The sequence below is a fragment of the Macrotis lagotis genome, chromosome 4, assembly GCF_037893015.1.
Source record: "Macrotis lagotis isolate mMagLag1 chromosome 4, bilby.v1.9.chrom.fasta, whole genome shotgun sequence".
Classification (NCBI taxonomy): Eukaryota; Metazoa; Chordata; class Mammalia; order Peramelemorphia; family Peramelidae; genus Macrotis; species Macrotis lagotis.
In genome coordinates this window covers 36701437-36834833 of record NC_133661.1, presented here as the reverse complement: position 1 = coordinate 36834833, position 133397 = coordinate 36701437, and the positions used below count along the sequence as shown (strand labels likewise).

General features: G+C 43.0%; 1 protein-coding gene across 12 annotated transcripts; it reads left to right on the top strand.

Annotated features, from left to right (window-relative positions):
• The first annotated feature begins 19450 nt into the window (after positions 1-19450).
• LDB3 (LIM domain binding 3) lies at positions 19451-129941 on the top strand. 12 transcript variants are annotated; one of them, XM_074232548.1, is made up of 17 exons: positions 19451-19516; positions 19659-19783; positions 51052-51203; positions 61373-61448; positions 74803-74825; positions 76989-77192; positions 80631-80645; positions 84404-84573; positions 86188-86224; positions 100939-100974; positions 102658-102825; positions 107034-107167; positions 114344-114842; positions 116266-116446; positions 116901-117021; positions 120485-120600; positions 126908-129941. In XM_074232548.1, exons 2-17 carry the CDS (start codon positions 19691-19693, stop codon positions 126995-126997), a joined length of 2115 nt encoding a protein of 704 aa, XP_074088649.1. In that variant the 5' UTR covers positions 19451-19516; positions 19659-19690; the 3' UTR covers positions 126998-129941. The 12 variants fall into 12 exon arrangements, with proteins under 12 accessions (XP_074088649.1, XP_074088650.1, XP_074088647.1 ...); XM_074232549.1 differs by lacking the exon at positions 80631-80645; XM_074232546.1 differs by lacking the exons at positions 74803-74825; positions 76989-77192; positions 80631-80645 and adding an exon at positions 67357-67751.
• Positions 129942-133397: the final 3456 nt, after the last annotated feature.

The following is a 133397-nucleotide window of genomic DNA, read 5'->3' as shown; positions in this document are numbered from 1 at the left end:
TATCAATGTTCTCCCCTGACTACAGCAATGCTGATGTGATCTGTCCGGAGCAGACCACAGTAAGTCCATTGCTTATCTAGGTCTGAACATACTTAGAATGGATCAGGTCAACAAGAGTTCCATGTAGAGATGAATGATGGAAATAGAATTGTACTAGAAATTGGGGGCCAGGAAATTGGGCAACCTCCTGCTCTTGCCTTAGAATCCTTGAAAAGTCACTTTGCCTTATCCAAGTGTCCATTTCCTCAGCTGGAAGGTGAACAACTCTGCAAAAAGAAATATTTTAGACTTAGTGTTTTCTTTGGTCAATGAGGGAAAAGTGGGGATGTCTTTTTAAGGATTTAGTCATGAAAAAAGGAAAGGAATTTGATATAAAGAGCAGAAAAAAGGAGAAAATCAACAAAGGTATAAATCATCTCGGGGAGTTAAGACAGGGGATGTTAATAGAGTTAAAAGATGACTCATTGAGTCATCATAGGATGCTCCAGAATAATAGCATTCCTACCTTCCTTTCATGCCTGAATCAATCAAAAAAGCAAATATTAAGCACCTATAATGTGCCAGGCACTGGTTGAGTAATTGAGGATATGGAGATTAAAAACAAAACACTCCCTGTCCCCAAGGAGTGAACATTTTATTGAAGAAGACAACTGTGCATATATGAAATCAGAGCATGATAGTTGGGGAAGGAAGGAAGGAAGGAAGGAAGGAAGGAAGGAAGGAAGGAAGGAAGGAAGGAAGGAAGGAAGGAAGGAGGGAGGGAGGGAGGGAAGGAGTGAAGGAGGGAAGGAAGGAAGGAAGGAAGGAAGGAAGGAAGGGAAGAAGGAAGTACAGAAGGAGGGAGAAAGGGAACTAGGGAAATAGGCATTTATAAAGCCCTTCTATGTGAGTAGCATTGTGCCAAGTTCTTTATAAAATATTATCTCATTTAGTTTAACAGCAAAGCTGAGAGGTTGGTATCAGAGGAGAACATGATTGGTGGCATCATGAAGGATACAGAAAAGCTGAGGTTCTAAATGGTAGAAGTGGGCAGAGAGAGCATTCCAGGTATGAGACCAGCTAGTTTGACATAAGTTCTCTGACAAAGAGCAGATGACTCAATCTCTTCAAGCCTCAGTTTCCTCAAATGTAAAAGGGAAAAGTAATCCTTGTGCCACTCTGAGTTGTCATGGGAAAAGTGTTATGTAAACCAAAAAGCCCTTTATGGATATAAATAGTTATTGTTAGCAAGTTCACAAAAAAAGAGATTCCAAGATCTTTGATAAATCATGTCTGTGAAGATGAGTCTTATACCTTTTCAGTGACAGAAACTTAGCAGGTATGATGTAGTCCAAAGACCCATGGGAAAGGAACCAGGAGGTCTGGGATCTACTCTCACCTCTGCCATTTACTCCAAATATGACCTTGGGAAAGTCTCTTAACCCCTGTCTCAGTTTCCTCAATTATAAAATGGGGAGAATAACAGGAGATATATCGCAGATTTGTCATGAGAATCAATGAGATAATATTTTTAAAGTGTCTAGCACATAGTAGGGGGTATATAAAAGCCTATTTCCCTTCCTTTCCTCATCCCCAGGTCCCATGTGCATGGTGTATCTCCTACACTTCTTCCAAATGATAGAACATTCACATCTTGAACATGTCAGGAGGTGATAGGAAGACTGCTGAACATGGGATGAGCTGCTCATGGGACACTGGGATGAATGCTTGACTAGGAACCGCTTGAGCTTTGTTGGGTACCCACAGTTGGCTACCTTACCTGGGATCTACCTTCCATATATAGATTGGATGCATTTTACAAAGGAGAGTTCCAGGACCAAGGAGTTTCTACAACTATTCAAGACACACAAGAGATCCCAGGCATTGTTTCATTGTGATATCTCCTCTGGATCCTGTATCTGGCATCCAAGGATCTTAACATCCAGGTACTTCCTAGATCTACATGCCCACCCCCAGATTCTCTCCTGAGCATCTTCCATTTCAAACCGGATGTCCCATAGACATCTCAAACAAATCTAAAATATAACTCTTTAGTTAACCTTCCTAATCTGTTTCTCTGCTGAATTTTCCTATTTCTGTTGAATGGCCCATCATCCTTGCCCCAATCAACTGTCAAACCTTGTTGTTTCTACTCTTTAACATTTCTGAAATCCACCCCCTTCTCATCTGCTACCTCACTTCAGGTTCTTATTATCTCTGGACTATTACAATAGCTTTCTAATTGAACTCTCTGCTTCAAATTTCTCCCTACTCCAATATAATTGTCCACATATTTGTCAATACTTTCCTAAAGTGTAGATCTGACCATGTTATTCCTTTAATCTATATATGCTAATGACTCCCTATTGACTTTGGATTCATATATAATTTTCTCTTTTTGTTATATAAAATCTTTAAAAATATTTCCAAGCTTATTATACATTTACTTATCTCCATGCACTTTATGATCTCTAGACAAATGATCTTGTTTCTCACCCACAACACTTCATCTCTGAGCCTTGAATTGGCAGTTCCTCAGGTCTGGAATGCCCTCCCTCCTTACCTCCACCTCTGAGAGTCCTTAGTTTCCTTCCAATCTCAATTCAGAGACCCTCTTCTAAATGAAACCTATCCTCATGCTCCATCTCCAACTCTTGTCATTTCCTTTATACACATTATACTTAATCCCATCTGCATTTCTTTCCTCCAGTTACTCCCCCAGCTTTCAGTGCTCTCTTAAAAAAAAATAAACTTATTCTGAATATAACAAATATCATTTTCACATACAAAGAATTTTTAAAAGAGGATTATGTATGAAACCATAAATCTCTTCAGTTATTAGTTCCATCCATGCCTCCAATTGCTTTGCATTTCTTTTACAATTGATGATGATGTTTGTCCTTGTCAGGGAGGTGCTACCATGACAAGCATATGAATTGGAGCCTCACTTTCTCCTCTGGAGTCATCTGGTTCCAGTGGCCAGATATGAATCAGGATAACTGGAGATGACCTTGGATGTGGGGCAATCGGATTTGCCCAAGGTCACACAGCTAGGGGACAGCAGGCCTTATTACATTTATTTTATATATATATGTTGTCTCCTTCCTTCAGTGAAATCTAAACTCCTTCAGCTCAAGGTACAACCCTGTTCTTGCATTATCAGTGTCTGACACTGGAATAAACAATATTGATTGTTTGATTTCTCCTTCAACTCTCTCATCCATTAAACTCTGCTGTAAAAGCTCAAAAGTAGTCTGGCAGAAATTAGGATTGGACCAAGACCTCATACCACATATCTTAACAAGTTTCAAATAGCTACATGACTTATTTGTAAATGCTAATATAAGCAAATCAAAGGAGCAAGGAAGGAGATAATATGAATAGGGGAAAGATCAAGAAACTCCCAGATCATAAACAATTTTGATTATATAAAATGGAAAAGATTTTGCCCCTAAAATGTAGCTTAAAATTAGAAGATAAACAGTGGTTAGAGTGCTTTCTTTAATTTTCTGATAAAATTGATATACAAGCTATATAGGGTACTGATTCAAATATATAAGAACAAGAATCATTCCCCAGTAGATAAATGGTCAAGAAGTTCTCCAAGGAAGAAGCTATGAACAACTATATGAAAAATTCTGCAAATCACTAATAATGAAAGAATGGTGAATTAAAACAACTTTGAGCTTCCACCTCACACTCAGCATGTTCATAGAAATGACAAAAATAGAAAATGACAATCTGGGGGGCTATGGTAGGAGGCACGCTAATTCATTACATACATTAGACTTGTGAGTTGGTCTGGTCATTCTGGTTCTTGGTCATACCCCAAAAGTCACTAAAACCATGTGCAACTTTTGATTCAGTAACATCACTCCTATACATGCCCCCCCCCCCCAAAAAAGAAAGATCATATACATACATATATATATATATATATATATATATATATGTGTGTGTGTGTGTGTGTGTGTGTGTGTGTGTGTGTGTGTGTGTGTGTGTATAAAGACATTGGTAGCAGTACTTTTTGTAATAACAGATTATTAGTTCTAAGAAATTCTGGGATTCCCATACATTAGGGAATGGCCAAATGAATCATGGTATATGAATAATAATGGAACTTTATTTCAATATAAGAAATACATGAAAGGAGAGATTCAGAAAAAAAAAATTTGGGCTACTGTAGAAAATGATGCTTACTTCCATAAGCAGGACTACAATTTATTTATTTATTTATCTGTTTATTTATTTGGGTTTTTGTAAGGTGAATGGGGTTCAGTGGCTTGCCCAAGGCCACACAGCTAGGTAATTATTAAGTGTCTGAGACTGGATTTGAGCCCAGGTACTCCTGACTCCAGGGCCAGTGCTTTATCTACTGTGCCACCTAGCCGCCCCTACAACAATTTATACAGTGACTGTAATGTTACAAAGGAAAACAGCTTTAAAAACTTAAGATCTCTAATCAAAAAATAAACCAATGTAACATCAAAAGATTGATAATGAAGTATACTGCCCACTTTGAGATTTAAAATGATAGACTGGGCCAGCTAGATGATACAGTGAGTAGAGCTCTGGCCCTGGAATAAGGAGAACCTGAGTTCAAATCTGCCTCAAATACTAGCTATGTGACCCAGGCAAGTAGGTAAAAAAGAAATGATAGACTTGAGGTGTAGACTTTTTTTTTCCTTGATTTTGCTTATTTGTTACAATGGAAGATTTTTCTATTGGAAAACTGGGAGAGAGGGGCTAGCAATAGTAATGCCAAAAAGAACATAAATTAAAGAATCAGTGAAGCATTTTTTAAAATGCATAGAAGAGAACAGAAGGAGGTTCAGCAGGAAACAGAGAAGCAGGAAAGCTTTGGAATGAATGTGCTGAATTCTTATGTAATTAAAAAAACTAAGCTGTGGATAATGGAGATTTGTGGTTTCTCACATAATCCTCTTTTAAAAATTCTTTGTATGTGGAAATGATAATGTTTGTTATATTAAGAATAAGAGTTTATTTTTTTTTAAGAGAGTATTGAAAGCTAGGGGAGTAGCTGGAGGAAAGAAATACAGATGAGAGTAAGTATAATGTGTGTAAAGGGAATGACAAGAGATGGAGAGAGAGAATGAGGTCTTGAAAGCCACACAGGATTCACTTCATAATATCTGAGTCAAAGTCATTTATGTTTTTTCAATACTGGGCCACATGAACAGAATGCTGTATCTCTGGGGAAAGCATGAAATTTCACAATTATAAAGTGCAGCATGTTAGCTCTTTGAGAACATGAATTTTAATACAGTCTAGCTTTATGGCTTAAAAAACGTATGCATTTTTAGACCTGTAGCCAGTCATGAACCAATGCAGATTAAGATGGTGAGAATCCTGGCTTTCAATGCAAAGAACTGATCCCAAAGCCAGGGAAGTATATTCATCTCTCAGTGATGACTCCAGACTTAGATCGCAGATGGTGGCTCTAGACTTTATTTAACAATTCTTATGATTTTAGACTCAGAACAGGAGGGTCTTTCAAGGGCCTCCTACTCTTAAATGCTTCTTTCCTTGATAGAGAAACTGAGGTCTGAGGAGGTTAAGTGGATTTCTTCAGATTACAGATGTGGTAGAAACATAAAGGCAGAGTCCCTGGTCATCTTACTTCATGGTCGTTTGTCTTCCTACTAAACCATAGAAGAGGAGGAAAGAGAATGGAATGACTGAAAGAATGATTGAATGAAAAAGAAAGGTTCAATGCTGTGCTAGGCTCTGGGGATAGTGGTGGTGGTGGTGGTGGTGGTGGTGGTGGTGGTGGTGGTAGTAGTAGTAGTAGTAGTAGTAGTAGTAGTAGTAGTAGTAGTAGTGATAGTAATAGTAGTAGTAGGAGTGGTGGGAGTGGTAGTAGTAGTAGTAGTAGAAGTAGTAGTAGTAATAATAGTGATTGTAGTAATAGTAATAGTGATGGTAGTAGTAGTAGTAGTAGTAGTAATAGCAGTAGTAGTAGTAGTAGTAGTAGGAATAGCAGTAGCAGTAGTTGTAATAGTAGTAGTAATGGTAGTAGTGGTAGTAGAGGTAGTAGTGATAGTGATAGTGTAATAATGGTGATGGTGATTTTGTGGAAGTAGTAATGGTGGTGGTAGTGGTGATGGTGGTGGTGGTAGTGGTAGTAGTGGTAGTGATAATAGTGGTAGTAGTAGCAGTGGCAGTAGCGGCAGTAGTAGTAGTAGTAGAAGTGGTAGTGGAAATGGTAGTAGTGTTAGTAGTAGTAGCAGTAGCAGTAGTAGTGGCGGTGGTGGTGGTGGTGGATGTGGTAGTGGTCTGGGGGAATCATGCAGTTGGTAAGTTGAGGCTTGGGACAGGAGTCTGATGTATCCATGCTGGTAACACTGTAGTGATGATATAATGACTGTTTCCAGAGGAAAGTGTTGGCAGAGGTAAGTGGAGGAAGAGGCTTGCTCCATGTGGGGTTGGAAGGGCTGGAGTAGATGGGCAGTATGGTCCAGAGCTGGCCAGAGAGGGGAGCTTAGGTCGTGTGCAACTTTAGCATAGATCATTCCCAGGATGGAGTTCCCAAACAGAATGAATGAACTCCCTCAGAAGGGGGGGTGTTCTCTGGGCCTCTCTTTCTAGAGGCAACTTGGCATAGTGGAGAGGGTCTTGGCCTTGGAGTCAGGAAATCTTAGTTTAAGTGGCAGGTTTAAGGCCTGCCACCGCTTACATGCTCTGGGCCCGGAACAAGCCCTTTAATCTCCATGTGCATCATATAACTTGCCAAGTATTTAACCAGGTAGCATTCTGCTTTGGAGAAAAGAGAACTGGGATATTCCTGGGCAGATGAAACCACAGATCCTTAACATCTGAAGAAGGTCCACTTCCACAGCCGGGTGGAACGAAATACTGTCCAGAATTTAACCCCATTAGATTTCAGATGGTTAAACCTTAGTGTCCTCAGTAATTGGATAAAGATGTTTTGGGCTTTTTTGTCTGTTTGTTTTTAATAAAAATCTCAAGAGACTTTTCCCTGACTCCCCTTCAGGTGGACTGAATTTAGCCCATGGGCCACACATTAGACGTCTCTCCTTTAAGTGATAAAGGGAGAGAGAATCTCTTCCCCATGCCACCAAAAGAGAAATAGGCTTAGGTAAGTGACTTAACACAATGAGATTCCCAATCTTGCTAAGATTCTCTTTTAAGAAAGTGCTTTAAATATGTTAAATTATCTGTTTCTTTCTCTCTATCCCTTCCCTCCCTTTTCTCTGTCTCTTTTCTCTGATTTTCAGTCTTGCCTTCCCTTCTTTTTTTCTCTCTTTTGTTTCTTTCTCTTCCTCCTTCTCTCTCTCTCTCTCTCTCTCTCTCTCTCTCTCTCTCTCTCTCTCTCTCTCTCTGTCTTTCTCTTCCCCCCTCCTCTTTTGATATCACTTTTTCTGTCTTTGTTGTACCTTCCTTTCTTTTCTCACTCTCTTTTGCCCCCTCAGTGTGTCTCTCTCCCCATGTGTCTCTTCTTCCCTCCTTATCTTTCCCTTCCTTCTCCTTTCCTCTTTTCTCTTCCTTTTCTCTCATATATATATATTCATTCACACATGTCTCCCATATATATTCATTCACACACGTGTCAGCAATATATGTGTTATTGTAATTATTATTACACTCTTACATTAAAACTGAGCCTGAAAATCCGGATACCATTTGGGTGAATAGATATTAATGGAGTTAGGAAGAAATGAGAGCCATGGGTAATGGGAGTGCCCCGCTCTTTCTCTCTGTGGGCCCAAGCCCCCGGTTCCTGCTGGGAGGTTAGTGCCACACTGACATCATCCTGTTCGACTCCCCTCTGACATTGTCAGTGACCCTCTTCTAGCTTGGTTGTACAGAGGCCCCTTTCTCCTCTTCCCCTAATGGTCACTCCACCCTCTCCTCTCCCCTCCTGGAGCTTCTCAGGCAGCTGCCCCATAAAACCCTAAAGCAGATGGCCATAGATGGCAATGGGGCTGGGGCCTGTCCCTGGTGCTGACAGAGCCAATGAGACACCCCAGAGGATACGGCTGACTTAACCCTTTTACTGCTGGATTCCTCCCACAAAGGAAGTCTCTCTCGCCTCATCCTAGCTCTCTGCCTCTCCCATGTTGAGTTTCTTTATGTTGGATGTCCAAATCTATTTCTGCTCGATAAAACATTCTGGATCCTAGGATAAGGCCCTCCCTGTGATTACAACTATTAGTCTGTCTGCTTAATGTTGATGGTGTTCTTCTCTCTTCTCCAAACCTGTCTGGAGCCTTCCTCATCTTAATGCCTGTTCTGAGCTCTCCTGACTGTTAGGGACTACCAGTGGATTCTGAATGAAAGAGTGAAAAGATCATTTCCCAAGTGAATGTGCCAAATGCTGCTCTACTAAGGGGGGGGGGGGGGGAGAATGTGAGGGTGGGGGGAATGTACCCGGAAAAATAGGATAGCCCTGCCCTCAGGGAGCCCCCATACTAATGGAGAAGACAACTCACAGAAAAAGATTTCAGTTGGAATTTAGATGACTGTGATGGGGGATGGAGTGGAGTGGGTGTAGGAGGGTGTCCAATCTGCTTAGGAAATGGAAAGCCTAGGAGTATTTGCCTGGGTTCTGATTTCAATTCTGTGACCTTGCGGAAGATCTTTAAATCCTATTTCCTCCTTTCTAAGATAGAAAATGGGGATGATTCTCCCACATTGACTCAAAGAGGACTAGTATAATGAACATTTCTCTAGCTCTTACAATGTTCTAGGCTTCATGCTTTATAGCTATTATTTTGTTTGACTCTCACAACAATCCCAAGGTGTTTTTAATATGCCCATTTTACAGATAGTCAACTAAGGCAAAAAGAAGTTAAGGGTCTTGTCCAGGGTCACATAGCTAGTGAATGTTTGAGATTGAATTTGAACTCAGGTCTTCCCGATTTCAGCCCAGTACTCAATCTATTGTACTACCTAGCTGGTCATCTAGAATGAACTTTGAGTATTGACCCCTGTGGAGAATAGAATCTGTCTTAGACTTTCTTCATTTGTTCATTCATTCATTCAATCATTCAAGAAATGTAGTAAGTGTTGATTGAGAGCCCAAGATGCTTAAGAGTCTAATAATAGACTCCAAGGAGATAAAATTTTGAGAGAAATGTAGCTCAAAGGTTGAGCTTCCTGCAGGAAGCTTCTCCCAATTCCCCACCCTATTATTGCTCCATCCTTCTCAGACAAACTTGTATTTCCATTGTCTTCCAGTAGAATGTGAGCTCCCTGAAAGTAGGAACTATATTTCTTTTTTGTCTGTATCACCAGGGTCAGCGCAGGAACATAGTAGGAGCTTTAGAAGCCCTCCCATTGATAGATTCCTCCTGGGATCTCCATTTTGAGAAGGATTCAGGTCACCCCACTGTTCCTTCAGGACCAGGATTCTAACTTTCCAGATCCCATCAAATGCTCTTGTCCCACCCTAATCTTTTCCAGTTCCCTTTTCTGTGTCTTTCTTCACTGGAATGGAAGCTCCTTGAGGGCAGAGACTATCTCTTTTCACTAGTATTAGCATTCCAAAAGCTTAGCACAGTGCCTGGCCCAAGATGAGCACCTAAAGAATGTTTGTTGCCTTGCCTAGGTTGATTTCTGTTTTTAAATATGATAGCATGACCCCTACCCTTCTAAAGGTTGAGGTCAGATAGCAGCAGCACCGGACCAATCCTCCCTTAATGCCTGGAAAGCACTTTATATAATTAACTCATTTGAACCTCCCCACAGCCTTTTTTTAAAAATTACTTATTTGTTTTTCCAACTACAAGCAACAATAGTTTTCAATCAATTATTTTTTTTGCAAGGTTTTGAGTTTTACATTATTCTCTTTCTCTCCCCCATCCTCCTGAGAGAAAGCATTCTAATATAAGCTCTATATTTATTCATTCATTCATTTATTTATATTTTTTCTTATTTATTTATTTATTCATTCATTCATTTAATTATTTGTTTATTTTTTCATTCATTCATTCATTTATTTATCTATCTATCTAGCTATTCATTCATTCATTCATCCATTTATTTGTTTGTTTGTTTGCTCATCTGTTTATTGGGTGAGAGAAAATTGTAGATTTTATTCATGAATCCTGCAGGATAGGGGTACCTCGCCTAGCATGAGGCACTATAAACTCTATATTTATAATCATGCTAAACATAGATCCATATTGATCACGGTGTTAGAGAAGAATCAAATCCAAATGGAAGAAAGAAAACAGTGAGGAAAAAATGGCATAATGCATAAAATGAAGATAATGAGCTCTGGTCTTCATTTAAACTCCACAGTTCCTTCTTTGGATATGGATGGTATTCTCTATCACTAATCTTTTAAAATCATCTTTGAATGAATAAGTCCATCATAGTTGATCATCCCATGTTGTTGTTAGTGTGTATAATGTTCTGGTTCTGCTCATTTCACACTGCATCAATTCATGCAAGGCTTTTTAGGCTTTTCTGAAGTCCCATCCTTCATGGTTTCTCACAGAACATAGTGTTTCATCCCATACATAAAGCATAATTTGCTTTGTCATTGTCCAATGGATGGGCATTCCCTCAATTTTCAATTCTGTGCTGATATATTAAAAAGAACTGCTATGAATATTTTTGTACATGCCCCACAGAATTTTAAGGGTTGGAGGACCATGGGAAGAGAAGAGGAAGGAGAAGAGAAGAGGAGGAAGTTAAAGAGAGGAAAGGAGAGATAAGGAAAGGGAAGAAGAGAAAGAAGAGGAAGGGAAGGGAAGAAGAGGAAAGGAGAAGAGAGGGGAGGGGAGGAGAAGAGAGGAGAGAGGGGGAAAAGGAGAGATAAGGACAAGGAAGAGGAGAGGGAAGGAAAGAAGAGGGAGGGGAGACGAGAAGGGGGAAGAGAGGAGAGGAAAGGGTAAGAAGAGGAAAAAGGAGGGGGAGAGGAGAGAAGGGAAGAAGTGGGGAAGGGAGGGAAAGAGATGAGAGGAGAGGAAGAAAAGAGGAGAGATCTAAAGGATAGGAGGTGAGGAGAGAAAAATAACTACAATTATTGTCATTTTTAAAATGTAGAAACTTAGACTCAGTCCATTGACAAGGATTTACTTGGCACCTGCTGCATATGGAGCAGTGCACTGGTCACTGGGAGTGCAAAGTGGGCAGTGGAGTGTCCCCCTGCCCTCATAGAGCTTACACTTAGTGGAGGTCATTTGTACTTACATAGCTACAAACAAGAGACACAAGGTAAATCTGAGGATACTTTGAGGGGGCTCAGAGAGATTTAGGGGAGGGTGTTCTCAAGAGATCAAAGCATGGCTCCCTTTGCTGAACCATCCTGTTTCAATAAGGAACATGATTCATCCAACTGGCAGGAACAGAGGTTTGAAGATGGGGTGACACTTGGGCTCTAAAGGATGTATGGAAACCCTACAGGTGAAGGGGGGACACCGCACTGCAGGCCAACAGGGTGCCCAGGGAGTGTGGGAGGGGCAGAGAGCGGAGTAGACCAGGCTGAGAGGGCAGCTGCTACTGGAGGGCAGTGGTGCTCCAACATCAGTCCAGGAACTTTGGACTCCTCTAGGAAGGCAATAAATAATCGATGGATATTTTTTGAGTAGGGAAGATTGTTCTGACAGGGAGACACAAAAGAAGACACCTTCTATTTTCAATTCATAAAATGTGCCAGCCAGAAGAGACCTAAGAAACTACCCAATCCTAACTTCTTTTCACAGAGATGAAATATGAGGACCAAGTGGAATCTCCAGCCAGGAGATCAGCAGAGGCAAGACTTGAACCTAGGATATCTGACACCACATTCAGTACTCTTTCTTCCTTTTGTGTGTGTGAGAGAGGCTGTCAGGATTAAATGACTTGACCAGGATCACACAACTAAGTAAGCATAAAGGATCTGAGACTGAGTTTGAACTTGGGTCCTCCTGATTCCAAAGCCATTTCTCTAACTGCTGCCCCACCTAGCTGCCTCTCAATTGTCTTTCAACCCCATCATAGATTTCCCTCAAATCTTAAAGGAAAGACTTTCAGGCAGTTCCAACCACTGAAGAGCCCAGACTCTCCACAGTTCTGCTCTCCTTTATCCTCCTCTGTTCTCCCCTCCTCTCCCTTCTCTTCTTTGCCCCCTACTCTCTTCTCTCCTCTCCTTTGTCCTTCTCCTTTTCCCTTTGCCTCTCCATCTCCTCTCCAAGAAACAAAGATTTTCTGTCCATCTGACCAGATCCCCAAAGTGACTCCCCACACCCCAAAGAGTAGGGAGTTATTACATTAAAACACTCATTGTGATTATAAATTGTTTGATTCTTTTTTCCGTGTATTACCACTGTCTAGCGTAGAGTGGGTAAATAATCCATTTATGCTGATTGATTTATAGATATTGAAGGCATACTCAAATGGAAGTCCTTTCTTCACCCATCCTGACTTTCCACCCCTGGGAGCTGCTGAATGAACTGATCTCCCCTTCAGTCTGTGGCTCTGGGTAGGTGAGCATAGAGAGAGGTTGAGCTGGAGTTCATTGGAAAGATTTTGGACATGACCAATGCTAGGCTTTGCTTTTTCTTGACTGTGCATATATATTAATAGGATTTTTATTTTCCTTCTTTTTCAGCCTCTGGTGGGTAGGAAGAGTGAGGCAGAAAAAAATAAATGTTCATTAACTGAAAAAAGAAAATTTAAAGGAACAGCTCACCCTCCAACTTTACAGGGGCCACCTTAAGAGTGGTCATCCAGTCATGGTCACTCTCGAGGGAGTGGCATCACCAGGACTGGGGATCCCGTAGAGCCAGTGGGGCTCATAGATTCATCTTGGGAGCGCCAGAGAGGATCTCCTGGAGCTTCAGGTACAGACTCTCTGGGCCAGTAGTCCCTATCCACTGCTGGGTCTTTAATGGGCACCATGGGGTTTCCGGCCCCATCCTCCATCTCCTTCTGAAGCTTCTCTTTTGCCTCTGAGTGTATTCAAAGCTTCCCTGTTATCATTTGCTTTTCCTGCCTGGCCTTGGGGGAGGGCACAGTGGGATATGGTCCAGTACCAGCCAGTGATGGCTCAGGCCAGATCAGGTGGTCCTCTGCCCTCCCGAAGACTAGCTGTGTACTCCCAGTGTTGCTTCCAGCTCAGAGGGGTCCCCAGGATTCCAGGGGGTGAGGCTCAGTGTCCAAACTTAGATCTTGTCCAGCTCTCTCCCTCTTCATCCATGGGAGTATTTCTTTGGGACTGCAGCAGATTGATGAAACTGCCTTTTTTCCCCCCTGAGTCTGTGAGAAGAAGGGGCTATTTTCATTGAGGAAACACTGGCAAGAAAAGACCAGTTCAATAGAGGAAAACCAGGAATGTTTGTGTCCTGAAGCAGACATTCTTCCACTTTTGCATCTTGGAAGATCATCGTGGTCTCTTAGAAACATAGGATTTTGAATTGGAAAGGACCTTGAGGAATATTTGCCCATTCCTTTATTTTAAAGTTGTGTAAAGTGAGTCCCAGAGACAGGAAACAACTTACCCAAGGCCACAAAGGTAATATTTGGTAGAGAAGGAATTTGAAGTATTCTTTCCACTACAGGATGCTAACAGATGCCAACACTAATTTGGTTAATTCCCAGGATTAGTCTTGAGGCCTGCAGGACCTGTGTTATCTCCCCACTGGAATGAAAATTCCTTGAGGTCAAGGACTTTTAGCTTTGCATCACCTCCAAGCAGAATGCCTAGAATATAGCAGGTCTTAAATGCTTGTGGAATGATTGGAGATTAGTGATTTGTTTCATCACTGTCCGTGAAATTATGGAAAATGAAGATTATGGACAACAAGAGAGGTGCCTTAGTATTGGAGAAAGGCAAATGTCCATTATTTTGAGGGGAGGAAGAGAGAGACAGACAGACAGAGAGAGAAAGAGAAGAATCTGTAAACCGTAAACCAGTGAGTTTGATTTAAAGTGCTGGGAAAATTGTAGAACAGAGTATTTTAAAAGCTAGTAAGAGAACACTAAGGGAAGACCTCCCTCCTCCTGCCCCTCCTGCCCCCTCCTTCTTCCTCCTAGCCTCTCCTCCCTCTTCCTGCCCCCTCCAGCCCCCTCCCCTGATTCCTTCTCCTACCCCCCTCCGGCCCCATTGCCTCCTCCCTCCCTGCCACCCATTTCCTGCTGGCAGAATTGGGAGTGGGCAGTTTTAAGACTCCAACACCAGCCCCATTCTGACCAGACCTTGCTACTCTTGGGCATCATTCCATGCCCTTGTTTCCCTTTGGGTCTGAGCTGCCTTGTCATCCATACAAGGCTCTTTTGACCACTCCCCCTTTTCTACCTCACTGGAATTGTTTCCCTTTGTGTCACAGCTCATTTTTCATGGAGAAGAGCCTCTGCTATTTGTGTCTCCCCATACATCATTAAGAGAACAACTCAAGGGGATTCAGGGATCAGCTCTTACCCCAACTTTCCTCCAGATACCATTTCTTTCTTTTTTTAAAATTTAAGGCAGTGGGCTTAAGTGACTTGCCCAAGGCCACACAGCTAGGTAATGATTAAGTGTCTGAGGCCAGATTTAAACCAGGTACTCCTGACTCCAGGGCTGGTGCTCTCTTCTCTGCACCACCTAGCTGCCCCCCAGACATCATTTCTATGACTGGAGCCTTCACTTTGGGGGGAGGGGTGCTGGTGGTGGATGCTCTTTCTAATACAGGGTCATGGAAGCTCCTGGTTTGATTTAGGTCTGGGTCAGAACTTTCTCAGTTGACTAGACCTGGCTATAACCTTGTCCAAGGCTTATTCTCCTGTCCTTATGTCCTGGGAAAGGCCAAGGGACCAGGGGATGGAATTCAGCTTCTGAGTATTTCTGATGTGTGACCAGTAAAGAACTTTACCAGGCCAGGAAGGGGGCAGTGAAAGGTGAATGCCCGAGGATTCAAGAGCGAAGTTTTCAGAAGGGGCCTAGAAGAGTTGCTTTTGTGACAGACTATTGGAAAGGAGGTTCAAGGGAGAGAATCAGGCCGAAGTCACCGCTCCCAGGGACTCTCCAAGGATCTCTGGGCCTAGTTCTCGTATTCATTTGTATGTAGGCTCAATTCACGCATCCCCTCTATGTTAGGTCATCCTCAGCCTCCACTCTCCCCAGCTATTATCCCAAGCCCCACCCCCAATACTTTGTGGTTTTATATATATAAATTTTATATTCATTTATCTAGGTATATATTGTTCTCCCCAAAGACTATAAGCTCCCCGAGGACAGTGACAGTTTTGTTTTTGTCTCTGTATCCGCACTTTAGCTCTGTCTGATATGCCTAATCGGGAGGTATTTAATAAATGTTAGTCCAATGAATGAATGAATGAATGAATGATGGAAGTCCTTTCCTCACAAGACCTCAATTCAGAAATGTCTCATCGCACCATGGAGATGACCCTTCCTCCTTGAAGGAGCTGACATTCTGATCAAGCTTTGGCCAAGTCTTCCCAAGCTAGAAAGCCTCCAAGTCTGGGTCAGGTAATCTGGCCCATGTCTGTCCCCCAAGGGGCAACACTGCTCAGGGTGGGCAGACAGATTCATTCACAGAAGACTGGCCACTGACACAGCCTGACTATTGGGGCAAGGAGGGTTCCTGGACAGACAGACATGCTGTTGGAGCTGGAAGGTCCTGAAGACAGCTGGCGTTCATTTGTTCCAAGGGCCCTATGAGAGACTTGACACATATGATCAGCCCTGTTTTACCAATGGTGAGAAGTGAAGGAACTTGGCCAAGGTCACACATCTAGCGAGTCTGGGTCAAAGTGGGGGACACCAACCCAAACTTTTTGACTCTGGCTTTCCATTCCACCCCGTGGCTCTTAAGCACACCGTCATGGGAGAGGCATGCCAGGACGCCCTGCTCGCTGCCAAAGGGCAGCTAATCAGAGCTCCAAGAACGTGGGCTCCTGTCTCCCTGAGGCTCAACTGCATAGCAACTGAGCAAATGGCATCTGTCTGTCTGTTCCCTACTCCCCCCACCCCAAGGCCTCCCATTCCAAAGGGGGCAGGGGGCCTGCCCGATGGCACAGGCCGTCCTCAAGGTTTCTGTGAGACAGTCAGGTTTTCCAGAACAGCCAGGGCCTGGAAACAGGAATAGCCCTGACCAGGCCCAGCAGAGGGGCTGGTAGGTGTGGCCTTGGCCATAGCCAGGGGCCCTGGCAGGGAGCAGAGTTTGGAGTTACCAGTTTGGGAGGGGAGCGGTGGGGGGGAGGTGCCCCAAACCCAGCCCTTCACCCTGGCTCCAGCCTCACGTAACTGAGAAAGTCTGAGAAGACTTTGTAAACCTGCCATGCCAAGGTGTAGATTGGGCTTTTTCCCTGGAATTCCTTCCTTCCTCCTTTGATTGACCCCACAATAGCCTCTTGTTCCCACATCCTAGGGGCTCCAGGTCTGGGTTCAGCACCCCCACCTTCAGAATCTTTTCCTGTCTTGTTCAGTAATAAAGAATAGCAAACAGGGATTCAGAGAGGGACTTGCCTTAAGTCATTCAGCTAGTAAGTGGAAGAAACAGAATGCCAAGCCAAGCCTTTGGACTCCAGGTCCAGTCCTGCCCTGTCTACTCTTGCATCCTTTCTCACTCTCCCACCCCACCTCTCTTCTTGAAGAGCTGGCACAAACGAACACTATGTCTTTGTCAATGAATGTCCACTTTGGCCATTGGCTTAATATGAAAGTCCCAAGTAATGAGGCAATAGCGAACTGAACTGAGAGTTAAGAAGTCCTGGGTTCAAATCCTGCCTCTGATATCAACTATCTGGTGACTTCAAGGACCTGGTAGAGAGGAGCTCTGGGCATTGGCAAAGAAAGTTTCCTCAGTGGGATGTCCTTGACATTGATGAAATTGCATGACCAATTAAACAAATATCATGGTCATTTATGGATTCTGAGTCTTTTTGTCCCAGTTTGAAATTTTATCCTCATGGCAACCTTGGGAAGTAAGAAGAAGGAAGATTATGACCAATTTATAGATGAGGAAACTGGGGCTCAGAGGTAGCATGGTTTGTTTACATACAGCATGAGATTTCTTTGGAGTCAGAAAATTAGGCTTCAGAGACTATCAGATTGAGTGGCTCTGAGGGCAGCTACCATCTTCAAGGTCCATGGACCTTATGTTTGGGTTGCTGGGCCTGGAGTCAGGAAGACCTGAGCACAAATCTGACCTCAAACTCTTATTCGCTGTGTGATATGGCAAGTCATTTAACCAGTCTACCTCAATTTTCTCATCTATAAAATGAAGATAATAATAGTCATAATACCTACGTCCCAGGGTCATTGTAAGGGTCAACTGACTTGTACTTGCAAAGTGCTTTGCAAATCTTTTTTAAAAAAATTTATTTATTTAGGGCAATGGGATTAAGTGACTTGCCCAAAGTCACACAGCTAGGCAATTATTAAGCATCTGAGGCCAAATTTGAAGTCAGGTCCTCTTGACTCCAGGGCCAGTACTCTATTCACTGTGCCACCTCACTGCCTGCAAATCCTAAAGTGGTAAAAATGGTAGCTTTTACTAAATTATTCTATGCAATTGGGTCATTAAGAGAAGCAGGCAATATGATGGAGTGGAGAAGGAAGAGTGCTGGGTTTAGCAATAGAGGACCTGGATATCTACTACCCACCCTACCACTAATTGGGAGACATTAGGTAAGTCCGAGAATTTAAGTCAAAGAGACTTTAGAGAACATCTGGTACCACCCAACTTTTTTTTAACAAATGAGGAAACTGAGTCACTAAATAGTTCACATTTCCATAGCACCTTAAGTTTTGCATCTTGACATTAGAAGGTAAGCAGTAAAAACTATCATCACCCTCATTTTATGGGTGAGGAAAATGACTTGGTCAGATCTTATTTCACCTTGTGTCCCCTAGCACTTAAGACATGACCTCACACCTAGTTAAGTCCTTAATGAATTAAGTTAAATTAAATTGATTGTGACTAGCAGTGTAACTGTGGGAAAATCACTTCATCTAAGGCTTCATTTCTTCAACTATAAAATGAGGGCAGCTAGAAGGAAGACTCATCTTCCTGAGTTCAATTCTGTCCTGTCATGCATTAGCTGTGTGACTCTGGACAAACCACTTAACCTTGTTTGTCTCAGTTTCCCTATCTGTAAAATAAATGGGAGAAGGAAATGGCAAATCATTCCAATATCTTTGACAAGAAAAATCCAAATAGGGTCATGGAGAGTCAGATATAACTGAGCCACAAAATTACGCCAGTGTTCTTTACTTTATGGTATTCTCCTGAGCAATACATTTTATAAATCTAAATGTGTCATGGAAATATGAATTATTTAGTGGATCTAAATCTCAGTTTCCCATTCTGTAAAATGATTTGGTGGGATTAGATGATATCCAAAGTCCCAGTTTTTTAATCTTAGGATAGGCCTAATATCTCACAATGAGAGGCAACGCAGGCAACTAGATATCCAATCCCTGGACTCATTTCTCCAAGCCTCCTCACTGTCTTCCCCTCTGTGTGTTCCCAATAGAGGTCTCTTTGTATAACCTCAACCCATATCTTTCTCAATTAGCATGTAAGCTCCTTGTCTGCAATCTCTAATACTGGGGAGATTGAGGCTGGTGGATTGATTGAGCTCAGGAGTTCTGAGTTGCAGTGGGGCTAAAGACAAATAGATGTTCACTTTAAATTCAGCACTAATATGATGACACCCACACCCCTTCTCCTTGGGGGAGATCAGGCTGCCTCAGGAGTGGCTAACTGACTCAGCTAAGAAATGGAGCAGATCAAAACTTCTGTGCCTATCAATAGTAAGATTGGACCATAAGGAGTTACTGTACTTTTGACCTAAGTAGAATGAGGAGACCCAAGAACAAAGGGAAAAAAGAAAAAAGGAAGGAAGAAAATGAGAGAGAGAGAGAGAGAGAGAGAGAAGAAAGAAAAGAAAAGAAATCTAGAGAAAGGAAAGGAGAGGAAAAGAAAAGAATGTAAGATTCTTGAGGATAGGGGTCATCTTTTTTATATGTACATCGTCAGAGCCTAGCACAAGGCCTGACTCATAATAAGGGTTTAATAAATGGGTTTTCATTCATTTACTTATGCTTTCAGCACTTTTGAGCTGGAAGGAATCTTTAAGGTCACCGCACTGAACCCCCTCATTTTACAGATTAGGAGACCAAGGCCCAAAGAGTTTAAGTGACTTTCCCAAGGTCATATAGGCAGTAAGAGTAAAGAGCATTCAAAGATGGAGCATTTGGAAATGGAGTTTTGCTCTCAGTAAAGGAGTTGTGCATATCCCTGGAGACCCAGGAAGACTAAACTCACTCAGAAGGCAAAGGGAAGGCTTCCCCCTCTCCCCCCAAAAAAGAGATGGGGGTTGGGGGCAGGGATAAGAATGGCCATTTCCTTCTTCTTTATGTCCTTAGGGCTGGGGCTGGGGGAGCTGGGGCTGGGCTCCCTTCCCTAGGGGCTATATTAGCTGGGTGAGTCATGGAAGCACTTGTATGGAGAGTATTGGGTTACAACCCATTTATGGACTCAGCTGAGTGGAGATATCAGTGTCGACGTTAGTGCTGCCGTCTATTCTTAGGTGACTCTCCAGCTGGGCTGTGCAGGCAAGGCAGACCGGGTGGCTTCCCTGCTGGGGTGGGGAGGGCGGTTGGTATTTCTTTTCTTCCTCACATTGCATCCCAGACTGCTTTCTCCAACCTCCTTTTGTCTACCTCTCCTCTACCAACTTCTCTATTTGTCCTGCAGAGGCTAAGGGTGACCGGTGTACCAGTCTTGGGATGGCTTACAGCGTGACCCTCACAGGCCCAGGTCCCTGGGGCTTCCGTCTCCAGGGGGGCAAGGACTTCAACATGCCACTCACCATCTCTCGGGTGAGTGTCTCAGGGGATACACAGTCTGCTTGGCTTGAACTGAACATAGCTCTGGGACCCAGGGAAGGTACAACTAGATCTTTCCAGCCATAAGGGAGTAAGCTGTCCCTTCAGATGGGAGAGCTACCTACTCATGGTCAAGGGTTGAAGAGCTGGGTACCTTTTTCCCTGGGATGGGGAATGTTGGGGTTGACAAGCAATTGTCAAAGCAGCAGTTCATTGGTATGTTTTGGTGGGGAAAGTGGGTGGCTGAGGAAATGACCACCTTCTGGGGAGCTCAGAGGCTGAGGAGATGTCAACCCTTCTCTGACAATCCAATACTCTGGGTTGATTGCATCATTGACTCTCTCTTAGTTAGGGATTGGTGATTGTGACAGGGTTGAAGGGTGTGTGCCCAACTGCCAAATTGGATGGGTGATGGGTGGATGGAAGGATCACTGAAGATCTTGCTTAAGCCATGGTGAAACAAGAAGCCCTGGTTTTCAACTCCTCTTCATTGGTAAAGCACCTTTCCATTGAGTTTTCCTGAAGCCAATCCAGTGCTCTGACAATTGGGGAGAAACACCTAGATATGAGAGAAGGTGGCAGGTCTTACCAGAGGTAGATCTCCTGCAATCTTATCGAAGATTGGAGGCTCTCTGAGTGTTAGTACCCAATGTTTGGGACTTGAGGGCTCAGTTGTCTAGGCAAGCAGACCCAGAGGGGTCCTGGTCCCATGGCTGAAGCTGGGAAAAAGTCAGCTTGTACTATAGTGGGTTTTTTTCTTCCTAAGAGACTTTTTTCACAGCCAAGTCTTTATTTCTCAATCCCTGTGTTTTAGAGTGAAAGTGAAACATGATCAAGGGAATCAGGTGGCTTAATTGAAGTATGAAATATCTTTTCAGTTTTCCAGGTATTAAAGATGAGAGAGAGAGAGAGAGAGAGAGAGAGAGAGAGAGAGAGAATGAATATCATTTCTTTTATAAATATCCATAACCAATTAATGATTTAGAAGAATGGAAGGGAGAAGAGAGAAAAGGCAAGGAGAGAAAGACAGAGGAGAGGTATTGGAAGAGGAAGAGAGGAGAGACTGGGAAGAGAAGAGAAAAGGATGGAAAGGAAGAGAAGAAAAAAGGGAAGAGGAGGAGAAAAGAAAAGAGAGGAGGAAGAAGAAAGGGAGAGGAATACAAAGAGGGAAGGAAAAGAGAGTAAGAAAAAAGAAGATAGAGAGGAAAAGAAGCAAATGTGAATGAAGAGGGAGAAGAGAGGAGAAAAAGGGAGAAGAGAAAGGAAGGAAGAAGAGTGAGGAGGAGGGAAGAGAAAGAAGAAATGTGAAGAGGGGAAGAGGAGCAAAGAAGGAAAAGAAGAGAAGGGAGGGGAGGGGCAGAGAGGAAGAGATAGAAGAGATGTGAGGAAAGGGAAGAGAAGAAAGGAGAAAAGAAGGAAGAGGAAGAGACAGAAGAGAGGAAGAGAAGAAAAAAGAAGGGAAAGGAGAAGGGAGGAGAGAATAAGGGAGAAGAGAAGGAGAGAGGAGGAGGCAAGAGAGGAAGAGAAAGAAGAAATGTGAGGAGGGAGAAAAGAAGGGTAAAGAAGAAAGAGAAGGGAGGAGAGAAGAAGGGAGAGAAGTGAGGGGAGAGGATGGAGAAGAGAAGGGAAAAGAGGAGAGAGGAAAAGAGCAAAGGAAAGATGTTATTTGGAATAGGCTTTATGAGCACATGGCAGCTCTTGCAGATGATTGCCCAGCTTTGCCAGAAGCTCTGGAATCCAGGCTACCTTTGGACCTCCGTGCTGAGAGATGGACTGTGACAATGAGGGAATCAGGGCCTTGGAAGGAAGACAATCCCTTGTGGCTTAACCATAAAACCAAGAGACCAAAGCAGAGCTTCTGTGAGGGGTCAGTCATTCCCAGTGGCCAAGGGACAGCACTTTCTCATCTCATTCCTGCCTGGGTGGGAGGCCAAGGGGGCTTCTTCTGGACTCTCCCTTCCCAGTATCCTTTGCAAATGGTGATAATAGCCATCAACAACTGACATCCTTCCTCTGCCATCCAAACACTTGAGACAGTCCTTGAGAAGAGTGATGGGTTTTTTTTCCTAAAAAGAGCATCCCTTATCTTAATTCCTAGAGTCTCATGTGAGGGTCTGAAGTGGTGCTGCTTATTCCAGCATTTTTCCCTTTAGTCCTTGAGCCTTGGAGATTAACCCATTTCTTTCTGATTCATCATATTTGCCATCACCTTTTCTTTCCTCTTGATTCCTCTCATTTTTCTTTCTCTGCTATGGCCCCACCAGGGTATGGTTCTCTGACTATCACTCACTCACATTTTGTCCAAAAGGAAAGAAGTTCTGAGGAGTGTAGAGGATGTTAATTTTACACTCAGAAGGGACTTGTGAGACCATCTTCTAGTCTAGCTCCCTTATTTGACACCCAAGGAAATAGGCAAGATTAGTGATATGACTTGTTTAAGGTAATTTGTGAGAACTGGAATTCCAGCTGAGGTCCCAGGCTCCAGCTTGAGCCCCTGTTTACCACATTGTGTTATTAAGTCTGTGAGGGATTATCACAGAAGGGAGGGTTACACTTTTTCTGGCTGGCTCCACAAGGTTCAATTAGAAATAATGGATGAAAGATTTGAGGAGATCAATTTCAAATTTTTTTCAGATTTGGGGAGGGGAGAGACATCCTAACACTCAGATCTGTCCACAAGCTGAACAAACTACCCAAGGAGGGAATGAGTTTCTCCAACATTGTAGGACTGACAACTGATCAGGGATGACAACTGGTGAGGGATGTTCCAAAGGGGAGCCCAGAGCAAGTAGAGTTAGATTAGATGCTCTTTGGGCAGCTCAGAAATGAGGTTGGACCTTTCCCTCAATGCATATCTTATGCAACTAGTTATTTCCAGTTGCCATCTTCCTCTGCCCTATCTTCATTAGAAAGGGAAAGTCTTTTGGGTAGAAACTATGTTTTTGCCACCTCCTTTTGTATCTCTAGCAAGTACTTAATATTCACTTGCAATTCTTGATGGCTTTCAAGATCTCTGATGAATCAAAACCCCACAGTCCTATGTGACTGTGATTCTCAGAAGGCAGACAGGTTGATTTATGAAGGAGGACTCAGCTGCTTTAACACATGGTGACAGCCACCATATTCTAATAGATCACACTCCCTACCCCACCTCAGTCCTTGCTTCACCACTCTCACAGGATTGATTCTCTAGGGTGAAACTCAATCTGCTGAGCCACACCTGTTGATGGGGGAGTTGTTCTCTCTCAAAGGGAAGTCCAAACAGGAAGTCCAGAAGCTTTCTTGGCCCTGAAGATGGGGTCCTGGAGGAGAAAGGGAAGGAAGGAAGATGTTTTCGATTGAGAGTAAGAGGCAATACAGTGAGTTCTCAGAGCAGGATTCCTCAGAAGAGGTTTCAATGGGAATAAGACCTACAGACCAATTGGAAGCACATTTTCCCCTTATGTAATTGTTTTAAAGCAAAGACAAATGGAACTGCTTTTTGTCTTTTCGATGTTCTTTTTCTGAAAGGGAGATTATTGGATCACCATTGTAGACCTGATTAGAGTCCACTGTGTATTCCCTTTGCCCCCTTGATGTAGAAAAAGAGGATGGGAGGGTGTGAGTACCTGTCCAAGGTTACACAACCAGCAAGAGTCTGAGGCAGGATTGAAACTTGTATCTTCCCGATTCCAACCCTTTGCACTTTGTCTCCTAGTTGCTTGCTACAGAAAGGCATCTTGTTTGTTTGGGGTTTTTTTTTTAGGTTTTTGCAAGGCAAATGGGATTAAGTGGCTTGCCCAAGGCCACACAGCTAGGTAATTATTAAGTGTTTGAGACCAGATTTGAACCCAGGTACTCCTGACTCTAGGGCGGGTGCTTTATTCACTACACCACCTAGCTGCCCCTCCACTGCACCACCTAGCTGCCCCCCAGAAAGGCATCTTAAGGCAGAGAATAACCTGGTGTGAAGCCAAGGAGGCTGATGGACTTTGTGAAGAGGGGAAAGGAAAAAGATTGGATAGATTGGGCTGGGGCAAGTCAGAGAGATAGCAACAGGTCTGGGGACTTCTGGGAAGGGATGGGAGTAGGGAGAGAGCAGGAGCAGACCAATCTGAGACTAGCACACCAGAACTGGAGAAAGGGTCAGGGAGCAGGGTTTACAAAAAGGTTAAAATGACATATGAATGTACACTATTTATCAAAATAGTTTTTTTTAAACATGTCCCAATTACATTTTAGTTGGATTCAGTCAGCACTGGGTTGTCAGGGCCCAATGACATTTCTCATCTAGACCAACAATTTAAAGATGGGGAAACTGAGGTCAAGAGAAGGTTAATTTTCCCCAAGTCTAGTAGTAAGTGACAGAGCCAGGATTGGACCCAAGTCCTATGAGTCCAAATCCAATACAATGTCCACTGTACCCATCCTGGGTCCCAGAGGTCTTTCAGAACTGAGACAGATGGCTGACCTCTGGAAGGTGGCACACCCAGACCTAGCCAAGAATGAGAAATTCTCATCCAGTCTCTTGTAATATAACAGGCACCTCCGGGATTAGCTTGCTCAATCCCTGCCAATGGACATAAAGGGAGAAGTTAAATGCTCTCTGAGATTGAATTTTTCTTCTGCAATCCCAGGAAGAGATGCCAAAGGGCGTTCATTCTCCCTTACCTGCTTTATTACTGTAATAAAAATGCATCCCACTAAAACTTTAAGACTCTTTCCTAATAATACTGGGCAAAGGTTATTATCCCCATATTTTGTGAATAAGGAGACCAAGATTCAGAGAATGAAAGGAATTTCATTATATCCACATCAATAGAGTAAGGATTTGAACTTGGGATATTTAGAGTCCAGTTCAAATATTCTTTCAACTATGCCCATTGCCTTCCCAGCTTCCTCTGCCACTTCTCCCTAATGCTAACTTCTTCCCTATGTCTCTGCCTGTCAAGTGGGCACTGTAAATGGTGGGAGCTAGCTGCCCTGGGGCATTGACCTGAATTGGCAGAGTCAACAAATTGTATAAACCAAGTTAATAATGGGAAAGTTTGCTCAGGCCTGGGAAGTGCCAGCTCTCACATCCCATTCCTGGACTGGCAGCAGGTCCCCAGGAAATAAGCCCTCCATGGTGGGAAGCTGGAAGAAAAGATCCATGATCCAGGTAGTCCTTTAGGAATTGCTTGGGACAGGAGAAGTAACACCAAGCCAAGCCCTGAGACCCAGTTCAGAATTTCCTCTGGGATCTTCAGTTTTGGGGACCCATGCCAGAAAGGGGGGGAAAACCCTGTACCTTATCAGTCATAACTTTGAGTATTGTTTGAGACAGTACTGGCCTTTTGGACTCTTTTCCCAAGGTCAGGCAAAGCCTCTCCCCTAGAGAAGCCTAGAAGATAGATCACTGGACACTGAGTCAGGAAGACCATCTTATGATTTGTTATCTGTGTAACTTCTTTTTTTAAAATTTTATTTATTTAAAGCAATGGGGTTAAGTGGCTTGCCCAAGGCCACACAGCTAGGTCATTATTAAGTGCCTGAGGCCAGATTTGAACCCAGGTACTCCTGACTCCAGGGCCGGTGCTTTATCCACTGCATCACCTAGCCACCTCTAATAAATATTTGTTGAATTGAATTAATAATAATAGCATTTATATAACTTAAGGTTTTCTTCTCATTTGAGCTTTACAACCACCCTGGGAGACAGGTGCTATTCTTATTCCCTTTTTACAGATGAGTCTATTCTTTGGGGAAATTGTGAAGGACCTTAAGGTGTTAGATCAAGGTGAGTTATTATTGACAGATAGGTGACAGAGGATGGAGCTCTGGCCTGGTGTCGGGAAGATTCACCTTCATAAATTCAAATCTGGCCTCAGACACTTATTAGTTGTGTGACCCTGGGCAAGTCACTTTACCCTCTTTGCTTCCGTTTCTTCAGTTGTAAAATGAACCTGAGAAGAAATAGCAAACCTCTCCAACCCAGTATCTCTGCCCAGAAAAACCCAAATGGGGTTACAAAGTGTTGAACATGACTAAACAATAATAGCAACAAAGATCTGGTTGAGAAGCACTGCCCCTTAGTTTCCCCTAGCTGGTTTAGAACCATCATCCCAGGATCCTCTCTCTCTCTCTCTCTCTCTCTCTCTCTCTCTCTCTCTCTCTCTCTCTCTCTCCCTCCCTCTCGTCCCTAACCAAGTTTCTTAATGGGTGCTTGCCCTGGGAAGCTAGCCTTACCTCTGGCATAACCAGCCCAGACTGGGAAGTCCATGGTGACACCCCAGAGGGTCCTAGCAAAGGACAGGAGGAGCCATGAGATAGAATCCCTAACTCCTCTTACCTGCTCCCTTCCCCTGAGCAATCCTAGGAAAACTCGGTGATTGATTTTTCTATGATGTTGATTTTTCTAGTTTAATTAAATAAACATTTATTAGAACCTACTATGTATAAGCTGCTGAGGGATACAAAAATAGTTTTGATTCCTTTTTAGTTTGGATTTTTTGGAGCAGATCTGTGATTTCATTGACATGGGAGACTCTCAGTGAGGAAACTCCTAGCAGTGAACGAATACCAAGAATGGCAAATCAAATGAGTTGGATAGGTTCTCACAAATCAGTATACTCCAGAAATTGGGTCTAAACCCAGCTCTTTCTGATTCAGATGTGAGATTTCTAATTATTTTGTGATACTTCCTTTCATAAAAGTAAATATGCAACTTAAAAATAAGGCAGTTAGGATAGAGCTCTAGACTTGGAGTCAGGAAGACCTGAGTTTAAATCCAGTCTTAGTTGTAGGATCTGGGCATGTCACATAACCCATTTGCCTCAGTTTTCTCATCTGTAAAAAAGGAATAAGAAGAGTACCTGCCTTCCAGATCCTTTGTTTTAAGGATCAAATGGACAACTTTTGTAAAACATTGTATAAACTTCGAACAGCTAAAGCCACGCTAGCTATAAATATTTGTTCAATTCAACAAACATTTATTGAGCTTGTTTGTGTTCAGTGTACCATGCAAAACTTTGCAAAGCTATTAAGTTCAAGCACTATACAATCCTTGTGTTCATAGTTAAAACAGGGACCATGCTCTCAAGGCTGGTTGGAGGTGGATAAGTAAATAAGATCAGCATTAATTATAATTTGATAAAGTGCAGAGGAAAGAACAAATCAATCTGAAAAAGTAAAAGAAACCATTTCTAGCTAGGGAAAGAAGAGAAGGTTCCTGGTGGGCTAATATGTGAATTGATCTTTGAAGGAAGAGAAAAATTTCAATAGTTGGGAAAGGGAAGGTGTTCCAGGCAGTTAGCAAAGACATGGAGATCCCTAGAAGACCATAGCTCATTTTAGATGGATAATAGAATCCATTAAATGGAACCATGTGAGGTAGAGTTGGAAAGGAAAGTTCTATTCATTTGGATCAAGGAGAGCCTTGAGTGACAAACAAAGGTGGTCATCTCCTATGTGATGCACTTGGAAGCCACAGACCAAGAGAAATAGCCTCAAAGATAAGGATCCTGGCCAGCTCCTCCAATGTTCCTCAATGTAAACTCTACTCCTTCACCAAATTTCTTCATCCCTTGTAATGGAACCTTTATAAAATTTTTGTAAATTTTTAAAAATTATATAAATATTTTATTTGTTTTCCAATTATATATAATAGTAGTTTCTACCTTTAATTTTTTGGTAAGGTTTTGAATTTTACACTTTTTTCCCCTCCACCTCCCTCCCCCCAAGGCAATCTGATAATCTTTACATTGGTTCCATGCTCTGCATTGATCAAAATTGAGTACGTTGAGAGAGGAAAAATATATCCTTGAGGAAAAAGTAAAATATTAGAGAGAGCAAAATTATGTAGTACATAAGACAACTTTAAAAAAAATTGAAGGTAATAGTCTTTAATCTTTGTTTAAACACCACAGTTGAACCCTTCTTTTTAACAAAGAATCAAAGTCAAGCAAAAACAATCATCTGCCAGTGAGAACAATATTCTGCTCCTTAATTCTCCTCTTTCTGCCAGTCACTCAACCTCTCTTGACCTCAGTTAATCCAATCAAATCAGATAATTGGTGTAAAGTACCTAGCAAAACTGAAAGTCCTACTAGTTAAGATGGTGGGAACAATTCCCCATCTCTAGGACCAGGTTGGGTTATTAGTTAATTGGATTTCAATTCAATTCAATAAATGCCTACTATATTAGGCACTGCTCTAAGTAAGGGCTGAGGATATAAACAGAGGTGACTTTCTTTTAATACTCTTTTTGCTTCCATGACTATAGTCAGAGTGAATGTCATCCTCCTGGTTCTGCTCACTTCACCCTGCATCTGTTCCTATGCTCTTCCCATGTTTCTCTGAAATCCTTATTTTTTTTTTATTGTAGAATAATATTCTATCACACCCCTATTCCCCAGTTTCTGGATCCCTATTCTATGCCCAGTTATTGTTACTAAAAAAAAAAAAGTACTATTGGGAACAATCTGATTTTTCATGGGATGTTTCTTTCTAACTTTGTCCTCCTTTGGGGTTTGGGGAGGTGGGTCTGGATCCAATTTTTGGAGTTAGGTCCAAACTGTGAGAGGCCAAGGGGTGTGGATATTTGGGTCTATTTTCTTGCATCATTCCAATTTATTTTCTAGAACAATCTGTCCCTTACTGTCTTGTTCACAGCTGTCATTATTCTTTTTGTTCATAAGTATCCAGGCCTCCCCATTACAAAAGGGCTTTGGAGAGAAGGAACCTCCTCTCCCAGCTGCAACCCCCTCTTTCTCCACCCACTTGCTCCCAGGCTCCCAGAACAACATCCATGCTAGGCCCCCACATGGTAACCTAATCACCAAAGTAGCCCTGCCTGGGGCTCCCTCAGCACATTCCTGGCACGTCTGAGCAGCCAGAGATAGCCAATGACCTCACACAGGGTCTCAGCAGGAACAGATCATGTTAGCCCCATGTTCCCACTGTGGGGTCGAGAAGTAGAGATGGGAGGTTAGGACCTGAGCTAGGCAGAGGGAAGAATGTCTTGGCTTAGTGCCTGAATTAATGATTTGGTACAGGACTGTCTTTCTGGGGTCCTGTACAGAGACTGAGTGATGATTGGGGTGACCTCCCAAGCTTCCAAGCAGAGCTTTGCCAAGGTGTCAGAGATGAAGGTGAGCCTGGACAGCTGGGAGCCTTTGCTTCTTCTCTGGCCTTTTAGAGTCTCATTTTGGTCTCTGGGATGGAAAGGGTGGGCCAGATTTTTTGGGGTGAGGTTCCAGAGGGTTCCCTGAGGGAATCTGGCTTTCCTTCTTTACCCAGGAGACACTTGTAGCCTCAAGAGCTCTATTGAAATTACTCCATTTCTCAGGGCACTTGGGGCTGGAACTAAATTTATTCTTCCAACTAATGTCCAGATCCAGCAACCACCAGGGCAATGGACTCAGGAGAGAGCAGAGTTGAGGCATTACCAAGGCTAAAGCAGGTTCCTTCACTAAAATTCAGTCTGAAGCAGGAGGCGGATTCCAATGAAACAGGGAGAGAAAAGGAGACCAAAGAGCCACAAGTAGTGTGCTGGGTAGGGTCACCAAACCATGGAATGTATAAATCAGAGTAGAACCTTAGGAGTGGCAATGAGATTGAATAAACCCATTGGTTCAACCAAATAGGATGAAATTTAGTGGGAATAAATTTAAAGCATATTCAGGTTAAAAACAATTCTTAAGGAGCAGCTGGCATAGTGAATAGAGCACCAGCCTTGGAGTCAGTAGATCCTGAGTTTAAATCCGGCCTCAGACACTTACTAATTACCTAACTGTGTGGCCTTGGGCAAGTCACTTTACCCCATTTCCTTTCCAAAACAAACAAAAAAAATTCTTTGTTTTTTTATTTTACATTTTGCAAGGCCATGGGGTTAAGTGGCTTGCCCAAGGCTACACAGCTAGGTAATTATTAAGTGTCTGAAGTCAGATTTGAACTCAGAAACTCCTGACTCCAGGGCCGGTGCTCTATCCACTGTGCCACCTAGCTGCCCCCCCCAAGAAAAACCCAATTCTTAAGGTCAAAATGGGAGAGACCTGACTAGTCAGCATACTTTTCTAAAAAGATTTTATGGTTGGGCAGTAGAGGGAACAGCTTGGGGACTAAAACTTCAACAGAAGTCAACAATATGGTATGACAACCAGAGTAGCTTGTCTGATGAAAAGAATTGTACAGCAGGGTTGCTTGGTATTCTGCCCTGGTCAGACCCCATTTGAGTATCTAAAAGGTCCTAATGAGTCACTGCCATTTTGGAAAGGCATCACTCACTTGGAGCACCACCAAAAGAAAGGAAAGAGAAGGGCAATGGGTTTCATGCTCTAGGAAAATTGGATGGAGTAACTAGGGGTGTTTAGCCCAGAGAAGGAAAGACACAATGGGGCTGGGGGAGGTGGGGTGCTGGACTATGATTATAGTCTTCAATGAGGTGGTGTGATGTAAAGGAAAGAGAACAGTCAAAGGGACAAAAAAAGGTTTTATATACATATTACTGTGCTTAACAGAAGCTGAGGGAGAGAGAATAGGAGTTTCTTAGTAGCAGTAGCAGCAGCAGCTACTACCATCAGGGAATAAGTAGTATAAAGAAAGGTATAGGAACATGAGAGTTTATTTGGGGTTCATGTTTCCCCAAAGCAGGTTAGCTTCCCAAAGGGACACAGACCTTTCTACTGTAACTTACTTCTTGTAAGAACATAAACATAAACACTCCAGCTCCCCGGGCCTCAGTTTCCCCATCTGTAAAATGACTGTTGGCCTCTGAGGTCTCTTCTAGCTCCAAAGCTATGATTGAGCCCACTATGAGTTGAGAAGAATTTATTAAGGATTTGTTAGTGAGCATGTCAAGACACGAAGTATTATTCTTGGTGCTATTCTATGAAGGAAGGAGAAGACATTTTCAGCTTGATCCTGAGAGAGAGCAGAACTGGAAGCAATGTGTAGAAGTTACAAAAATAAAAAATAAAACAAAACGACAAATTTAGGCTTGAGATCAGGAAAAGCTTCCTCACACTCAGAGAAACCCAAATGGAGCATGGGGATGGGGCCACCTCCTTGAGAGGAAAGGAGTTCTCCGTCTTCTTCTCAAGCCAAAGTTGGTCTGCTGTGGTGGAGTGGAGATTCTCCTTTAAGATAGGGTAGACTGGATGACCTTGGAGCTTTCTTCCACCTTAGAGATCCCACAATTCTGCCCTACAATTTCAGGTAGCTCTCAATTTGCCAGATTGGCTTCATCCTGGACTCTGACTCAACTGGGGCTTCAATGTAAATGAAATCTCTTATTTCTAACACTTTTTCATTCTTCTCAACAACCTGATGAAGGAGATGAAACATTATTAGCCCTATTTTAGAGATGAGAAAATTGAGGCTCATTAATTTTCCCAGGGTTAGTTGTTTCAATTGTGTCTGATTTTTTGAGATCCCATTTGGGGTCTTGGCACAAATGCCGGAGTGGTTTGCCATTTCCTTCTCCATCTCATTTTATAGATGAGGTAAGCAGGGTGAAGTGACTTACCCAGGGTCACACAACTGGTAGTTGTCCAAGGCTAGGTTTGAACTCAGGAAGATGAGTTTGAAATGTTCCTGATCCCAAAGCCAGTGTCCAATGCAAAGACAGATTCTGGGTCATTCCATACTCAAAGTTAGCCGTTCTTTCCGCTTCTGCAGGTTGCCTCCCTGAGTCCAGATGGCAAATAAGGAACGGATGACAAACCCTTCGTGATTCAGTACAGTAACAACAACAGCAATAATAATAGCCAGCATTTCTAGAGGCCTTTAAGGTTTTCAGAACACTTTGTGTACTCTTTGTTAGTCAGTCAATAAACATTTATGCCATGCTTACCGTGCCCAGGGGCTATGCTACTTACACAGAGGCCTATGGGTGGCATTACAATGCACAGGGCAGTGAGCCTGGAGTCAGGAAGATCTGAGTTCAAATTCAGCCTCAGACACTCCCTAGTTTGATGACCCTGGACAAGTCATTTCACCTCTGCTGCTTTTGTTTCCTTATCTCTAAAATGGGGATAAAAAAAAAAGAATACTTTCCTCCCAGGATTCTGGTGAAGATCAAATGAGATAATAATTGTGAAGTCATTTGCTCAGAGTCTCTTACATAGTAGGTTGGTTGTTGTTTAGTTATTTCAGTCATGTTTGACTCTTCATGACCCCATTTGGGGTTTTCTTGGCAAAGATACTGGAGGGTTTGCCATTTCCCTTCTCTAGCTCATTTTGCAGATAAGGAATTGAGGCACACAGGGTCAAATGACTAGGCCAGAGTCACAAGGCTAGTGAGTGTCTGAGACTGATGAGTCTTACAGATTCCAAACCCAATACTCCATTCAAAGACAGATAAAATATAATCCTTGATCCCAAGGAGCTCCCAGTCTAATAGGGGAGATGTGGATCTCATCATCTTTGAGAATTACTATAACCAAAAATCTATTTCTCTCCAATCACCCAATGACTGGTCACTGATGAGCTTCTAAAACATTGTTAGACTGACCCTGGACAACAGACTTGGGGCCTATCACCAGATTGGTCTTCTAGATCTTCCCAAAAATCTGTGAGAGCCCCAGGAGACATCGCCACACCAGAAAGCTACATGTGGTGGGAGACAAGGGAAAAGATCCAAGATCTGGAGTCAGAAGGCCTAGGTTCTAATCCTGCGACAAATAACCTAACTTCTTTAGATCTTAACTTTTACCTCTAAAGTAGAGAGACTGGACTAGTCAGATGCTAAATTCCCTTCTGATTGCAAATCTGTGACCCCAAGAGAGGCAGATATGTTATGTGATAGGGTGATGGCCTTCGGGAAACTTGAGTTTGAATCCTGTCTCAGAAACTCAGTAGTTGGAGCTGACTAAAACCAAATGTTAAGCTAATTGTTAACTTTTCAGTGTGAGCATTCACATCTTGGAGATTGGCCAGTGGGGCTTGATTGATTCTTTTGTGGATTGTCTAGACTTAAGCAAATGATGGTGAAAATGAGAATAATGCAGCTTGTCGTTATTCATCTCCAGTTTTGATTAAACTTTATAAGTGTAAAGGGGCAGCTAGGTGGCGCAGTGCATAAAGCACCGGCCCTGGAGTCAGGAGGACCTGGGTTCAAATCCGGTCTCAGACACTTACTAATTACCTAGCTGTGTGGCCTTGGGCAAGCCACTTAACCCCATTTGCCTTGCAAAAACCTAAAAAAAAAAAAACTTTATAAGTGTAGGGTGAGAACTTTTTCCTTTTGAAAAGCTGGTTGTAAAATATTAGCACATTCCAGAGTGTTCTGACCTTAGACAAGTTCAATCTTGGTTAACTTCCTTGTCTCCATCTAAATCCATTCTCTCACCTGATTTTTATGGGGATCCTATGAGGAAGGCAGGGCCAAGGGATTTAGTAGGAAGAAGTTGGAGCTAGAAGAGCTTGGGGTTAAGAATTCCTCCTCCTTAAATTAGCTAATGATCATGGACCAACTCACTTGGTTCCCTCATCTATAAAAATGGAGATGTTAATTGATCCCTTGGCTAATCATCCCACAAAGCTGCTGTCAGGATTAAATAATATCATATATTGTGTCTACTCCTTAAAGGGTTAGATAAATATCATGCCCATGTTACAGATGAAGAAATAAAGGTCATAGGGTCCAAGAGTCATAGAGTCTATGGTCATATGTCCAAGAAATAAAGGTTATGGAGTCCAAGAGTCTCACAGAGTAAGAGAGTGATGGAATGAGGACTGAAAGCCTGTTATTCTTGCTCCAAGGCTAGGTGGCTTTCTCAACCAGACCACACTGATGTTCTAATCGTTCAACAAATATTTCCCAGACATCTGCTGCAGGCATAGCACTGGTCTATGCTTTGGGGAAGTTTCAAAGTTTAGATAAGGTATGGCCTCTCCATTTGTGGGCTTCAAGACATCATAAACCCAGAGAACTCTCATCCGCAACAATGTGTGACACGGGTCTCGGGGTGGTGCAAACACAGTCTTCTGTGTCAACATTGGGGGGATATAAGTCTTTACCAACTAGAAGGAAAGGCATCCTGGGGGGGTGGAAGTTAGTGTGAGGTGGCAAAAAATGGGCATCAAGACTGGCAGTGGGAGAGTATTCCAAGCATAGAAATGACAGGAAGTAGAAATGGAGCAGACAGAGGGGGCAACTGTCAGGAAGGAACCTGATTTTGATAGACGGATCAAATAAAGATTGTCAGAAATGATGAGGATGTGAAATGAAGCTGTAGAGAGCCTTGAATGCCAGGCTAAGGAGCTTGGATTATATCTGAACTGCTAATCCTGTTCTAGGCTTGGGTTTGCTCATCTCCATCCTAATACCAACATTGGCCCCATTGATCAAGCTAACCCCTCCACCTTATTAGCTTTTAATAAACATTAACATTCTGAGAAACAATGCTCTGAGGAAGTTTCTGTTAATATTTCCATTTTTGCAATGGGGAGATGAGATGAGACAGAGAGAGAGAGATTAAGTGACTTATCCAGGATCACATAGGTAGGAGGGATCTGAGGCAGATTTTATTTTTAACTTTCTATTTGTTTATTTTTCTGAGGCAGAATGTTAACCCAGGTCTTCCTTGCTCCAAATTCAGATCTATCCATTTCACCAGGCTACCTCTTGGTCTGCACAGATATCTGGTTGCTTACATTGAGCCATAATACCCCCATGGTCAGGTCCAGGTGGCTCAGTCACCATGGGGTATTTGGAGCAAGTACTGGATGGCCCAAAGTGTCAAATTCTTTAAGACCCCATGATGGAGGAGGGAATGGGAAGGGGATCCAGTTTTTCTGGCCAAGCAACTCCATAGATCCAGTGTACCAGCTCCCATCTCTGCTGCTGCCCAGCCTCCTGGGCTGACATCAGCTGTGTTCTTGGCCTGACCTTGTGGGCCCAGGAAAGCTAATGACACCTCTTCTGGGAGCTGTCCAACCTCAGCTCCAGCCCTATGGTGAAAGGTTGGATTCTCAACTGTGGGCCCCCCTACTCAGTAATTTATAATTGCTGATAGGGTGGGATATGGGCACTCAGTAGAGGGGGAAGGGTCGCTCTACAAAGAGGGGTTTGAAGGGAATAGCTTTATTTATCTCTCAACAGGTGCAACTGTAATGGGAGCTGGGCTACTCCCCCCCACCTTCAGCTGCCCCATTTGTCCTCCTCTCCAGTCCCTTCCCTCCTTGGGTCTCAGGGGTTGGGATAAGGAGACCAATTGCTCAGTGGCAGTCCCTGTCCTTTCTCTCGATCAGTGGGGCTGATCAAAAGAGAATAGAAGGCTAGTGTCATTGAATGGGGAAAGGGGGACCTACAAAGACCAGTCATTCAATAGGTACCATGGAGAGAGCTCATCTTTTGTGAGTTAAAAAAAAAACCAGAGGATTTAGTTCAATCATCTCATTAGAGCCATGAGGAAACCAGAGAGGCGGCATGATGGTTCATACAATGGCAAATGTATTCAATTTTCAAGCTAGAGGACATGGGCATGAATCCAGGCTTCCTCACTCCATGGCTGAACCTCTCTGGACTTTGTAAAATCAGGAGGTTGGACCAGGTGACCTCTCTAGCACCTTCCACCTTTCAATTCATGATCCTATGATGACTAGAGGGAGACCAGGCCATCAGGGAATAGGTAGATCAAAGTTATCCCACAGGGGTGGCCTTTAATGAACTTCCAGAGGGTTCAATCCTCTACTCTGCTCAGCACTTTAATCAGTGACTTAGAGGAGAGCCAAAGTGATCAAGTCAAAATGGACCAGTGATGCTAAACTGGAAGGAACAATGAACATGGTCTGAAATGGAATCAAGTTAAAAGGACAGGTTTAAAAAAGCCAACTTCCTGAGAGTGAAATGGGAGTGTGGGCCACATAGCAGTTCTCCTTTCTATCCGATTTGGGAGTTTTAGAGAATTGTCAGCTCATGACAAATCAGAACTGGGACCTGGAATCCAAGAAAACACATGAGGATGGAACGATGCTTGGTGTCTGGGACAAAAGATGGGGTGGTCTTGCTCTACTGTCAGATCCTGTTCCAGTTGGACCTCTCGGGCTAATCCTGGGCAGCATGGTTTAGGAAGGACATTGATAAGATGAACCCTTTCCAGAAAAGGGTGAACAAGATGGTGAGCCGTGTCATTTGATGATAAAGCAAAAGAACCAGGAGTGTTTATCTTAGAGAACATAAGATTGGAGGGGAGGGATATGATACTTGTCCTCAAATAGCTTACAGATGGCCCTATAAAAAGGATTAGACTTTTTTTAGTTTGACCCTGGTTGGGGAGGAGTTCCAACTAAGTATCAATATGTAGAAGTTGTAGAACCCAAGTTTTTGATATGATTAAAAAAAACCAAGCAAATAACAAACTTCTTAACAACAATGTTTGTCTAAGCGTGAAATGGGCAATGTCGTGGGCTGAGTCCCCCGCCATTGGAGGTACTCTGGTAGAGGACTACTTTTCTGGATGTTTTAGCAGCGATCCCCGGGCTCATAGGGGCCTGAGTGGATGCTCTGTGTGGTCTCTTCCAGTTGTTCCGTCCTATGAGCCTTTGACCCTGTCTATTCTGGGGAAGGCTGTGCTAGACATTCCTGGAATTTCCCAACAAGAATCCTGCCTGTGTGTTTTGTTTCTGGTGCTACCTAGAGATGATGACAGACAGTGTCTGTTTATAGCAAGGCCCTGAAGGTCAGAAATATAGACTGGGATGGAGGTGCAGGGCCCAGGTCTGAATGACCCTTCTCCTGCATGGTGAGTGTCGATATGGCTGTCTCTACTTGCTTAGCAAGGCAAAGGTAATCTCACATTTCAGATGTGGGGGGACCACATTCACTGGCCCCGCAGTACAATCTTGCTCTAAGGAAGCATTTTCTGAAATCCCCTTCCTTCCTGGAGGAGGACTCTTCAGGGAGACCCCATTTTACTAGGGGAACAGTAAGGGAATATCTAGTTTCAGATTCTGTGATCTGTGAACTTTTTAAAAAATATTTTGAAAGCTGCATATGAATATAATTGATTTTCTTTATAATCCTATGCATTTTATTGCTACCTTTAAAGACATTATTCTGAGAATGGGTCCATAGGCTTACCAGACGCTGCCCCAGGGATCTGTGACTCACACAAAATAGGCTAAGAACCCTGATCTAATGGACATGAACTACTGGAGATTGAAGACAAATAACAGGAAAGCAAATGAAGCCTCCTAGGAAAGGGATCTGTGGCCCAGAGAGTAAATAGCAAGCAGTTGCCCATCAGACTGGGGTTTTTAGACTAAATAACTCCAATAGGGAGGCAGAAATTAGAAGAAATTCACAGCAAAGATGCCTTTTCCCCGGAGTCCAGTTTTTCTAAACCCAATCTTCAAAAACCACACCATTTGCTGTGCACAAAAATGAAACCATTCTCCTATGAGTAGGAGACATAGATACAAATACATCAATACAGCATATATAAAAAACAAATGCAAAATTAATGGGGAGTACACAGAACAGTTTTCAAAACTGGCTACAGATACTTCTTAGTTGTGAGACCTTGGGCAAGTCACTTTACTCTTTTGCCTTGGTTTCCTCAACTGTAAAATGAGCTGGAGAAGGAGATGGCAAACCACCCCAGAATATGTGCCAAGAAAACTCCACATGGGATCACAAAATCTTGAAATCGACTGAACAACAACAAATAATTCTGAATTTCTGGAGATGTTCTGATTCCAGTTCCCATCCTGGCCATAGGACTGGTAAAATCTCTTTTATCTTAGTTGAACTGAGCCAAGGATGGATTTTTTTTTCCTAAGGCTCTTATAAGAAGGAAAAGCAAAGGGAGAGGTAGAGAAACAAAAACAAGAAAAACAATGAATTCACAGCACCCTGCTTGCACATATTCAATATTTCTAGCTTGGCCTGCCTGGCTTGTTTGACTGGACTTATGGGGTGAGGCTAGGGACAGGCCAGTCCTTCCTTGCCCCAGTCCACTCTGGATTGGATGCTAGACCAAGCAAAGATGACTCCAAAATACTATCTTTGGGTTAAAAAATGAACTGCCCAAGTGCAAAATGGAATCAACATAGTCAAACACCAGTTTCTGATTCCAGAATCTTCCTAATTAGTCCCTGCATACAACCTTTTCTCTCTCTCTCTCTTACCCCTCCTCTGCATATATGCCAAGTTGATATTCCAAAATTTCACATCTGACTATGTCACTGCCCTGCCCAGGAAATTTCAATGACTCCAGATTTCCTATCATGATGTAAGTACCTCAAGTCTTTGAGAGAGAGAGAGAGATGGAGTGATAGTTAGAGAACTCCCTTTCCAGTTGGGAAGATCTGGGTTTAAGTCCCATCTCTGAAACATGCTGATGATGTTACTTAGCCACTCAATACTCTAGGCACATCTCTAAGGCAAGGTTCTTAAACTGAGGCCCACAAACTCCCTGACACCCCCAGGGGTCTGATGAGGGCAAATATAGCTTTATTTTTACTCATTTCTCATTGAAATTTAACATTTCCTTCCATTATGATTTTTTAAGAAAAAAAGTTATTCTGAGAAAGGTCCACAGTTCTCCTTAGACTGTCAAAGGGGCCCATGGTTCACAAAGTTTTGATTATAAGTTGCAGAAAAAGTCATAACTTGTATTAGCGGAGGTTCTTCCCTCACCTGGGAGTCCCTCTATACTAATGAAGCTATAGTTAGATTTCCCATCTCTCTTGGCATTTAAAATCCTTCACAATCTGTCATTGGGCTGCCTTCTTAGTCTTCTTGGCTCACCCCTTCCAGGTCAAGACATGGGCAACCTTTCCATGGATCCACCCTTCCACAGGGCCTACCTCCCATGGTTAAAATATCGTCTCTCTTAACCACTATTTCTGGGAAATCTTAACTCCATTCAAGTCACTGAATTGTTCTTTCCTATCAGGAACTTGGGCTAATTCCCTTCGCCAGTTATTAGTATCCCATCCCCATAATTTTGTATTCATTTTGTGCAAAATTCTCTATTGACTTATTTGTATGCATGTCTTTTACATGCCTTCTATGTGACAGATACTGTGTTAAGTTGTAGGGGTACAAAGAAAAGCAGAAAGCACCCCAGTAACAATCAGATGATTTGAACGCACAGTAAGAGAAGGGTGTTCCTTTGTAAACATCATCCATCGGCATTCTCCTCCATCTTCCCTGCCCTCAGTAGTAATTCCCAATCCTGTCTCCACCCATGAAATTATTCAGCCTCTAGACCAAACCTGGAGCCTTTGAACCAACCCAGGCCCTTGACCTTGACCCAGAACTAGGCAATTGCCTAGACCTTAGCACTCAGTCCTAACCCAGAGTCTCATCTAGACTTGAGTTTCCCCCCCCAAATCCGGCCTTGTCCAAATCTTGACCTGCCCCTGAGCTTGACCTGTACTTTGATCACTTCCACCCTAGATCCAGAATTAGAACTTTGACCCTAAAGGCCGACTACATTCTGACTTGGGCCTAGTGCCTGGTCCAGTCCTTGACCTGGACCTATAGGGGCAGTACCCGGGCACTTCATTGACCTTCTATCTCACTGTCCATTGTTTTTTTAAATCATTTCCCAAGAGGTCCACAGCCAGAAGTTACCGAAGACCCCAGGGAATCTAACCTGTTAGTGCTGTAGAAAGGGAAATGGGGTCAGAGAGGATAAATAACCTGCTCAGTATCAGCAGCAGAGTGAAAACTAGATGACAGTCCCTGGAACACACTTTTAGATTATCTTAAAGCACAAAAGCAACCCATGGGCCCCAATTAAATTAACCACTAACTGAACTCCTCCAAAGAACTCTGCACCTGCATTGGGCTGGGATGACCAGGGAAAGTCATAGGCCTGGGTCCAAATCTTAGAACCAGAAGGCACCTTAAGGACCAGCATATCCTTCAATGCCCCACTTTACAGATGAGGAAACTGAGGACCAGAGAGATGAAGTCGCTTGCCCAACAGAGGTAATAAGAACTATGTGAGACGGTGAATATAAAGAAATTCTTCCCAATTATTAGATCTATCCAAAAGTAGACTGAGCTGCCTTCTCCTTGTTTGAAGTCTTCACACAGATACTGGATGACCTGTCAGGAATGGAGACTTGGTCAGACAGTTGTTAATGGTCAGTCCTATCTGACTCTTCAGGACCCCATTAGGGGTTTTCTTGGCAAAGATACTAGAGTGCTTTTCCATTTCCTTCTCCAGTTTATTTAACAAATGAGGAAACTGAGCCAAAAGGGTGAAATGACTTGTCCAGGGTCACACAGCTAGGCAGTGTCTAAGGCTGGATTTGAATTCAGGTCTTCTTGCCTAGATACATAGATCAGACAGAGATTGGTGAGACAGTCTCTGAGGTCCCTTCCTCCTCTGAGTGTCTCTGATTCTAAGTAAAATCCACTTTACTGTCACTGACTCATTTCTGACAGGACTGTGAGTTTTCTAGAGACAGGATATATTTGAGTGGGGGATGGGAGGGCCATGTGGGAGCGGGTGTAGGTTCTTGGTGTGGGTGTGTGAGAGTCTGGGAAGGGGACTGTCTAGGAGAATGAGTATGGGGGTGTTGGAGTGCTCTGTGAGCGTGTGAACATAGGAAAGTGTGACTGTGTGGGTGTGTGAACATGGTGGGTGCGAGCATCTGGTGGCTGGGACAGTCACAGAATCAAGAACTCGAGAATGTCACAGTTTCTATGTTTCCATCAAGAAACTTAGAGATTGCCCTATCTAACCAGTGACACCGGGAAATGTTTAACAGTTGACTCTCCTTTCGATGGAATCTGCATTATTCATACTCTTCCCATCGCTTTCTTAAGTCTAGACAAACAACAAATCGATAAATCAAGGCATAATGGATAGAATTTCCCAGTTTTCAGAGGGGTAAATATTCATCTGAAAATTTAACAATTCATTTTCCTATGCCAGTAAGAGTTGACTCCGAAGAATCCCTGAATTCATCCCTCTCATCTTCCCGATGATAAATCTGAGACCCTTAAGAGATTCATCTATGACCATGAATCATAAGTGACCAAAGGGAAAATTGTGATTCTGTAAAAAGAACACCTTTTACAGAGGAGAGGGTCTGACTGCCCATCTTCCCTCTGATATTTACTATATGACCTTGTACAAGTCATTCCCCCACCATGGACCTTGAGTTATTAAGCTATAAAGTGAAGGGGTCGGACTCCCAGGTGATATGAAAAGGTAACTAAGGATCTCCTTGCCCAGGACCTGGGACCTGTTCTGTGATGAAGAGGCCTCTTTCCTGGTACTCTTGGAATTCTTCCTGCTTGCCGGGTGATTCCTTGGCTTGTCCACCCCCCCCCCACCGAGATCCCCCATTACCAGAGAAGAGCCACAGTTTTTGCTCTCAGACATAGGGTCTTCAAGAAGAGAAGTCTAATGATTAATGGTCTGGGAACTTGGAGACACGATTCCAACTCAGACCACGGTCAGCTGGAGTCTGTGGTTAAATTTCAGGAATTTATGATTTGTTATTTATTATACTGTTAGCTCTATTTCAATATAATTGGCTTTCTCTGTCATTCCATGTATTTTATTTGATACATCTAAAAATCTGATTCTTAGAAAAGCCTTAGAGGATTCACCAGGCTGCCATGGGAATCCAGGATACAAAAAAGGCAAGATGGGCCTTCCCAGGTCTGAGTTTTTAGAATTCTGTGACACAGATCTTTGTGAAATCTCTTTACAGGACCTGATACTAACAAGAACTAGTATTTATATAGTGTGGTGCAAATATTATCTCATTGATCCTCACACAACCCTGGGAGATAGGTCATATTATTAGCTCCATTTTAAAAAAAAATTGATTTAAGGCAATAGGGTTAAGTGACTTGCCCAAGGCTATACAGCTAGGTAATTATTAAGTGTCTGAGGTTGGATTTGAACTCAGGTCCTCCTGACTCCAGGGCTAGTGCTTTATCCACTGCGCCACCTAGCCGCCCTTATTAGCACCACTGTATGTACAGTTGAGGAAAACTGAAGCAAGTAGAGGCTTAGTGATTTACCCAATCTCACACAGCTGGTAAGGGTCAGAGGCTGGATTTGAATTCAGATCTTTCCTGTTCCAGGTCCAGCTTGCTATCTACCAAGCCATTTCGTTTTCCCCTAGCCCCTTGCCCCAGGATCGTATATCTAAAGTTGAAAGGGAGCTGGGGTTCTCTAATCCTATGTTTTACAAACGAGAAAATCAAGTTGCAGAGCTGAGTGATTTGCCCATGGTTCCACCCTATGGATCATGAGCATTGCCAACCTTTATTCTCCTTGCTCATTTCCCCATCTTCCTCACTGACCCCCTTTACTCATCCCATCTCTGTTCCCCTTGCTTCACTGTACCTCTCCAGCCTATCCTATCACTGAGCCTCTATTCGTCCTGAGGAACCTCCATCCATCCATCTATCCATCCATCCTTCCATCCATCATAAATCAATAATCTATCATTTATTAAGAGTCCTCTATGTGGCAGACATCACAACACAAAGATACAAAGATAAAGGGGACATAGTCCCTGTTCTCAAAGAGCTTACATTCTCAATAAATGTTGATTGACTGGCATTCTAATGTGAGGAACATTTCTGAGAAGGAAGACCGAATGCACAGGTATAGTTCTATACACTTCAAAAGCCCCTGCAAGGTAACCTCTGTGATAACACCTCATTGAACCCCTACCCTAGAGGTGGCCAGTGACACCCCAGTACAAAGAGGTGGACCTGGAGTCAGGAAGACCTAGGTTCAAATCAGACCTCAGACATTTTCTAGCTGTTTGACTCTGGGCAAGTCACTTACCTTTTGTCTGCCTCAGTTTCCTCCTCTGTAAAATGGGAATAATGATGGTGCCTGCCTCCCAGAGTTGTTGCAGGTATCAAATGAGACAATAATTATAAAGAGCCTGGCAAATAATAAGCCCATCTCAATGTTAACTGAGATTTGTTTAAAATCATCTTTAAAATAAGGGTAATAAGAACAGCAGCGTCCCAGGGTTATCATGAGGTCCAAATGAGATAATATTTGGAAAGCACAGTCTCTGGCACCTGGCATGAGATTCATAAATGTTAACTATTATTGTCATGATCTTTCAAATGCAGAGACTATCACTCATTTCCCAAGAGCTTCAAATGATATACTATTAGAAACATTCTCATCACTGTGTTGAGTATCCAGCCAGTAATTAATTACACCTTGTTTCTCTTCTTTCTTTCCTTCCCCATCCTATCTCTGAGTGCTCCTCCCGCTGGAAACCTTCCCTTCTCACCCCACTGAACCCCAAGGCCTCCTCTCCGTCTCAGAGTCATTCCCATTGTGAGCCTCACTATAAGGTTCCTGGCTCCTGGATCTGCTTCAGAGACTGCTAGTGGGACTCACTAGTGGTGCTCACTAGTGGACAAAATAAAAACCCAAACATCATGTGCATGCAATGATCCTTTCAACACCCTTGCAAACCTCACGAAAAACAGTGTGGCTTAATAGAGTTCTGGACCTTATCAGGAGATCTAGATTCAAATCCTTCCTCCTACATTTATCAGCTATAGGACCTGGGTATTATTGTCTCCGAACTGCAGTTTCCCCATCTGTAAAATGAGGGAGTAGAGCTGGGGGGGGGGGGGGGGGGACATCTGGAGTCCAAGCCCTTGAGCTGTCCTGGATTTTGCTATAACCTGATTTTATTGGTCTGAAGAGGAAAAATGTGGATGGAGTGTGAGCTAACACCACCACCACCACTTCCAGGGCTGGATCAGGGGGCCCTCCTAGAGTGGCTGAGCATTTGGGGCCCGACCCCCCGCCTCTCTAGGTCTGTTGGAGGCTTGTACAGTGTTGGGGCTGAGGAGAATGTCTCACTGCCTATAAATACTCAGCTAAGTCAAAAAGTAGGTTATAAATAGGGCTCTGGGGGCTTGTGTCCCTTCCAGGAAAATTCTTTACTCGTTGGTACCAAGGAGAGGTTGGGCTTACCCCCAACCTCCAACCCAGTGGTTAGAACCAAATGGGGGGATGGAAATCACAGACCCTCAGAACTGGAAAGAGAAGAATTAAGTGGTCCTTCAGCCCTATCTAGACCCCCCTTTATATGATCTCTGACAAATGGGGGGTCCAGTCTCCACTCAAAGACCTCCAGAGATGGGCAGCTCACTACCTTCCAAGGCAGCCCACTTCATCTTGGGATGGCCATCATTATTAGGAAGTTTTTCCATAATGTGAGCCAACATCTACTTCTGCACATTCTATCAGTTAAGGCAAGTCTGGGCCCTGTGGTTTAAAAGGGCTGAGTTTTCTGTGGGAAGAGTGGAGTTGGAAGACACTGGTTCAAGTCCCTGTTCTGATATAGGAATTGGGGCAAACTGGGCCACTTCTGTGGGGCTCAGTTTTCTCTTTTGTATAGTGAGTGACTTCAGAAATTCTTCCAGGACCCAATCAATGATTCCATGATTGATTTCTCTTCTCACAACCCACAACAGTGGTCTTCTCTTGGTTCAGGCCCCATGGCCTTCAGTTATGGCCCAGAATGATGGTCTTTAAAAGGGGCCTTCTGGTGGTCACTTGTGGGTATTTCAGAAGAAATAAAGAGACAAGGATAGATGAGTAGCCCAACATCAACAGAGCTCCTCCCTACAGAAAAACAATGAGGAACTATGGTGGTGGGAATGACCATGGCAAGGAGGAGGGTTCAACAGGACTTGGCCACTGAGAAATAGGGGAGAGTCTGCTGAAGGTCGAAGGAAGGACAAGTGGCTAGAACCAGTTGTTAATTTTTTTTGGTGTGTGAACTTTCACCTCTGAGCTGCTATAAAAGCCACAAATCAGGTCATGATTTATTGTTTTGTTGTTTACACATAGAAAATGATGGAGAAAATGTAGATAGCACAGTGTTCCTTCTTTTCTCTTCCCGCCTCCCCACTCCCCTCCTCAAGTTGGTTGTTAAACATTTATCAGCACATAAAAGGGTCAAATTCTAAATTGGGGGTCTAGATGATGAATGGAATTAGAAAAGTCAGGAGGAGATGTGGATTGTGTAAGATGTTAATTTTCCTAGGTCTACTCTGCCCTGATAGAAATGTCAGTGGTTTTCTTCTCCTCCTTTATGAACTCCAAAGGTCCTCACTTTCATTCTCTGAATAGTTAGTGGTGTTTACTGCGGCCTTTGCTGAATGAATTGCAGCTGGATTGTACAGGTCAATGGATGGCAGGGTCTTTGATCTAGATGAATAACATGGCACAATGGACTCAGTTCTGCACTCAAATGGCAGTTTACTATTCGGTCGTGTCTGACTCTCTGTGACCCTGTGTGGAGTTTTTTGGCAAAGATACTGGAGTGACTTGTCTTTAGCTCATTTTGCAGATTAAGAAACTAATTTAAACAGAGTAAGTGCCCTGCTCAGGGTCAACCAACTGGTAAGTATCCAAGGCCAGATTTGAACTCAGGAAGATGAGTTTTTCTGACTCCAGTCTCCACACTCTATCCACTGGGCCACTTAGCATCTGGGTTCAATGGATCCAAACTTCTGCCTCTTATCATCTCAGGCAAATCAGTAAATGTTTCTGGGTTTTTGAGAGGATTGATCTAGATGAGCCTTGAAGTCTTTTCTGGTTCTAGAACTATGCTCCCAATATATCTGCTGAAAAAAGACTAGAAAGTAGATGCCATCTGATAACCAGATTTGGGCAAGAAGCCTATGGGATGCTAAGCTTGATAGGGTTGGTAGTGATGGAGAGTCAGTCTCATCCTGGGTGTGGAGAAGTGAAGTAAGATGTGAGGTTGAGAGATCAGTAGAATGAGAAATAGGGGTCCAACCATGAAAGAAACTAACCATCTAAAAGTCGGGGAAGATGGAACTGGGAGATAGATTAAGACTGGGAGACAAAGATGGGGAATCAAAGACAGCACTGGAAGAGACCTCAAAAGTGATCTGATTCAACCCCTAGCCAAGTGATGAATTCTTTTTATAATATCCCTGGTAAGTATTCATCTATTCTCTCCATGATGACCTCCCAATATGGGGAATTTGCTACCCCATCAACCCAGGATTCCATATTTATGAACACTAGATTCCTTTGCTCTTCTGGGAACTTCCCTAAAAGAAATTCTAATAGAAGAGTGAAAGAACCTAAAAAAAGGGAGATTTAGAGATGGAGACAGAAACAGAGACAACCTGAGAATAAAAATGATGGAATCTCAGTTACAGATACATAGACTGAATTAGAAGATTTCTCCCAAACCATCTGGATTTATCTTATACTTGAGCAGAAATCCCATCCCATCAAGTGAACATTTACAGTCTACTTAAAAATTTCTAATAACAGGGAACTCATTACCTCTCATAAGAGTTCTTTTCATCACTGAATAGCAACAATTCTTAGGAAGTCCTTGAAAACATCCTTGAAATTTCCACCTATCAATCTTATTTTGCTCATTCCTAAAATAGTTATAAGAATAGTACCTAACTCACAAGGCTGATGGGAGGATCAAATGAAATAACTTAGATAAAATTTTACAAATTTGTAAATTTTAAAACGTCATGTAAATGCTCAATAATATTATCGTATTACTAATCTTACCTATTGAGGCAAAACAGAATAAAACAACTTTAAAATGGGAAACCAAAGACCTGAATGTAGTGCACCAGAAGACTCAACTTAAAAACTGACTCTATCACCCTTTAAATGTCAGAAATCTAATGTTGAGAGGATCTCAGGTATAGACCCAAATGGGGGTTCTTTGGAAGGTTACCAGTAATTGAGCTGGCCAGTGGACTAAGAAATGGAAACCAAATGGTCCCAAATATACTTTGGCAGGATGAGAGGGGTATCACCTTCTCTCTATAACCCCACCCATCCCCCGGCTCCCCACAGTGGCTGATGCCTCTCAGGGCAGCCCAATCAGCCAGCTGGTTTAACATTGGCCCCATGATTCTCAAGTTTCCTGCCCAAGCCTGGACTCTTAATAGAATTTGATTCTCCAAGCATTCACCCATCTCATGCTTAGATCCCTTGGTACAGACCCCTTATTCTGGCTAACACAGGACTAGTTAGTTGGCTTCCCCTGCTCAGGGATGGGGCTGAGATGTGTGTGGTAGAGGTACCAGAATGAGATCATTGTATTTTTGACCCTCTTCTCTTTGAGATAAGAAAATCATGAATATATGTCTTATACACAAACCATCTCTGCTAAGTAAAATGGACAGTTTTTAATCCTCACTCATCTCCTTCAGCCTACCAAGGTTGTGCTCTGGGAAAGGCAGACAGACTCCCTTCTATCTGACCCTCATTACAAACATGTCTGTGAAAGGACAAACCATATCTTACCACCTGCCTCCCCTGTCCCTCTATGCCCTCTCTATCCTAATGCATTGGAACCTTGAATTCCCTAAAAAAAAAAAAAACCCAAAAAACACCGTCTCAACACCTCTATTGTTATGAATGGGAGACCAAGGAAAAAGCTGAGTAAGTGGATCTCTCAGTGTGGCATAAGAAATTAGGGACTGAGATAATGCCAAGACAGTATTGTGTAATGGAAGAGTACTTGAATTGGGTCTGGGTTCAGATTTCAGTAGTGTTTATTCGTTCATTATGCATTCAATCATTCATTCATCCATCCATTCACTCATTTCTTCATCCAGACAACTGGTACCACAAAAGAACACTGGATTTGAATCCAGCAGACTTGGAATCAGATCCTGACTCTACCAGTTAATACCAATTGAATTTTGGGCCAATCACTTTACTTCTCTGTCTGACTATTCTTTCAAATGTAAAATGAAAGGGGTGGACTAGATAACTTGCCCAGCTCTAAATCCCTGATCCAAAGTTCAGTGTTGGTTAAGGAGAATGGAGAGGTCATGTGGTTTCATAGGAAGCCCACTTAGGCTCAGGTTCAACTCTTGACTCTGCTTATGTCTTTGGGGAAGTCACTTCCATCTCTCTGGGCCTCAGTTTTCTCATCTGTAAAATGAGGGTGTGAAAAGACTCATTTTCCTCAGTTTAAATATGGCCTCAGACACTTCCTAGTTGTGTGACCCTGAGCAAGTCACTAAACCCTATCTGCCTCAGTTTCCTCATCTTCAAAATGAGATGGAGAAGAAAATGGTATATCACTCCAGTATCCTTGCCAAGAAAACCCCCAATGTGGTCATAAAAGTCAGACACAACTGAATAACAGCAGAGGATTATAACCTTTCCTGCATCATGGACCCCTCTGACGGGGTCTGCTGAAGCCTTTGGTCCTCTTATAGAACTGACTTTTACAAGCATAAATCCAGATCCATAGAATTCTAAAGGAAACCAAAGGTTAGTGAAAAAATGATGTAATTTTTTCCCAAGTTCACAGACCCCTTGAAATCTCTCATAGACCTTTTGATCATGGGTTAAGAACCCATGGCCTAGGTGGTCTACAGGACTCTTTCTAGCTCTATATGGTTTTTGAAACTCAATGGAAAATGTCTCTTCTTGAGTACACACCTCAACCAGCTTCTCCCAAGAAACTCCTCCATTTTCTTATAGTCAGCAATTAAAGTCCGCTTCCCCTCCCATCCTTGCTTTCAACAAGTGGGAAGAGACCAGCAGACTTCACTCTCCCATATCAGCCACCTGGTTCTTCTGTTGGGGGGGGGGAGGTCTGCCAAAGGTCAGGACAAGGGGGATCCCTGATGGGCAGGGACAGGTGCCTGGCCCAGGCCAGGAGGAAGGCGCCAGGTTGCCGGCTGTGAGGGCCACATTGGCACTACTCTGAAGGGCTCAACTTTCCTCAGGCCTTATTGGAGAGGACACCCACACAGGGGGAGAAGGAACCAACAAACCTGGAGAGGAGTGGGAGACGAGGAAGACTTGGAATAAGATATTCAGAAAACTTCCAGGCCTGGGTTCTTTATCTGACATTCAAGGCCCTCCCTAATCTGGTGCCATCCTCCATGGTGTGCTGGTAAATCTGGAACAATTGATTCTCAGCATTTTGACTATTTTTCCTATTACTTTCTTCAACTTAGAGAAACAACAAAATAATAAATCTAGTTCTGAGTTACAGCATTTTTTTGATTTCTGAGGCTTAGAAGCCCACACTGAAAATTTAATCAACTCTCATGAGCCATTCAAACTGGTCCTCACAGATAGATCTATTCCTCTTGGCCAAATTGTGTTCCAGTTAAATTGGGCATCTGTTCCCATACTCCCATTGCCCAGAACATGCCCTTTGCTCTCTGACCCCCATGCCATTACCCATTCCTGCCAGGCGCTCCCTTCCCCTTTTCTACAATGGTATCTCTACCTATCCATTAAAATAGACCTCAGATGCTGCCCCGGCACAATGCCATTTCTGATCCCCCTTGGTAAGAAGAGGCCTTTGACTTCTCACGACTCACTCAGCTCCCCCTTCTATCTCTTTTCCAATGAACTTTCCATAGAAAACAGGGATTATGCCTCCTTTGAATATTATATCTCCCATAGAGCCTGGCACTGTGTTCCATACAGTAGGTGCTTAATAATTAGGGTCATAGATCTAGAACTGGAAGGGGACTTAGGGGTCATCTTGTTCAACCTTTTCATTTCAAAACTGAGGAAAGTGAGGCCCAGGGAGATTAAGTCACTTGACAAAGTCAAACTAGCTTTAAGTGGCAGAGCTAGCCTTTCATCCCAGGTCCTCTGGATTCAAATTTTGGTTGTGAAAGAATGGACAAAATGAATAAACATTTATTGAGCATTAACTATGAACCAGAAACTCTTCCATCATTCATCTCTACACTAGATGAGGTCTCTGGTACAATGACCTGGCAGAGACTGATAGCTTCAAGCTTGAGGTCCAGAGCTTTCTAGTCCCCTATAGCCCAGTAGCAGTCCATCTTTGAAACTTCCCTGGACCTTAACCGATGGTGTGGCCCTGAGGAAGGCTCAGGCAATCCTAGGCAAGAGTCAGACTTTGGCCAAGGTGAGGGTCAGGAAGAGAGTCCCTTCCTTCCTCACCAACTCATCTGAGAAGGGGGCCTGCACATGAAATCCTCAGAGGACTCTAACATTGGGTCTGAGGAGAGGACTGGAATTGAATTCTTTATTAGCATAATCAATGGTGGAGATGCCTGGGTTTTTCAGTGGTGAGAGTTTGGGGTAACATGGGGTGACATAACTATATGGACTTTATTGGCAGGGCCTCTAGGGACTGACCATTTTATGTAGAAAATGGCATTGATGTTCCATGGTTTGTCATAGGGTCTCCAGAAACTGACAATGACCTAATATGGGCTGTCATCAAGGGGTTGGGCTTCCAAGGACAGGCCAGTATTTTTGGAATCATAGACACTTAGAGCTAGAATACTTCTTAAGGATCATAAGAAGACACTAGCTGTGGGACCCTGGACCAGTCATTTCACCTCTGTCTGCCTCAGTTTCCTCATCTGTAAAATGGGGATAGCTGTGATGATCAAATAAGGTAAAAATTTATCAAATGCCTTACAAACATTAAAGCATTTTACAAAGATGATCATTATTATAGTTATTACCATTATTCCCTTAAGGGTTAGTGTGGAGATAAGGCTCCCAGTTCCAGCACTGCCTCTTATATACTGGGCAATTTTGGACAAATTATTTTTGGAATCTTTCTGAGCCCGAGTTTCCTCGTCTATAAAATAGGAAAGTTGGGTTAGAAAACCTTGTAAAGATCTCACAGCTAAAATTTCTAGGATTGCACAATCACTCCATATGAAATCTGTTGTTTGGAACTTTCAAAAGTTGGCAGTCCATGGTTTAAAGCGAGGGGGGGGACCAAGTTCGAGGTGGGGAGGGGACCAGGGTGAGCTGTGACTTCTCTAACTGATGTTATATTTTCAGTGTGAGCATTTACACCTCCAAAATCTCCAAATGCTACAAATCAGGGCTTGGTTTACTGTTATGTCTACTGTTTGGACTTAAGAAAACAATGGAGAAAATGTCAATATTTCTGATTAAGTGTGGTGAAAAAGTCACATGTGTCTGCCCCTCCCACCCACCCCCTTCCAAAGTTGATTATTAAACATCCATTCCTGGAGAACTGGTAGTTAAACATTTACCAGTAATCCCACATTGGAGAGCTGGTTGTTAAACATTTACCAGCACCACTCCCCTGGGGGGAAGGGGAGGGAGAAGGAGGCCTGGACACAGCGCCATCCCAACCTACTGGACTTAAAGCATATAGCCAAGTTCCTAGGGTGAGTGAACACAGACTTGGTTATCTCCCCACCATCCCTAGCCCTGACACTCTCCCCCCCACCCCAACCCAACTTTTCTGAACATCAATTCCATGACCATGGTCACCAAGACCCCTCTAACCTTTGCACTCTTCCTATTCCCCAGATCACTCCTGGGAGCAAGGCAGCCCAGTCTCAGCTCAATCAGGGGGACCTTGTGGTGGCGATTGATGGAGTGAACACAGACACCATGACTCACCTGGAGGCCCAGAACAAAATCAAGTCAGCCAGCTACAACCTGAGTCTCACCCTGCAGAAGTGAGTTGGTGTCTGCCTGGTCTGGGGGCCAGCATGGGCCCTGGGATGGGGAGAAAGACCTGAGGACCTGTCTTGGGCCCAGCTTCAAGTCAAGAGACAGGGACAGATGGTGATCTCATTGGTATAGGGTACTCCTCCTTGAGCCAGCACCTTCTGTTTTACTCAGTCTTAGAGAGTTGACTCGAGCACTTGAAAAGTTGTGTGACATTGGAGGGTATGTCAGAGGTGAGATTTGAACCTAGGCCTTCTTGCCTCCCAGGTCATTCTCTATCCACCAGGACACAACACCTTTAGGGGTTAATAATGGGGAAATGATAGATACACATTCAGAATAAAATAGAGTAAGGTAATTAGAGATGTGCATAAAAGAAAGCTCCCCCATCTGAAGGATGACCTAATTCTTACCCCTAATTCTTATCCCAAGCATTTGCCTGGCTCATCATCCTTTTCTAAGGGAGTGCAGTATATCAGTCTTATCTCCCCCTTGGGACCCCAGATGGGAATGGCTTCTTGTCTTCAGTTCAGTCTTGAGTCAGTTCTAGGATTCTTCCCCTGGGTTCCCAGGATGGAGATCACTGTCCCATCTTCCATTCCCAGGCTTGATCTTGTCCAACAAAGAAACCTTTCAGATATCATGGAGGCTGCCATCCAATGATGACCAACTCACTCCCTTCTTCCTCCTTCCCATCAAGGGAAACCCAAGGAATCATAACCCAGATGCAGTGTTACCTGAGCCACACTAGAGTCAAGGTGCAGCTGGACACACTGATTGACTCCAAAGTTTACACATAGTGATTCTTTTATGCTGGGTAATTGTGGGGGGATGTTCCAGGTCAGGGCCTTCTCATGGACCTCAGTCCAACTATGATTGTTTTTGTAATAATCTAATTCATTGTAACATCCCAGATCTGTCTTCATCTCCTCCCTCAGAGAGCTGATTCTCCTTCATCAGTCATTCAATTAAGAAGCAACTATTAAGTGCCTTTGGTGTGCTAACCATATTATTCAGGCTGTTCTAAGGAAAATGATTTATAGACTTTAAAATGTCATATAAAGGTTGAGTTAATGATGATCTTAAGGTAATACAAGTAAACCTCTTGGCAAACACTAAAGTGTTGATGTTGGTTTGTCCTTCATTCTCAAAGAAAAACATGATGTCAGGGAGGTGATGCCATGATAAGCAAGTGAACTGGATTTGAATGGGGGGGGGTTATGTTAAGTCACCAGTCTCACTTTCTCCTCCAGTCATGTAGGTCCAGTGGCCAGAGATGAATCAGGATGACTGGAGATGGCCATGGATGCAAGATAGTCAGGGTTAAATTTAAGTGAGTTGCCCAAGGTCACATAGCTAGTAATTGCCCACTGTCTGAGACTGGATTCGAACTCTCATCCTCCTGACTCCAATGCTCTATTCACTAGCTGCCCTATATTTATATAAATATTAACAGTTATCTTAATCACAGATAATCAACAATAAATACTTTTTAAGCACCTACTCTACTCACCTGAGCTGCGTGTGTGAGAGAGAGGAAGACCACAAGGGAGCCACAGTCCCTGCCTGCAATCTAGAGTGATCCTAAGTATCAACAAACATTGTCTTCACCCCAGAAAACAGAAGGATCATTCTCACACAGGCTTCTTGACTGTCTGGAGCAGAAAGATGTGACCACAGGGCAGCTAGTACAGGAGAGAGAGCACCAGCCCTGGAGTCAGGAGGATCTGAGTTCAAATTTGACCTAGCTATGTGACCCTGGGCAAGTCACTTAACCCTGATTACCCCCCCCCAAAAAAGGATCTGTGATCCAATAGAAAGTCTTATGCTTTAAAATGAGGATCCTCAGAGTTTAAAACAATCCCCTGCAAGCAGTAGATTTTTAATAAATATTTGTTGGATTAGTTTGATCATCAGTAAGAACACAAGTCTGGGGACCAGGAGAAATCATCCATTTAGAGATGATAGAAGTCATTGAACCCAACCTTCTCATTTTATAGATGAAAAAACTGAGATGACTGAGGTTGGATTTGAATTGTCCAATGTCGCCAAAGCTAGTGTTTTTTTGGTTGTTGTTGTACCATCTTGACTCTAGTTAAGATTGGGTGAAAAGGATCTGTGATTTTAAGGGTGTGGGCTGTGATTTAAGAAAGACATCTTTTGTGGCCTTGGGCAAGTCACTTAACTCCATTGCCTTAAATAAATACAATTTTTTTAAAAAAGGACACCTTTAAACCCTCATGGTCTTAGCTGCCAATCATATCAAGGGGTCAGAGCATGACTTCAAACCAGTGTGGGATGGTAGAGGGAGAGGCAGCCCCCAAAACAGGAAGGTGGCTAATTCTAAGTGACAGTAATTACCACAATGTTCATAAGTTCTTTTATCTGTGCCCATCAACTCCTTGCCATCTCTAACACCAGCTCACACCCACACCGATTGCCTCCCAGGATAGAAGTCCTTGCAGGACCTTAGGTCACAGAAGTGGCAAGAGGCCCAGATCCTGCCACATCACAGACACTGGCACCTCCGGGCAGCCAGCGAGCCTTGAATAAGGGAAGCAGCAATCTCTACAGTGGACAAAGCTGGGCAGGAGCTCTGAGTCTTAGGGAAAGCAGATAGGGTTCTGGGCTGGGCCAAGTCAGATTCCACAGAGAGGTCCCAAGCCAGAGTCTGCAGTGGGGGGGGGGGGGGTCCAGCCTAGTGAAGACCCAGGAAACAAACAGAACAGGCATCAGGGTGAGACTGGCTTGTCAGTGAAAGACACCAGACAAGATAACATTCTTTTCTGGCAGTCCTGAGATGGCTCCTAGTGTCTTTATTCTGTTATTTTCCACTTGTGTGGGCTTGAAAAGTGTGAGGCATACATCCCATCCCATTAGTCCATTCCTGGCCTGACACAAACTATGTCCAGAATCTTCTCAGATTGGTACTTGCCAGAGCTCAGTAAGAAGATTCTATCTCTCAGTCCCAAGCAGCATGGACAACCCTACCTCAAAGATATCCCCAAAGGCCCAGCCAGGAAACATGGTGGAAGGTGTTGGATGACATCCACCTGTCTTCCGATTCTCATTGCTTTGCTAACTATCTAAGCTTGAGCAAATTACTTCTCTGACATCAGTTTCTTCTTTAAAATTAGAGGGTTCGATTAATTGACCTCTAAATTCCGTTCAAGCTGTACTTAGGCAGAAAGAATATAGTATCAATCAATGAAAAAGCATTTATTGTGTCCACCATACAGTCCACAATGCCATATCAATGTTTGTTGATTGATTCTGTCCAAAGATTGCACCTGCCCTCAAGGAGCTTTGTGTGGGGAGAGGTGATAGACAACATGCCCACATCTAAGTATATAAACAGGCAAAAGCCAAACCCAGATGACTTTTCCTTGGATTCTCTCTCTGGTGAGGTAGGGATGGCAATCCCTCTCTTTTCCTTTGCTGCAGTCACTGCCTGGTTTTGAGGATGTGCTCTATTTCTAACTTCACTAGGGTCAATCCCTTCCTCTCCACACACACACTGGACACCTCAAGACAAAGCAAAGGTTGAGAATCTGATTTATTATAAGTTAATTGGTTAATCAGATAAATAGTTAACAAGGAACTAAAGGGAAAATAAAATAAGGCAAAATGAATGAAATAATGGCTAGAACTTATGATACAGGGGACAATGAAGGACAAGGAAAAGAGTCCTGGCATCAGAGGACAGTGGATTCAAATTAACCTCTGACGTTTCACGCCTGTGTGACCTTGGACAAATGGCTGAACCTCGCTCCATAGAGTTCAGTTTCCTTTACCACAGGGATATGTGGATCAGATGGCCCCAGGTTCACACCACCTGGTTCCAGATCCGAGATGCAAGAGCAGTAGATTCAGAGAGATACTCAGCTAGGTGGTGAGATGGTTAGCATACCAGATGTGGAGTTAAGGAGACCTGAGTTCAAATTTGACCTTATGAGCCTGGTGAAGTCACTTAACCTTTGTCTAACTCAACTTCTCTAACTGTAAAATGAGCATGAGAACAACACCTACTTCATAGGGTTGGTGTGAGGATCAAATGAGATACTTGAAAAGTGTTTTAAAATTTAATACGTCAAATAAATGCCAGTTACTACTACCACTCCTTCTCCCACTTACACCACTGCAACCACTACCACCACCACCACTACTACTACCAAAATCACCACCACTGCAAAATACAATCATCTGAAGTAGTATGTCATAAAGAAAGAAGCCTTAATATGTCATATAAATTGAGGTTGAGTACATACTCTTGGAGTAATGTCTTCAAGGTAAGAAGGAGCTGTGTTTGGTGGGGAGTAACATCAGAATTTTTTAGATGGTTTCTGCCCTCCAAGCTTACCCAATAATAAAGGATCATCTAGACCCACCAATATCTTATGTATACATAAATCTGTCTGCCACAGGGTAGAATTTGAAAGGGGGAAAGAAGAGATCTAGATGGATATCTGAAAGAAAATCAAGTCATTTTGTTTTGGATTTGACTCCAGTTTAGATCCCAGCTCTGCCTACTTGAGGAACTTTGAATAGGTGACTTCATATTTCCAGAATTCCATTTCCTTTTCTATTAAAGGGAGAGGGTAGGGTGGAATGAATGCTCTCTCAGGTCCCTTCTACCTCTGATCTTATGATCCCCTGACCTTGCCCCAGCACAAGAGTCCTGGTTGGAGCCTGAAAGGGATTCCTGCCTCCAGCAGTGGGAGAAGGATGGGCTTACTAGCCTTTTCATTCAAAATGTTGATGGGAAGCAGACGGGGAAGGGGGCAGAATGCTCCCTTAGGGAGACAGCCTTGGGCTTCCCCTAGGAAGATCCACCTGGCACTGTCAGGCTTTTCCCTCCATTGGCTTTGCCTCAGAGCTCTTCTCTGGGACTAGAGAAGTGTGTGGGTTGGGCAACATGTGTTCATCTGTCATTTCTTCCCCACAGACTCAGAAAGCTTCCTCAAGGCGAATGTGCCATTCTAGCAATGGCACATCAGAGATGAGTTTTCCTAGTTGAAAACACATTTTCCCCCAGACCTCCCACATCGTCCTGGACTGGTGGAGTCAGGATTGTTGTTATAACAGAGGCTTGGAATTGGCCCCCAGACTCAGCAAAGCTGGCAATGATGGACCCCTTTGGAGATAAAAATACCAGAGGCTACTGGGCCAGGTTGGCCAAAACCCCCATGTCAGTAGCTTTTACAGTCCAACCCCTCCATAGCCCCTCTGGATTCCTCACCACCATGAACTAATCCCTGAGTCTCTGAGAGGTATCTTCCATTTCCTACAGACAGAGCTCTCATTGGGATGCTAGTCTCTGAAATTGTTAAAAACAAGGAAAAACTTGGTTGTTTTCATAGCCTCCTTCTTGATCACAACATAAAGCCCCCCCCCCCCCCTCCATTTCTGACCATCCTGGGAAGAAGGAATGGTGTCTTTAGTTTGTACCCCATGGGATTCTCAGAGAAGCCAGGGAAGCTGTTCAGGGTCACTCAGCAAGTCTGTGGGGGCCCAGGAAAGTACAACCTTCATGAGACAGTACCAATTTGGCCACAGTGCCTGTAGAAGTGGCTATTTAAGCTGCCTTTTGTGTTCTAAGATGACACAGTTGTGTTTGAACTTCTCTCCCCTAAGGAGTAGACACAAAGCCTAAAGAAATTATGCCTAAGACCTCAACATCCATAAAGTCTGTCACCAGAGGTTTCAGTGACCCGCATCCAGGCCAACCTTCACTTTACCACTGGCAAACCTATTTCTCAGCTTGGGTAAAGCTACACGTTGAAACTCTGGGATGGAAACTGTTCTCTCGACTTAGAGCAAAGAGCTTAAATTACCTGGTCCTGCTATCCCATAAGTTATATCCAGAGGGTCCTAAGGGATCCTGGGAAGGTCACAGTCAAACTTAAGAGAAGAATGGATCTTTTGGCCTATTTATTCCTGTCATTTAGTCATTTTAATCAAATCTATCTCTTTGTGACTCCACTTTTTTGGTAAAGATGCTAGAGTAATTCCTTTTATAAATGAGAAAACTGAGGCAAACAGGGATAGTGTGACTTGCCCGAGTTCACACAGCCAATAACTGTCTGAGGCTAAATTTAAAACTTAGGGAGATGAATCTCCCTTACTCTAGATCTGGCACTCTATCCACTGAGCCATCTAACTGCTCATAGTTATTCCTGCTCTGCCTTTACTCTTCACTCCCAGTCTAATGAGTCTTCATGTTGGTAGGTCCTTCAGAGGCCATCTGGTTGAACCACAGCAGACCCACAGTCCTCTCTACATGCTAACAAGTAGTCACCCAGCCCCTGCATAATAACCTCCAATGAGAGGGAACCTTCCATGTTCCATGGATACCACTCCTTTTTTTTTTAATTTTTAAAGATTTTATTTGAGTTTTACAATTTTTCTCCCAATCTTACTTCCCTCCCCCCACCCCCACCCCCACGGAAAGCAATCTGTCAGTCTTTACATTGTTTCCATGATGTACCTTGATCCAAATTGAATGTAATGAGAGAGAAATCATATCCTTAAGGAAGAGACAAGAAGTCTAAGAAATAACAAGATCAGACAATAAGATATCTTTTTTTCCCTTCTAAATTAAAAGGAATAGTCCTTGAACTTTGTTCAAACTCCACGGCTCTTTATCTGGATACAGATGGTATTCTCCATTGCAGACAGCCCAAAATTGTCCCTGGTTGTTACACTAATGGAATGAGCAAGTCCATCAAGGTTGATCATCACCCCCATGTTGCTATTAGGATGTACAGTGTTTTTCTGGTTCTGCTCATCTCACTCAGGATCAGTTCATGAAAATCCCTCCAGGCTTCCCTGAATTCCCATCCCTCCTGGTTTATAATAGAACAATAGTGTTCTGTGACATACATATACCACAGTTTGCTAAGCCATTCCCCACTTGAAGAACATTTACTTGATTTCTGATTCTTTGCCACCACAAATGGGGCTGCTATGAATATTTTTGTACAAGTGATGTTTTTACCCTTTTTCATCATCTCTTCAGGGTATAGACCCAGTAGTGGTATTGCTGGATCAAAGGGTATGCACATTTTTGTTGCCCTTTGGGCATAGTTCCAAATTTCTCTCCAGAAAGGTTGGATGAGTTCACAGCAACAGTGTAATAGTGTCCCAGATTTCCCACAACCCTTCCAACAATGATCATTATCCTTTCTGGTCATATTGGCCAGTCTGAGAGGTGTGAGGTAGTACCTCAGAGAAGCTTTAATTTGCATTTCTCTATTAATTAATGATTTAGAGCAATTTTTCATATGGCTATGGATTGCTTTGATTTCCTCATCTGTAAATTGCCTTTGCATATCCTTTGACCATTTGTCAATTGGGGAATGGCTTTTTCCTTTTAAATATGACTCAGTTCTCTGTGTATTTTAGAAATGAGTCCTTTGTCAGAATCATTAGTTGTAAAGCTTGTTTCCCAATTTACTACATTTCTTTTGATCTTGGTTACAGTGGTTTTATCTGTGGAAAAGCTTTTCAATTTAATGTAATTGAAATCATCTAGTTTGTTTTTGGTGATGTTCTCCATCTCTTCCTTAGTCATAAACTTTCCCTTTCCATAGATCTGACAGGTAAACTAGTCTTTGACCTTCTAATTTGGTTATAGTATTGTTTTTTATATCTAAATCCTGTAACCATTTGGATCTCATCTTGGTATAGGGTATGAGGTGTTGGTCTAATCTAAATTTCTTCCATACTAACTTCCAATTTTCCCAGCAGTTTTTATCAAAGAGAGAGCTTTTATCCCAATAGCTGGACTCTTTGGGTTTATCAAACAGCAGATTACTATAACCGTCTCCTGCTTTTGCACCTAGTCTATTCCACTGGTCCACCACTCTATTTCTTAGCCAATACCAAACAGTTTTGATGACTGATGCTTTATAATACATGGATACCACTCCTAGTTTATATGGGCTTGGTTGGGCTTCTATTTTTCTTTACTCTTGAGAAGACCTCTCTTCATTGGCACTACCAGGAATACCAAATAAGCAGAACGAGGGGCTTCAGGCAATTTTGAAGTACTGCATGGGGAAAAATCAGGTCCCATTAATTGAGAGGACCTATCTGCTCTCCCCTTCTGAACCCTTGACCTTAGAAATAGGGGATTCTGGGTCACCTAAGAATACTGGTAGATAGGAAGATTCTCTAGTAGACTTGAAAGCTTGTCTTCTCTGAGACACATTGGCAGACATACAGATCCATTCCTCCTTGTCCAAGGTCAAACAAGTTACAAAACCAGAATTCACACTCAGGTCCTTTATCAAACTCAAGATTCAATGGAAAGCATCCTAGATCAGGAGTCAGAAAGGTTGGGGTTTTAATCTTGCTTAATACTTCTGTGACTAGAAGCCATTTATCTCACTGAGCTTCAGTTTCATTATCTGTACTATGGTGTTAACACCTAAAGGACACACTGGTCAGAACTCCATTGGGATGTCAGCAAAGTTCCTTACAAACTTTAAAATGCTCCATCAATGTCAATTCTTACTATCAGGATAAAATTTACAGAAGCCCCAGTTTCCAGGGAGGACAGTATTCAGAATAAAGATGCTTGGTCAGTATCCTTAGATGGAGATGACCAAAGGGAGCATGTGGGATAAGCTTCCATGGCCAACAGTCCTTCTTTTGTACAGAAAGGAAAACCTGAAATTATTCAAGGTCAGAGAAAGGAAAAGATCAGCCAGGAGATTCAGAACTTGTACCTCATCTCCTTCAAAAACAAGCATTTTATTTCTTTTAGTGGGGGCATCCCCCGGCTAAGAATATGATCTCTTTTCCAGTTGAAATGAGGCTCTAGCCATCACCCTTGGTACTTATGACTACCCTCTATAAGAGGTCAAGTTGATCCACTCATCTGTCCTCAAACTCCAACCTTACTAGTAGTCTTTGTAACGATTGGTCACATCTGAGAAATTCCCACTTCCCTATCTTCTCCCTAAACTTCATAATAACATCAGGAACAACAATAAGGCTAGGAATTGGACTTGAGATCTCCTGGATGAGAACATTCCCTCCACCAATGCAAACATTGGCATTCTTTCTTTCATTTCTAATTCTAGAGCATTGCCTAAAACAATGGTGTCCTACTCAAAGATCAGGGTCCCTTTCAGGTCATGTATTGACTCAGAAAACCCAATATTAATATTATCTACTCTACTATATTTTTTATTCACATTTTTGTTAACTTTTTCTGATGACATTTTAATCTGTTTGGGGCAGCACTTTCACAGTTCACACCTCTGACCTAGAGCACTGGGAAGCTAAGTGACTTACCTGGAGTCACCTGGATGGTATATGTCAGAGGGGAGACTTTGCTCAGACCTTTCTGACTCCAAGGTTGATTGTACACTACAACTTCTCTTCTATATCATTATTGTTGTTCTTATTAATAAGAGTAATAGTAGATGATGTTAATATGACATTCACATCCTTTGAGTTTCTGGACTCAGAGCTTAGTCATTTGGATTCCATCTTGGGTTCAAGATCTGAAAGTCAACTTCCTTTCTGTCTGTAGATACTCATTGGCACCATAGAGTCCAAGAGACTTCCAAAGGCTACCAGGTTCCTCCTCCTAACTCTAGTCAAGTCTGAACCTTCCTTGATACTGGGGGATCAGAGAAGAGATGCCAGTTTTTTCTAGAGGCCAGAGGAGCTTCAATCTAGTCCCAGTCCCCACTCTCACCTATGAATTTCTGATGAAAACTGGGCTGGAAAGCTTGGTGACAAAAAGGTGGAAGACTGTGGGTGGTGAATGCTGCCTTTACCATCATAATTCTCTTGCTATATGGCATAGTTTTGTTGAAACATTGTTTCCTCTTTTTCCTTCCTTTTTATAAGGAATGGTTCTCCTCTAAGGGGTGGTACAGAAATAAGACACATTTGTTAATAAAGCTGGTATAGAATAGATGAACTTAACAAAAAAATGTAATTAAATTTAAAGAGATCTGGGGAGACATGGACATGGACGATGTGAGAATTTGTTTTGCCTGACTCCTTGTATTTGTTGCATGATATTGAAAAAGAAAAGAAAAGCACTGGGTCAGAGTGTTTTGGGAAGAAGGGGTGAGGTCAGAGAAATAGACCTGGCTGCTTTGGGATCAGCAAGGAAGAATATCCTGATTATAACCTCATTTCCGATTTTCCCTAGGTCAAAGCGCCCTATTCCTATCTCTACCTCAGCTCCTCGGATTGAGTCTCCAATGCCGGTGATTCCCCATCAGAAGGTATGTGATACTGGGGTTCATGGTCCTTCCTTTCTTATTCTAGTCTTCCTCCTTCCCTCCTTCCAAGTCCTTGCTTCTATCTTGTCTGTCTTGTGAGGATAAGGACCAGTGTTAAATGGGGCAAGAAAAAAAAAACAAAAAGATTCTTGAATCCCAAGTGAAGCAGGGAATGACCAACTGCAGTGTTGGACCCTAAAAAAATGTAGGCAGGAACTCTTGACCCCAAGAACAAACAATTCCTCCTTCCCCTGCCCAGATTCCAGATAAACCAGGAAGGGACCCATTGAGGGCCACCTAAGGATGCCCAGTTGACCCAGGCACTAGTATCCTGAGCCAGGAGAAGAATGAAGTTGTGTTCTGGTCCTATATGGGGGTTTGGTATTAATGAGGTTTATAAGACATTAGAACATGAAGAAGAGGAGGTCAGACTGGGAAATGGGACTTCTGACTAGAGACAGGGTGTCTTCTACAGAACAGGGTTCCACAGAGGTTCTCTCTCTACAATGCCATTTCCCAATCTAATCCTTTCTTGGGTGGTATTCATAATAACATGACTGGCCCCTCTCTTCATCTAATACAGGAGGGCTTCCTCCAGAGTTAGGGACCTAAAGAGTGGCTACAAGTGTTTTCTCCCCACAGAAAAGAAGAGCTTCAACAAGGTGTCCACTGGTTCTAAGAGGGTTTTTCTGCTCAGGCCCCTAGTACCATTCCCTGAACTTCCTGGTTATGATGTGTGTGTTGGGGAAATGGGGATGCAGGGGCTTGAGCAGACGAGGAATGGGCAGGATGAGCCTGAGGAGTTGGTGACAAGCCCAACATTACAGTACTTCCTCTCTCTCTTATCTCAAGGAGCAAAGCAACCCTGGTGTTTCAAAGGTTTGGGGTCTGGTTGGTGGGGAAAAGGGCCCAGATGGGGCATGGGGTGGTGCTGGAGCTCCAGGGGCCAAGTCAGCTGTGGCAGGGCCCAAGTTCCACCCTAGTAGATTGCTCACTGGAGACTGCATGGGTGGATCAGGACTGTCTTCTATTGATACCCCTACAGTTAGAAATTGGGAGAAGAGGCTCTTGAGTGGGACGGGTCTGAGGCCGTGCAGTGGAGGATGCTAAGAACACTTTTGAATAACAGTAGTAAGCAAGTAAAGACCAGACCTGTCCAGTACCCCATTTCTTCTTCCCAATTGAACAGGATTTCCAAGCTGGAAAGGGCTTTTTGTGGTCAAAGACTCCAGTTTGTTCATGTGACAGATAAGGAGAATAAAGGCTACATCCAGTCCAGAGTCTTCTCTGTTAAGTTAGTCCATCAACTGGCCAGGCAGAATTTTCCAGCACTCCTTAGTCCCAACCTCACTCCAACCTTAGCTTGACCTTCTGTAAAATAAGGCAGGTTGGGAAAGGCAGTGTGGTTCAATGGACAGGAAACCTGAATTGGAATCCTGATTCAAGCTGAGGACTCTTAAGCAAGCAACTTGGTATAGTGGGCAAAGGGTCAAAACTGAAGCATCAAGAAGACCTGGGTTCAAATTCAGGGCAAATCACTTAGTCTTTCTTTGCCTTAGTTTTCCCATCTGTAAAATGAGGAGATTGGATCTAATGACCTCTAAGGTCCCTTCCACCTCTAAAACTATGATTCTCTCATTTTATTGAACCTCAATTTCTTCATAATTAAAATGAGACTATGAGATTAAATAATAGCTCATATTTGTCATTTAGTTTGCAGAATGTTTCATCAAAACAAACTTTGTAAAATATTATTACCCCCATTATTCAGATGAGGAAATTGAGGCTCTGGCAGTTTAAATGACTTCAACTTTGATCACACTGCTATTAAATATTCACAATGGAATTCAAAGGCAGCTTTCACCACCACCCCATTAGATGACACTGCCTCTGAATGCTCTCATAGGCTCCTTCTGGATTCCAAGGTCTCCCAATTCTAACCAGAACCCCCAACATTACAGGAAATGCTTTGCCCCTGCAAAGAAGCTTTCACCTGTTCAGGTGACCCTCAGGGCATTTTGTTACATTTAGGACAGGGCTTTGAATTTCCCAACTTTGAGTTTGCCTTGTGGAAGGAGGTGAAGGAGGACCAAAGGCACGGTTGGGGCGCCCTCTGCAGACCACACTAAATGTATCAGACTGAAACCTGGGTTTTAAGAAGGGAAGCACAGAAAGTGAGAACTGGAGAACATCTGCTAAAGACCCCAGACTTTATCATGGCAGGAGCAGGATCCTGGAGTGAGCCACTCCAGTAAGGTGAAAGTATTGAGTCCTCCAACTGATGTCACTGGTCCTTGTGGAAACCACAAAAAGGGGAGCCCATTTCGATGCAAAGAATGACCCAATCAATTCAGGGAGGAACCTTTGTGGGGGGCATCCCAGGCAATTTACCCTAATGACTAGAGACCTAGATCTAGACTCAAAAGATCTGAGTTAGAATCCTGGTTTTGTACTTACTATCTATATGTCCCTTGATAAATCTCTTTCCATGACTGTCAGTTTCCTCATTGCAAAATGAGGCCAGTTATCTCTATACTACTTCACTCATAAAGGTGTTGTGAGGAGATTGCTAGGGAAATCTTAAGGCAATATGGAAATGCCAGTAGCTGTTTCTTCCAAAGAAATTTCTGCCAGTCATTATAGAGGGGGCAGCAGTGGGCACTGCCTGGAGAATCTCTCCAAACTTTATTTTCCCTCCAAAATAACCTCTGCTGAGGATGGTGAGTCCTTGCTCCAAAAAAAAATGGGGAATTCCTGAAAACAATATTCACTTTTTCCTAGGCTATTTCTGGGTTTCATTTGCATGTTACTATAGTTACCAGGTAATTTTTCTCCAAATCATTAAATCACAGAAATTCAATACAATCTCTCCCTGAACAGCAATCCTCCCTAAAACACCCACAACAAATAGCGGTCCAGTTTTCACTTGACTACCTCCAGCAACGGGGAGCCCATTGCCTCACGAGATAGTCCATTTCATTATGGTGCAGTTCTAATTATTAGGAACTTTCTTCATTTTATGAATCAATTCTCTTATGAATCAATTTCTCTTAGATCCCTTAGGTAAATGCCCAGGATCGTATAAATAATAATTTTTGGAACTTGGTTCAAATGTCCTGATTCAAGTCTAACACTTAGTGAAAGTCAGGAGGGTGCCTCAGTAGACACCAGATTGAACTCCTACCCCATCAAAAGAAAATCCTCAGGGAAATATAAGACTTACATCTGCCCCTAAGAAGCCAGCAGACCTCCTGGCTGGGGTGGGGGTGGGGGGAATACTTCCTTCCTTGACAAACAGCAAACACCATAAAACAATAGACTACTCCAAGTAGCCTTGGTCAAGTCACTCAGCCTTCATGGTTTTCAAATTCTTCACTGATTCAATGAGGAGATTGGAGGAGATGGTCTCTAAGCTCTAGATCTAAGTTATTTGGACTCTAAGTGCTAATTTGTGGCAAACTCCTTCAGAAATGCAAAGGGAAAAACTCGGGAGGACGTAGTAGTAGTCAAGTAGTTAAGGCAAGTCAACAAATGTTTATTAAATATATTGTGGCAGTAGGTCGAATGCCAGACCTGAAGTCAGAAAGATCTGAATTCAAACCTACCCTCAGACACTGACTATCTGTGTGACCCTGGACAAATCACTTAATCTCATTTACCTTAGTTTCTTCATCTGTAATAATGAGATGGAGAGGGAAATGGAACATTACTCTAGCATCTTTGCCAAGAATATTGCAGATGGGGTCATAAAGAGTCACACAGCACTAGAAAATGATTGAACCACAATAATGTGCCAGAAGCTAAGTGGTAGGAATGACCCTAAATGCAAGCAGAAAGACAGTGCCTTGCCTTCAAGGAGTTTGCATTCTAATGGGGAAAGACAACACATGAAAGGAAACTGAGAAATTAGGGGTGGAGGTGGGAGAGCAGGTTACCAGAAAGTGGGCAAGGTAGAAAAATCCAGAGAGTCAGGAGCATAGTCCAGAAAAAAATAAAGATGTGACAGCACTGGACAATCTCCTTAGAATAGAGGAGCCAGTCAAACCAGCCAAAGAGAGAGAATAGCTAACAGTTTCAGAAGTAAGAAGCAGAGAGCAGATGGGACTTGAGATGGGCCTTCATGGAGAGATAGACATTGACTTATTTCCCCATCTGAAAATTGGGAGGACAGAAATTTTCCCCATAAATCCTCAAGACTAGGGTATAATTAGGGCATCTTTCAAACCTAAGCTTTAGGGTCCTTTTGACCTTTGCCCTCCCAGACCACAGTAAGCTCAAACTCTGTCACTACAGGAGCTGGGGGAGCAAAGGGGCCAACCTGATCTCAACTGTACTGGACTCACTGCTGCAAATTTCCAAACTGATAAACTTTGAGGAAAATTATAATAATAATAGCTAATAATAGTAAGCATTCATATAGTACCAACTAAGTGATTTATAATTATCATTTGATCCCTGAGAGGTAGATGTTATGATGATTTCCATTTCACAGATGAGGAAACTGAGGCAAACAGAGGTTAAGTGACTTGCCCAGGGTCACAAAGCAACTCAGAAGTGTTTGAACTCAGGTCTTGCTCACTCTAGTTCTGGTACTCTATCTGCTAGCTGCCCCAGAGCTGTCTAGCGAGTTTTAGAGTCCTTAAGGGTCAAGGACAAAATTTGGCCATTTGCTCTGCCCTTCATCCAGGGACCCTCCCCTACAATATCTCATCAGCTCTTGATAGCCCTACTATAGCTTTAACTCTACCAAGAATTCATGACCAGGTCTATGAATGGGTGATGAACCAAGTGGCCCACTTGCAAACTGGGTACTTTGGAATAACCTTTAAGAGTTCTTTAGTTGGGGTAAAAACAGTTTGTGAGAGAAGAATGCAGCATCATCAATGATAGTCTGACTGTGGGTATGTAGTTAAGTCAGGAGAGAAGATGACCCATACCCCAAGACAGTCTGACCCTGAGGGCATCAGGGCACCTTTGGTAGGGACATGTAGAGGGGAGATGTTATTGGGAGAGTGGTACCATGGTATTGGAACTCAGGGGGTGGTGACCTTGGGATAGGTGATGAGTGGACTTTACTGAAATGATGCTCTCTAGGGGAACAAGTATGTTCAATTCCACCCCCATGTTAACCCCTTAGATCAAAATTGTATTTGCTAGCTACTTCTCTATTTTATTTTGCCCTTATTCTTAAGCAGAAATTCACTCCCTAGGTACCAGAGTGTAGGGCCATAACTTCCCTAAGTTCCCTGGAAGTGAATATCCCCAGAAACCTGACAGAGGACCATCTAACCTGCTGCTGATCTCTTGGTCTATGAAGCATGACTGAAGAGTGCTTTGCATTTGCATGAGAAATCCCAGCAAGTCCCTGCTTTGATACTTACTCCCTATGTGAGCTTGGGCAAATTTCTTAATCTCCTTGGGCCTCATTTTCCTAATCTGTATAATAATAGCGCTGGACTAATTGGCCTCTAGATTCCCTTCTATAGCCAGGTCTAGCAAGGATCACTAGAATGATCCCATTAGCATCCTACTCTCCCTCCTTGCCCCCCCACCCTTGGATCCCTAATGTTGCATTTAATTTTTTCCAACCATGTTTCCTTACTTCTTAATTTAGGTATAAACTAACTCTCAGAAAATGCCAATTATCAGCCTGTGGGGGCTGGTAGAAAAACAGACAGGTTTTCTGTTTCAAGTTCTTCCTTGCTAGGGGGATAAAGCATGGAAGTCAAAAACCTGAACAAAGGAATCTGAGTGCTGATGGTGGGAGGATAACTGGGCTATATACTAATATCCCTTATTTTACAGATGTCCATGGTCATATTGGAGGAATGCTTGTGTCTCTCTGATGACTCTTTTTTTCTCTGCCCCCTCCCTGCCCTTGCCCCCTTGCATGGTGGCTCCCTCGCTCCAGGACCCTGCTTCGGAGATGAATGGCAACTTGACAGCTTTAAGCACTATCCCCAGACCCAAGATGGGCCCCCCCACCCCAGGGGTGACCAATGGAACAGGCCTAGGGACTCTCAGCACCCAGGAGGTCCATCAGACCTTTAGTTCCTCCTCCCAGGCCACCATCTCCTCCCACATGGTGACCTCGGAGCCTTCACCTCCAAGAGGCAATCAAGGGTCGAAGGCAAATCCAGAGGCGGCCTCTGACTGCCTGAACCCCAAAGTTCAAGTGGGTTCCGGGCAACAAAGACAGTATAACAACCCCATTGGCCTATACTCAGCAGAAACCCTGAGGGAGATGGCTGAGATGTATCAACTCAGCCTCAGAGGGAAGGCTCCGGGTACAGAACCTCCAAGAGGGTAGGTAATCCAGTGTGTATACTCTTTCCTCCACCTGCTTATGACCCCACAAACTGCATTATTGGTGATCCCTAACCACACAGGGGAACTCTGGGTCCTTGGTGCTCTGTCTGACTCCTGCCATGTAGACTTGGAGAGTCAAGTGCTTTTGAATCCATTCAATCTAATGGAATTCAAGTCAATTCAAGTTAAGAGGAGTTTACCAGCACCCACTATCAAAATGACATAAGGAAATCAGGAGGACCTGGATTCAAGTCCTGCTTTGAACATGGTCATGTTCTTTGCTTTTCCATATCTCCACAACTACATTTCAGATGAGCTGCTACAACAGTAGCATAAATGATAAAACCTGAATGTCTTAAATCCAGTCTCTGATACATATTTACTGTGTGACTTGAACAAAACCACCAACCTCAAAGTGCTCTAAGCCAAAGGTGTCAAACTTGTGATCAACCCAAACCAGATTAAAATGAAATTAGGAAATTTTTAACACAGTAAATAAAAACACAATACAATATTTAACTTGTAGTTTTTAAATACAATATACAGCCCCCAAATCTTTTTCTATTTGAGTTTGACATCTCTCTGTTTTAGGAAAGTTTAAGCTTTGTAGATATGACGCTGTTGACCTTCTCTGACAGGGGTAGCTTCCTCATCTGGGGTAATTTCCAGGTCTAGACGCTCTTCCTAAGCCTTTCTATTATTTCTACCAACTGAACAGCTTCCTATAGCTAGTTAAAATCGCTTTTCTTATAAAAAAAAAAAGGAGAGTATCCTTCTGAGGAAAAAAAAGAATAATTTAAAATAGTAAACAAGATACTAGGCCAACTCAAGAAATGGTCCATAAGGAGAGTTGGGAAGGAACTCTCAGCTTAATCATGGTCCAAAGCAAAATCAACCCAGAGTGGATCGAAGGTAAATATTGTGAAGGGAGTTACCACTGGGCATCAGAGAAAGAAGTTATCCAAAGCTCTCCCTTTGTCAGGATAACTTGGCTTAGTGGTGTGTGTAACTACCCCTCCTCCTTGCTACACTCCAGTGGGCAATACCACAGAAGAAGAGGAAGGAGGAAGGAAATCACAACAGGCTGAGGAAACATCACCAAAAAATTCCCCTCATAAGCAGGAATATGTAGGAACCATGAAGAGAGCGACCTGGCTGGAGCAGGGGGACATAGACCCCAAAAGGGAAGTTGGGACTGAATTTTGGAAGGCCTTGGATGATAGACAAAGGAGTTCTGATTTAGCCTGACATATTATCCCTTTTCCAAAAACAGCAGATTTAACCAAAGAGGTGGTAAAATAACTGTGTATTCAAGAGGAAGGCTCCCTAAACCAGAAAGGTGAAGCATGGTGGAAAGGCAGCATGGAATAATGTATAATGAATGGATTTAGAATATGGAAAACCTGAGCCCAAATCCCTGGGCAAGTCACCTAGCCTCTTGCTGCCTCAACTTGCCCATTTGTAAACTGAGAGGCTGGCCTGGACGATCTCTAAGGTTTCTTCTAACTCTGAATCTGTGATCCTATGAGAAATGAATCTTATTGTATTGGGAATAAACTAGAGCCTACCTGGCCAGAAGGAGGAATTGGATGATTAATTGGGACTTTGGTTATTGACTATTGATTCCTGTTTTCTCTTTGCTAAAAGACTCCCAAAGGTCTAACTGCCCTCTAGATAGTTGTTTTTCTCTGACTGGGAGCAGAGCTAGAGTAGTCCGGTCTGGTCAGTATGTCAGTTGACAAGTATCTATTAAATTCTCCCAGCTTATCAAGCGCTATGCTAAGTGATGGGACTACAAAGACATGCAAAATATGGAACTTGGCTTATGCCTTGGGGGTTGGATCATAGTTCTATGAGGCTTTTGACCTTTTAGAGAGGAAATAAAGAAAGAAAAACAGGAAAACAGAAAACTTGCAAGATGAGTCTTGAATTCAGAGTCTGTGCTTTCTCATTTTAAGTAATTTGTGAGTAGAGATTGTTTCATTCTTTGTAGCTATGGCCTAGGCTACAGCTGGGAATTGAAAGAAGTGGAGGCAGCTAGGTGGCTCAGTGAATAGAGCACCAGCCATGGAGTCAGGAGGACCTGAGTTCAAATCCAGCCTCAGACACTTAAGAATTACCTAGCTGTGTGGCCTTGGGCAAGTCACTTAACCCATTGCCTTGCAAAAACCTAACAAAAAAAAAGAGAGAGAAGGGAAGAGAAGTGCCTGCATAGCTGACTATGGTCTGATGGGTTATGGAAAGACCTCTTCCTCTCTAGGGATTGTTTGGTTGGGAGGTATCTAAGAAAACCACATCATTTGTGCCAGATCTTTAATGGCCATGGGTCCAAGGGTGTGAGCAAAGGGATTTTTGTGTGCAAATTTGGAAGTTGATCTTTGAATCATTTTTTTTTAGGTTGTTTTGCAGGTCATTGGGGTTAAGTGGCTTGCCCAAGGCCACACAATTAGGTAATTCTTAAGTGTCTGAGTCCGGATTTGAACTCAGGTACTCCTGACTCCAGGGCTGGTGCTCTATCCATTGTGCCACCTAGCTGCTATTGAATTATTTTGATATTTGAAGATGTTGGAATATTATGGGATTCACCACTTTTGAAATTATTTTTTTGGGGAAAGGAGGAGTTAAATAGGAGAGCAAATAATTCCCAAGGAATGATGGCAATCTCCCTCCCTACAATTTCATTCAAAGACAGATACACACCTTCATCATGGGTATCTATCTGGTGGGGAAACTAGGGATGATAGAATGGTGATCCACAAGGCCAAGTGGGCAAAGTGCCTCATCATGGGGGTAGACTGTAATGTTGGAGTACGATCCTTGTGAGTAGGGACTATTTCATTTATAGTATTTGTCACCCCAGTCCTGACACATAGTAAGAGCTTAATAATCTGTTACTCATTGATTGGTTATTGGAAATGGTGATGACTTGGGGTGGAAAAGAGAGATCATTTCACATGTTTAGAAGGAATCTACTCATCAATCAGGAAGCATTTATTAAGTACCAACTGGACCAGCACTGTACAAGGCAATGAAGATACCAAAGCACCATCTTTGGAGTCAGAGAATAAGGGATTGCAGTGTTATGTTTGACCTGTGTGGCCTGAGTAAGATGTTTAGCCTTCTTGGGCTTCAGAATTAGTCCTTACTTCTCATTTCTACGATTATGGAATCTTGCAGGCAATTTAGAAACTGGTATAAAGGGGTAGCTAGGTGGTACTATACTGGATAGAAGGCCCTGGAGTCAGGAGGAGCTGAGTTCAAATCCAGCCTCAGACACTTGACACTTACAATCTGAGTGACCTTTAACCCCAATTGCCTCAAAAAAAAAAGAAAAAGAAAAATGGCCTAAATGTGTTAGTTCTGTCCTAGCCTTGAGGCTAACTCTGGTGACTTGGGCCAGGGTGAGGAGGGAGAGTCACATTAAGGGGGATAAAATAGCAGGCTCTTTTCTCTGCAGCTCCAGAGGCTTGTTTGACTGTTCAGGGAGATAGGGACAGAGGAGGGGAGCCAGGTGTGCAGGTCAAGGTTCCAGCCATGGGGAAGGGGCTTCACTGTCTCCCTTGGACACCAAAGTGCTGACCAAGTGTTTCCTGGACCAGATGCTCTGGGTCCAGCCCATGCCTAAAATGGAAGAGAGACCATAGCTCCTTCCTAAAATATCTCAGCTCGGGGATATTTTTGGTCTCATCCAAGGTTCAGAGGGCAGATGGAATTTTCTTGACTCAGAATGTCTGGAGACATATTAGGGGATCAGTGACAAGGAAGGGATGGAATTATGGTTCCCTGGTGATCAGATACCAAATAGAGCCAGCAGTGAGATATCAGCACCTGGGCCTAGGAAACTGGGTGGGACCTTGATTAGCAGCCACATTCCTAGCCCATGGATGGGCAGGACGAGCCTTATCAAGAGCCCCTCCCCCATACCCAAGAGTTCAAGGACTCAGCACTGCTTCTCATTACAGCACCCTGGTGATCAAGTTCCATGATCCCTATTCTTCTTAGTTTCTGCTAAATTAATTGATTTGAGATGATAGAGTGACTTAGCTCTCCCAGGAAGGTTTGTGCCATGAAAAAGGGGAGTACAGAAAGGACAGAAATGAAGAAGAAAGGATAAATCAAAGAAGGGGAGTGTTGGTTTAATGGGGAAATCCCATATCCCCTTCTTGGGACCTCAGCTTTCTCATTTGTAAAATAGGAGGTATGGTGCAGAAGAAAGGGCTCTGGTTTTGGAATCAGGTTCTGGACTCAAATTTCACTTCTGATGCTTTGTTCCCTGGGCCTCATTGATCTCCTCAATAAAATGAAAGGCCTCAGTGGCCTTGCAGCCCCACATCTAGATTCTGGTCTCTGATCTATCTTGGGAGGGAGGGAGCTCCCCATTGCTAGTAGAGCTCAAGCAAAAGTTGGATGAGGGCAGGTGGAGAGTGTTGCAGAAGCTTCTGGAAGGGCTTTGGACTAGATGACTTATCCACCCCGCTCCCCTCCCTAACTCTGTGATTCTAATTTAAGTAACAGTAACATGTAGATGAAGGAGGTATTTTAAGACAACCTCTCTGGATTATACCATTAGACTAAGGGCTATTCTACTGATATCCAGTGCCAGCTCTGCTTTGACTGAGGACTGCTGCCCTCTTCAACCAAACCTCTCTCTCTCCCTGTCTCTCTCTCTCTGTCTCTCTCTGTCTCTGTCTCTCTTTCTCTCTCTCTGTCTCTCTCTGTCTCTCTCTGTCTCTCTGTCTCTCTTTCTCTCTTTCTCTCTCTCTGTCTCTCTCTGTCTCTCTCTCTCTCTCTCTGTGTCTCTCTCTGCCTTTCTGGCTCATTCTCTCTGTCTCTCCTTCTCTCCTAGCCCCCCCCCCCCCCCCCCCCCCCCCCCCGCCTGCCCCATATCCTACTCTATTGTCCCCACTGCCCAGATTTCAAGAAATATCCCTGGAGATTGGACAGAAAAAGTCTAATAAGCCCCACCCCCAGACCCCTTCTTCGCCTTTAAGATTGAACCCTGTGTTAGCCCCCTCCCATTCAAAACCATCTAAAGACATTAAGGAGTACAAAGAATACTGAATTTGAAGCCAGAGGATGATGGCTCGTTACCTGTACGGTCCTGAAGTCACAATATCCTTAGGCCTCCACTTTCATATCTGTAGGGTGAAAAGGTAGGACTAAGTGATTTCATGGTCCTTCAGACTTTCTGTCCTGTCCATATGGGAAGATTCTTCCCGGGTCTTGAGAAAAGGAACTCACCCAGAGTAGGGAGAGGGGAGGGGGAGAGAGAGGAGAGGGAGAGAGAGAGAGAGAGAGAGAGAGAGAGAGAGAGAGAGAGAGAGAGAGAGAGAGGAGAGGGGGGAGAGAGAGAGGAGAGAGAGAGGAGAGGGGAGAGGGAGAGAGAGAGAGAGACAGGAGAGAGAGAGAGAGAGGAGGAGGAGAGAGAGGAGGAGAGGGAGAGAGAGAGAGAGAGGAGGAGAGAGAGAGAGGAGAGGGAGAGAGAGAGAGAGAGGGAGAGGGGGGAGAGAGAGAGAGAGAGAGAGAGAGAGAGAGAGAGAGAGAGAGAGAGAGAGAGAGAGAGGAGAGGAGAGGGAGAGAGAGAGAGAGGAGAGGGGGAGAGAGAGAGGAGAGGGAGAGAGAGAGAGAGGAGAGAGGAGGGAGAGAGAGAGAGGAGAGGGAGAGAGAGAGAGAGAGAGAGAGAGAGAGAGAGAGAGAGAGAGAGAGAGAGAGAGAGAAGAGGGAGAGAGAAGAGGGAGAGAGAGAGAAAGAGGAGAGGGAGAGAGACAAAAAGAAGCTTGGGGGGATTTTTTTATTTTGAACTAATGTGGCCTCCAGGTGATTAAAGAGTAGACTCAGGTTGAAGTCTCAAACCATGGGGGGAGAGGAAGTGGGAGGCAGGGAGGCAGCTCTTGGGACATTGGCAGCCTACTTGGCTAGTGGCCAACCCCATTTATTTGCCTAGAAGCCAATAGGTCTGAGGAGTGAGGCTGGTGAGGTTGGGGGTGGGGGGTAGAACTCGCCCTGTCCAACTGTGAGCCCAATCTCTGTTTGGAAAGACAATAGTGACTGGAGGGAGGAGGATGCAGGAGAGGATGTGTGGTAACTTCCCATTTTAGCTCATTATTCTATCTAAGTAGGTGCTAGGTTCAGCAGTTTCTACTTTCTAACTGACTGTGAGTCTTGTCCACACCCTCTAAACACCACCAGCTAGCACCTTAGGGGAAAAGTCTAATTCTTCTGGTCATTGCTATGGTTTTGTATCTGGGTTCAAATCCCAGTTCTTAGCAGCTCTATGGCCAAGGTCTAGTCATTTAAGCTCTCTGAAACTCAGTCTCCTCACCCATAAAATGGGTGCCATATTTATCATACCAGCCTCACAGGTTGTTGTAAAGAAGAATGCATAATGAGATAATATCCATAGAGTTTGATGTAAGCTAAATTCTATAGAACTGTGAGTGGTTATTACTATTATGGTTCTCTGGAGTCTTTAGCTCCTGTGATTTCCTCTGAGATCCTCTCTAGGAGTTCAGGTTGGGGAAACATCCCGGTTGGAACTTCTCTGGTAGGGCCTTCTAAAGATATGACAGGGATGAGGATGGGGGTCACCATGGGGTTGGTCTATCTAGACAGATATTAAAGGGACCGAGCAGTTATTCCTTCCTTTCACCTCATGGGCCTGGGCCACTGGAGACCTATGAGAGCTGGTCTGGGTTGTTTCAGACCTCTGCTATCCACCTGTCCCCTACCTCCAAACCCCATCTCAGAGCCATTGATTCTTCTTTGCCCGTTGAACTGGGTGCTGGGGTCATCTCTAGAATTAAGGAGGGGGCAGGACTGGTTGAAGATGGAGAAGTCATGTGTTACAGTGGGTCTCCAGCCCGAGACCAAATTTCCACTAACATTCAGGAATAAAGCCTGGATCCAGAATCAGACTTTGCTTCTGGGTCTGACTTCAGATTCATCCTGGGCCTCCTGGACTGTCCCTCTCTGTTGTAGTGATCATTCAGGAACTGACTTTGATCCCACTCTGATTTCTCTTATTTCTTCTGTCTGTTCTTTTCTTCAGGTTATAAGCAACTCTCCTGCCAAGTTAGTATTGAAATGAAGCGTGTGTGGAGGGGGGGCTTGTGCATGGGAAAGCGTGTGGACATATCGTGGTGATATTTGCATGTCTCTCCCTGACAGTGTTGTATAGGAATTGTGTATGTGTGAGCACAAAAGTGCGTTAGGGAAGGATGTATTTGCCGCATGTGGACTGCCTACCCAGCACAGGTGTCCTCACCTGGAAACATGTATGACTGTGTGTGAACATGCCAAGGTATACTCATCATACCATGCATGCATATATACATGTTGGGTTGCTCACCCAGACACAAAGTCATGCGTATATGCATGACATGTAAAGCAGTAGTAGACTCTCATGTATACATATTCATATACCATGTACTTTTTATATTTGGCATATATGCATTGATGCATATATTCATATTCATATTATTTATATTTATATACACATACCCATTCACTCCCCTTTATACATAGACACACATCATGTTCTTTTTATATATGGGTATATATGATTTCATATATATCACACATATATAGGCATATATGCATTCATATATATTTAAATATATCATACAATGGGCATGAATGCATTCACATATATATGGACATAAATGCATTTTTATATTCTGATTCACTCCCCATATACACTTACACCTATGTGTGAATTTTTCTATGTTTGATAGGAAAAGTCTGAGTTACTGTGCTTTGGGTGGACTAGGAGGGTGGCTCGCATGGGACTTTTTCCTGCAATGTTTCTGCCCTGCCTGGCTAGCTTTGCAAGGGGGCTGCTGTCCATATCATTGACCATATCTATGGCTCTTTGTTGAATTCCTTTCCCCTTCCCCCAAAAGGACTCCATCTTCCCTTAGCCCCTCACCTAAATTTCTTCTTCTCAGAATCAGGTCTTCTGCCTTCTTCTGGCTTCTAGAAGTCAGACCAGTTCACACATTCCGGAAATCCTGGCCCTTCCATGGAATCTTGGCCACTTTGTACGGCATGTCTCCCCCCACAAAGTCGGCTATCCCCAGGCACATAGCCTTTGAATATCAGGGTCTGGGCTACTGGGCAAAAGCTCCAGGTTCAAGCCGCCCTTGAGGAGCACATAGCTCATCCCTAGGCCACAAACCAGGGGGGTCACACTGGGTCTTCTGTAGAGGACAACCGAGGGAAATCTGACCTTTGGGAAAGTGAGGCTAGACTCAGCTGCTTGCTGCCTGCTACATGGATAGGAGCTTTGTTCTGGTCTGCACAGAGGGTCCCTGGCCAGAGAAACAAGAAGGACCCCCAGAAGGAGACAAGAGAAATACAACAAACTCCCCTGACGTTCATGGCTGAACTATTGTCTCTTCAAGAAACTCTCAGATGGCAAAGAATGTTGAGGGATTGAAGACTGGGGCCTTTGCCACTGAGGAGAGTGGAGTCCCCCCATTTCTCCAATGCAGGACATGGCAGGGATGCTCTTTGCTTCTGGGCCTTGGATGGCATGGATTGGATTGAGTCTGCTCGCTCTTCTGTCTGTCTGTCTCCACAAGAGTGGTCCTTGTTCTCTTCCTTGTCCTACTGCTCCCTTTTGCTTGGTCTGTGCAGAGTGAGATATCTGGCAGAGCCCTATAGGCATAGAAACCCTACAAACATCTGTAGCTTTCCTCAGTTTATTCTATGGGACTGTCCAGTCCATTCTAGGAGGCCTTTGGGAGTTGGTGGTATTCAAAGTTTCCTTCCACTGGAATCTAACTAAGCAGTCAAGACAGCTTTTTCCTAGGCAAGTCCAACCCCAAGGTAGAGCCAATTCAATTCAATTCACATGATTTTCTAAATGCTTCCCATATTCCTGCCACCATGACAGGGCATGGACATATATTCACTTTAGATACCTTCTCTTTGCCCGCAAGAATCATTCTAGCAACATGGGCAGTTTCTCCCTTCTTCCCTTCCCCAGTCTGATCCCCTCTCCATGATCAAGCCTAGTTAGTTGACCCATTACCACTTAGTTTTGTGCCTTTGACTTTGAAAGATATCTCTCATCAGCTGGCTCATTACCGTTTCTTTGATTTTCTATCTAATGCTAGATACTTCGCCCTTCCTCATTTTTATCTCCTCCTCCCTTCCTTCTTTACCTCCTGTTCTCCCACCCCTTCATCACTCCCTACCCCCATGTTCTCTCCTCCCTTCTCCTATCCCCAGTGCTGAGTACCAGGAACGCTTCAATCCTAATGCTCTGAAGGACTCTGCCCTGTCAACCCACAAACCCATCGAGGTGAAGGGGCTTGGGGGCAAGGCCACCATCATCCATGCCCAGTACAACACTCCTATCAGCATGTACTCCCAGGATGCCATCATGGATGCCATCGCTGGCCAGGCCCAAGCTCAGGGCAGCGATTTCACCGGGTAAGATCCTGACCCCCACTGCCTGGGGAAGCACCTTCCCCTTTATGGGTCTAAGGTCCTTCTACTGTACCTTTACCTGGAATGGGTCTCAGAAGATCTTATGCCTGAAGAGCCCTGGAGGATCACAGAACTGGCAGGGCCCTCAGAGGCTTTGTATTATTTTATAGATGAGGAAACTGAGGCCAGGGAGGTTAAGTCATTTGACTAAAGTCGTACTTATTTGTAGTAAAGGCAGGGGGAACTATAGAAGTCACCCCCAGGAGAAATGCCTTGCAAAGGGGACACAAGAAGGAATGGAAATGGGTTATCACAATTTCCTTTAAAGTGTAGGATAACTACAGAGACCAGATTAAAGGGATCTTACCAGATGACCAGTTGCAAGCCCAAATACCACTGAGGCACATATTATCTTGACTTCTTCATCCATGCCACAAATGCCATCCTCATACAGAGCCAGTGATCACCAGTTTGATTTCATGAAAGTATCTTTGGACAGATGGTCCCTTCAGTTACCTCCCTGTCCAGTTACCAAGCATTATTTGGTCAGGGTGAGCTTGTATCTCCTGTGGATGGCCATCAGGACAAGAATAATTAATATGTCTCAGAGTTACCTGGTAATATTCTTGGCCTTGAGTCTCCTCCTCCTTTGTCTTCAATTTAAGTGGTCTATCTGACTTTTTAATGTTGGTTCCCTTTAGTATCTGTGGACTTTGAAGTAGGCTGGGGGGCAGAGAATTTCCAAATTTCCTTAAAGGACTTTCTGGTTCTGCCTTCCTCTCATTGGGTCCCAGGATCATCTAGAACAAATCTGTCCTTTCTCTGAATGTCTTAATAATATGTGTCAGTGGACAGAATGAGAGAAGGAGAGAAAAGCTTAACAGGAAGCCTTCCTGGGAATCCCATAGGGTTACTGGACCGTTGGATCATTCACAACTTTTCATGGTTCTTGGGTTTTCTCTAGCTGGGTTGTTGAAAAACTCCAGGGAAGACTGTCCTAGAAAGCAAAAGAGAAACCATTTGCTAACAGGGCAAGGGGATATGTTTGAAGCATCCCCAAAGTAGCTCACAACTTCATTAGTTTCAACGCCAGTCTCCTAAGAGGCAAGACTGGATGTTGATCCCAAATATTCTCTTGAACCTCAGAATACTTTCTTTAAGCAAATTTTTAATTTGGAGGAGTGGGTGGGAATGGAAAGAAGGACAAGCTCCTAGAGCCAGAGCTAAACTATATCAGAGACTTCATTGAGAGCTCTCCATTCTCTGTGGGATTTTGGCAATGCCTAAGTACAATTTTCTCCCTCTTCTCCTTTTCTCTTATTTACTCGGATTTTTTTTTTTACACATTTGAGATGGAAAGCAACCTACTGCTTCAGTTCTCTGTCTCTTTGGGATAATATCAAGAGCCAGGAGGCAACTCTGAAAATAGAGTAACAGGTCAGGGGTTTTCCACTGAGATTGAAATTGTGAGAGAATTCCTTTTTTGTGCATATACTGGTCACCCCAAGTGGCAATTAAAGAAATTGTTTTGAAGAGCAGGCTCAATACCAGTAGGCTAGTGGGCTAACTATTGGTGGTACAACAAAGAAGAAATTATAGAACAGGATAATATCATTGCCTAGTGCCATTTTCAAGGGACCCTGAGAATGAACTCCCTGCATTCTTGGATTGATTTTCCATTCAACCATCCAAAAGTTGATTAGCATGTAAATTTTCAATATTGGACAATTTTTCACTTGGGGACAGTTTATCCTATACTGGATAGTAGCATACCTTATTATCCCTATAAATCAAGAAAGAAAAAATTTTAATGTTGGTTCCATATCTCTCAACTCAAAAAACATGTGGAGTGCAAAACAGCAGAGGGGGTCAAAACCCAAACCATTTCCTCATTTCTCTTCCCCGCTCTCCACCACCATTATCCAGAATACTTTATGTTTCACCAGCATGTGTGTGTGTGTGTGTGTGTGTGTGTGTGTGTGTGTGTGTGAGAGAGAGAGAGAGAGAGAGAGAGAGAGAGAGAGAGAGAGAGAGAGAGAGAAAGTTGTTCTGCACATGTTTGAGGGAAGTGGAGTAGAAAAAATATTCCATAGCTTTGAAAAGTTTTAACTTCTATAACTGAAAGCTTGAGTCAAAATTGAGGGAATCACAGACTCATTGATTTAGAATTGAAAAGTCATCCAATCCAACCGCCAACTTATTTCACAGCATGGGACACTGAGGCAGAGAGAGAGAGATGAAATAACTGGTCCACGGTTACACAGATGTCAAGGGCCAGACCAGGACTGAAACACTGGTCCCTATCCCTGGGCCTTTCCCCCTTTCCATATCCCTCAGAATACAAGGCTTGACCTTTGAACTTGCTTCATCTCTATGAAAACATGAATGGGAGCTCACAACTCACTTCTTCCATCAAACCTTTTTTTTCCTTTCTCAGCTTCAGGGGACCCCAAAGTCTTAGAGTCATAGAAAAATGGTAGAAGTCTTGGCAAAGACAAGTCAATAAGCAACTATTAAGTGTGTACTGTGTGTCAGATACTATGTTTAGTGGTGATGTTAAAGACTTCTTGTTGGGGGGGAGCTGTTCATATGGGGAAACAAAAACGCCTCATGCCTTCCTTTCAACGTCATCCTTCTAGAACTAATATTCTGCTCCCAATAAGAACAGGCATTCATAGGAGACTTTACAGATTTACAAGATGATTTTCATCCATTGCCTTATTGGACTCTCAATTTTGTGAGGTAGGTACTGTCCCATTTTACAGATAAGGAACCTGAGGCTGAGAGGTAAAGACACATAGTAGCAAGCAACTCACACTTATAGAATACATTAAAGTTTGCAAAGAGTTTCTCTCCCATTCTTGCAAGATGATGGGATCTCATTTTAGAAATGAGGAAATAAAACCCTAACAAGATCAAAGTGATGTAATAAAATGCTGTTTTCTATGACGTTTTAAAGTTTGCAAAGCATTTTTCATGTTCAGCAGCCCTACAAGGTAGATACTTTAGATTTTATCATTATCCTCATTTTATGGATTTGAAACTGAGGTTTTGAGAGGTTGTCATTTTCTTGGGTAACACATCGGAGGGATTGTTTTCTGTAATATGCTACCTTTTGCAAAAAAATATTAAGACATAAAATGTGTGGCTGGTGAGTTTCAGAACCCAGGACTTGAATCTAGATCCCTTGACATCTAAACCATGATGCTGCCTCCAGTGACCTGAGCCTACTACGCTTATTTCGGATAGCTGGTGTTGATTAACTTGGGTTTTTTTCCCCCCATTGATGTTTTTTTCTTTTTTCTCTCCTTTCTTTATTCAATTCTTCCTCTTGTAACTTATTTCTGATACTAACCTTGCCCTGTTGTGTGCTCCACACCCCCTCTGTTTATTGATGGAAACCATTCCCTCAATGCTGGGTTTTCATCTTCCACCTGGCAGAGAATCACCACTTGTGTAAGTAGATGCATCTTTCTCCCTCCCTGTCTGTCTCTTTGTCTGCCTGCCTGCCTGCCTGCCTGTTCCTTTGGGGTGATTGGGTAACCATGTGTGGATTTGGTCTGGTGTGTTCCGTGACAAATACAAGTCAAGGCCTCAGGCATCAAATAAGTCCCCAAGGTAATTGTGTCCCGCCGCCTGCTCCCTGACTCACAGCTCCAGGAAATCGGCATTGTAGCTTTCATAATGGAGTCTAGCTGACTTTGCCTACTGACAGTATTGTGTGAATTTATATCTCCATAGACACAGTACAGTTGAAGGTCACAGTCTGGGTTTCCTCCAAGGGTTATCCCTTAATGGGGTTCAACAGTTGCCAGACTTGTATAAGGGAAGTTTCCCCTAATAGAATGGGAACAGATCCTTATCTTGTGAGGGGACATACTGATGCAATGGAGTATGTTGTTTTCTTTGAGTTTGTTGTAGTCTTTAAATGGAAGGAAGTATCATTAGAGGTTCTTGCCTATTTAGACTAGGCCACTATCTTTCTCTATGAGAAAGGAGTGAGTATGGTGAAGTCAACAGAAGGAAAAACTCAATAGACTGCCATCTATAAGAATTTAGTAAGGCTCACCAACTGGGAGAAACCCTTAGCCATTATCAAATACAGCCTTTTTCATTTTGCAGAGAGAGACTCAGACCCCAAGAGTGATACCTTGCCCAAGATCACACATATTCCACTCAGTTTAACATTTACGAGGCATCTATTCTGTGTGGTAGCTTCCATGCAATAAATACACATAAAACCTAAATTCATCATAATCTGTGGTGAGTGCATCAGAAATATTTGATGGAGGCAAAAAGTCTTTTACCAGTTGGGATCAGAGAGAGGCTTTGGTCAGACTCCATGAAGAAGGTGATGGTTGAATTCCACTTCAGTTGATGGGTAGGAAATCATCCAGGAGGACATGGAGGGAGGGAAGATTCAAAGAGCAATTTCCTGGCCACTGTTTAGCATCAAAAACACTTGTAGTAACAAGACCCTGATGTTCCCAAGCAATCAGAATTGATATTAGCCTGTGGCTTTGGAAACCTTTTGTTGAGATGTGTCTGGAAGTTTAGTGAGAGGTCTCTGAGGACTGAAGATTGAGCAAATGGAATTGAAGTTGAACCCAAGGCAGGCATGGGTGTTGTATAGGGCTCAGTGGTTGATCTGTCCAAATTATTTTCCCAAACTGCAATAATCTGAAATATATCTAAGAAGCTCAGTGTTGGACATTTCCCAATATTCTTCTTTCAACTTGCTCTCTTGCAATACCACAGACCTCCTCTGACTCCCTGGTGTGGTCTGAATCCTTCCAACACAAATGGTGTGGATTAGCATTGATTTAGCTGAAAATTTCAGCTCCCCTACTTTTCTCAACCAAAGATTCAGTTAATGCCTTGAGCCCAGTGTGATCAAGGGCCATCAGGGTTCTTCCAGAGTCTTTGAATGAATAGGGGGGGAAGGGGCTCATTTTTCAGGCCCTGGAATTTTCAGTATCCTATTTATTTAACCTTTAAGCAAAAATTTGACTGTAAAAACCTAACGAGTAAAAACTAAACCTTGAAAGATGAGAAGAAACTAAGACCAGCAGAGTGAGGGCCATGTTGTACCGTTCTAAGTAACCTTGAAAAGGTACAAAAAGACATATCTCTTTGATTATGAGTCTAGAGACAAGGTTTCCTGACCCTGATAGGAACAGCACCACACCTGCCGTACTATGTGGTATTTGAGTCCAGTCAGGACCATCTGCCATCAGTCCCTACTAGGGTGAGTCAAGGCCCCAAGATCTTCCCTCATGTTGGACAGAATCTGCTTTAGTTTCTTCTTTGTTTGGCATCCAACTGGTCCAAGCATAACAAGGATCATTTTATACCAGTCACACTTAGGGTCAACAGGAATGAGACATGTTCAGATGCCAGCAGGAAATTTAGAAAAAAATCCAGAGCAAGGCAGACATATACCAGTTTGGGGTTGAGCTTTCCTTTCCTCATTTGGATATTGTAGCTACTGATCTTCTGAGCATAGGCCCACTTCCAGGAGACCCATCTCAAAAGCCAAATCTCATGGGGAAACTCTGGTAATGAGGAAGGGGCCTTGTAAAACCCAGCTACTCTATCAAAGTGAAGAAACCTACTCTTTGACAATTCAGCCTGAGGAACTTCTAGAGGTGTAATGTCCACACCAGAATCTGGTCCTGGCTCTTTGTTGAGTAGGCATTGACAGTGTTGTGAATTCAAAGGACTCGGCTCTTTTTCCAATATGGTAGACCTTCACTCTCTGATCTGGTTCTCTCAATGGCCATTGGTGCCATACTTCTTTCAAACTCAGTCAAGTAGGACCAACTGCTCAGGGTTAGTCATACACACCCAAGAGATGACAGAGAGTCAAACCTAGAATCTTTGGCTTAAACACAGATTGGCAATCCACAAGTGTCGAGCTACTTCTAAGTTTCTGGCCCTACCCAGATCATGACACATGAGGAATTTTCAAAACACTCTAATCCTGAGAAGTCAGCAGACTGGTCAGATTCCAACCAGGCCCAATTCAGTCCAAAAGATATGTCACCAAGCCTCATTATGATCCCATCCTCCAATGAGCCTTAGAATATCACTGCCCAAGAGAGAGAGAGTAGGGAACACTGACAATCACAAACCCATAGATTGAGAGAAGAATGGAACCTCAAAAACCATTTCATATAACTCCCTCATTTTATAGTTTGGGAAATTGAAGCTCGGGGAGATTAAGCAATTTGCCCACAGTCACTCAGATAGTAAATATCAGAGACAGGACTTGAACCATGTCCCTCAACTCTGGAGTGAGCACTTTCACTGTATTGCTTTCTCAGCTCTGGATAAGAAGCTTCTCTCATTAGGTAGATTTCAGAGTCCCTAGCAATTAGAAAGAGGAGCACCCAGTTTATCAACATGATTCTTGTTCTAACCATATCTTGTATTTTTCTAGCCTTGTTCTTGAAGTACATTAGGCAGAGCCACTTAAGTCACCATCAGACCTTATTAGGCAAGACTTTAAAAACATGTCTTGCCTTTGAAAGGAAAGTGAGGTCACCCTGTCACTGATGGACAATCATTTCCTTTGATCATGTTTAATGCTACTGAGTAAAGGGGGAAGGGAGGAAATAACCAGATTCTAGCTGCTTGGGTGTTCTGGCATGGTTTGTTCTCATAAAGGAAGACACAGCATCAAGGCTTCCAAGGAGATTTCCAAGGAAGAAAGGGAGGTCTAACTGATGTGGAGAATAGCTTTCTTTCGTCTCCCAGTGGTCTTGTTCCCAAGACTGAGCTGAGCGACACCCCAGTTTGCTCATTCTCTCCTCTGTACACAGTTGCTCTTTAGCTTTCTAGGTGGGTCTGATCAGCTGCTATTGACCACAATGGGTCTCACATGGACCGAGAATCCTTTATTTTAGGCGCCCTACGATGGGTGAATGGGAGAAAAAAAACTATAAATGGTGAGCAGGACTGAGCACCAATGACCCAGACAGAACCTTCCAGAATGCTATCTTCTCCCTACACGTCAATCACTTTGTAAATCTTCTTCACAAAATAATCCATTTTTCCCCACTTGCATTTGGGGGGGGGGGTGGATTTCTTTCTTCCTTTTCATAAAAAAAGTGAAGGGGGGGACCAGGGTCACATGTTGGACAAAGGTCCAACTGCTCCCCCCAGTCCCCTAAGTTGGAGCCCTTTTCCAACGCCCTCTTTCTGCATTGCAGTAACATCCCAGTTAAAGATCTTGCAGTAGACAGTGCTTCCCCTGTGTATCAGGCTGTGATTAAAAACCAGAACAAGCCTGAAGATGAAATGGACGAGTGGGCTCGCCGCTCCTCTAACCTGCAGTCCCGCTCCTTCCGAATCCTGGCGCAGATGACTGGCACCGAATTCAGTAAGTATCATGTCTGAAATGGTGAATCAAGAGGGCTTTTAGACATCAGCTAGTTCCTTCATTTTGCATAAAAGGTAACCAAGGTCAGAGAGGTTTACTAACTTGCTGATGATCACACAGGAAATGAGTAATAATGGTGTTATTTGAACCTACAGACTTGGATTCGAGGTCCATCACTCTTTCCACTGCACAAAAATGGGAGTGGGTACCTGGAGTTTGGCACTGAAAGGCATTGTTACCATGCTGAACTGCTGGCCAACAATTCTCCCTGCTCAGAATGCAGTCTTGCAAATACTGACTGGCCCAGGCCCGTTGTTACCAGCTTGTTCTCCTTCTAGAGCGTAATTAGGAAAGTTAGTTGGAGAAGGTAGGCAGCCTTCTAGGCTCTTCACCTGGCCTCACCAGTGTGACAAAGCAAGAAGGGACTTGTTCTCATGCCGAGTTGCTCTAAGGAAAATCCCTGCTCAGTTACAGTTTTAGATTCTCTTCATTTGACACAAACAAATCAAGCTTGTGCTTGTCATTTCTTCTCTTGGCCATGATTATTATGTCCGAGCCATGACCAACTGGACTGACACTAGGTCAGAGTTCTGTTTCTGCCTTCAAGTTAAGTGTTGAAAGCATTCGCCTTCTCTCTAATTCCATCCCTGGATACTCTGGCATACTTTAATTAATTAATCATCTTTTCCCTTGCAACTAACACGATGAGCTTTTTGACACCTTGTAATCAGTTGTTTCCTCAGTGCTCAGTCTTGAGGGACATTAACCCATTTTATACATAAAGAAAATGGGATAATATTTGGTAAACTACACTAGATCAAATGCAATCATATTTGAAGGAATTTAGCATAGAGTCAAATACAGTAGGTACATAATAGATGCTCATTCCCTTCCTTGTCCTCCAGTGATAGAGCTAGATGGAACCTTAGAGAGCACCTAATTCAGTTCCTTCAGTTTATATAGACACAGTGGATAGAGTTCTGGACTCAAAGTCAGGAAGTCCTCAGTCCAGATCCTCCTTCTACCATTTATTAGGTATGTGACCTCAACAAGTGACTTAGCCTCAGTTTCCTCAAATATACAATAAAGATAATAATGGTACCTGCCTTACAGCTTATTGCAAGGATATATAAATACTTTCATGCATGCATACATATATATATATATATACATACGCATACATTCACACACACATACATATATGTGAAATGCTATAAAGCATTGCAAACCATAAAAGGCTAAATATATGCTAGCCATTATTATTAGAGGAAACTGAGTCCTGAATTAGGAGATTTACTGGCAGAGAGTGATACAACTAGATAATAGCAAAGCAGAGATGACTACCTAGGCCTCGTGAGTCTGCTGTACCATGCTGGTTGGGTTTATGCTCACCTGTAGTTGACTGGTTGGAGGTGATTAAATAAGTTACAGGGCCTCTTAACCTCCTTCTCCAGCATCCTGTGAGCCTAACGACATCTGTCCAGGTCAGAAAGAGCCCATGGCAGGCTGGGTAGGATTCATTTTGATTCAGAGATTAGGATTTTCAACTTTCCAAATTCATTCCAATTTTGTTCCCAGTGGTTGCTTTTCTAACAGTGATTTTCCCTCTCATAGTGCAAGATCCTGATGAAGAGGCCCTGAGGAGATCAAGGTAGGCACCTGGAAGCAGGTTCTGTGATCTTCTCATTCCTGATACTCACCTCCTAATGTTCCACCAATCACGGCAGCTCCTTTAAAACCAGCTCACTCAGAAGACACCTTTCTAACTTATTTACTTTCATACTAAAGTCTTGAAATGCTTTCTATCTCTCCCATCTCCCCCTCTCTCTACATATGCACACACACACACACACACACACACACACACACACACACACACTCTCACACAAAATCTCTCAGAACTCAAGGCTATTCCATCCTCTTTCTCTACCATGGTGACCATACCCAGCAGAGCCTTGACAATATTTGAGGTAACAAATATGGGGGTAGACAATTCTAAATCTAGTTGATTTGAGCAAAACAGAGTCTATGTCTAAGATTATATTTTTACTTCTTCAAAGTCTCTGAGAGCCATTCAGCTCCTATTGGTGAATATTAAAGCAGGAAGGTCACTCCTAAGAGGGAGCTTTGTGGTTAGCAAGCTACCTGAGCAAGGTGGCCTTCAAGACTCTAGACAAAGTCCATAGATGGATGTATCTCCTAAGACCAATGTTGGGCTTGTGATAGGGGAGCCACACATTTGCAACTAGCCCCCTCACTAGAATGGCTCAGAAAAGAGGATGTTTCAGTCAATGCTCCAAGTCATCTGGGCAAAACTCTGATGATGAACATCAGCACGGAAGTCAAGAGAGTCTAACACCTTCACAGACCTCCCCTACTTCTAGCAGAAATTGGTTCTTCTTTGAGGATTCAGAAGAGAGATTTGAGGTTCAAAGATTTAGATCTGAGAGGGAGGAACCTTGGAAAGATATCTTGTCTACCTGCTTCATTGACTTGCCCAACCAAAGGTGTGATTATTTGCCTCCCTTTAAGTGTGCCTAGATTTATTTTTATACCACATTGTTTTGGCAAGTCATTTTTTCCTCTTGAGTCCTTAGTTTTGTCTTCTGTAAAATGGGAAGATAGGAGTAAATGTTCAGGATCTAGGACCCTATGTTCTCCTGTGTTAGGCTTTGACTAGCTGGCTTACATTGGTAAATTACTTAGGCAGATTTCTCTTGAACCTGGATTTTCACAATTCTGAGGTCCTCCTTACTTTAGACAAGAATCTTTGGTGTTGGGAGTTATTTTCTTTCTGAATATTGCCGAACCCTTTCAGTACCCACTGTACCAGCCACTCAATGAACCCCAGTAAAGATGGCGCCTGTATCTGAGAGACAGCTCATGTCTGTCTTGAATAGAAAGAGAGCCATGCTTTTCATTAGTACCCAGGATTTGGATGACTGGTCAGCTGGGGGACACTAGGCTCTCCTCTAAGTTAATTGAGGTCCTCAGACCTTAATAAAAAGGACTATTAAACCATGCATAATGATCCTTGCAGGTCAAATACTGACTTAGAAAACCATGCATGTTTATATATTTCTTTTTTTCTATTACTATATCAACACACTAGAATCAACACGTTAATCTGGCTTGGGCCACACTCAGAAATGTTTTGGATCCCATGCAGACAGTCTGTGTTATCTCTTTGATCTGCTCCAACCCCTTTATTCTGTATGTTATTCTAGAATAGAGGAAGGACTTGGCCCCTCCTTGTACCCTGAAAGGTCATTTACATCCCCTAAATATCCCCCTATTGGTTGGTAATGGAAGAATGGGACATTTGGGTCAAGCTATAAGGCCCAAGGCTTCATTCAGTGGATGAGATCATTCCAAGTGATGGAAAGAATGTTCTCTCTAAGTCTGGAGATCTGGTCTGAGTCTTGGCTCTGCTATTTATTCCTTTTTGTTTAAGTGCTCCCTGGACCTCAGTTTTCTCGATTGTAAAATGAGGGGGGTTAGACTAGAAGGTCTCTAGATCTAGACTCCTCTGACCTGGATTTGAATCCTGACTCTGCTTCTTGCCACCAGTGTGACCTTAGATGAGTAACTTAACATCTTTGGGCCTCACTTCCAAAATTAGACTATATTTGAAGGCACCTCAAAGCTCTAAATTATTGTCACTTGGTGAGCTTTAAGGTTCCTTATAGCACTAAATTTTGTGGTACCAAAGAAGAAACATGTCTTTTTTGCTGGGGCAAATAGATCTTTTATATCCAGTGACATGTTTTAAAAAACAACCTAGATTGTTTTCTGACCCCTTTTCCTACACTTGCTGATATTCCTGCTGCCAGTTGGAGAGGGACTAAGGTATAATCCTGTTAATGGTCAGCATATCTAGTCCCTTGGTGCTCCTTAAGGGGGCCATGTAAAACTCGTAAAAGGAAATCTCATTCTCCTTCCCTCCTCTCTTCTGTCTTTTTCTGTTGGAAAGCCAATGAGTTGTAGGGGGAAAGGTGTTGGCTTAGGGAGGATAGGGTTTGAGTCTTGGTCCTGCACTAGCTAACTATGTAGTTCTGAGCAAGTCATTTCTCATTGCTGGATCTTGGTCTTCTCTTTTGGAAAATAAGGAAGCTGGTAGAAATGATCTCCATGGTCCCTACCAGATCTAAAATACCAGATTGGTAATCTGCTGGTAGAAATTATCTATATGGTCCCTACCAGATCTAAAATTTCAAATGGATCATCTGGCTAGTAGAAATAATCTCCATGGTTCCTACCAGATCCAAAGTTCCACATGCGTCCTCTGACTGATAGAAATAATCTCCATGGTTCCTACCAGATCTAAAATTCCAGCTGGGTCATCTGACTGGTAGAAATGATCTCCATGGTTCCTACCAGATCTAAAATTCCAGATGAGTCATCTGGCTGGTAGAAATGATCTCCATGGTCTCTACCAGATCCAAAATTCCAGATGAGTCATCTGATTGGTAGAAATGATCTCCATGGTCTCTACCAGATCCAAAATTCCAGATAGATCATCCTGCTGTTTTTCTCCTCCCTTCCTCCCTATTTCTCTCTTTTTATTCTCACAAATCTTAAACTTCTGACCCTCTGAGTTGAGTCCTACTTAATTCTTTCCTAACCTTCTTTAGCATGTGCCTTCCCTGGTGCTGAGTGAGATCTGAAGGGGGCAGCAAACCTGGCTAGCTGGCCTGGGCAGTTCTGGGAACCCTAGTTATGGGGCCGGGTGGTGGAATGGGAGCTGCCCAGAGGAGAGAGGGTCAGACTAGATATCCTCTAGCAACAGTAGCAGATTTCAGCTTCAGGGACTTTGAGAAGTCTACCTGAGTTAGAACTTTTTGCTAGGGCATTTTCCAGGGTAGGCTATTTAATTGGAGAAGAGAAATATAAATGGTAGCTTTACACCCAGTGCTAGGACCACATTTTTAATGGTCCTGAAAACCTTGAGATCCGTCCAACTTTGTCAGGGCAAGACCCAAACCTCAGAAATATGCCTTACACAAGTTGTGCCCTTGAGGACTTGAGAAACTAGTCTAGGCTAAGATTATGGATGAGTACAAGCTTCCCAGACCCCTCCAAACACAGTGAGCTCATGGACTTGAATAGCATATGTCTTGCTCTCTCTCCCAACTTCTGCTCACTCCCATTCTCCTTCACCCCCATTCCCTAGTCAATCCAATTTTCAATCATGGGACTCAGGTTTACTATGAAATGAGTCTGATAATCATAGGAATACCAGTTTAGTGCAGACCTCAATGGTTTTCCAAGGTCTTCAAGGCAGGGTCATAAGTTCCAGGCATGCTCCTGGGGGAGGGGAGAGAGGGAGGCATATGGCTCTAAGATATACTTGCCCTAATATTCATAACCGAGGTATTAGCCATCTCATAGGCTCCTGGTTACTTAGCAGTCTCTCCTTTCCTAGACACAAGAAACCCAGGGCCTTTGGGGACCTCAGAACTGGAAATCCATGTTTTTTAAAATCAATTTAAAATAAATTGCCCTCACCCTAGTTATGTGGCAGGGTAGTGGTGGACATACATGTTCCCTAACCCCTCTCTCCTCTCTTTCTCTCTCTCTCTCTCTCTCTCTCTCTCTCTCTCTCTCTCTCTCTCTCTCTCTCTCTCTTCATTTCTCTATTTCTTTCTGTCTTTCTCTCTCTCTTTTCTCCTTCCTTCCCTGTCCCTCTTTCTCTCTCTTTCTCTATGCCACAGGGAAAGGTTTGAAACGGAACGTAACAGCCCACGTTTTGCCAAATTACGCAAGTGGCACCATGGCCTCTCAGCCCAATTACTTAATGTGAAAAGCTAAAAAATGAACAAACAAACAAAAATCTACTTGGAATTACCCTTTCCTCCTCTCCCCCCCTCCCTAATTAAAAAAAAAAGATGAGTATAGCATTCAAAGAGACCTGTTGGGATGCTAATGACTTAACTGCTGTAGTCAGCAACCAATGTTGGAGACATTATATTATTACTAAGGAGCAAAATTCTAGTCCTTCTCCCTGAGGATATAGTGCCCATCTTATGTCCTCTTCAGTAAAATCAACTTTATTTCCTGCCCCCTTGCAAATACTTCTGCTTGAACACAGTGTTGGTGTTATTTGATCTTCACTTAAATGTAGCCTTAGCCTTCAGATGGGTGGGAAACGTAGATTTGTTACTTTAATGCACAAGGCAGGGAAAATGAATGAAATACAATTTGTGCTCATTTCTTTTAAAAAACTTGGCTTGTGGGGCAGCTAGGTGGTGCAGTGGATAGGGCACTGGTGCTGGAGTCAGAAGTACTTGAGTTCAAATTTGGCCTCAGACACTTAATAATTACCTAGCTGGCCTTGGGCAAGCCACTTGACCCCACTGCCTTACAAAAACCTTAAAAAAAAGACTTGGCTTGTGAGAAAGGCCAGCTTCCCCATATTCAGCTGAGTCCAGTGGACTTAGCAGCTATGCATGTTGAGTGTTTCCCTCAGTGAGAACCAATGGTTCAGAACTAGTGGTCCAGGTTCTGAGTCCCTTGCCAACCCCCAGTGAGCCCAAGGAGCTTACACTGGATCCCAAATGCTCAGGGAAGCAGAGAAGATAGGGATGAGATGATGCTTTCATTTGTGAAAGTTGAATAATCAAGAGGTTAGTCCAGACAGAGCTCTTTAGTCCTGGGGGTTCCTATGCCATATTGTATATCTCAAACACATGAGTGGTTAAGTCTCAGACATGGGCATTTCAAGTCTCCAACAAATGTGCTCCTTTCTTTGTAACATGCTTGCTTGGCCAGCTCCACAGTTTCTCCCCTTTCTGTATATAGCAGCATGCTTCTTCTGAAATAAAAAGAATTTTAAATAAATCAAACCATGCCCTGGTTATGCTGTACCTGTATTCCATAAGGGATGAAATATTGAGACTTGGAAGAGGGTGAAAAGTCTGGCTGAGTCCATCCATGCATAGGGGTCCAGTTCCACAGACTTTAGCCTGTCCAATTCAATCAACTCATAGGTTTGCCTTGAATTTGATAGCAGTTCAAAGAGAATTAGTACTCAGGAAAAAAGAATCTCTACACTTTGATATTCTTCTCCAGTCCACTTCAACTTTTACTCTAAAGAGATACAGTCATTGTCAAACAACATTTAGAAATGAATCTAGGGGCTAAAACTATCAGACAAAAAAAAACCAAAAGAAAAGACTCTTCCTACCCCCATTACCCCTATCATGTTTCTATTATATATATATATATATATATATATATATACATATGTATATATATATATATATATGTATATATATATGCCTCTGGGAACCCATCAAGGCTTCATCAGGTCTTCAGTGACTTCTGAATAGAAAAGGACCATGAAGGAGAGAGATAGTATAGTTTGAGACTCCCCTCCCTCCCCTGCCTCTCAGCAAGCCCTTTTCAGTATGGTTTGTAGAGCAATGAGGTTATACCAAGTGTCCACGGGCCATGAGAATCAACAGAGGAGATGTGGAGAAAGTGGGGAAAGTTGTCTTTGGTTGTGATGGGGAGAAAATGGAATCTCCAGGAGTGCCAGAGCATCTCCAGTATCCTGAGACCAGGAGATTATGTCACCTAGGGACTAGCCCTGCCTGTTGCTTCCAGAGAGTTCAATGCTTGGGGTGATAGGTAGGCTGACTCTCCTAGGCTGTATATGATGAGTGTTAGAAGAGGTTTGGTGGATGGATATTAGGCCTGATGGAATGACCAGTCAACTCAGTCAACCTGAGGAACACTTAAGACTATAAAGACAGATAGTAGGAGTTAAATTTCATGCCCACTCCTCCCAAATGAGGAAACTTCACCCAGGGATATGATTTCTAATGAATGCAAAGGTCATGGTTATGGTGGTAGTGGCAGTTTCCTTCCCTTCTCTCCAAACCTTGACACCCCTTGTTGGTCTATCCAACCTTGGCCTTGCTGACTGCCAACTCCACAGACATTTCTTTAGCACTGGGTTAACCCAGCTTGTAGCTCAGGCAGAGACAAGACCAGTGAACTGTAGGTTCCATTCCCTGGTTCCTTCTTTCTCCCTCTTCTCTGTCTCTTAAACCCTCCAACCCATCTCCTGTGGTCCAACCCAGGGATGAAGGAATAGAAGTAAGAGGAAAAAGAAATGGGTGTGCCAAGGGAAAGAGCTAAACCAGTGCAAGGATTCCAGGTCCATAGACCAGTCAAATCCAACAGCTTAATTCAATTCCATGAGTATTTATTAAGCTCTCTCCATGTGTAAGGCACTGTGCTAATACATACTTATTGATTGATCGATAATGGCTAAAGCTATAGACAAAAAGAAAAGAGTCTCTGTTCCCCAGCCAGTGGCCCACCCCCAGAGATCCTTCTGACCACTTGCTATGGATTGTATAGAGAGCTCCTTCTTTGGATGCTACATCTTACAATCAAGAGAAGGGAAAGAATGGTTTCTGTGCTCATAGCCTGTAGTCTCTCTAGAAAAACAAAAGAGACACTCATGAATGCTATTAACTAACCAAACAAAGCATATTATCATATAGGGTTAGACTATGCAGTTCAGACTCAATTATACTAGAAATCCAGAGGAGAAGGATTCATCCATTTGAAATGGAAATAGTAATGAAAGACTGTTTAGGAGCAAGACTTTGAAGGATGACTAGAAACAAGGCTACCATTGCCGTTAGGATGGTTCTCCCCTCTCTCCACACAAAATCCCAGTCCTGGATCTCCCCTCACCCCAGTCTTAATTAAGCATTTAATGAAGATGCAACCCAGGCAGCTGCAGTTGGAAAAGCCAAACCCAGCAGCCAGACCTCCCTTCCAGGTAAATCGACTTGTCTGGCTGTGGCATAGGGCAACGCTCCCCTTTTCTTTGCCATGGTGTGAACCCCTAACATCTCTCCCCTCCCTGGCTTGACCCTCTGCTGACAAGCCATCCATTTCTGTTCCCCTTCTGACAAATCATCCCCCCCTTCCCCCAGTACTGACAGCATGTAGCAGTCGCAGCGAGATGTTAATGCTTGTGTGTGGAGCTGTTGGAGCTGGAGGGATTGGGGCGGGTGCTCCCAGGGGCCCCAGCCATCCCTCTTCTCCCTCCCCCTGCTCCTCAAACCTTGACCAGATCTCAGATCCTTGGAGACCCTTTCCTAGGGAAAGAGCTGTTCTTCCTTGATGATGAGAACACTTCAGATAGGGACAGGAAGGAGTCCTACTACACTATAGGGTTACCATGAGCAAGGGAGAGAAAGAGTCTTCCATATTGGTAAAAACTGCCATGGAGCTTTTGGAAGTGGGAAGTATTCCTTACTGCTAGTCCCCAAGATGGATCCCAGATGGGATCTTGGGGGATGTGGAGAGTATTCCTACTGGTGGGTGTGCAAACACCTGAACTTTCTCCAAAGAGAAACTGACCATCTGCTTTCACATCTAAATTATAAAACTTCCAAGGAGTTAATGTGGTTCCATAGTGAATTCTGAGCCTGGTTTTTGTACTGCGGATGCCTGGCAGGGCCCAGAGAGATCCCAGAGCCAGTAGTCTCCTTGCTTTGTCCTGTGTCACTAATGGAAGTTCAATAGCTCAGGGTTCTCTTGGCTGTAGGTAGCTGAAGGGAGATGGATTTGGGTAGGGATAGAGAGATATGTGAGGCCAAGTGGAATCTGGCACTTAAAGAGTATGAGTCAGGAAGCCTCACCCTAAGTTTCATCTTAAATCAGATCTGAGAAAACTTGATAGAAGAACCAATTTTTCTGAACAGTGACAATTTCATCAAGTTTAGAAGTGACTATCAAGCCCCCTTCTTCCTGCATTGATTGTTGACTCAGAGATGGGCTTTTGGAGGATTCTGACAAAGAGAAACTATGTCATCTTTTAGAATCTTAAGCAATATAGCAAGTTCCCCATCATTAGAGGTCTTCAGGCAGCAAATGGATGCTCCCTGGTCAAGGATATGGATAAAGTTTGAGGTTGGACTAGATGGTTTTGTGAATGTTTCATACTGAAGTTCTCTGAGGAGCCGTCTCTGGGACTAAGTAGAGGTCTAGTTGGGACTTGGGAACTCTCCAAATGGGACAGCCATAATTGAGTGATCCCTTGGCAGTTTGCCTATTTCTTGCTCTCTTTCTCCCCCATAGAGTGTGTAGGAGTTGATGAGCACTGGCCAGGTAGATCTTAAATTACCCTCTCAGAGATCTTTGGGGTTACCTGGACTGAATATCAGTGGCAGGTAAGTGACCTGGAGCACACATCTGGTTGAACAACAGGCTTGCCATATTTTTTTCTTTAGGTACTCCCAGGGAGTCAGTTCATACCCGGAGTCTGATGTAGAGGATCCTAAGATTGGAATCAGGAAGGAGGGGAATAGGAAAAAAGTTGAATTGCCATTTCAGAAGAATGTTGCCAGGAGTTAAAGTGGTCGTTGTGTAGGACTTACAAATAGTTCTCAGGCTGTGGAAGGAGCTGAGGATGCATCCTTCATGGAAGAAGGTAGGGTTGGGACTTGGTCCCTGGTGCCAGGCTGCCCAAGCTTGCTTTCTCAACCACTACCCCTCTTAAAATTTTACTTTTATGGACATGGGCAATAAGTTCCTCCCAGTGCTTAGGGCAATTCCTAGTTTCTCCTGCTGTTTCCTGCTGTCCTCTCAGAGCTATGCTGAGTCTTCTCTCCCCACCCTGTAACTCCAGCCTGGCATGGCTGGTTGGCAAGATCCCTGGGGAGGCTGGCACCTAGGAGAAGGAGAGCTGGTTCTTGCTCTTTGCTTGTTGGCAAGCATCCTAGAACTCAGGCTAAGATAGGTGGTGCCCAGCTTGGATGGATGGGCTCAGCTAACCCTGCACAATGGAAGAGCCTAGTAACCCCAGGCAAGGAGTGAGTTTGTGTACTCACCTGCACAAATACATGTCTTATGTGTGTTTGTGAGTGAAAGTGAGAGAGAGAGAGAGAGAGAGAGAGAGAGAGAGAGAGAGAGAGAGAGAGAGAGAGAGAGAGAGAGAGAGAGAGAGACTAGTAGTTAGTAGTGCATGAATCTGGACTTGTATTCAGGAGCAATCTCTTCTAACCAGTTTCTGTGATTCTGTAATAGTATATGGACTAATGTCTATGTGTATGTCCACAAACCCATATGACAGAACATGTTCCCTACAATACCTACCATACTGATCGGGGTAAGTTCTTGGGGGAATCTGTCTTTTCCCCTGCAGTGCTACAGCAGGAATGCAGGGAAGGAGCAGTGGAGGAAGTTTGGTTCCATTAGGCATTGGGTTAGTTAATGTAGCCACTTTTGCCTTGCCTCCCTTAAACCCCCTCCAACCCTATCCCATCTCTCCCCTTTCTAGGACTTATGAAAGCAGATTCCCCAACTGTCGAGAGAGTGATCCAAGGATAGGATTGGTTAGAGTGGTCCTTAAAATATGATGAGGCCCAGGGGTTGCTGCCCTATGGCTGTGTCATGGCTGCTCCAAAGGGCAGCTCCCTCTAGTGCTGGCCAGGTAGTTCAGTAGAAAGATTCCAAAATGGAAGGCAGGAAGCTTGGGCTCTAGTCCCAATTCTATCACTAGCAAGTGCCTTCCCTTTGCTGAACCTCAGATTCTCCATTTTTCTTTTTTCTTTTCTTTTTTCTTCTTTTTTAGATTTTTGCAAGGCAATGGGGTTAAAGTGACTTGCCCAAGGCCACACAGCTAGGTAATTATTTAGTGTCTGAGGTTGGATTTGAACTCAGGTACTCCTGACTCCAGGGGCCAGTGCTCTATCCACTGCACCACCTAGCTACCCTTAGATTCTCCATTTTTAATGGAGAATATAGCTTAGAGTAATGCTTGGTATTTCACTTCGAGTCAGGAAAAATCAAGTTCAAATCCTCCCTCAGAGTTGTTCTTGTTGTGTCTGGAGTCTGATGTAGAGGATCCTAAGACTGGAATCTGGAAGGAGGGGAATAGGAAAAAAGTTGAATTTCCAGTTCAGAAGAATGCTGCCAGGAGTTAAAATGGTCATTGTGTAGGACTTGCAAATAGTTCTCAGGCTGTGGAAGGAGCTGAGGATGCATCCTTCATGGAAGAAGGTATGACCCCCTCCAGCTCTGATACTCCATGATTCACCAGCAGGGTACTATGGGAAAGACTCAGGTTTTGGAGTCAAGGATCTGGGTTCAAATCCTCTATCAGTTACTTCCTGGGGAACCCTGGGCAAGTCACTCAAGTTCACTCCCTGAACATTACTTTCCCCCTTTTTCAAATGATAAATTGAACTCCATGACTTCTAAGATCTTTTCTAATTCTAGAGCTACATTTCCATGATCCTATGCTTCCTTATGGCAAGAAAAGGGAAACTTCTCTACTGTTTAAGCTACTAATGCTTGATAGAAGGCAATGATAGCCAAGCAGAGTGGATATTTAGCCAAAGAGTTTGGGAAAGCCAAGAGACCTAGACACAGTCTCAAGGAGTGGAATGAGGGTCTCCTTACTTCCCTAGCAGGGATCATCCTGGTTTTCATAGCATATTTTTACTTCTCTATGATATTTGTATTTGAGCCCAGGGCTTTGTATCCCCCAGTGCACTATAAAACTATCAGATGTCATCACCACCCTTTCAAAACCTCGAACCTGTCCTTGCCTCATTCAGCCCAGGGAAACCACTGTTTCCTTTGACTCTCTTCTCCACCCTCTATCCAAGGAACTGTCCTGGAATTTGGGATGGCAGGGTGATTATAATAATCAGAGTGAACCTTGAACAGGGTCACACCACAAGAAAAATTCTGAGGGAGGATTTGAACTTGATTTTTCCTGACTCTAAGTGAAATACTAAGCATTATTCTAAGCTATATATTATCATTGGCAGGAAAACTATACCCATCAATGGTTGCGCAAAGATTCTGTGTAGGGGGTGTGTGTGTGTGTGTGTGTGTGTGTGTGTGTGTGTGTGTGTGTGTGTTGATCACACTGCTCTCTAACCTCATTCCATGCAAAAGCTTATTAGCTTTGTGTTGACTTTTTTTGGAGGGGAGGAGCTTTCTCCAAGGACAACCCCTGAGTCCAAGCAAGCATTCCTAAGACCTGAGCAGTTTCCTAAGATATTCTTGAGACATTGGTTGTCCTAGAGTGAATTGAACTTTGGTAGAAAATTCCAGTAAGGATTCAAAAGACTTGTAAAGCCCAGAGGTATTTGAAGGGACAGGAGGCTCGAGGCTGGCTGATCTATGGCTCAATCCATGTCCTGACATTTGACCTGCAGTCTTTACCAGTTTATTGCTCCATTGGGTTGCTATCACAAGGCTCCTTCCTAAGCCGGGCCAAATGAGGGTGGAGGGTAGGTCTGAGAACTCAGATCAGATCTTGTGGTCAGTCAGCGTGAGGGCCGGGGGATGAGCACAGTGTTTGGAGCACCATGGGAAGGAAGGTCAACTTTTAAAAAGGACCCATGGAAGCTCCCCACCTACTGTACTATTCGTTTTCTCTCAGAGACGATAGAAGGAAGGAGAGGGCAAAGGAAATGAGAATGCTTCACTCCACTCCCAAAGTCTGAGATCCAAGAGCTCTCCAAGCCCCTCCTTGTGGCAGGGACCTAGCTGGGTCTCCAGAAAGATAATATTCTGACATTAGTGCAGAAAGTGCATCCTCTGTGGATTCTCAGGGACAGTGGGATTCTGAGAGCAGAACAAGGAGACCTCTCTGGTCCAGGCCTCAAACATTGGCTGGGCTTAGAAACTCCCTAGGGTTCCTCTCTTCCAATCTCCTTGGACTCTCCCAATAGCTCTCCTTATGTGGGAAATTGGAAAGCTCTTATCTGCTTTTCAAACTGTCTCTCTCTCTCTTGTCTTTTGACTGGATAGATCTCCCTCTCTCCCTTTATCCTCCCCCCCTTCCTTTTCATCCTTCCTGGTTCCAGGGTCTCACTTGTCATATCCTAGTCCCAAATAATGGTCTCTCTCTCCCTGTCTCTGTCTGTCTCGCTCTTTCTCTCTCTCTCTGTCTCTGTCTCTCTCTCTCCTCTCTCTCATTCTGTCTCTCTGTTTCTCTCATTCTCTCTTCTGTCTCTGTTTCTTTCTCTCTATCTCTTTCCCTCATTCTCCCTTGCTCTCTTTTCTTCTCTCTCCTCTTTCTCATTCTTTCTGTTTCATTCTCTCTTTCTCTTTCCTGTCTCTTTCGACCCCTTTCTCTCTTTCTCTCTCTTCTCTCTTTCTTTCTCCCCCTTCTCCCTTCTCTTCTCTTTCTCCTCTTTTCTCTGTGTCTCTCTCTCTGCATCTCTCTGTCTTTATCTCTGTCTGTCTCTCTCTCATATCCTCCCCCCAACCTTCCCTGAAGTCAGTGATCTTCATCATTCTCTAGGCACTTGCCACCCAAGCAGGCAGGCACACCTCTTGCACTCTCTTACCGTCTTGCTTCTGCCCACCCAGGCCCCCCGCTTGCCATTCTGCCTTGATTTGAAATTGTGAGCATATATTGACCATTCTGACAATAAACGGTGCTTCTGACTCCTCCAGCTCTGTGTGGTTTTCATGATGTGTGTTTCTATTTTTTCGATGCCTCTCTGGTCATGCATGGAATGGTATAGTGGAATGGGCACTGAATTTGGAGCCAAGTGACCTGGGTTCAAGTGCCAGTCTTATTACTTACTTCCTGTGTGACTATAGGCAAGTCACTTAAAGGCCTCATATCTCTGGGCCTCAGTTTCCTCATCTGTAAAATGAGGGAGTTGGACTCGGCCTTTGAGGTCTCCTCCAACTCTGAATCTATCATCATTATTCGAGGTATGTTATGTTGTTGCTTTCCTCACCTTCCTTCCCCCTTTAACACACACTGTTGAATACTCTCTCCTTGCATCTTTCCTGACTGTCGGTCTCCAGGTGGGGAAAACCTATTCAGCTCTCATTCTCCTTCTGGAAGACCTTATTTAAAAAGCTTCCAGTCTGTACACAGAATTTTAAAAGTCTAATTAAGTGTGTGTGTGGGAAAGACCTCCCTGTCTTCTTCCTAACCACAAGTATATCATGCCCTACACTGACAACAGCATTCATACCTACATTCTACTGTCAAATAGGCCACAATCAAATAAGGTTGTTGAGTATTTAATTGCACCATCACCATTGACACAGGGGTGACTGGACATACTGATCAGAGAGATGGCCCAGGGCCAGTCTTCAACATATCCTGGTTGTGTGACTTTGGGCCTGTCAACCTTTCGGGACTCTCTGAATTGTGAGTTACTTGCATTGGTAGAGGGAGTTTCCTCACCTGGAAGTTCTCTATATCAGTGGAACTACAAGTCCAGTCCCTCCCGATTGTGATCCCTATCCTTACCGTCACTGACCACATCATCACCATCCCCATTACCCAAAGCTACATCATCCCTATCACCATTACTGACTCCAAAAAGCCCCAGCCAACAATGCTGCCACAATAAAACACTGGCCATAGTGGGGGCCAGGATACCCAACAAGGGTATCTTCTTTTCTGTCCTACCTTCAGGTCTATCAAACTGACCATGTTCCTTTTCAGGATTCCCAACTTCTTTGGGGGAAGAACCATGGTTAAACAGAATTCAAAGCTGAACAATGATCCCATCAAAGGATCATCCTTCTGAGTAGATAAGGAGACAGAGACATGCTTGGAATACTAAGCGTAGCTGTCTCTATTATTCAAACTGAATGAGGGATGTAGAAAGGGCCAAGTGACTAAGTGACTGACAGCGACTCTGCTTCTCCATAGTGGGTCTATCCAACATGTTATCATTAATCTTCAATCATGAGACACGTGACCCATCTTAATCCATCATAGCCCCCATCTGGAATCTTGATTAAGGAATGAAGTTGTCTCCACCTGACCAGACAGTAAGAGAAGACCTGGATTACCAGAGAAATCTGGAGCCCTTCACCAACTTGATACTCCTTCCCTACTCACCCTCACAGAAACTCCCATCTTGGGGCCCTGGATATGGCTGCTTCTCTGATCCTTTGCAGCATAGTCAGAAAACTTAGCCAGACTGATGAGGTTGGGGGAGAGGTGAGAGGAGGAGAATTTCTTCAACTCTCTTTGCTACCCATCCCACACAGTTTGTTGTGGCAGTGTTGATGGCCTACTTTGGATTGTGTGTTAAGATCAAAATAGAAAGACCAGTTCCTTCTGGACCCACAAGATTCTTCTAGACAAAGCCTAGTTAAGTAATAAGCGATAAAAACCTTCCCATTGGAAAGTCATGGATTGCCCATCTCCTTAGAATATGGTTTTCCTTACCTTCTGATCACAAAATGAGGCCTCTGGCCCAAAGCAGCAATGCTTTGGACAGCCAGGATCTCATCCTGATTGATACCTTCTCTCCTGGTTTCTTCTTTTCCTTTTTTCCTCCTCACCACACCCTGTGTTTCCCTGGCTTCTTCACCTTTTCTCCCCTCCTTTCACAGCGGCAAGGACACTTCGAAGGAATCAGCGGGAAGAAGGTAAAATTTTTCTGTGTTCTGTGTTCATCATCCCTCAGTCTCGGCCTCCTTCCCCTTCCTTTCCTCCTTTCCTCCCCCAAAGGAATTCACCACTTCCCAAGAATTGATCTGCCCATTTGAAGGTACAGATCCATGTCTCTTGGGAAGTTGTGCCTTTAGGGAGTCTTTCAAATGAACATCTTTGAAGTTGGACTGTCCTCCTTCAAAGAACAACTTTATGGATTTACACTGGCTCTTTCACATGAGTTTTTTTGAGGCAGGCAGTGAGGTTACTATCATCTGCATTTTGAAGAGAAGGAAACTGAGGCACAAAAGTAGTAAATACTTGTCCAGAATTCAGTGCAGTGCTATGCATAGAAAATAAATAATTTTTAAATTGACAATGGTTTTTTTTTGATATCCACACAGTATCTAGGATATTGTAAGAGATTAATAAATGCTTAATGGAGGATATACAGATAGGAGATCTGGATTTGAACTCAGTTCTCCTAACTCTAACCCAAAGTTCCTCTCACTAGATCACAGCTGTCTCCATGGTCAGCCCAGACTTAAGAAAGAAGTAAATGAGCATGTGGGAGGTTGGAAACCCAGAGAGAGACTTAGGACTTTCAGCCTCTCATACCTACTAGCTACATCAGCTTAGGTCACTCTGAGAAAACTCCCTGGGACTTCATTTCATTTCTTGTAAAATGGGAAAAAAATGGGACGGGAAGTATCTGGGTGAGGATGCAGGTGAGTGGAAACTGACTAAAGATTCTGGCAATGCAATATTGCAAGGGGTGTTTTTCTGGATTGACAATAGAACCATTGGGATATTCTGTGGCATCCTATGACCCCTTTTGGGGGGATGGTGAGCCATTGAACTCATCTCATGAATGGCCTTAATTTAAAAAAATCATGTTTCTTTCCCTTCTCTCTGCCTTTCCTCTGGGTTCTCTTCACCATTCCTATTTGCCAGACTTCTCTCTCTCTCTCCCATCTTTTGCCTTCTCCTCACTCCACCATCACCCCCATAGGATGGGCAGAAAGGAAAGAGAGAGCAGGAAAGTCTTCAATAGATTAAGGGAGCTCAAGGATGGGATTTGCCCAAGTCAATGCTCTGAGTTGGCAGCAGGACCAGTCTAGTCTCCCTGGGCCATTGTTCTCTCCACCTCCATGCCCAACTATTCCTTACTAAGTAATTCTCAACAAAAGCCTAGGAAATAATTCATAGGATAGTTAAGAGAGAGACTGAGGATCTTTGATGAGCAAACAAGACTTTTCTTGGTTGGGAATTGTTTTGCTGTTCAAAGATTCTGGGTTAGATAGCTTCTCAAAGGTGTCCTGCTGGGATTCACATTTCTATGGTTCCCAAAGTGGCAAGGTCATCCATAAGTTGACTAGGTCTGTTCCTCAAAGCCAATCCAAGGAAAAGAGGAATAAAGAACATGAATCCTGCCATTCCTACCTCACCAGAAGGACAGCAGGGCAGGGATGCACCCTTGCCCCCAAACTCACCTATCATATCACCCTTGGGGAACCCAACTTCCTCTGTCCCTCTCCAGTAGTTTCTTTCCTACTGAAAAATCAATGTCCTTAGCTTTCCCAGGCACCCAATTCATTGGTTCCCATGGGCCTCACTCCTGATGGCTCTTTGAACCTTGTCTCAACCAACTTCTTCTGTTTGGTCCCAACCCTAACTAGTACCCCCATTGAGCATGCTCCAGTGTCTACCTGCCACGCCTCTGCTCCGCCGCCAGCTTCTGCCCATCCGCCTGCTACTGCCGCTGCCAGCCCAGCCCGCCCAGCCTCACCCCCAGCTGCCTCCACCACTTCTGTCTCTGCTGACAGCCTCTCGCCTGCTTTCCAAAGGTAAAGGGATCTTGGCTCTGCCTCCTACAGCTCAGGCCCCGGTCAAGGATAGGGTTTTACCCCAGTGGGAAGAGCAGAAAGGGAAGGGTCAGTCCTAGATAACCAGCCAGCCTGGCAGGAGAGCCGTGCCTCATTATATGGGCTCCTTCTTCTCTACTCCAGATGTTCATCACCCCCAGCCCTGGTGGTCAGAGCTCAGAGGCTGAAGGAAAAAAAAATGACTTTTGCCTCTGGTGTTCTTTGCAATTTGTAAAATGTTTTCCTCACATAAACTCTGTGAGTTAAGATTCTGCCTCAAAGACTTCTCTGCTTTCTCCAATCCATCTATATGACCCTGGACAAGTCACTTAATCTATTTGCCTCAGTTTTCTCAACTGTAAAATGAGGATAATAATGGCATTTACTTCTCAGCATTATTGTGAGACTCAAATAAGATAATATTTTCAAAGTCTTGTCTAAACTTTAAGGTGTTCTAAAAATGCCAGAGGCAAAGTGACCTGTCCAAGGTCACTCCTGTACGGTCAGGTCCTCCAACTCCTAACACCTGCTCTTGCCTCTCTCCTGGGTTACCAAAGGCCCAGAACTCAGACTAATTGATCAGTAGTGCCCCAAAGGAGATCCTCTATTTGTTCTGGCTAACCCTTTCTCATAGGCCTAGAGTCACTGGGAGAGTGAGTTCCAGGGAAGAATAACGATGGGAGGTGGGGAGGAGGGAGAGCAAGATGGGGGGAGGGAAGAATTGAGGAAAGCAAACTTCTCAAATTTGTAAGAAGCTCATTTTAAGTCTTTCCCATGGAGAATAGAGCTTAGCTTTCTTGTCCGTCATCTTTGACCCTCTCCCTTAGACACGCATGCTATTTTTTTTCAAACAGAAGAATGAAGCTTTTAAGCTTGAGGAAGGAAACTCAAAACTCATGAATGTGGTCCTTGTGACAACCACAAAGGGCCCCTCCAGCTGGGGAGAGCTGGGTAAAGCTCCCTCTGACCCTCCTGCCCTCCCCCTCCCCTTCTCCCAGTCAGACTGTAGTTGAAACTTAGAGAATTGGCTGTGTGTGTGTGTGTGTGTGTGTGTGTGTGTGTGTGTGTGTGTGTGTGGAGAGAGAAGGGGAAAGCAGGCATAAATAGAGAGATCTCCTTCCACTATTTCCTGGCCTTCTTTTGAAAATCTAGACAAGGCCAGGAAAAAAGAAAGATATTTTCCCATGGTGGCTTCTGTTGGGCCTCAGGTCCCAGAGTACTTCAGAAGAGCTGAACGACTGAACTGGGAGAGACATCTCTGATGGTGCTCTCCATCCCTACCTTCTCCTTAGGGGCCACCTCTCCCTCTCCAACCAGGCTGGTAAAGAGTCCAGGGACCAATGAGGAGGTCCCCTGAGCAGGGTCTAGGTGTAGTCCCTCCCCTCCTCCATGCTCTCCTGTTGGCATCCCGCCTGTGCGTGTTCCCACATTTTGATACCCATGTGCTTTCATTCAGGTAATGGCTCCCCCCCAGGACACAAAATAAGACCAGAGACCAGAGGGCCTGAGACAAATCTTGGCTCTGTCATTTAAATCCTGGGTGACCTTGACTTCTCTGAGACTCAGTTTCTTCATTTACAAAATGAGGAAGTTGGACTAGATGATCCACCCACATTTTCATCTAAGTGCTATGGAAGTCCGTTCTTAGCAGACCATTTCATGAATTATGTCAAAAAAAGTATCCCCTACATCAATCAGTCTCCTAGTGGTGGGCTTCTCCAAATCCAACTGAACCGGCCCTCAGATGACCAACCCATGGGCTTTTTTGTCAGATCAACACACTCAGCTATATGTGTATAGGGGCAGAGGAGAGCAATAATGATGCTTCTGTTGATTGTGGAATTAGAACTATTCAGGGCCCTTCCGGTTCTAATGCTTACTAGCCATGTGACTGGAAAATTAAAGAAACAATTTATTTTTCCAAAGTGTTCTGAGAATTCAAAGACCAAAAGAATGGAATGGTCACTGACCTCAGGTAGTTTAGATTCTACTAAAGAAGATAATGCAGGTGCACACATGTGTGTATATATGTAAACATATATGTACATGAGATATTTGTGTATATAAGCATGGATAACTATTATACATATATCTACAAAATGTACATATATAACACATCCATATCTATACATACCACTATATCTGTCACATATATAGCTTTATCTTTATATATAATTTATTGACATAGATTTCTATATGTAATTGATATCTATTTGAGATATATGTGTTTATATGCAGATACATATATATATATATATATATACTATATATACCAAATAAAAATAAGATATCTTGTATTTTCCTAGACAAGTCAATTCACCACTTTGAGCCTCAGTTTTCCTTCCTATAAAATGGGGATGATAATTCTTACTCTTGTACCCTAAAAGACTGTGATCAAGAAAGCACTGGGAAGCTCCAGAAAATGGTCATGACCATTGATCCAGTATTTTAAGGAGCTGGGATATTGCTAAGCAGGTCCTTGGGACCCCAGCACCAATGGGCCTCTCTGGGTCTTTGCTTGGGTTGGCCCATGTCTCTGTTATAGTCCTCACTATCACTGGAAGGCTTTCCAGCTTGGAAGCTCTGCACAAACCTTGGACTCCAGCCTCGTGGTCCTCTAGACCTCAGAGGTCAAATGATGTGATTTTTGTCTGAGTTAAGGAAGAGCCAAGACTGGAACCGAAATCTTATTTGGGGCCCTTTCCAGTGCACAATTTAGTTGGGGTTGGATCCAGACAAGGGGAGCACTAACTACAACACTCCAGCAACCCTGAAAAGAAAATCAGGCTTGGAGCCAGATTAGCTGGGTCTGTATCCTAGCTTCCCTCCTTATTGGTGGCACCATCTTGGCCATGGCTTTCTCTTCTTGTTAAATGGGAGTAATGCCTCTCCTCCCTCTAAGATTCCAAATGATATCGTAGCAAGAATATTAGGCATGGAACCAGGAGAGACCACATAAGTCCCCCCTAGTGACATTCACTAGCTTTGTGATCCTTGACCTCCATCTGCCTCAGTTTCCTCAACCATGAAATGGGGATGATAATAGAGGGCTGTTGTGAGAATTGAACAAGACAATGTTTACAAAGCACTTATTGTTAGATACAAAGAAGATACTTAATAAAAGACTTGCTCCTTTCCCCTTTCCTCAATTTACCTTTCATTTAACTATTTATATCCATGAGGTCAGAGATTGTTTTCCATTTCTGTCTTAGTTTCTTCAACCATCTATTTTGTACATAGGAGATCTTTGGTTGATTGAATTGAAACTCTCAAAAACTCTTGGACCTCCTTCACATATCTGGTCACAATCTTAGGTTTCTCAGTCTTTCTTTATCCAGAAAGGATAGAAGTCCAACTGTACAGAATTAATGGGCCTCCATCTCTAGGTATTGACTTAGGAAATGTAATTAGTTATTAAGGTTTGGGACTGTGGAAGATGGCTCTTCCTAGCTGTGTGACTCTGATCAAGTCACCCTCTTTATGCCTCAATTTCCTCATCTGTAAAATGGAGATAACTCCACCACTCTTGAGAATTTGAAAAAGGAATTATTTTCCTTCCTTTGTAAAATGAGTGTACTGGGCTAGAGTAGCTGTTCTTACCTTGGAATCTTTGAACTTAGTTTTTTAAAAAATATTTTGATAATGTTTGATAATTGACAAATATTTCAATCTAATTGATTTTCTTTGGACTTTATTTTGTGGCTTTAAAAACAAGCTTCTGAGAAGCATTTCCCCAAATGCTTTCACAGGGCTAATGATACCCAAAGGGTTAAGGATCCCAAGATCTCAAAAGGGTCCCTTTCCCTTTGTTTCCTATGATGCCCTTCTGGTACCTATTGACTCATAGGGGATCAATAATACTAAGCCTTATTGAACCTTGGCAATGTGAACAATAATATTATTCCATAAAGTCCATTCCACGATGCAGCCAATTGTGCTGTAATTGCTGAGTGTCTCCTACTGAGGCCAATTCAAAGATGGGTGGCTGGAGGGTAGGAAGGAAAGCAGAAGCCTTTGCTTCAAGGGGCACCTTGGTTTCCTTGGTAAAATGTCTCTTTCCCAAGAGCCCTTGAAAAGTAATCCCCTTGATGCACTGTGGTGCAGGGGTAGATGGAGAGGTGGGAAATAGGGAGGTGAACCAAGCAGTTTCCCTGTGGGCGGGTCTGTTCATTGCTTCCTTTTTCTTCTAGGATCCTTAGCTCTTCCTATTCCCCAGCGGCTTCGGCATCCCATGGGCCAGTCACCTACAATGAAGCTCCTGCTGCCACTCCTAAGCCCCGGGTGGTCACTACTGCCAGCATTCGGCCTTCGGTCTACCAATCAGGTGAGGACACATGGACAAGTGTGTGTATGTGTATATGTATGCCTCTATATGTGTATGCATAGATGTGCACCTGTGTATTGTGTGCATGCATGTATATGCGCGTATATCTGTGTTTGTGCATGTGTACATGTGTGGGGGGTATCCCACATCCAAGACATAAGGAAAGCATTTGCAGTATGACCTTGAACCCTGAATCTTTCTGGTCCAAGTATCATAAGGAGCTCCTGCCTCTTAGCAAAAGTTACTAGCAGGGAGGCTCTCTTTCTCCTACAAAGAGCAAACCCTACTTGCTGGGAGCTGTTGGGGAGCAGAATAATGGGTTTCAAGTTCACCCTTGTGCCAGCTCACCTGCCCTTCAGGGAAAAGAAGAGCTGCCAGTTCAGAGCTGGTTGGTAGACTGGCACTCTTCCAGGGCATTTCCCAGGGAGCCAGGTGGAAAGCATGAAGACTCCTCCCGGTCCTTCCTTCCACAACCCAAGAGCAGGTGAAGGACCAGGGCTGAATTCAGTTGTGCCCCCTAAAGAGGATGTGTTTCGAATATCCTCTCCAGGAAGGCCTTTGCTACCAGGGACTTCTCTCCCTGGAAAGCTTCCTATTCTTCTCAGGGGGACCCGAATACTAACACCATTCCTCTGCCCCCATCCTCTCATCCATGAAGCAAGCATGAGGAATGAAAGTGGTCCTTCTGGACCTGCTCTTGGAGTTCTGGGTCAAAGGTCCAGCTGGTACACTTTTTTTTAATGGGTAAGAGTTGTCCCTGGTGTCTCCCTCACAGGCCCTCTCCAAAGAGAATTCTCTGGCTAAAGGTCACTGGAGCCACCAGTGGGGTTAGATAGAATCTCCTTCTACCCCAAAGATGCCAGTGATAGGAAGCAGGGGACCACCCTACTCACTTTTAGCATCTTATAGGGTTAAGTGGGACCTAACTCAAAGTCAGAGAAGATGGACAGAGCAAAAGAAGTGGGATTGTGTGAGAGTAGAGGAAAGACTAATGGCTGGGGAGTAAGAGAGCTGGGTTTAAATCCTAAACGTGTAATGAGATGTATGTTTTTGACTGTGACCAGGGAGGGGATTGGCTTTGCTTAACTATGCATTTATGTTACACAGGTTTTCTTTCTTTCTTTTTTTATTGCTGTTCAACTGAAGAAGTTGGAGAGAGGGTTAAAGTTGGAGGAGAGAAAGTAAATACTTTTGAACTGAAATATATATTTTTATAAATCCTATTTGCATGACCACAGGTACTAGCTTGTGTGACCTTGGACAAATCATTTAAGGCCCTTGGTCTTCAGTGGTAAAGCTGGAGGGTTAAACTAGTCGAGTTTTAAAGTTCCTTCCAGCCTGGAAATGAAGGTTTACAGAAATCTGAGGCAATGGGAGCCACGGACAAGTTTCTCTATAGCTCTTTGGAATCTGATATCAGCGACCAGCTTGGTGATATAGCTGGCTTAAATCACAGGCAAGGCAGGGCCACAGGAGAGCCCATTCCTCCCAACACTGTGGACTTTTAAGAAAGAACAAGCATTGTAAACTTGGTACAACTTAAAGCATTTTGAAATGCTAAGTATAGCACCAGGAACAATGGGGCAGAATGCCAGGGTAGCCAGGCTACAGCCTTGCTGAATGTTTAGAATCCTAAAAGGAAATAGAGCCTCCTTGGAGAAATGCCATCCCTGCCCAGACTCGAGCTTCTTTGGAAACAGAAGTTCCTGGGCAAAGAGAACTTGGTGAAAAATCCTGTGCTCTCTGCCCCCTGGGAGTACCCTCCTTGGGAGCCATGACTCGGGACAAAGGCCTTCTCTTAGGGGAATGTAGGACCTGGCACCATCTTGGCTCTTTTTCCTTCTTAATCCCGGCCCCCTTCCAGACTCTATCGGCTTCATCTGCCTGTGTCCCACTAGGTGGCGGCATATCCTTAGTTCCAGTGTCCGGCCCCACTGGAAGGCAAGAGTGGAAAGAGGGAGTAGAGAAGAACCCAGCCCTCCATTTAACTCTTTCACTCCCAGAATGATTTCAGACCTGTAGGCTGGCGTTGAGCTTGATTGGGATGTGCTTTGCTTCACAGCAATAAGAAGATCTCACCTACCTCCCAGACATGAACTCATTCCTGCCCGAAGGGTGGGAGGGACAGGAATTCTCTGACTTGCTTTGGAAAGGCCTTGCAAAGGGCACTTGCAGGACAGGGTCATAGGTGGGGTTAGTATTCCCAAAGTTCCTGTGTTTGGTTTGGGACTGAAGGTCCCTTGGGATATCACTAGCCTCTTATTTTAAGGTTTAATGTAGAATTTTTCTCTGAAGAAGGCAATTTAAGATAAGAATTTCATTTTAGAGATGAGAAAATGGCAGCTTAGAGCCTTGCCCAAGGTCAAAGTCTATCTTGGGAATCTCATGATCATTGATACGTGGAAAGAAGAGACATCAGATTCCATCAATTCTGAAACCCTCCCTTCATTTTACAAATGAGGAAATTGAGGCCCAGGGAGCTTACATAACTCTTCAAGTTAGTAAGTGGCAGAGATTGAATACAAGTTCAACTCTAGAGGCAGTTTTCCTTTGACCCTATACTAAGTCACCTCCCATGCCTGTGAGTATTCTTTAGAATCTATGGAGAAAGTATTGGCATGGGAGCATGTTTGGCAATGGTCACAAAACAGCATGGGCCCCAACCCCAGCACTGACCTTTGTTTGGATCATCAGGCACGGAGATGAAAGCTCTGGGTACTTAGACCCTGAAACTCCCACCTCCTAGAGGGTTCCATCCTCAGGGGTCTGGGTAGCTCCCAAACACCACTTATCCAGGCAATTTCTGAAACAAAGGCGGCATCAAGAAAAGGGAGAATGAGGCAATAAGATCTCCCCTCCCCAACCTGTATTTATTTAAGGTTTTTGCCAAACTCAGAACATTCCACAACAGGCTCTCATCCCAGCTTTGAAGATCCAAGTGAGGAATTGGCAAGGACACTTTGAAAGGAGGGAATCTGATGGTTTTTGTGACCAACAAGTAAAGGAGTTCAGTCTCTGGGAAGCCCAAGTCTGCATCCTTCCAACCAACTCTTTGGTCAGAAGCTCTCTTCTCTGATTTGCCCTAACATTCTTCCCCAGGGGCCCGTGGGTGGCATTTCTGGAGCAGAATCAACAACCCTCTGCAGCCATGATCTTATCCAGGGCCCCCACTCTGCTGGCGCCAGAGGTGGGGCACCTAGAGATGGTACAGTGAGGTGCCTTGGGGCCTTGATAAAGAAGGCAGGCCAGTTTGGGGATACAACCTCTTAGGGGTCCCCCAAACTATGGGGCAGTATCTTATGCCCTTTCTGGAATAATAATCTCTAGACTGAACCTTGAGTACGTTGAAATGGGGGTTCAGCTCATGAGGATCCTGAGAGAGAAACATGGTCTTGCCAGAGGCTGAGTGAGTAAGTTAGGGCTCTTTGAAAAAAGTTGGGCAGAGAAGTTAGAATTAGTTAGGAATCACCTTGTTTAATTACATATTCTCCAAGCAACCTTGCGAGATAGGGGGCCTTTTGAACTGGCCAATTAGAGATGAAATATCTCCTTCTAATTTGGACAGGCTTAATGCAGAAATAGTAACATCCTCTGGGCAGGCTCGAAAGAGATAGGATAGCAAGGTTCTCTTCTGTTGTTTTTAAATACTGTTTATCTTTCCAAAGTGGAAAAAAATGGAGTTAGGGACCGAGGGAGGTTGCTTGGTTCCAAAGCTGATTAACAGAACTGGTAGAAACAGAGACTTGGAGGAGAGAAAGGACACCAGATAGGACTCATTTAATTTAAATTTAAATTTTTAAAAAATAGAAGACATGAACTCAATAATAATAATAATAATAGATAGCATTTCTATAGATGGTACTTTAAGATTTACAAAATACTTTATATTATCTCATTTGACCTCATAAAAACCCTGAAAGGTAGGTGATTCTTCCCTTTTAACAGGAAAGGAAATGGAGATAGAGAGACTCACCCAAGATTACACAGCTCATAAATATCTGAGGTCGGATTCAAATGAAGGTGTTCCTGTCTCCTGTGTATCACCAGCTGCCTTACTGTCATCTCCCTGCCTTTGCCTCTGCAAATATACATACATATAAACATTTACGTACATATATATGTATAATATATATGTATATTTCCATCACTTAGAACAGGATTCCATGTCCCCCCTTCACAGAACCCCTGGTTCTACCACAGTGCCCTGACTTTAATGTTCATTTCCATGCCCAGGTTTCTCTCTCTCTCTCTCTGTCTCTCTGTATCTCTCTGTCTCTATTTCTTACTCTTTATGCCTCAGTCTGTCTGTCTTTCTTTCTTGTCTGTGTGTCACTTTTTTATGTTTCTTCAGATCTCTCTCCTTTTCTCTCTATGCCTCTATCTCTGTCTCTCTCTCTCTCTTTGTCTCTATATCTCTTTCTGTCTCTCTCTAGCTCTGTTTTGCTCTTTGTCTCTGTCTCTGTCTCTATTTCTTACTCTCTAGACCTCTATCTCTTACTCCTTTCTCTCTCTCTCTCTCTCTCTCTCTCTCTCTCTCTCTCTCGTTCTTCCTTATTTTCCATATTCAGATTTAACTCACTTTGTAGACAGAAGAGTTTCCCTAACTCCAAGGAGTCACTAAAAGATCATAGTGATGTCTGAGAGCCTATTGTTGGAACCAGAGAAAGAATGCCCTCAGTATTTCTTTTTCTGATTCCCTTCCTCCAGAACCACCAGTGGCTCCCTACCCCTCAGACTGAAATTTAGGATTCTCCAAAATCAGCTCCAACTCATTTCACATGATTCCCTTTCACAAACTCCTCCGCTTCTGTGCCCCGCTTCAGACTGACCCCCCAGACCTGGAATGCACTCCCACTTCCTCTCTGACCCTCACAACCTTCCTCCTCTTTCATGGGCTCTGTTGAGGTGCAGCCTCTTTTGTGAAGCTGGAGCAGTAGCGAGCTGCCGAGAAGAGGGGGTATCTGGGAAAACTGCAAGTTGTGAAGTCTTTAATTGCAAAGAATGGGAAATGAGGGGTTGGGAGAAACAGAGCGGAGAGGAACCAAAATTCCTGGCCATTATGCCAGTCGTTGAGGCCCCCTGCTCCTGCTGGGCCATTAATGACCCCTTGTTCCTTGGGGATGAGGAGACTCCCACCATGCCTTTCTGGGAGTCTAGGGGAGCAGGAATTTCTGTCCAAAGGGGGAGTTGGACGTGATCTTGAAAAAAGGGCAGAAGAGGCCTCCCGGAACATTTCATCATAATGAGGGCCTTGAGTGAGAAGATGAAAACAAGTCCGCATGTAGGCAGGGCATGTCTACATCCGTCCCTGGTTCAGTAGTCGGAGAACGGAGCATTGGGGGAGGCCAGAATTTCCCAGGGCCTAGAGCCTGGGGAATAAACTCATGGACTCTCCCCCTGTTGTCCCTTCTTGGGTCTCTGACTGGATTGGTTCCCCCTCCAAAGGGACCTATTTTTTAGTCACTATAAACTGCTCAGTAATAGGGATGCAGTCTTAGGAGATTGGTCAGGGAGTCCAAAAGGCTTTGATTCTCTGTGTCCCCCTCTAATCACCTGAAGAACATAAGAGTTGGGGGCTGGGGAACGTACCTGGAACTGATTCTTTCAGGCCTGGACCTGCCACAACTTGCCTCCTCCTAGAGTAAGTTGGCTAGGGAGGCTTACCATCTTCCTCTCTAAAATGGGACTAAGCACATTTTCACTATCTCAAAGGTGATGTGAAAGTAATTTTTATATCATAAGGAATAATTCAAATGTCCTTTATTATCATTTTTTCCTGATCCCACATCTTTCTGCTAACCTCCCAATCCCAGTATTTCTTTTTTTTTTAAGATTTTTGTAAGCAAATGGGGTTAAGTGGCTTGCCCAAGGCCACACAGCTAGGTAATTATTAAGTGTCTGAGGCCGGATTTGAACTCAGGTCCTCCTGACTCCAAGGCTGGTGCTTTATCCACTATGCCACCTAGCTGCCCCCCCTCCAGTATTTCTCATTCTGGAGAAATGGAGTAAATTCAGACCTGATCAGTTACAAAGATTATGCATTGGTGTCATTTTTAGGCAGTTGGGTGACAGTATTGGGCCTGAAATCAGGAAGACCTGAGCTCAAATTTGGCCTCAGACTTTTATTTGCTAGAATATGACCCTAGGCAAGTTACCTCTTCTCTTTCAGTCTCAATTTCTCATCCCTAAAATGGAGGTAATAACAGCTCTTACCTCCCACAGTCATTGTGAGGTTTCCAGTTTCCAATGTATGCCTTACACATAAATGCCAACTATTGTTTTTAATTTTTTTGGATCTTATCTCTGAACTCCAGATAACTAACTCTTTTGTCACTCCCTTGTCTCTATGAATCATACTTCAAATATGGGGTGCAGGGTTTATTGGAGAGCTCCTTTAAAGAGTGCTTTTGACATAGCTCCCCAACCCACCAAATAGAATTTGATTTCTGTACAATCATGATAATTCAAGTTTGGCTCCAGAGAATATGTAATGGAAAGAACATTTTTCTCTGGAGTCCAAGGTCCTGGATTTAAATCCTGTCTCTAATATTTGCTAGTTTTATTCAATCTCCTTGGGCCTCTGTCTTTTCACCTGTAAAATTTTTGAAGGGGTTTAACTAGATAGATTCTTTGAGGGAGCTTCCAGTTTTACAGCTATACTCTTCTTCCAGAGGTGGAAGACCTGTAATGTCAGAGATGCTTGAAATTCTGATTGGCTTTGTTAAACCACTTTGATTCCTTTTCTTAGTCATTGTTAGAAGAGATAGTTTTCTGAGTAGAGGATAGATATATTTCTGAGTAGAAGAGAGAGATATATATTCCAAATGAGCACACAAAAAATCAAGATATCAATAAACTAAGCTCTTGAAAAAGAAGCACATTCTTTTGAATGAAAAAATTTTAAAACTCCACTTTTTCTAGTGCTTTGCCTGTAAGGAACAGACCTCATTCTCCAGGATAGCTTTGCATCAGTCTGCATCCTGTCCATGGTCCCATCCTATAATCTTTTCACATATAGTCCATCCTCAAATACAACCTGCTGTTTGTGGTCAGGGTTTGGGCTTCACAAGACTAGTGAATTTGAGAGATGGGAATAATGTGGATCTCAATGTAGGGAAAGATCGAAGTTTCCTGATCCCTTCCTTTTTTTTGTCTTTTTATACTTTGGGATTACAGTACCTGCAAGCAGTTATAGCCCAGCACCAGGAACCAATTACAGCCCAGCCCCAGGAGCAGCATACAGCCCAGCCCCAGCCTACACCCCATCTCCAGCCCCAGCCTACACCCCATCTCCAGCCCCAACCTATACCCCATCTCCAGCCCCAGCCTATACCCCATCCCCAGCCCCAACCTACACCCCATCCCCAGCTCCTTCCTATAACCCTTCCCCATACAGTCCTGCCCCATCAGCAACCTATAGCTCTGGCCCAGCGGAGCCAGCTAGCCGCCCACCATGGGTGACGGATGACAACTTCTCTCAAAAGTTCTCCCCTGGGAAGACCACCACCTCAATCAGCAAGCAGGTCCTTCCTCGGGGTGCTCCAGTCCCATCACCAGGCTATACTCCTGCGGGTACCCAGGTACCCACATTAGCCCGAGGCACCATCCAGAGGGCTGAGCGTTTTCCAGCCAGCAACCGGACTCCTCATTGTGGACACTGTAACAGCATCATCCGGTATAGTCATGGGTTCTTGTGGTGGGAGATGTGGAAAAACGGGTCCTGGCTCGCAGAGAGATCCTATGGACATATCTTGAGGGGCATATGGGGAGGACCCTCTTCTCTTCCCCTGCAGGCTCTTCTTCCCTATTGCATCCTTTCCCTTCCTTCCTTCCTTAGTCTCTCTATATAATAGAAGAGACATTTGAAATCATTGTTTCTAACCACCTCATTTACTAGATGAACAAACTGAGTGTCAGGAAACTATGGGCTTTAGACAAGTCCAAATTGCTAGTCAGGGGTCTCTCCAGACTTGAACTCAGGGCTCCAACCACTCTGCCAGGTTGGTCTAAAAACTCCACCATTAAGGAGAAGGTCTGAGTCATGGGTATCACACCTCCCCACAATGATTCTTGTCCATGATGAACCTTGGGTGCTAACAAGACAAGTGTCATGGCTGTGGAGCTCTTGTGGCCACTTGTTTGTCCCAGGGAGCTGATCATTTCTTGATCAAGGGTACCCATGGTAAGCCTATGCTTTTGAGTTATTCAAGGAATCAGCACAGAAGTTCCAGAGCTTCAGAGAATCTCAGGGATCATTCAGTTCAATCCATATTTGATCTCTACAAAGAAATCTGACAGGTGGTCATCAATCTTTGCTCAATGACCCCTATGGATGAGGGAGCCCCCACCTCCCAAAGGGGAAGGAAACAACCATTTTTAAGGACCTGCTCTGTGATGGGCACTATCCTAAGGGATTTACAAATATTATAACATTTGAGGGATCCCTTTACCATTTTTGGATTGCTTTAATCATTAAAAACTTTTTTCCTTTCTTTGAATGGAAATTTGCCTCTCTACAACTTCTCTAGATCCTCTGACCAAGTCTCATATGGCACAGTCTTGAAATCTCCCACCATTCTCACTCTCTTCCTCTGAGTATTTTCCAGCTGATCAGCCTGGCAAACAGATGGTGCTTGATAAATATTTCTTGATTGACCGATTTCCTAAAATGTGATCCCCAGAGCTGAACACAAGGCTCCAGAGGGGAACTGACCAGAGCCGAATGTGGAAAGAGGAAGGGTAAAGGGAGGGGGGGATTCTATCTTCTGCAGCCTAAAATGGCATTTGTTTTATATTTTTAAATTTTTTTTATTAATCAATTTGATGTTCAAATGCATTAAATGGACAAGAACATTGCATTCACTTTTGACTGCCACCCAGATATTGAGCTTGTAATCCATTGAAACCCTAGATCTTTTTTCATGGAAACTATTGCCCCCCCCCCCATGCCTCCTGCCCCTGCTGATTTTTTGAACATTTCTCACAAAACTTTATCAAATCTTGTTTGATTTGATTCATCATTCTAGTCTGTCAAACTCCAACAATGTTTGCCCTTGGCACCATAGGAACCTGTCTCATCCTGTCTCTTCCCTCCCTAGGGGTCCCTTCTTGGTTGCTATGGGTCGCTCGTGGCACCCAGAAGAGTTCAACTGTGCCTACTGTAAGACCTCTCTGGCCGACGTGTGCTTTGTGGAGGAGCAGAACAACGTGTATTGTGAGCGTTGTTACGAGCAGTTCTTTGCCCCACTGTGTGCAAAGTGCAACTCCAAGATCATGGGGGTAAGTCACAAGTCAACCTTTCAACTGGCTCTTGTTGCAGGGGGTTCTAGGCACCCACTGTGACTTCTTCTCCTGCCCCAATCCACCACTTTCCCATATATGGAAAAGCCATCATACCATTTCTGCAGATTTGGGTGGTCATCAGGCCTCTGGACCTGATGACCCCTCTGCCTCTACCCAGCAATCCAAATATTTTTTTTTCTGTTAGATGAAAAAAAAAGAAAAAAATCCACTCCACTTCCTGAGAATGGACCCCTCCCAGAAGGGAAGGTTATTAGAGATCTCAGGGGCATGGGTTTTCAGAATCAGTTTGATGTTGGACCTTTCTTCTTCCAGTAACAGAAACTGCATTAGGTCTAAGACTGCTGTGTTGAATTGTTCTCTCAGAGATGGAGCAGAGGTCAGCCAGTTGATGCCCTCTTCTCCTTCTCTATTTTCTGTTTTCTTTCCCCAGGAAGTGATGCATGCTCTGAGACAGACTTGGCACACCACCTGCTTTGTCTGTGCGGCCTGTAGGAAGCCTTTTGGTAATAGTCTCTTCCATATGGAGGATGGAGAGCCCTACTGTGAGAAAGGTACGGACCCTCTGGGAAGATCGGTGGGGATGCAGACAAGACAGAGCATCAAAGCTCAAGAGAAACTTGTGAATGGGATCATACTCTTAGTAAATTAGCCAGGCTGGGCTTTGAACACAAATACATTGATTCCAAATCCAGAATGCTTTTCACTAAATATTTCAATTCCACAAAGAAGGCAACAGTCTCCTTTAAACTCCTCTCCCTCTCTAGAGGACTACTCCACCATATTTCTGTCCCTCATATTCCCAGCCCTAGAATCATCCTTAACCCTTGCCCTCTCCTCCACTCTCTGTATCCTATCCACTGCCAAGACTTGCTGATTCTCCTCCCATGACATATATCTCATCAGTTACTTTCCACTCATATATCCTCTAGTCTTGGTTAATCCTCCATCACCCCTCAATATTTAAATAATTTCCTTTTCCTTTCCTTTTCCCCCCAATAATTTCTTCTAGTTCCTACCTTTCCAATCCATCATCTACACATTCTTAAAACACAGATCTCACCACATAATCTCCCCATACCACTCACAAATCTTCAGTGGATCCCTATTGCCTCCTCTTGGTTGACATAAAAAGTCATATGCCTAGAACTTAAAGTTCTCCCAGTTTTATTTCATATCATACCTGTCATGCATTTAGAATTCCTTTCAGCCACATTGGCCCATCAACTGTTCCTCTTACACAAAATCTCATTGATTGTCTTCAGGTCTTTACACGGTGGCCGTGTTTAAAATGAATCCCCTTCACCGTTTCATAGAATCGTCATATCTTCCAATATCAGACCAACTGTTAAGCTACCTCTTAGATTGGTATTCCACACACAAACCAAGCATTAATTCTGATAATTGACCATGACATTATAGTTTTCAGACCTGTATGACTCTTGACATGTCATGTTACATCTTTGGTTCTCAGGTCCCTTATTTTCAAACTCTCTGCTTCAGGGCAGGATTGGGGGGGGGGGAATAGAATAGAAGGCTGGATTAGTTGGAACCTGAGATTCCTTCCCTTCCAGCTATAAATTTATGATTATGTAACAGTCATTCAGATTGAGATCAGTTTTTTAATCACAATATTTAGGCACAGATATTCAATTAACACTTACATTATCGATCAACTCAAGTTTTTAGTGTTATGCCACAAAGTGTCCACATAACCATTTCCTATTCTAAATGCAATCAATTTCTCTCCTACTCTACTGTCTTCCAAGAATGCCTATCGATAATTTCAATGGAGTCATAAAAAGTTTGCTCATCCAATGCATTAGCAGATAACATGCAGCAGGAATATGTCAATGAACAGAATCCAATGAGGCAGACTGGTGGCACCTTGGATTCAGGAGGATGGGAGGTTGACTTTGGCCTCAGATCTTGCCACTTACCAGCTGTGTGATGTTGGGCAAATCACTTAACTCTAATCACCTGGGCCATCTCCAGTCATCCTGATTCATATCTGACCACTGGACCCAGAGGACTCTGGAGGAGAAAGTGAGGCTAGTGACTTAGTACAGCACCCCTTCACTCAAATTCAATTCACGTGCTTGTCATGGCATCACCTCCATGATGTTGCGGTCTTCTACAAAAATGAAGGACAAATATTCTTCTTATTCTTCTTCTTATTCTTATCATTGTCATTAGCAGAATACAAAAGATCTCAACAGAATGAAGTGATGGGCCGTAAATACTGAAGAAATTTAATAGTGATAAATTGAAATTCTATTACTTTGGTCAAAAATTTTAATTGTACAAACACAATAAAGGACAAGTCTAGCTTAACTTTGTTTGATATGAAAATATATGGTTATTCCTGTGGATTGCAAACTCCAACAGAGCATCGCTGGGACAGATGCACATTTAAGAGGATCAATAAGAACTGGGAAAATCTCAAAAGGAGGCAATCTGGATAGTGGAGGACCTGGTAAATAAATCACCAGGGGGTGGCTAGGTGGCGCAGTGGAGAAAGCACCGGCCTTGGAGTCAGGAGTACCTGGGTTCAAATCCGGTCTCAGACACTTAATAATCACCTGGCTGTGTGGCCTTGGGCAAGCCACTTAACCCCATTTGCCTTGCAAAAACCTAAAAAATAAAATAAAATAAATCACCAGGGAAGGGACTGGGGATAGTTAGCCAGAAAAAAAAGAGAAGACTTGAGATGGGGAGAGAAAAGGGATATGGGGCATGAGACCTATCTGCAAATATTTGAAGTATTGCTATGTGGAAGTGAGAAAAGACAATCCACACAGATCCAAAGTATAGAGTTAGGACCACTGGAAAGAAATTACAGAGATGTACTTCAGCTAAAAATTCCAGTTCTGCTATTTATCATCTACCTTCCATTCTTGGACAATTTAGACTTTTGGAAGTTTTTACAGAGAGAGGATATAAAATGTGTGGTTTTCACTCATTATAATCCCTGAGTGAAACCATAACTCTGAATGTACTGAATCTCCTTAATGAGCATTTGCATTCCTATCCAGATTGAGAAACTCCATATTTGTTTGGGGAAGACAAGAGAGGTGACAGAAGAGAAGAGGGCTATCAATATTGGATGGTATTTAATGACACTGTCATGAAACATTTCAAATTACAACATACTTACAGAAGTTCAAAGTCAATGATTTGGCCAAAGCAGTTCGACTATTTTTTTTATTTATTTAAGGCAACGGGGCTAAGTGACTTGCCTAAGGTCACACAGCTAAGCGATTATTAGGTGTCTGAGGCTGGATTTGAACTCAGGTCCTCCTAACTCCAGGGCCAGTGCTCTATCCACTGTACCACCCAGCTGCCCCCAAAGCAGTTCAGCTATTAAAAAATAAGTTATTCAACAGATTTCTTATACATATGATAGCAGCCATCTAGCAACAATGAATCATAAACTATCATTTATTCACTTACTTATTTGTTTACTTAATTTTCTGTCTATTAAATCATAGATTTTTAGCTGGAAGGAACCTTAGAGTTCATCAAGCACAACTGTCCTCTTCATTTTTCAGAAGGGGAAATGAAAGTACAAAACTTCATAATTTTCTCAAAGTCCCACAGGTGATAATGAGGAGAATCAGTATTGGAACTCAAGTCCTCTGACTCCAAATGCAATATTCTCTTTACACCACATGATGTTCCCTTCTTTCAATCATGGTTTTCAGTGAATTAGGACTTAGTCTTAGTCTCTTGTAGATTGAAGCTAAGATCCCTCCTCATTCCCCTTAGGGTTATAGATTTTGAGCTAGAAGAGAGACTTTTAAAGTCAAAAATACTGACCCCTAAATTAATAGATAGATGAAGCAATTGAGTCCCTAGAAGTTGCGTGACTTGCTTAAAGTCACAAAGAAAGGCAGGGTCAGAGCTGGGGTTTGAACTGCTTCCAAATCCATCTTCTTTCCACAGCTCCATTCACCATCTTTCTTGGATCTTTCTCAGAGTGCTAGGGTCTCAGTGTGTGTATTTGTTTTATTTCAGATTACATCAATTTGTTTAGCACCAAGTGTCATGGCTGTGACTTTCCCGTGGAAGCTGGAGACAAGTTCATTGAGGCCCTGGGACATACTTGGCATGACACATGCTTCATCTGCGCTGTAGGTTTTCCTTTCTGTGACTTGGACTCTGCCAAGGTCACACTGTCCTTCTGAAAATGGAAAGAACCAAAATTGGGAGGGGGTGGTCAGGGAACTGGGGTTTCCATAGGAAAGTCTTGGTTTTACTTGTAAAAATTGTTCATTGCTATTTTATTTCCATTTTAAAGGACAAAAGTCAAATGAGACTTTGGTGTCTAATCCTCATGGTCCTTCACTTGGGAAAGCAGATTTCTGTTTATGAGTTCTGTTCTCAATACAGGACGAGTCAGGAGATGAGCATGGGGTTGTCCTTTCATCACCTGCAATTTCTTTCTATTGAACAAAATGAAGAGTAAAGAATCAGGCCTTGGAGTCACAAAGTCCTGGGTTCAAATTCCACTTCTGGAATTTATTAGCCATGTTAACGTGAGCAGGCCCCATAAGCTGAGACTCAGTTTCTTATCTGTAAAGAGGAAATAATAGTACTAACATTCCTTCATTCCAGAAGCTTTTCTTTGCAGATTTTAAAGGACTACACAAATGACAATTGTTATTAATGAAAATGGAAAATTAATATTCAACCCATCAGAATACTTTGAGGGGACTTGAGATCCTCTAATTCTGATCAGTTCATTAGCTATGTGACCTTGGACAAGTCAACTAATTCCCATGAACTGCAATGTCCTTATCTGTAAAGTGATGGAATATGATTAGAGATCTCTGATGTCTTCGATGCTTCTGAGAACTATGAATAATTAGGTTGTTGCAAATTCAGTCACAGGTACTTACTAGTCCTGTGACCCTGGACAAGTCACTTGACCTTTGCCACAATTTCCGCAACTGTAAAAAAGGTATAATACTACTTCACAGGATTCTTATGAGGATCAAGTGAGATAGTATTTTTAAAATACTTAGTACAGTGTTGGAAATGATATAGTTGATTAATATTTATGCTTTTCCCTATCTTCCTTTCCCCCATCTAAACTTGGGACTGGAATTTTCTTGTGTAAAGCTTAGGGGAAGGAACTCGATATGAGATGTTTAAGTCCAATGAAATGGTACTTGAAACATTTTAATGAGAATGTTAAAAAGAAGCTTGCTAACTAACATTTAATCGATTCACTAGGAAGTGGATAGGTCTCCTGATTACTGATGCATAACTCCAACATATTGTTGCCTTCATTTGAAAGCACTAGGTGCTGCTATTAGAATGAGTAGAATGGACCAGTACTTCTGGATCTAGAACCAGCTAAGGCTCTCCTAACTGTGACTACGGGAAAGCCACTGAACCTTGCTGAGCCTCTATCTACTCATCTGTAAAATGGGCACCATAATTTTGCACTACCATTCTCTTAGGGTTATTACAGGAAAAAAACCCCAATACTTCTCATGTTTATGTGTTAAAGGACCAAAGAAGCATCGTTTGTTATTCTTGTTACTATTGACTTTTTCCTTGGAGGCCCAGAGCATTTGACTCCCAGCTGAGTTCTCTAGTGGATAAACAGGATATTTATAAAGTCCTCTCCCAATTTCAAAGTAAGGTGATTTTCTACCTATACAGAATTCAAGCAAGCTTGGTAGCACAAAGAAAAACCTCATCAAGTCAATGACCTCTTATTAAGTAACTATTGTGTGCCAGGGACTACTATGCTGAGTTTTTTACAATTATTATCACATTTATTTTTCACAACAATCCTGGGAGGCAGATGCTACTATGATTCCCATATTATGAATGAGGAAACTGAGACAAACAAGGCAAAATGACTTGTCTAGGGTCACACAGCTAGTAAGTGTATGAGGCTGGATTAGTACTCAGGGAAGCAACTTTCTGACTCTGTGCACTATGGTAACCCCTAGTTAATGCAAACCTGCCCTAGTCGCTGCTTAATGGGGCAGTTATTTGCCGATCACTGGAAGGAGACAGTCTGGTTGAGAGAATTCCTGCATCAGACATGAGTTTGCACTGAGCTGTGACCACAGGGTCACATATAGGGCTGAAAAGGATCTTGGAGGTCATCTAGGCCCAAAGGAGATGTTACTGAGGAGGAGATCAAAGACCAACGAGACCTCTTCAAAGTCCCACAGGTAATGGCAGTGTTTGGCTTAGAACTCAGGGCCCACTACTCCAAGTTCAGCACTCAAACAAGTTCACTTTGTCTCACTCATATGACTTCCAGGGGAAGTGATGCCATTTTCTCTGAGAGATGGGCCTCCTTAATACCAAGTCACCTGTGTAGCTGTCAAGGTAGGAAGGGAAGTTTTATATACAACTACTGAACTTCCATTCTAGCTATAAGGAGACTGTCAAAACAGATGTCATCTTTGTCATTGGTTCATGTATTCAGCAAGGACTTGTAAGCTGCCAATCACGTACCAGATACTGTGCTGGACACAGGAGCATGAAGAATTTACATTTGTGTAGCTTTTTCTTTGGTTTTTATGGGATGATGGGGTTAAGTGACTTGCCCAAGATCACACAGCTGCTAAGTATCTGAACTCAGGTCCTCCTCACTCCAGAGCCAGCGTTCTATCCACTGCACCACCTAGTTGCCCAAGAGTTTACATTTGTAAACTAAGTCCCAGACACTGTGTTAGACACTGGAGCCATGAAGATTTTTACATTCTACTGAAGAGAAATATTATCACAGACAAGCCAACACAATGGATTTCCAGAGTCATGAAGGGGAGGGAGGTGAGATGTCACTGGATCTGAGTCTTGCAGGAAATACAGATTCTGAGCCACAAAACTAAGGAGGAAAAGCATGGAGATGGGGAGGCAAGGGAAAGAATAACGCATTTCATAGAATCATCAACTTAAAGGGGGCAGGTGCTCAGATGACAAGTAGCCCAACGTTTTCATTTTATGGAAAGGGAAACATAAACTTAGGAAGTTTCATTGACTTCCCCAAGGCCACAGTGGTATTTACACTAGTCAACTTCCCACTGAGTACAAAGGACCTGAGTTAGAATCTTAGCTTTGCTGCTTATTTCCTGTATAACTTGGGGTAAACATTTCACCTCATGAGGTCTCAGTTTCTTTGTCTGTAAAATAAGGGAACTGGGCTATAAAAATCTCAATGGTCCTTCCTGGCTCTAAATCTATTATCTTACTGAATGCATCATGGGGAAAGAGTGGCTCAGATTGACTGATGTTGAGGTCACAGGGAAGGGGGGAAAGTTCATTTAGTCTGGAAAGAAAGGAGAGATATTGTGAAAGGTTCCATTCACCAAGTAGGAGCTTCTGTTTTCCCCTAGACTAGAAGCAATAGGAAGTTCCTGGGGCTGTTTAGTCACAGTTGGGACAAGTCAAGCCTATGAATCTTCAGTATTTCCCATGTGTCTTTTAAGGCTGACTGTCATGGTTCCACTGGATGCCTGGTTTCTTGAGCAATGTAGCTGGCTCAGCTTGGCATTATAAGCTTGTTATCTCTCCCCAGATGTTTATGTTTACCTGTTACCATAGCAGCTCAGACAGAGGTGCTCAGCAGAGATGAGCTATTACATTAGCTAACTCCTTCCCTGACTGCTGAGACAGCATCACTAACACCATTAGGCTTCTGGTCCTGATGTCCTGGCTGAAACTAAGCTATCCCTGGTTACCCAACACAAAAATCTTCTCTGTCCTTCCTGGGATTCCTACATTCTGGTCCTCTTATTAAGGAAACTCAGAGATCCATGAGTCTCTGGGAAGTGGGGAGAATTCCTTAGAAACTTGATTTTTCAATAGATTCTGGCTTCCTTTAGCAGTTGTCCCATTAAGAAACAATCCAGATTGGATCTCCCACTCTCAAATATTATTAAGTGGATCTTCTGGTACAATAGAATACACACATACAAATACACGCACACATCCCTGGTTTCAAGGAACTTGATTCTCATTTGTGGAACAAATTTTACACATTAGACTAATATGAAACAATGGAAGCATGATAGGGTAGTGAGTCATCAATGATGCTCTAGAGGACTGGGAAAAGGAGAGTCGGAGATTCTTGGAGTTAGTAGAACAGTAGGGGGTGGCAAGGACTTATGGGTCAAATTCCAGCTCTGCTGCTTACTAGCTATGTGACCTTGAGCAAGTTGCTTTCATTCATTTAATAAACATTCATTGAGCATCTACCACATACTAAGCAATGTACTAAACCCTGGAGAAACAAGGAGAAGAGACAGACCTTGCCCCCAAGGTGCTTACAATCGAATGGGAGAGACACCGTGCAAACACATACATACAAAGCAAGCTACATACAGGATTAATAGAAAACAATTAAAAGAAAGAAGTTACTGAAATTGAGAGGAGTTTGACAAGATTTCCTGTAGAAGGAGAAATTTAGTTGGGACTTTAAAAAGCCATGAGAGTCAGGAGAGAGAGAGAGATAGAGAGAGAGTAGGAAAGACAAATTAATAAGCATTTATTCAGCATCAATACTATCTCTGCTAAGTACTAGGAATAAATTATATTATATATATATATATATAATGTGAAAGCATCCATATATATGAAGAACTAGACAAACATGTAATGACATGTATCTAAACATACTACATAGAGACACAATATGTATATTTGTACATGCATATGGCTTTTTTTAATCTAAATTTGATTTCCTTGGAAGAAGAATACTCTACCAGTGCTGGTCAGCATCTTCTTGATAACTTCAGTCTTCATTCCTAAAAGCAATGAGAGGTAAAATGATTTGTCCAGAATCACACAGCCACGATCAATCAGAGATGGGTTTTGAACCCAAAGACCATCAGATTCCAAGGCTGGTATTCTATCCATGAATCATTTTGATTCTCAGACAAAGTAAATAATTTGAGAGAGGAGGGAGAAAAGACCCAATTTTTTCCTAAAAGAATAAAACCAAAAGCATGATATTTATTAGTACTTGAACCTACATTAATTTATTGGATGCTCATAATATCTCAGGAGGAAAGTAGTGAAATATAACTCCAGATGAGACAACTGAGGCTCAGGAAGTTATACAATTTACCATTATATGATACATGACTATTTCTATATTTGTGAATATATTGAAAAGGGAAAATATTGTATGTCTATGCCTATCCATGAGCATAGATTCTCCCCCAGAAACTGAGTTTCTTGAGAACAGAAGCAGTTTTATTTTTGTACCTTCATCTCTATTATATAGCAAAGTATCTCCCACATAGTAGGAATCTAATAAATGCTAAAGGTCTACCATATGCAAGTCACTCAGATATCCTATGTACAAAGACAAAAAACCCCACAGTTCTTAGTTTCAAATCGTTTCCATTTTACTGATATCATGGTGGAGATAGGTGAAGGGGCAAATAATGGGAGTTTGAGGCAGGAGGGCAAGGAAAGAGATCACTTTTATCATTTTATCATTGTATTATTTATTAATTTATCATTATTATTTAATCATTTATCAGTATTATAATACCATTGCATTATTTATATAGTACATATTATTATTTTTATTTAATCTTTTATCATGTTTATCATCTTACTTCTATGCTATTATTATTTGATCATTTATCATTTTTATCAACTTATTTATAATTGTTTATTATTTTATCATCTTATTTTATTTATATATTTATCATTATGGGATCCTTTACTTATTTTATTATTTTATTATTTCTATATATATATATATATATATATATATTATTTTATTGTTCAGTCATTTACTACTTTTATCATCATCGTGACAGAGATGGTACCAGAGTTGAACCTTAAAAAAAATAAGAATTCTTAGAGTTGGGGAAGAAGAAGGAATTCATTCAGGCCTAAGGAACAGCCTGTACAAGGGCAGGAGATGGAATGTCACATTCATAAAATAGCTCATAGGCCAGTTTATGGAATGAAAAGAATGAAAAGGGTAATAGGAAACAAACTTGGAAAGGCAGACTGGAACTAGATTGTCAAAGGCCTAAAATTCCCTAGGGTCGGTAGGGAACCACTGAAGGTTTTTAAATAAGAGAGGGACACAATTGACTCAAAATATTTTCCGAGGGTATCAACAGGTACACAAGTATCCAGTCTCCATTCAGGTGTGTGTTGAGATCAGCTGGAACCTGCTTATGAAAGTCAATTGTTACTATTTCAGTATGAAAAAAGCACAAATCAGGGCTTAATTTTTTTGTTTTGTTGATGGTCTAGACTTAAGAAAGTGATGGAGAAAATGTGAATGATGCAGATTAAAAGTAAAAGTGTGTGACTCGGTTCATTTTTTCCAGATTGTTTTTAAACATTTACCAAGACAACCACTGCTCCCATTCCATGAATTTCTTCATGATTTCACTATTTCTGGGACATGTCTTTCTCACATCTTCCCCTTTCTTACAGGTCTGCCATGTGAATTTGGAGGGACAGCCTTTTTACTCCAAGAAAGATAAGCCGCTCTGCAAGAAACATGCTCACGCCATCAATGTCTAAAGAAGCTAGCAGCCTCTGGCATTGGAGGGAAATTCTATGGCCAACCCTATTAACTCCAAAAAAAAAGGATAAATCACGATGGAAACTTTTCTTTCTGTGGGGGAGGGAGAGGAGCTAGGAAGCCCATGAGATCTTTTGAAGTACAATTTTAGTTCTTCTTCTGTACACAGAACATGTATTTGCCTCATTCTGACCAGAAGCCAACTCAAGTCTCTCCCTCAAGGAGCTGGTAATTAATCCAAGACTGGAATGGTACTTCAAAAGCTGAGGACTCAATGGACTACTCCAGAGTATGAAACTAAAAGCAACTTTTCCTATGAAATACAAATATGCTCTTGAAGAAACTCAGCAAAGTAGCCATTAGAGTTCTGGCCATTTCTTTGCTGGCATTTAACAAGAGCTCAGTATCCTTTAGAAGAGCCCTCTAGCCTGTAGCTACAGCTGGCAGAAAGAAAAACAAAAATCACATGCCAAAAAAGTTCTAGTTGTAGCATATTTTTAGGCCTGGAGCTGGTAGTTTGTAAAGTACGACAGATCCAGGCATTCCTCACCAAAAAAGGAAGCATTATTCCATTATTAATACAATGGTGCTAACTTCCAAAGCATCAAACTAAAGGCCTTTAAATAAACCAATTTGAAGCATTCTCTACACCGTGAAGGGTGATCAAAAATAAAAAAAAAATTGAGGGCCAAAGTCAAAAGAAAGAGTTCATACTCTAGGAGAGTCCGGGACATTGAAAAGGATAACACAAGTAGAGATGTCCCTCTACTCAGCACAAAGTTAAGAAATGTTAAGTTTTTTAGCTCATCTCTTATGGTTTTAGATACCTGGTGTCCATAAAGTACCCATTTCATATTCAAACTGGGATGAAGATGTGACATGGGGTCCCCTAAATTTGTTGCTTGGTGGAAGAGGTAAGGGGATGGAGAGGACTTTGTGTAGCAATTCAATGTTATATCTGTTTTGAGAGCTTTCTTGGAATGATGATGATTCTGGGTCTCCATACCCATGGGTCTTCAAATGGCCACTGACTAAAGTCTTTATCAGAACTGCCTTTAGTCATCAGTACTGGGAAGGAGCAAAGATGGAATGTAAAAATAAATAGCATGGCAGAAGGTATAGCCCAACCCATTGGGTGAGGGGAGCTTTCATTTCTGCCAAATTCAGTGAAGATGGAGAGCAAAGGTCATGGACTAGTGGTGCTTCACAGTTTTATTTGGTACCACTGTGATTAGTTCCCCTATGTGGGACACATTCTTTAGCTTATGGTTTTGTTCGATGATAAGAAGAAAGGATAGGACAATATTGACTGACTTGTTCATCTGTCTTGCTGGCTAACATTTTTATAATGTCTTCTACTTTGAGTTGTGTTAGGAAAAAAAATTTAAACTTAAACACATTAGTTAATATAGAAAGTATTGAGGTTGCCTTCGAGATTGTTCAAATTCCTTAAATAATGTCAGCAATGAGCTAATCTATAAAGCAGTAGAAGGAAGAAAAGAGTGTGATTTGAATATGACATTTTTGTTTTTCATTCCTTCTTTAGTAAGCAATATTATTTTACTCATTGACAAAGCGTATTTTCAGTTCGAATGGCTATTTCTCTCCCTTAAGCATGATCAGATGGAGTTTTTTGCATCCTACGATTAACTATTATATTCTTCCTTTTGAAGATTTTCTTTCTTTCTTTTTTGTCCATTTGATATAATTGTATGAAAAGGAAAAAAGTAATTCCACTTCTCCCCTGGAAACTGATACTTGTAGGGGAAAGTGCCCTAAGAATATAAATTGAGGATGTTAATAGATGGTCATGAATTTTAACCTTTTCTTTTTCCATGGGCCTCCATGAAGCCATTCATTCTCCTCCATACAGAATCCAGAGGAGAATCCATGCATTTATGCATAAATATAAACACTGAGACGAGAGTCCTGAGTCAATATATCTAGTGATGCAACTTTTCATATTAGTAAGAAACATTGTTGGGTCATTTTTTTTTCAAGGGGCATGGACTAGTGATGCTTCACAGTTATATCTGATTCTATTATGTTTAGTTTCTCCACATGGGATACATTCTTTAGCCTATGGTTTTGTTGGCTGATAAGAAGAAAGTATAGGACTACATTGACTGAATTGCTCTTGTATCTTGTTAGCTAACATTTTTACAATGTCTTTTGCTACTACACCCACAACTTTATATTATACCATTACCTTCTTTAAAAATCTAATTAGCAAGGATAAAGAAATCCCTAAAACATTCAGACCCTACTTTTGAATGGCCAACCTTATCTACCACAGTACCTCAGAATACTAGATTAAGGATTTAGAGGTGGGAAGAACCTGGGGGATGATTTAGTCTAACCCTTGTTTTTACATACAAACTGACATAACCAACCCAAAACGTGTCCACCTATGTGGTGGAGCCAGGACATAAGCTCAAGTTTTCTGAGACATATACTCATAGATTCCAAACTGAAAGACATTATGGAGGTCATTGATTTCAATCTCTTCATCTTTCAGATGAGGATTTACCCAAGGTCACATAGGTGATCAATGCCAGTCAAGATTCAAACCCATTTTCTGATTCCAAATATGGCACTTTCCCCAAGCTACTATGCTCCTTTTCTGAATCCCAAATTCAGTTTTCTTTCCACGACACCACTCTTAGCCATCCTTTTCCCTTTCACAAATTTCTAGGAGGAAAAAAAAAACATTGTTTCAGAGAGTTAAAGTATATTAGAGGTCATTTGAAGATTTTATTTTGGTTCTTTTATTGTGAAAATTGACAAGGAAAGTGAAAATCCTTAAAAGGGAACTTCTGGCAAATCAGTTTTTTCTATAACTTTTAGACTGTTGTAGGCTGTTTAAATCACACACACACACACACACACACACACACACACACACACACACACACACACACACACACACACACACACACACAATTCTAAAGTTGACAGAAAAAGGAAGTCTTTTAAAGTTTAGCCCTTCAGGGGGTCATTAAGTTAGGTACAATGTTTTGTTTAAGGTTATCTCTTACTTATGGTTAATTGCATGAATGCTTATAGTATGGACCCACACTTCTGAGTCAACATAAGGCAATATACTTTGGTTTTGAAATCTTAGTCTCCTTAGAAAACACATCTGTTTAACATTTCTAAATATTAACTTTAGCAACAGAGTGATTTGTGTCTGCAGTGATGTGCTAGGAATCTAGCTTTTATAATTTTTTTTCATCCCAAATGCCTTTGCTTTTGAATTTTTTAAGAAAAAGTTTCTATTTATTAACTCAGAAGTGGAATGTCGTGCCGTTTATTAGGAGTGTGTGCCAATATATTTTGCATGAAGTTGTTGCGCCAACCAATGTGAATCAAACATTGTCACAAAATAAAATGTTTCAAACTGATGTGCAAAAAAAGGAGTTTTCTCTTGATAGGTTTAAAAATCACAAGCAAGTTCGGTCAGTTGTTCCTTATGGAGACTTTGAAGACATGGGGGGGGAAAGTCAGGGATATGTCAAACAATCGTGGAATCAAAATCGTGAAGATAAATGAAATCTCAGAGGCAAATTTAGGGTACATCTCATACCCAAACAGGATTCCATCTCTGACATCCAAACAACTGGTCTTCTGGGCTTTGCTGATGTTTGTTTCTTATTTGATCTTAGGCAAGTTTCCTCAGATTTCTTGGCCTCAGTTTCCTCAATTGTAAAATAAGAAAGTTAGACTAATGGGTCCTGAACCCTGTAGTTCTATATGCAAGCTAGGATTCTTTTACCTCTCATGATAGTGGAGAAAGGAGAAGAGGAAGTGAGCAAGGACCTACTAAATTTTCAAAGCAGTCCAATTCTCTTCTGAATAGCTCTATCAATTTAGAAGTATTTTTATCCCATCAGAACTAAATTTGTCAGTTTGCAATCCTTGCATTGCATTCTGTTTTACCCTCTGAGGCCCTTCAGATCCTTTTCACAATCTCCCATTTCCTGCCATTATCTTCTCCCCAGATTAGCACATCAACATACAGATTTTTTACCTAGTATTAATGGAATTTCAATTTTCTTATTTAATCAAACAAGATGAAGACAGGAAAATTTGGCATAAATATGTAAATGGAAGCAGGTTGTCATAAATTCAAGGGTAGGCCTTTGCAAATGTCTGTTTGCTTAGTCAAACTTTTTTTTTAGGGTATTTCTTTTGCAAGACAATGGGGTTAAGTGGCTTGCCCAAGGCCACACAGCTAGGTAATTATTAAGTGTCTGAGGTTGGATTTGAACTCAGGTCCTCCTGCCTCCAGGGCCAGTGCTCTATCCACTGCACCACCTAGCCGCCCCCTCAAACATTTTTAATATTTATCTTGAACCTAACCCAAATAACTCTAAGAGAGGAAATTTCTGTGGGAGTCATAGTTTTCCCTTGTTTGTTGCCTATAAATAGAGACTATGTCTCATGACAGTTTTTTTAAAGGAACAACCTGGGGAGGACCCGGAATTTTGGGGTCCCCTGAAGGAAGGAAGACACAAGAAGAGAAGAAAAGAGAGTTGGGTCCTTTCTCCCTTCATTCTTCACCTCACCTTCTAGTGCCATTAATTTGTTCCATTTAATAAGTGCCATTAATAAAAGACCTCCAGTCTTTAACAATATAAACTGCTTAAGGCAGAGACCGCGTAGGATTTATATGTTTCAGGACCTAGGATGCTGTGGAAGCTTATTAAATTCCTGTTGATTGATTGTTTAATTAGAGGAATCTTTGTCCTAGTGGGTTCCTAAAATGGCAGCGGGGATACCCTGACTGCAAAGCTCTCCTTATTCTTTCCTGGTAAAAACCAGAAACAATACACAAAACAGAGCATTTCACAATCAATATAAATCTATGAAACAATTATTAAGCAACTATGTTCCAGGAGCTATGCTTTTCACTAGGGATGCAATAGGATAAATGAAACAATTCCTAGAGGCAAGGACCTGATTCTAAAACAGTGGAGGTGAGAAGAGAGGAGGGGAGAGAAGGAGGAATCAATTGAACTCAGCTTTATTAAATCCTCCTTACCTGACTCAAGGAGACTATATTTTACTGAGAAGAAATAGCATATACATGACAAAAAATGTATAAAATAATAATACAAATATAAAATACCAAAAAGATTTTGATGAGATGGGAGAGGAGGTGGAAGACATTGTTCTCCTGACTTAAACTAGTAAGAGTAAAGGGATGGAGAAAATGAACTTGGGGAGTCATTCACTGATCTAGAGAAAATTATTTCGGAAATCTGTGACAACTCTGGCCTTAAATCCCAGGCCTTTCTTAAAAAAAAAAAACAATTGCAAAAGAGGTAATGAAGAGCCAGCTAGGTGGTGCAGTGGATAGAGCACTGGCCCTTGAGTCAGGAGGCCTTGAGTTCAAATCCAACCTCAGACACTTAATAATTACCTAGTTGTGTGGCCTTGGCCAAGCTACTTAACCCCATTGCCTTGCAAAAACCTGAAAAAAAAAAGAAAAGAGGTAATGAATTTGAAGATGTTGTCTATAATAAAGCACTCAGAGCACCTCATTTTTTTCTTTTTCTAGTTTTTGCAAGGCAATGGGGTTAAATGACTTGCCCAAGGCCACATAGCTAGGTAATTATTAAATGTCTGAGGCTGGATTTGAACCCAGGTACTTCTGACTCCAGGGCCAGTGCTCTCTCCACTGTGCCACCTAGCTGCCCCAGAGCACCTCATTTTGAAAGGGAGGATGAATTGCCTTTATGTTCCTCAACTGTGAAAGGTAGTAAATGTCTTAAGAAGTCACTTCAAGGAGTTTTCCACAGATTTAGACGTGAGGCTTCAAGGGGCTCTTTTATATCTCTTCCAATTTGATCTAGAGCCTATAAGTCTTAGTTTGAAATTAGGTTGCACCTGGCAGCTTTCTTCTCATACTCCCCCACTTCTAAAGGAAAGTCTATTGATAATCAAAGCTGAAGCCCCACATCCTGTAACACGTTCCCAACCCATATTACATATGGCTGAGAGGGAAGAATGATCCCTTTGCGGAATTCAGGCGCAAGTGTTATTATTTAGACCTAATGAAACACCAAGAGATAGGACTATATGGATAATAAGATAATAGGTATGAAGCTGGAGGGAAACTTTAGTATGACTCCATTTTACAGAAGGGAAGACTGAGGCCCAGAATGACTTGCCCAAGACCATATAGCTTGTTAATGACATAGTAGGGATTTGAATCCAGATCCACTGATTCTAATTGCCATGATCTTTTCATTGCCCTCTGCTGCTTCTCCAAAGGGGATGCAGAGTAATTCCAATGCAAAAGCAGGACTGGCATCTTGGTTCAATGTTCTGCCCTCAGGGTTCCATTGCCTTAAAATGACAGCCTATAACTTGGGTCCATGTATCAATAATAAT

Bases quoted from the DNA above. Each gene is read 5' to 3' on its own strand.
- LDB3 (XM_074232556.1), top strand. From the start codon at position 19,691: ATGGCTTACAGCGTGACCCTCACAGGCCCAGGTCCCTGGGGCTTCCGT. The intron at 102,826-107,033 runs GTAAAGGGATCT...TTTTTCTTCTAG, and splicing joins CTCTCGCCTGCTTTCCAAAG to GATCCTTAGCTCTTCCTATT. The intron at 117,022-120,484 runs GTACGGACCCTC...GTTTTATTTCAG, and splicing joins AGAGCCCTACTGTGAGAAAG to ATTACATCAATTTGTTTAGC.